This window comes from Ostrinia furnacalis, unplaced genomic scaffold (assembly GCF_004193835.3).
Source record: "Ostrinia furnacalis isolate ACB-3 unplaced genomic scaffold, ASM419383v2 OfSCF6168, whole genome shotgun sequence".
In the NCBI taxonomy this organism is placed as follows: Eukaryota; Metazoa; Arthropoda; class Insecta; order Lepidoptera; family Crambidae; genus Ostrinia; species Ostrinia furnacalis.
The window spans coordinates 51333-186005 of NW_021136407.1; the positions used below are offsets into that span (position 1 = coordinate 51333).

Below are 134673 nucleotides of genomic sequence, written 5' to 3' on the forward strand. Positions count from 1 at the left end.
GATGGTTACTGCTATGATAACTAATAAGGCAAAAAAATATTACAATCCTACGACGTCTATTTCGTAGTAAAAAAAAATATATACATATTTTTTGTATGGAAGAAATTACGTTTCTGTCAATTTTTCGAAATTCTTAAACGATGTCAAGATGCCGATCACACATGTTATAAAACAAGTGATTCTGAGTATTTCATGCGAAGATACTTGTCACTTATCTCTGCGTACTTTTGAGTTATCGAGGGTTGAAAAATCGATTTTTTTATATTAAATATTTCCACGAAAAATTGCCAGAATTACAATATGGTGTATAAGGGACACTTTTGATGACACATAACAACGACTCGCACTCGCGCGCGCTCGTATGCATCAACTTTTACTAAAATAAAAAAAAAATTAAGGGAAATACTTAATACAAAGTTGTATGTATAGGTCCGCTGGCCGTCAAAAAGTAGCTTATACGAGAGGTTGCCCAATTTACAATATGTCCATCATTGATAACTCACACAAATATCGTCTCTCTCTGAAGGATAACAAGTTTTTTTTGTTTCCAGAAGCTCTTGATAGGATGGAAGCCCATAAATACTCTCTGAAGCGAGAATGAATCTCAAATTGCGATATTGCCATTTTGACAAATTACATGATGTAACTAGCGCTAACGTTTATCTTCAGGTAGACACAGTTTTAAGTTAAAAGATTGTCTACTATTTCACACTGTTCTTCGTTTTGGAACAGTTCTTTGATTATAGGTAGTCGCTAATTTCGTTTTGTTAGACTCTTTCAGTTTAGCACATAAAGCGTAAACTAATTCCTCCTCAGAATGATCTAAAAGTGTTAGAGAGCGCCTCTTCTTCTGCAGAAGAAGAATTTTGCATAAATCTTCAAAAGGTTTTTTATTTATACTAAAAGTCGATGGTTGCACATCTACTTCCGCAGTCTCATCAACTGGAGCGTCTTCCTCAGTATTAACGTTGTCTATGCGTTGTGTTAACTCGGTAAAAAACATTGTTTAAATCTATATTTTTACAATTCGGCCAGACAATTTCAGAGTCTAGCCAATGCGAATTCTGGTGCAAAAATGTCTTTTGGGCTCTGCTGGAAGCAGACCATATCTTCTTTGATATATTTCTTGTAAAATTACGACTTAATGATTTGATAATTACTCAAATCTTCGGAAGACAATTCAATGCCAATACGTTCGTCATTTTAGTCTGAAATGGTCTGGCCGAAATGTAAAAATATAGATTTAAAAAATGTTTTTTTACCGAGTTAACACAACGCATAGACAACGTTAACACCGAGGAAGACGCTCCAGTTGATGAGACTGCGGAAGTAGATGTGCAACCATCGACTTCTGGTATAAATAAAAAACCTTTTGAAGATTTATGCAAAATTCTTCTTCTGCAGAAGAAGAGGCGCTCTCTAACACTTTTAGATCATTCTGAGGAGGAATTAGTTTACGCTTTATGTGCTAAACTGAAAGAGTCTAACAAAACGAAATTAGCGACTACCTATAATCAAAGAACTGTTCCAAAACGAAGAACAGTGTGAAATAGTAGACAATCTTTTAACTTAAAACTGTGTCTACCTGAAGATAAACGTTAGCGCTAGTTACATCATGTAATTTGTCAAAATGGCAATATCGCAATTTGAGATTCATTCTCGCTTCAGAGAGTATTTATGGGCTTCCATCCTATCAAGAGCTTCTGGAAACAAAAAAAACTTGTTATCCTTCAGAGAGAGACGATATTTGTGTGAGTTATCAATGATGGACATATTGTAAATTGGGCAACCTCTCGTATAAGCTACTTTTTGACGGCCAGCGGACCTATACATACAACGTTGTATTAAGTATTTCCCTTAATTTTTTATTTTATTTTATTAAAAGCTGATGCATACGAGCGCGCGCGAGTGCGAGTCGTTGTTATGTGTCATCAAAGGTGTCCCTTATACACCATATTGTAATTCTGGCAATTTTTCGTGGAAATATTTAATATAAAAAAATCGATTTTTCAACCCTCGATAACTCAAAAGTACGCAGAGATAAGTGACAAGTATCTTCGCATGAAATACTCAGAATCACTTGTTTTATAACATGTGTGATCGGCATCTTGACATCGTTAAAGAATTTCGAAAAATTGACAGAAACGTAATTTCTTCCATACAAAAAATATGTATATATTTTTTTTTACTACGAAATAGACGTCGTAGGATTGTAATATTTTTTTGCCTTATTAGTTATCATAGCAGTAACCATCAAAAAAATTTTCGTGCCTCTAGCTTCAATGTCCATGTTTTATTAAATCGGTACCACTGTGTGGCCGCTTGCACAACGCTCGCTCGCCTTTGCAGTAAGAAACGATCATCGGTAAGGTCCAACACGACCCCAAACTAAAGATCAAATATCTGTCGAATCGCTCAACAACTTATAAGAGAAATGCGTCTATTCTAATTGCATTTCTCGAAGAAAAATGGCGTACATTTTTTTGTCAGAGGTCCCATAGAGAGCGCAAGATCGCCTGCGGTCGAATTGACGTTGAGCGATTGACGCGCCAGTCGGCGGTCGTCCGCGCGTGAATTATAGAGTAGAAACTGGCATGTTCTGGACATGTCCTCACCACACGACCTATAAAGCCTTCATCAAATATTTTTCGGCAGACAGAACTAAGCTTTTTGTTAGTGTAATAGTTTTCCATTGCCATTGCGAGAAACATGTAGGTAGAGTCGTAAATAGCCCATAAGCTATAAAAATATTACAAGACTTAAAAAGTCATTAATGTAACTCGGATGAGAGAAGGTGGTCCAACCGAAGTAAATTTAATAAGTGATATCATAACGCACAATCTAAACGTCTGTTACATAATGTGCGAACACTTCTTTGCAAACAATTTCAATTAGGGGCTTATTTGTCTGTCGGAGGGAATGAGGTGCGTTTGAAATAGAATCCGCGCGACCCATCTCAACACAATGAAGGTAAGATTCAAAAGGACGACCTCTCTAACAAGGTGTCAGCTACCTGACACTATTGTGTGATATCCTGCTTTGAAGGACGAATATTCACGTTCCAATAAACGAAATGTACCATAAGCCCGCCGCTTCAAAGGGTGCGCACACCTGGGATGTATTTATTGGACGGACAGTAGAATGCGGGCATTGTAATTTGTTGGATTGCCATCCATTATCTTGGAGTAATACAACATGAATCAGCGAATTGATGTAGGACCGCTTGTCTCCTTTTCAATACATCCAGCAACTTTGTAGATAATTAAAACCACACAATATACTGCTGTACTTGAACGAGCGAAGTTTTATATTCAAAGAATTAATGACGTCCTTTCTTCACGAATTCTAGTATAAAACATTGGCCTTTAATTAAAGTTATCCAATGGAAATGCTTCAACAAAAGGGTACGTTAACTTCTCGCTGTGCCATTGTGCAAGGTCATATTGTAGAACAACGTATCTCATTATTACATTACGTCTTTTATTTCCCTCTTCAAAAGAGAACTGTAACGTTTACTTGGAAACAAAATCGCATATTATTTTGTTTTAGAAATGTAATAATACATTTAACGTCGAAAGAAGCAAATAAAGTTAGCATAAATTGAGAAATTTTATCAAGGAAAACATTTCAAAAGCGCGCATTTTTACTGTGAAATATTGTTTCACACAATTGTCTAGCTAGAGAAATCTGTCCCTCGTCTCCCAAATGGGTCTCGGAGTCGTTTTTCTTTATCAAATAATCATGATCAATTTAGTAAAAAAATAAGTAGATCTAAAAGTAAATTAAAACTGGAAATCATAATTTACTGCCTATTTCACTTTTATGCGCTACATGAGCTGCTTAGTGCTTGCTTACCTATACAAACTTTTTAAACTTGGATTCGAACTGATTATAGCTTGCCCTCCATGCATGCCGACCAGATTCGGCGTATAAGGCGCTTATTGACTTGCACCAGGCAATAAGGCAATATCTCATTATCGTCTAATACGACACCCCCGTCCCGCGATAGATCATCCTGAGGTTCCTTTTTCTTTCAGGCCAAAATGGGATGGAATATGATACATGCTCTACAAGGTATAGATTACCATATTCCAATTTTGTAAACAAAGTGCAAGCTAATACGGCAACTGGTCACCAAAACGGTGAAAGTGAACGGGTGAATTGTGCGCGGGCGCCGATTTCGCGGTGCCTCGGACCTCGGGGACAGCCGCCGTCGCATTTCGACATTGCAACAATGGGTCAATTAGATAAACACATTACGGTCGCGTGACTCATGTTTGACCAATGTTGACGGAAATCGAGCTGACTTTCGTTTTTGCAACGGCAATTTTGGGATATTAGTTGTAGTTACGATACTCTTATGCCGATGCAACGATCAAGGAGAGTATAATAAATGATGACACCATATCTTCATGGGGTTACCACAGAATAATAATGGAGGTACAAACAATTTCAAGTATTTAGATAATTACAGCATCATCAACAAACTTGGGCAGCGAGCAAGCGTAAGTATGACCATGTTTAAAATTCTAACTGAATGAAACTCAAACAAGACTAATTACACCGTCCATAACAATCTAATACAAATCATATTTAAAATGTAGCAAGTTTATTACGTATTTCATATTATTATTTAAAGATTTATTTTGCTGCTTACAATGTTAACAAAATTATTAAATTTTTAGTAAAGCACTAAATACATATCGTGTCGCCATCCACTCGCGTGTTCAACTTCGGCTGGAATTTTCAGAACAGCTGCAAAGTAAGGCATAAACGTTGTACTTGCTACTTTAATTACTTCTGCTTTTGATGTTTCTATTAAATTATTCAAATGTTTTTTCGAATACTTGTAAAAGCTTTCAGTTGAAAGGCATTTTCGTGTTACGTGAAGTATTGCAACAAACTACTTCAAAATACATTTGTTAAATCATCTAACGTTAACTTAATGAGGTATTTAAGATTACAACTATTTTCTAATTAAAATTAAATACTTTCATTGTTTCTTTTCCTACAAGAGATCCCATTCGAATGAATACAAACTTGATTTTAATTAATAGCATCGTGTTCCGAAGCCAGATAATACGAAATAAATCGACAACATTGTGTCAAAGCGTTCAAAATAGGAAAGGACAAGTCGCAACAAATAAAAGCATTCTTCGCAAACTATTGTTCGTTTGACAATCGCAAAGGAATCCATAGGACTGAGGGCGTCGCCTAGCGCTGCTCTTGGGTAGGGCTGCGAAAATCATTTCATAGGGATCCTCAATCTTAATGAATTAGTAGAGGCTTCGTTTTATCCCTGGATATTAAATAATTAAATTAAACACCATACCAAACTTTAAAATTATAACTGTATCTTATTTACTAACCCAGGGTTGAACCATGTTACTTTAACTCTAACAAACGTCAAGTCTGTCAAACTTCATACCAAAAACACCGGTCAAAGTTATAGTTATGGTTAAAGTTAAGAGGATGCAACTCAGTTTAAGGCTGAGTTGCACCATCTGACTTTTGACGTTTGTTAAACTTAAAGTAAGATGGTGCAACTCAGCCTAAGATTCTTTGTTACTAAAACTTATACTTATGGATTCTTCCTGAAATAAAAAGAATTTGAATGTGATGTATCAACTCATGGGGTTTATTAACGTCTCTTTATGGTAACATGAAAGTGAAAATAATATTCGTAATTACGATATTACAATTCTATTTGATGCTTAATCGGCGTCCTTAATAACGCCCTCTTCTTTAGAGCAATCAACTCCAACAATTCCACCGCGACTGTATCAACGTTGTTGTTTAGTCACAGTAGTTAGTCTAAATACTATCGTTTGATAAATTGTTTATTGCCGGCCAAACAATGTCCAGCTGCGTGTCTACTGGGTACTATCAAAATTCGATTAGCCTCGTTAAAGCTGTTTATTCGACATCAAGATAATATGTCCGTATAAAGAAAACATCCCAAATTGAATATTAACAAGGTTAAGGATTTTTTTAAAAAGATAACAGCATTGTTGTGTTTCGGCAGTTAGAGATAAGATAGCCAGTTCCTCTGTGGTTGAGGATTCCGGGTGAAGCTCGCTTCCACCTTCGGCCTGATCATCACTTACCATCAGGTGAGATACAGGCCAAGAGCTTCCTCGTTGTGGATAAAAAAAAACACGTTATAATTATTTAAGGGTGATCTCAGGTGATGCGTAATTAATTTGAAACGTGATCAATTAACACACTGACACGGAATTAGGTAATTTGGCCCAGATATTTTTTGGGGTCGTCCAATTTTTAGACAATCATGATACGTGGAAACTATATGTAGAGTAAGGTCATACAGATAAATTAGGGTTAAAAAAAATCAAAGTTCAAACTCATTAAAAGTGCCTGGATGGACCACTAGTAGCGCCATCTGCTGGGTTTTATTGACTATACCACCTCAATTACAAGGATTATAACCTAGCTGCCCCCTCGGCTTGGTAGGAATGCATAACAGCAAAGCTTTTTTATGTTCCGGGCCATAAAAAGCAACATGAAATAAATACAAATATAATAAATATTTTATTTCCAGTAGCAACCCTACAGCCAGCCATTCGGCTCGCGACTTTTTCCAGAATCGACTTTCTATTTTATTGTGTTGGCGCTAACGCGACATTGATGGCGGCACTTATTGCACTTCGCGCGACTTTTTACTCCTGGGCCCGAATCGCCGCGACGACGAAATTGAACCTCACTCCGGTGAGGTCTGCCCGTGGACTTATTGGACGCTTTGCCGGGATTGTGACAGGACAGTTGAAAGGCCAACGGCATTCCAAGATAGAGATTCTTATTTCATTTTTGCTGCTCTACAAATTGAGAGAACAAAGGGTGCCGGTCTTAATGGCATGTGCAAGACGAGAAAGGTTTTGGGGTGTTATTTTATTTCAAGCAACATTATATGAAACTTTTAGCCCAAGATCACACGCGTTAATCGCAAATTTTATGGACTGAGAAATGTTCTTATAACGTAGACATCAGCTATTCATTCATATAAGTACAAGACAAGTTGTACATTTGCACTTGACAGCGCTAATCTTTTCAATGCTTTATTAGCCACTTACTCATTCCATAATGATCATAACACATTTTATTACAAACACGTATTTCAGCCTTGCAATTAAGGAAAGTAATAACTAATAACTTACCGAGTGCACCGCACTTTGCCTACAGCAATTCGCTTTTTCTACACCGGCTAAAGTTTATGATGCAATAAATCCGTGACACTCCAATGTAGTAAACATGCAAATGTTGATAATTACCTGGAACAAAAACGAATTATGTTTAAAGAAAGTAGTTCACAAATAATAAACAAATACGTAGAATAAGAATAGTAGAATGCTTACGGAGCCCGGAGGCTTTTACACTAAGGTGAATACACATCTTTTGGAGCAGCATATACATATAATACATCAACAACACTTTTTTCAAAATTGAAATCCAAAAGCATCCTAAGAATACTACAAATTAAACAAACTCGACTTTTAAGCTACAAAGTATAAAATAATCTCTCATTTCAATGATCGACAACATCCCTAAACCCTCTTACGGCTGTCAAACAACCATTGTACTGTCACCGTCGATAATTCCAAAACAAATATTTTCGACGCGCCATTAAGGAAACGATTGTGAATTTGCGATTCAGCTCGAATCTGATCTAAACAAACGAATCCCACCAAAACATTCTGTAAAAAACTAGCCAAGTCTCGATGGAGCTGCTTGTTTATCTCTAAAAAGTAATGAAATCTAGATAAAGCGTGCCAAGTCTATGGTTCCTTACTGCGATTTCTTTATTATTATAGTTAATGTTGTGTGACTTGGCCGTCGAAGGGTGACAAAACCAGGTGCTCCATGACACCATTGCACCAATCTGTCACCAGAACCGCTACCCATTGACGATGGAAAATTGCCACTTGGAAAACATTGATTCAATAACCAGTTAATTGTAGGCTTAATAAAGCTGCGTATTTAAATTATACTTATGTATGATTATCTTAATAAAGATTGTTCAACGGCCAAGTCACACAACATTAACTATAATAATAAAGAAATCGCAGTAAGGAACCATAGACTTGGCACGACTTTATCTAGATTTCATTACTTTTTAGAGATAAACAAGCAGCTCCATCGAGACTTGGCTAGTTTTTTACAGAATGTTTTGGTGGGATTTCACTTCTTTTTGTAGAAAGTGACATAATTGTTTAACGTCGCCGTCTTTTAATATTATTGATTTTTTTTTAACGATATTAAACTCAAATAAACTCAGCAACCTTTAAAATTGACAACGAATCAGAATTGTTTTAACCGTAGCGAACCTTACGATATTATAATAAACGAAATCAACGAAATGCAAATTACACAACATTCAACTTAATCGACGGGGGGCTCTAGAAAGGAAAAAAATCTGGACACCGCCTGCTAGTGCTAGCGCCATCTAGCGGTGAGCGATACAGGCGAACACCACGGTGCCGTAGTAGTATTGATTATGAATGTGGTGTTACTCCAGATCTTCGATTTTCCTAGTTTTTATAGTTTTCCCTTTATGTGGCCATTAAACCCTAACTCTGTACCAAATTTCAGCTCTCTGAGTTTATGGGAAGTACTAGTTCTATTTTGATGATCATCAGTGAGTGAGTGAGTGTCGTAAATGCGAAACTTTGCTTTCGCTTAACTTCGGAACTAAATGACCTACAGACTTGAAATTTTGGATTTTAAGTACGTGATTATAGCTTACTAGATGACGAAAATTTCTGCGTTCTGGTCTAATCCAGAGGTTCTCAAATAGGGGCTTGAAAATGCGGCGAAATGGTTCCAGTAAAGGATGGTACGGCAGTGTTTGCTTCGCGCTCGACTTGGCGGGGGCACTGCCGTGCCCCCAGATCGAATCGCCCGAGTATTGGAATGGCGAGTGTAAATAGCGTCCGAGCTCGGGAGAATATGACGACACGAGTTGACGAGTTTAATCGAAAACAAACGGAGCATAAATATCGTCGTAAAAGCCGGGACGCGGATTTACAACGTCTGCGGGAATTTAACTAGTACATTTTGCATAAAACACAATAATGTATTTACATGCCGGCTAACATTAATAATAGATATTGCTTGCATAATCGTACACAATTTTGAAACACACAAGATATTTAACAAATGTCTATTGAGATATCAAATATTATTATTTATTGCTCTACTAATATCATTGCTTAGCTTACTATCGCATTTTTTGTTTGTTTTTAAAAACTATTAATTTACTTTATCTCATTGTTTTATTCTTTCAAATTTTATTTTCATCAAACATTTTTACTAACAATTTCATTAATCCAGATAAATGAACCAAACAAAACATATTATTACGTTACAGATTGCAATTGAATTAGTTTCCATAATACGCTATCTATAAAATGATTAATGTGGACGTCAATAACTATCTTTGAGCGAACCGAGCTCTAAGCGCCTTAGTATCTTTAAAGTTCCAGTTTCCAGTGAAAGGAGTTTGCAAAAGCGCAGCCGGGATGGAGGGGCCCGCTTCATAGGGCCGTGGGGACATCGTGCAGCAAAAACGTCACTAAAAGACACTTTAGATTCGATTAAAGCTGTTACAACGACGTGAATTATGGCCGGCGCTATCAGACAGTTAACAGGGAACTATGGCGGCCATATTTTTGTTCGTTTTGCCAGTTATGTTTATGTTAACAGTGAATTGAATACGTATATATTATGATACACTTTACTTAACATAAGTTACTGGTTGCACTATCTTACTTTAACTATAACAAAACGTCAAAAGTCTGTTAAACTCCATACAAAAACACCGGTTAATGTTATTAGTTACCATTAAAGTAAAGGTGATGAAACTCAGCCTTAGTGATTTTGTATAATCGTGCATGGCTTATAGCCAGTAGTGGATGAAGTAGGTTACTTTTTATTTATTTATAGTTACCGCAAAAAAGTTTCTGACGTCACTCTACTAGAGTTGTCTTTCGACACAGACGAGTTAAATCACAGTTCCACGAAGATAATACCATTATAAGATTATCAGTTAGCTCGTTACAACTATTCGACGTCATCGCCGGAGTAATATAGTTTATGAAAGAGGATTAGAGGCGCCTCCTAAATGGAATTTCATTGAGTCTAATAGAGGGAACATTACAGTGACGACTTGCAATTAATTATGGAATTAGAGAACTCAATCAACTCTTGAATTAATAACAAAACTTGATTGAAGCATTAAACTTATTTGCATAATCATATTCAATGATCAATTAGAATAAACAACGTAAGTCACGAATTGTTACAAGTCAATCATTATTGAACGTACTCTTTCCTATAATTTAACACGTTATTTTTGTATTTATTTAAGTCTTTCTGACATTTAATTTACATCTATTTTAATTTTATTAAATGTGGAAATGTGTATTTTATTATAAACTAGCTGACCCGGAGAACTTTGTTCCGCCTTAATGGCAATAAATAAGCAGACTTTTTTTTTCGAATGGGATAAAAAGTATCCTATGTCCTTCTCCTGGCTCTAGGGAGGTACCCTGACAATTTTCAGCTAAACCGGTACAGCCGTTCTTGAGTTATAAGCGAAGTAACTAACACGACTTTCTTTTATATTGTATATCCGATATATATCCAGCCGGTTTTGATGATATATAGATAGATACTCGTAGTGACATTTGTATTAATTTTGTCATTAAAAGACATATTCTAGGAATACATTTATTTTAGTAGGCACTTATCATTTATGCTTGTTCAATAATGTTCATGGTGTGACATTTAAAATATATAACCACACAAACCAAAAACTCATTATGAATTGTGAATTTTATTTCTTAGCTGGGTAGTGACAAATACAATAAAAGTCACTTTAATCTTAACTCTAGAAATCAATTTTAACGGATACTTATTGAATATAATATCGATCGATGCAATTTTATTAATACCTATACAATTTTTACAATCAAATAAATGTATTACGTTAGTTACGTTGTGGTTACGTAGTATAATAAACATTAAGTAGTTTTTTAATCAAAATAATAAAAACCTATATTAAAAAATATATTGCATTATGTAATGCGACAATTTGGAACGGCTTTTGAACCATGCAGTGGCGGATTTAGAGATGTACATATATGTAAGGTAAGAAGATATGAATAAATCTAACTAGGCCAGCCAAATTAGATTTTTGTTAATATTTTCATTTCTCTCCAATTTTCAAAATTCATATTTTGTATGAGGAAAAATTTGTCTTTTATTTTGTAAATCAAATTAAAAAATATGAACTAAATCTGCCGCTCCTTAGAAATCTTGCCGCTCTAGGTTTCAGCCTACTCAGCCTGCTGGTAAATTCAGCACTAGACTATGCATTTTGATTGAATGTCCAAGAAAAACGGTAATAAACCTTGTGCGGACGGATATGTTCCTTAATAGACTCCTGCAGCTGGATTTAAACCTTGTTTTTGTTTGCACTACCCGGCTGCATTTAGCAACGCACACTGGGCTAGATTACGACAGTAAACTGCAAAACGAGCCGGTCGAAATCGAAACGGTAGCTGTATCAGGGCTTAGCACAAGACCATTCTCAAGATATCCTACTTGTATTAAACGTGAAAGTTGGTATTTGTTACGTAAAAGTAAATCTCAGACGAAATAGGTTTATCTTGGTACTTAGAAGTAGGTTTAGGTAAGACTAATTATGTAAACAAACTTTAGGACCTATTTTTAGCAACATCGAATTGGATTAATTTTATACACGAACTTGGTTATTTACCTTTACAATAGAGCATGTGATTATTTATGAAGGAACCTTCTACATATGAGTTTAACGCATTTTACCGGTTATTTAAAAGTATGATTTAGTGTCTATTTTATTTTATGTTACTAATTTGCGGTCACAAGTTGAATGCTACTTTTGTATCAAATAGGTATTAAAGTTAGTTTCGATGTGAAATTTTCCCCCTAATGCATCATGAAGATTAGATTTTCCTATTTTGGTAATGTTTTATGTGGTCAATTTTCCCCATAGTGTGGTCAGTTTTCCTCATAATGTGGTCGGTTTACCCCATTTTATGTTTCGAATGAATAAATTAAAATTCACCTGTAACTTAAATGATATGGAACCAGTCGTAGTGATTTCCCTGAACAAACATAAATCCGATTCCTGTTCGGCTCGAGAGGAAGGCATGTTTTTTGGTGCAGTATTTATTGAGGCACATGAATGGGCAGTGCACATGCTGCGTAACTGCGGCAGAAGTCATCTCGCCTACATGCGTGTATTCCAAGAATTACGGTGACCGGTCCTCGTATAAAGCTGGTGGGACACCGGCTTATTTTGTAAACACCGGCACGCCCGCACCCCGATACAATATCCGGGCGAGCGTCCAGCCTGCCGTGCCAATCGGTACAAGAGATTCGAAAATTATGAGATTTATGCTGACGCTCTCGATTTGATAGCCATTTCCTGTGTGTGACAATGTTTGAGAGTCGATGCTGGCTCGCAAAAACAGGTCGGTTCTCGCAGTAGATCCATTTGAATCGGATGAATTATACATACGTTTGCTTCAATTCAAAGATACTAGGTACCGTCTGTTATCTGAATCAGTAATTTAGTGATACGAATAAGAGTTTCACTTAAGAATTTGGTCGTAACGATTATTTCATATCTAATCTTTATGATGCATTAGCTCTAGCTAAGACGGTTCGAATGCATCTACAGTATAAATAGCTCAAAGGCATTTAAACACGAAACGTGTTGATCCTTTCCAGTAGATCTTATCTAAAATATCTCATAATATTTGCTAACAGCCAAACATTATGACGTTTTAATATTTAGCGTTGCTAGGCAGCAGTGAACCATTAATCCGCGGTTCTGGTGTCATGTCCGCCGCGCGCCTCGGACGCGTCAGCTGATTGATGGCGAAATCCGTCCGATACCGTCCGAGCCGGATCGAACGCTGTTTATAGAAGATTTACGTCCTCGTCCTATGATGCACTAATATTTCAAGTTTTTTCGAACCAGCTGACAGCCAGCAGTTGGGAGCAAGAGCCGAAGTTTGGCTGGATTATCCTAAGTGCCTTGAGAAGCAGTGTTTAGCAAACTAACATAAACAAGCACCAAACAACAACTTTCTCTTCCTCCTTAGTCGGTCCCTCGGCTGTTGGAGATCGTGACCCGTCTGTCAATTAAGTCATTTAGATAATTAACCATTAACAAATGAAATATAACATAGGAGTAAAAGTATATAACATTCAAATTCAAATAAAAACCTACTGGGGAAATACAACAATGTAAATAAATATCAGGAATTAGACTAACAAGCATTTTTATTCGATGCCAAACTCGTTCCCTACTCCGAAGATTAAGACTTAATCACATGCATTCGCTTATCAATTCTAATTACATACATAGGAATAGTCAAGTAGATTAAAATTGCAAGACCGAACCTAACCGGATTTGAAATCTTAATACCTAAATGCGTAAATGCATCCGGTTGCATAATCCAGTTTTATTGAACAGTAAAACTTGAATGAGATTAACCACACAGTTGTAAGTTTTCTCCAATAAGTCATGAACATAAACATTCCCAGGTAATTAGCGAGATGATAATAGTTATATGATTACAGTTAGGTAAATGGTGAATATTCATAAATTCAATGCGATGGAAATGTCAACAAGTTTAAACTCAAACGAGAAAGGTGAAGAGGTGAGGGGATCATCGTGTGTGGAAACGGTTGTCATGAAACACAAAATTACCATATTCATATTAGGTTTGTGCTCGAATTGGAATACAAAAGAGGATAACAATACTGATATTCGATTACAACATATGTAAGCGCTTTATTACAGGAATTTCCATTGACGGCATGTGGCGATTATTCTAATTATTGTTTGTGATGAATTTTAACAAAAGTAAGCTACAAAAATTTAAATTGACTGTAGAAGAATTACAATTTAAGCGATAAGTTTTACGTCTAAGCTTTCGAAAACTCGAATTTCGAAAATAATAGTTGATGTCGCATCGAGCACGCACGCGATTTGTGTTTTAGCAAACGAAGCTTTGTATTAAGGATTATGACAAAGTTCAGAACTGGGATTACAATTACCATTTCAATAAAGTTAGTGCACGCGACGGCGAGCCACCCGAGCGAATCATTTTAAGTGATTTTCCCATCGATTAAACAGCACACAACTTGTACAAGACGAATGTAGGTCGCATGCCTTAACTAGATTACTCGGGTTCATTACCAGTATAAGTATCGATTTCCTTTTAGATTCGAGAGTTAATGGCTTATCTGAAAACGAGAAGGCAATTTATATCACTACAATTCCCACTGAAACAAGTACACATGAAGCTGTGCGCTTCCTAATACCATTAGACACGAACACAGCGGGAAAGGCTAAGAACAAAAGAGAACTAATAGAACAACGTATCTTCCTCTGAATTGTTATTTTGTTGTTCGAGTCAAAATGTTTTATCGGCAATAGCTTGTTACTGTAATGCACATTGTGTGTTCTTTTTCAGGAAACGGTTCAGTATGATGAGGTAAAAGAAGCAAGAAATCTGCAATTTCGTTAGTAGCATTTACCTTTACTTCTGCGCCGGCCGATCAAATATTGAGCTACATTTCAGGCTTAATTGCTGCGAGGGAAGACGTACGGTACGGGGCGGGCGGGAAGGATCGTAAAGCGTAGTTGGAAACTCAATACATTTGTTTCGTTGCGGGATATCTCCGGATATAGTTTAATGACCGGCCCGACTGACGGCACTCAATCAGCTACTCGTAATTGGGGCTTGGCACACGGAACCTTTTACGATCAAATTGTGCACAAACCCATTACTTGGGAATCTCCCCCTACAGCGTCCTTGAGACGGCGGGACGCCTAGTGTCGTCATCAAATAATTACTCCTGTTAAAGTTACCTCGAAAGAAAGCATGATTCTTTTGTGACTTTCTAAAAATATTGAAAAGGAGAATAATAGAAAAATAACAATTATAAGTAGGTCAGCTTCGTTTCAGGGAGCGAAGGAAGAATATGGGTCAACTGAAATACAATGATAGAGTGAGGCTTTCTTAATGTAAGATATCTTAAAGTAGCAATATTAACGTTGATTTTCCATGCACACAAATACCAAATTCAATAAAATCTAACTTTTAAATAAGATCAATGGAGAAACCTGTCTGATTAAATTGTGATGTCTGAAATCTTGAATAAATATTTAGATACAAGCGTTTTTAATTAATGGCAAAATTAAAAACACAGAACAAGCTTGCACATTCATACACTAATGATCGAGTTAATTCTGACACGCTAATTATACAAGTCAGAAAGTCGGCTGCAATCAGTTTATTAAATTGTATCGAGAGGATTGGTTGGTTGGTAGTCGTTTTAATTATTAAGACTAACAAGTAAATAATTTGATATACGAATACGAAATGCATAACAGAAATAGTTGCTATATTAGCCCTTTAGTTTAGTACAGCTTAATGCGTTTGCCTTTGAGTGTGCCTTTTGGCATTGACAAGTGAAACTTGGAGTACACAATGGAAACCTTTGACATAAACTGTAACTTTAAATAGGTTTATAGCACAGCGTAGCCTCAATAAGCAAGAACATGCTAAGACAAAGGTCGAAGGAGTGGGTGGTGTCTTGAGAATAGATAGAATAGAATAGACATCTTTATACCTTCAGATTCCAACTATCTGAGTAAAGTTACTCGTATTTTTGTAGTGATTCTTTTTTTCAAAGAAGCTTAAGTTACTTGGTGGTAAGTAATCACCACCGCCCATTGACATCAGAAAAGTTACCAAAGTACATGTTTAGTTTATAAGTTACAAGCTTTCCGCCCGCGGCTTCGCACGCGTGAAATTTCGTTTGTCACAGATCGTCATAAATTATAGCCTTTATGTTATTCTGGATTATGAACAATAATACTGTAAAGTTTCATCAAAATCCGTTCAGTGGTTTTTGAGCCTATTCATTACAAACATACAAAAATAGGTACAAATCTTTCCTCTTTATAATATTAGTATAGATTGATACGAAGCTGAAATCTATTTTAAGACAAAACTTCAAAGGCGTGGGCACGTTCCCTCGCAAAACCCACCGCTGTGTAATTGCCATCATGGCAAAGTGCATTGTCATAACACAATTAGGATCTATCACCGCTCCCAACCAATTTACGACCTATCCCTACATTGACAGAGTGCATTACACCTCGTCGCAAATTACGCGAATAGCTAGTGCGTCATACACTGATGCTAATCCTAATTGAGTCGAAGAACTTGAGTATCAGTAGGTGATAAACAGATATTAGGCTATTGAACGTGTTACGAGAATAACGTTAGAAAATGACGTCATCTGGTGTTATAGAGATAACATAATGAGGTCAGCAGATACCATAAAATATGTTTGCGTGAATAGCTTTTGGCACAGACTAATTAAGTATTTCTTCATAGAATCAGCCGAAACGAGGTTCTTCGAAAACTTGTTGCTTACTCAAAATTTGACACAAAATGTAAGTTACGGTTTGAATTTGGTAAAATATATATTTGATATTTTATAGGTCCTTATTTTTTAATTTCTAAGATTTATCGCCAAAAATAGGCCAAATTATTATCATGGAAGATATAATTCAGAGCTATGTTGGAGCTTCTTTTCTCAGAAGAACCCTATTCAATCATATAGACTTGGGAAAACAGACATAACCAGAAGTTGCATTCCTTGACATTACTATGAAGCAATATGAAAAGGGTCTATTTCAACCTCAGATCATAGAAAGAGAATAGATATGAAGTCGCGCGTAACTACAACGAGAACCAGTGTCCCCACATTTCCCCCACCACAGCTCCCACACACACATTCAACTGTGTAAAAACAAAGCGACTGAGAGTCTACGACAACATGTGCAACCGGCTTAAAAGTGCTGTGATTGGCCAGAAGGCGTGCCTTATGGCCAATCAATGGCCGCGTGACGTGACGCACACTTTGAAAAAAGCAATTAGAGAGAAGAAAGATAAAATGGAGTCGATAAGATATCGATACTTTAAATCCTGGGGGCAAGGCTCGAAATTGGTTTAAAAAATGCTTGTATGAAAACCTCATTCAAAATTAGAAAATAGAAAATAATAATTTACTTCTATTTATCGATAATAGGAAACCGTATTAGAACACGAGCCCTGCACTATGTTACGACCGGCACATGCGGCCGTACTGTGTATTTTCACGCGTCAGTGGATATCGGAAGAAATAAAATACATTGCGCAGTAGTTACGCATGACATAAAGTGGTTGCTAACTAAATCGTCAATGTACAACGTGTTTGAATTTTTATCACCACTAATTTCGATATCGCAGTAAATGTCACGGCACTGAATTCGTTCGTAAAAATGTTTAGTTTTTTTTATTTATAAGCAAAATACCAATGGATTTGCAATACTTACATGTGGTAAATGACTTCATTGTTCCTGTAGTTCTTCGTTTCACTTATGTTATTGCACGTTACGACGCATTATCCAACAATATCGGAGAACATTTCCTCAGTACGACTGAATCGCGACTGACCTGGCGTCGTGGCCGATGTTCGTTTCTGGGCATATCGCGGAGACACGCGCCACGCCCCCGTTTCACATCTATTCCCTTCTATGATCTGAGATTTCAACCAAGTCCTTTGAATTGCAGTAATTGGTAAATTGAAAACAATCTCGGGCGCTTGTCGCAGACGCAACGACGCGGAGCGCCACTGCCGGCGACACTGCAAGTTTCGCCAAGTTGCCGCGCCAACACGACGAGGCAACTTGAGAACTGCTAATTGTAGGTAAGGGGAATTACATAATGCTGCAGGCACTCCATTGTTTGAACGTTCCTAGCGCAGACTTGGTAGCTACAGCTAGCCTGTTTGGCGATTATTAAGAGGCGAATAAATAAAACAGATTGCGATGACACGTCTCTATCTGGTAAAGCAATCATTGACTGGTATAAAACTTTAGTACATTATTCGTATTAATAATCGCGAGATACAAACACACATGAAACACCGAATGAAGTAAATACATTCAAGCTCTAATGTTTCCAACTAAACCACGTCTATTTACTGACAGAAAAACCACAATATTCAAGTAACTTGTAATCAAATAGTATTATACCTCAAACCCAGTCATTAGGGTTAGCATTAAAAGGATATTATCAGTACGATGGTGTAAGAGATACAGCAAGTGTTCAGTGCCTAACCGCTATGCTCACGCACACGGAAAGTCTATTCAAGGCTCTCATTCAATGCTGGCATTTACATTCACTTGCACAATCGGACGCTTCGGCACGCTTAAATGTCGATTGTCGATAACGTGGAACAAGTGATGTTACTCATTTATCAACAAACTTTACAAGTTTAGCGAAATTCCCATGAATTTATTTATCTTGGAAACCAACAATTTAGCAATAACAACATTATCACTGACCTGTCAGTCTTTACTAATCTGAGCAAGCAAACCCACGATTAACAAAATGTTTAGGTAACGAAACAGTTGAAAATTGAGTTGTTTTTGACATACATTATGCATGCACTTAATTGACCAAGCAATGTATAGGTAAAAGCAGTTAAGTTAAATGTTACATGCATCAAAATGTTGACAGGCCGTTTGACAAGATATTAATAAATTGTCTGGAGCTTACTTATACGCAAAGGTATAAGAAACCCTTTCCGTAAAGTTTAATAGCATCCTTAAGAATTTAATATGCTAGCATGTTCCTGAAATCCTATTTCAAGATTAAACTATTCCTTATCCTTAAGAATCGTTCGCAACAAAGAATTCCGAGCAACCTTTACAACGTTTCTATTCCCGCATCAAGCAGCGTCCGCTGTCTGAATTCGTGATTTCCCACATTGTGTGGTGGGATCACCGTGAGATTAGTCTGTGGAAAGCTAGTAAAAAAATAGGGGGGTCCGTGTCAGAGGACAATGGGTGCTCCGCATTCCTCGCGTCTGCAGCGTGACGTTGACAAACGACGGCCCTTCGAGACACTTGGACAGGTGATCCGACGGGACTGTCCATTCATCGCCTTTTGCCATTTGCCTCGGAAAGTTTCTCCTCACTTTGCAAGGATGTCGACTAATACGTTGACAAATAAGCAAATCAATATACTGCCTTTTGGGCGTCTTGACAAAATATCATGATGTATGTACCTTGAGATAGATCACTGAGCAAGCATGTGACTAATGTTGCCGTAAGTTGTAATTAATTAAACTAAGTCGCCATAGTACTGTATCTTTTGCGCTATTGTGAGATGAGTTGACGAGAAATAGATTTTAACTTTATCATCATTACATCAATCTATTACTTATACAATGCTCTCTGCAATTTTCTGTATATCTGCCAGTTGATATAAATCTCTTTTGTTTGTTTTATTTACTGGCAGAACTGAATAGGTAACCCTAACGTTATGAGTTCTTAAGACTGACTTAGGACACTTTTGGGGTCAACGGTAATGAGAAGTTCATCCTTTTTAATCCGTAAGTCATTACTATCTATTAGCTATCCATTTCTAGATTATTATTTACTCAGAGTCTAGCCTACCGATTAGAAGTAAATCCCTCCAAATTAGAATATGACTCGAAGTATTTTTGGGCTATGATTTGTGCTGAAATTTAATTTTAAATTCTGAGTTAAATTTAATATGAAATTTGATATTTTACACGCGGAATAATTTCATTCTGTCTTACACAGAATACGACAATTACATGAGCACATACCTACTTACATTACATACATAACTATTCGTTCGTTCGTTCGCTTCAGCCGAAAGACGTCCACTGCTGGACAAAGGCCTCCCCCAAGGATTTCCACAAAGACCGGTCCTGCGCCGCTTGCATCCAGGTACTTCCCGCGACCTTCACCAGATCGTCGGTCCACCTAGTGGGAGGCCTGCCCACGCTACGTCTTCCAGCTCGTGGTCGCCACTCAAGAACTTTCCTGCCCCAGCGGCCATCAGCTCTTCGAGCTATGTGCCCCGCCCACTGCCACTTGATTTTAGCGATTCTGCGGGCTATGTCAGTCACTCTGGTTCTCCTACGGATCTCCTCATTTCTGATTCGATCACGCAGGGAAACTCCGAGCATAGCACGCTCCATCGCTCTTTGGGTGACCTTGAGCCTTCTTATGAGGCCCATAGTAAGCGACCACGTCTCAGAGCCATACACCATCACTGGCAACACACATAACTATTGGTATAAGTAATTAGTGATAATGTATTGTGACAAAAAACCTAAGTTTATCGACTGTCAACATAAGGTAATCGTGTGAATTTGGCTTGAAGGATATTTTATGCAATATTTTAACGCTATCTTGCGCCAATCACCACCGGTCAAGCAACTGTGCTCTCGCATTTTTGATACCAGATTAAATAAAACAGCCATGACCTTAACCGACTAGTGTTATAACATTAGCGGAAGCTATTTTTATACATATATCCAATCCAAAGGCCATCACAAAGGCTACTGAGTCCACCATGGTCCAGTGTACTCGCGAACCGTCAGAAATGGAAGCACATCGCCAGGAGAGCTATCCTCGGAGATGACATAGAACACCCCACCGGATACCTTGTCAGCGCAAGCACGACCACTCTGACAAGAATGCCCGACTAAGAAGAAGATTTTTATATAACATTTGTATGAAGTAATTTATTACCTGTCCTAGGTACTAACTTTCGATGCAGCAGATACTTGTCTTACAGATTGGAATTTCGTCAGGGTTTACGTAATTGGACAATTCGGACGCGGAGAAAGTATATTCGTCTCGCTTGACGAGTAGAGATTTCCTATAAACACCTTTTGACATTGAGTGAATGTTGCATTTCACGTTCGTAATGTATGGTAATATAAACGCTTTTATGAGCAGATTATGTAAGGCTAATACATAATTACTTTTAATAGGGTATAATCAATTACTGCAAAAAATATTATGTACCTACGCGAAGTCGCCTAATTATAAGTATAATTAGAAAGATTGCTTTTTCCATTACCTACGAAGTTCTCCGAGAAAATTGCTCATCTTATTAAGTCGAATTTAAGTTTGGATTCGTTTTGTGAATCAAACTGTTCTACGTGTAACTTTTAACTAAAATTGAAAACTGGCTGAACTACGCTCTACATGCAACCAAAACACATTTATATTCTTCGGGCACGCCGTCTCCAGAACGTTCCTTATCACTAGCTACTTGCGAACAAGTAAACTTGAGTGCGAGTGAAGTATTTGGTGGGTTGAAACTTCCCCGCATTACTCGATAATTGATAAAGTTTAACATATAATGTGGGGAGTGGGGCAAATATTGGTAAAACTGCTCTACTCGAGTGAACTTCGTCGGTTTAATGGTTCGCTTCACGATTTGCTGATTAAACACTGGAATTACGAGTCGCTCACTGTGGCCAAGTCTACCGAACTGTTCGCCATCCGGCTGTTTTAACCTTGATAATCTCGCTCAATGGCGTGGAGAATGTACAAAGACTATTATAACTCTTTGTCTCTTATGATATTACTATGTCTAGCAAAAAATTAACACATTATCATTTTGCTTGACAAAGCGACAAAAAATACAATGCAAAATGACAACTCTTTTGACTGGGTTTTACCTTAAAAGTATCCTCAAGACAATTATATTGCTCTACGTGATGTTACCTTATCTTGGTCTTTTCAGGGTTTTTGTGGAGCTAAATAAAGCGAGGAAAATTCCATCACCACAATCTAAATAGAACGGATGTCATTACAAGTAAATATGGACGTGCTAATAAGGCTATCTTCGGAAAGGAAATGCCCAAAAACTATTTCCAGGAAGATAATTGGCAGAAAAACAAGTGACAAAAGATAATGGACGCCAGGCAACACGTTCACAGTACCTACTGTTTAGCTGAAATACCTTTTAAAGTAAACACGGTCGGTGTTGCGTGATCGCATGATTGCTACTGCAACGCTACATCATGTCATGCCGCGTATGCAAATTAACATGCAGATATTTGTTAAAATAGCAATACAGCACAATCTTTGCGGAGTGCCTTGAATAAAGTATTCAAACAGCAGTCAATTTACTTCCATTTCATTAATCAAAACTGAGGGGTCAAGCTCTTCATCTGTAAAATATTAATTGGCCTTTTGGTAATCATGCTATGTTATTCATTTTAGGTGCGTAGGTATTAAGAAACGCATTTCAAGTGTCTGGCTAAAGTTTCACGAATCTATGCTTTAATTTGAATCCAGTTTCGAGGGTTGTTCCAGAATAGGGCTCGATTCCCAGACCTTATGAGGCGCTAAAGGCACTTGGATGGAAAGCCTCGATACATATCGTAGCAAGAGCTAGTAACAAAGGTGAATACGTAAGTGATTTAATTAAACGCAACGTTATTCACATCACCATCGAGGAAACCTTTGCGTTAAGCGGGTATTGTACAACAGTCGGTAGCTGTTATCGCATGACGGCAATTGCATCATCACACATTCGTGTGGAAACATTTGGCAGCACATTTATGTTTAACCACACCGAGAAAAACCCACCAAAAGGACAGTCAGTCATTGCATCACATGATTTAACCTATGTAGGTATAAACAAAAGTTTTAAGTATTGTATGAATTAAGTCTAACTTTTAACCAAAAACATGTTTTTTTAGAAAATTTTATGACATTCGCTATAGTTTTTCTTTAAATTTTACTTTCAGTGGCTTAGGAAAGAAATTAAGAAAAGGATCATCTTTTTTATAAAACAAAATAATACAAAATTCATGTTGGTAATTACAGATTTAACGTCATCATCTTATTCCTGCTCAGAGTTCAGATTCTTTCAACAGTTGTTCCCTGAAACAATTGACAGTCACGCTCACCAACCAGCAGTTGAGGCATTCGAAAAAATACGTCACAGTCACACAGTTTTGCAAAAATGCGTCACAGCCCCTCAGCAGTGCGAAAGGGCCCGGTGGCCGGCGACCTTGGCGTCAGCCTGATCGAGTCGCGCTCTAGTTGCCGCGCACGCGATCTCGCGACGTCACGTGTCGCTATGCACATGCACGTACAATCCACTGCAGTGCACAATGATTGCTTGTTAATCTTGTAATGCACCACAATTCTTTCCTAAATACTGGTTATGCTTCATATGAGTTTTATGAGTTTTTTATGAGCCTCATAGTTGCTTTCGCCCCGGGTGACCTTAACCATTTTTGGCAATGTCCTTTTGAGTCTTATGCTTCTATTTAGCACTCTAATTTCGATGATAAGGTGGAATTTGATCAAGTGGCCTTGACTTAGTTATGTAAACATAGGCATGCAAATGATCCATGTGACGAAATTCCGAGTCAATGAATCTGGACCAGCCGATCTTCGTATTAGGAAATTAAGATCACATGATAGTTATCTAATTTGGTGTTGTTGCTGACTGTACAAACGTAGCAACAGTTTCGCGTGACCATTGCGTACACCTGAACAATGTAACGCTCCGGTTTTAAGTACCGTTGGTGCAGCAACTGGCCGACTTGTTAGGTATCCGGAACCATAACATTTTTTCGCTGAGTCTAAAAACATAATATTCATAAAACATGTGACACGTAAATCTTTGCAACAAAATACTCAAGTACTTGTCGACGACTGCATAGAATGTTGTAACTTGTGTAGTAAACAAATAAATACCAATTACTATACAAATAATTTTCAAGTCTTACTACAAATGCAATGCGTGTCAAGAGCGCGAACGAACCTTGAATCTTCGATTTCAACACCTAAGCATTGTTTGAAATCTCATTTAGCTGCAGTCGCTGCTAATAATGAATCGATTTGCAAATTAGCGAATTCAAAACAAAAGCCTCTCGTGACTGCAGTCATTCAGATTAAAGAGAGTCTCCAAAACTGGCGACAGTCGGAATGGTGAAGAGAAACTACGCTGCGTGCAATCTCGAAAAAGAAACAAAAGAATTGAAACAGTCCAATTTTGTAAGTTAGTTTAAACAGTTAGCGAAAACCAAATCTTCCTTTTAAAGATGCGCTACTCAACCGCAGTAGATACTGGGAACTGCTCTTTACAGTATTCCGTAGAGCACATGGTTAATGTTTTATGTAGAATCTACTTACTTCTTACAATACCTACAAACCCTACTAATAGAATTTTAAAAATAGAGTCTCAGCACTACACATGAATAAATCATAAGCATAAAAATACGTTACATAATTCAATTAAGGTTTTATTGAACGAAAACAGGTTACCGGCGTCAAGCACGTAATGGGTACAAGTTCTCAATCTACACATGTTATAGTCACGCTTCAAAGGGCGTGTACGAGTGTTTTATACCAACGAGTGCATAAGACATATTTATCGTAAATCCATGACTAAAAAATAACATAAAACAGAATCTGTTGAGTGAAAGGAAACGAAAGTAAAAGTGAGCGTTTGCAGAAATCTAAAGTGAGACTTTAATTAGTCAGTCGTTTTGTTCTTTCATTATTGAATGATCAAACGAACTTACCAAGTGAAGTTCGATCTAAATTATCCTGTTTTCGCCGAAGAGATTTATTTTACCATGTAGTACCCCTGTACGACAACCCAATCCGCACACAATATTCAGCGTAGTAGTATTAAAAAACAAAAGAGCGGGCAACCCCACCCCTACCACGCTGTGGGCTCGGTGTCCGAGCGGTCTCATTATATTTAGAGAAGAGATGACATTGACGTTTACCTCCAGGGAAGAAGATATAGAAATCTTCGGGTTGGGAGGGACCTTAAATCTCTTCGGCGAAAACAGGATAATTTAGATCGAACTTCACTTGGTAAGTTCGTTTGATCATTCAAAAAAAAAAAAATGTTCCTTGATGGTGGACTTAGATAGCGTTTATATATGTTAGGGTCCTAACGAATATTAGTTAGAAATAAAATAGTGGACTGTATTAAAATAGGTGCTGTATTCTCGCCAGCCTAATTTACAATCAATTATCTAGGATACGCGGTAATCATGCGTCGACGGTGGTGTCCAAAAGGCGAGTGTCTGACCCGAGCGCAGCCGATGATGCCGCTGTCGGCCCGAGGTGACGTTAGTCATCGTACGCCGCCCGCACGTCTCCTCCCGCGCGTTGTTGGGTTCCCAACATATAAGATGCTTAACAAAGTTTATGTGGTTTAAGCACTTCAAAAGGGATGATATTTTAACCGCAATTAAACTTTTAACAAAAGATTCATTTATGGTTTAAAGAAACTTATTAATATATGTTTATTACATAAACACGATAGCCATTGAAAAGCAAATAGAATTATGGTCTTATTTTAACGGATGTTTGTTTTGTATCTGAACAAACAGGCAACATTTTTGTTTGTCTCTTTGCGGCCTTGCTTTAGCCCTGATATTTTTACAAAGTTTATTTTTTTATTCATGACGTCTCACCAGCTTGTATCTATAAATAATAGATAAAATCTAAGAGCTTCCTTAAACTGTATCGGTATCGGTACATAAGATGATGTCATTTTTTCTTGTATTGGAAAAACATTATTATGTAGGTTTGTACCTACTAATCAATGTATGATTAATGCTAATAATACTATTGATAGTCTTACAAAGTAAGGCTTCATCATCATTATTATTATTTATTTACTAAAAAAAAAAAAAAAATGGCTACTGGTTAACATCGCGCGTTAACTTGGAGCTAAAAATGGGTCAAAGTTACGCGTCGTGTCACAACGCTTATAATAAAAATGTACGAGCACTTGCACAAAATAGTTGTTACAACCAACCTTTTGTTGGGTCTAATTCTCGTCACTACACTGCACAACTTAAAATAATTACGTTTTTTGTCGGTAAAAACGTCCTGGTGACGTCACTTAAGCATTTTTCTTATACTGCGTGCGGTCGTTGCGCGTGCGCACAAAGGAATGAGACCGCTCGGACACCGAGCCCACAGCGTGGTAGGGGTGGGGTTGCCCGCTCTTTTGTTTTTTAATACTACTACGCTGAATATTGTGTGCGGATTGGGTTGTCGTACAGGGGTACTACATGGTAAAATAAATCTCGGAGGCGAAAGCAGGATAATTAGGATTAACACTGCTATTAAGTAATAAATCGTCACTGCGACTATTAGAAGTAAATTGTATCGTCTATCTATTGCCAATATTAATTTACTAACATGGGCGGTCAACAATGCACGGGCGATTGGCAAAATTCCAACGATCGCTGACTTCGACCGCGCCACCCCTAACAGCTTAAACCCGAATATATCTGACACCCGATAACACACTTTGTAGAAATTGTTACACTTTTAAGTTAAAATGTAACGGCTCCAAAGATTAACGTGTTAAAACTTGAATTTTACGACGAATTTATATCGTTTTACACGTAGCTTGAAACGTTTGCCAGCACGGAATTCCTTAAAGCTGAACAGTGAGAGTGTAACACATATGCCACGATTATTAGAGTCCCAGCGCCAGGACGTGACCGCCTGATCATATTAAACGTCAACGATGCTCGCACCGAAGTCTGCCCAAGCGTGGCTTAAGTCACTTGGCCACGACCGAGTAAAGCGACTATTTGTTGCATAACCACCGTCAGAACCGTGACCTTTCCGAAATACACAACTTGTTAGCGCTTGTTATCCGCACACCTCTTGCTTTGTCTAGAAAGCGAAGCGATACCGTTCAAATTGAAGCTTTATCAGACATCGTTTCCAGATTGAAAGCAATAATCTTGAACGTTCTCTTTTAGTTCAATTCCAAGAACAAAAACTTTCGAGATCTTCAGTAGAGGGCGTTATATAAAGTACCAATATCAATTTAACGTGTGGGAGACGTCATTAGACGACATTGGAAAGAGGCCAAGTTGAGCACAGCACAGCCAAGTCACGGCCGAGGGTGGCAAGAAAACAAGCCTCTTCTGCTTATTCCGACTTGTGAGTAAATAAAATGTTCCTGCTTACGGCTGTTTTCATCTCGATTGTAGTATCTATTATTGGATATTGGGTCGAATACGTTCAGATAGGAAAAAGATGTTGCATTCGTACCTGGATTGCCAAAAGTTTCGAATAAACATGTTTTCATTTCGAAAATATAAGCTATATTAAACTTCAATGTGGATTCGTTTTTCGAGACTTTTATCAACAAATATTACATTCGTCTTAATTCCATACCACAAAACCCGATGACTTAATTAGAATGCCTACACAAAATATGCAACAAAAGATAATTATTTTTCTAATCCAGTCGTTTACGACTTGATTGAACGTCCACAACAATACATAAAGCACATAGCTTTAGTAATTCCCGAGCGGAATAAAACTACAACGGTAACTACACGTGATCAAACAGACAGCAAGACACTAATCGAGAACATTTCAAGCTAACACAAGTACCTAATAAAGCGGTTAAAGACTCACACTACACAGGCAGCAATATAAACTTGATTGTCATTGCTTTGACCACGAAGGACTCGTTAACATTAACACAACATTGGATAGGAAAAGTCAAGACCGCGTTGAAAAAAGGTCATGCTAAAAAGTGGCCAATTTTTATAACCCAAATAGACACTTCTATGAAGAAATGTGAAAGCCTTTAGTGACGTTATATTTTACACTAGAGCCCATTTAGGCTCGGGACCCAACCATTATAATGGTGTTAAGGAAAATTACTTCCGAGTCGCCTCACGCGAATTGACTGACCACGCAAGCTTAACAATATTATAGCTTCGTAGGTTTAGGTACTATTTACCATAAGTGTAATAAGGGAGTTGCACATTAATGACGGTGTGACCTCGATAAATGTGGGTCACTAGCATCACAACAGAAGGAGTTGCCAACGACTAAATAGTCCGCATTTTCTTGATGCGGACGTTTTACGATACAACACTAAGGAAATTCCTGAAAGTTCGCTCTGCTCTAAGGGTTAATTCAACACGAATTACAGTAATAACATTCATTACTGTGGGAATTACATCATGTCAACATACAATAATCACAGTAAATAGTAGGTTAATACACAATTCCAAGTGTAGCGTGACGTGTGAACTATCTGTAAATGTTTTGGTCTAGTTTCAATGAATATACTCGTAGTTGGACGTCAATCAAATAACTGTAACAAATTTTGTAATTTTCGCAATTGCCTATACGAACAGCACGCAGAATGAAAGCCATATATTGTTTGAATCATTCGGCTTTCTAATGATTCCGCATTTTGTATTGCATTAAAATGATCGACTGATATGAAATTCGAAATTACGGTTAAAACTCCTCTTACTCCTGTGGTTAAAACTGGCAAATAGTATGATAGCTGAGTAAACACTGTGCTTGCATAAAAGCTGAAGTTTGCAACCGTAATTAAAACGTTCCCTGTGCAGCGAACTCTTTCATTACCCACCATTTCGCGATTAAAGCTGCGAGGTTTAGTGGTGTAACGTCACGGCGGATGTATGTGAATAGTCTATTCGGAGGCGCAATATCTAGACCCTGAGGCACGGTCCCAATTGTTTAATCGGCGAAGTTCCTCGATACAGGGCCGTCGGCGCGGAAAGTTGAGCAGTGAGCACAGCTGATAGGGCAGGCTCGTTTCGCTTAATGTGCCAGCGTGCCTCCGAAGTGCACTCCGCTCCCACTATAATTACACCATGCGGCGTTTAACGTGCATGCTCAGCGAAATGTTGCATCGACGTTTTCGTGTGTCACTTGTTTCTCGTTAACGCCTCTGCAGTTCGCTTTCTTTTCAATTTAGCTCAATATGCGTCATGCTCGTTTTATTTTGTGTTAAATTTAGGTTTCAGAGAAATCACTAGACTATTTACGACCGAATCTAACATCTGTCTTGTTTTAGAAGACACGTAAATAGCATTACAGTGTTATAACTTTTCATCCGCTTTTTGGACATATTCCAGCCGATATCTGATAGGTTAACGCTTGTTTTCAAACAAAACACATTAATCTTTGTAACCAAGGAAAGCTTTGAATTACTAGTTCAGTCTTAAACTTTTTGGCAGTCGACAAATCGGGATTCTTATTTTAGTCTCTACGCAACGTAATTTTCTCTGTTCTTATACAATTTGAGTGAAAAAATACTGTCTTCCTTTTTATTTGTCTTAGATATCTGAGAGGGATCGAATTCTTTCCGTTTGAGGAAAAATAATCATTCCACATCTCGTTTGGTTGACGTAACTGAAAATAAAAAGGTAGTGACATAAAAAATTGCACGTGTCACAAGTTACGTGCTTTATGGCGATAGTGCCTATTAAGTCGGGAGCGTAATAACATGGTAACACAAGACGTTACGATAGCCACGTGACGCAAGCTAAGCCTGCATCCTGCGAGTCGTCACATTAACAAAGGGCCGTTCACGCTGCAGCGTGCAACCGACACATAGCCAGCGAACTGCGATAGGGTATCCAACTCTTGAATTTTTAATTAAATTGCCATCGACCATGACGTTCAAGTGTATGGACACTTGAACTGTGAATCGGTGATCTGTGAATGTTCACTTTGATATGACAAATTCATCATCATTTATGACAAATTACAAGAAATCAAATCAAACCGCATTTGATTGCAATATATTTTTGTCTGAAAGTCTGAAACTATCTGCAAGCTTGTCAACGGCCATCCGCCAACGGTTCGAGAAAAATATAGGCTCTATAATCTCAACAACTACAAGCGGTATATGATTACAACTAATCTTCCTGAAACTGGGCGACGCACCGGCTACACGGTAGCATCACGACTGTCGACGAATGCTTCTGTCAGCGACTGTCCGCCAACGGTTGATGAAGATGAAGACACGCGCTCTATTATACCATGCCACGTGACTCAACAGCTTCAAGCCGTATTTAATTGCGTTATATCTTTCTTTAATTGTCCGTAGAGCCATAATCTCGTGGGCAACATACCAGCTATACGGCAAGCAACGTGTCTGTCGATGGCACGCTTCTGCCACTGGCTATCCGCTAACGATATGCGAATAAGACGGAGGCTCTATTATTGCCATTTAAAAGCGTCAAGCAGTATTGATTGCAATATATATTTCTGATCCGTCGAGCCACAAATGTATAGGCATCATACTAGCTACATAGCAGCACGCCTTTTGCCGGCACGTTTCTGTCATTAGCCATCCACCAACGGTTAAAAACAATACGCAAGCATTATTATTGCCTTGCTTCAAATCGTTTATCCGAAATTCTGAAACTGATCTTTCCGATAACTGATCTAACTGATCTTGCAGGCTGCAACCAACCGGGCGATGTGGAAATCATTTGGGGAGGCCTATGTTTTGCAGTGGACGTCCTGTGGCTGAAATGTTGATGATGATCTAAACTGACTGGAACTGTCCATCGAGCTACAACCGCGTGGGGACCACATCGGCTACACGGCAGCACGCCTGTCGCACGCTTCTGTCACCAACACGGTTCGAAAACAAAAGACGCAGACTCTAATACCACTCAACAGCTTCAAGCCGTATTTGAGTGCAATTTATCTTTCTGAAACTGTCCATTGAGCTACAGCAGTGTGGACACCACACCGGCTACACGGCAGCACGCCTGTCGCCGGCACGCTTCCGTCGGCAGCCGTCCGCCACACGACTCGCGCCGAAGATGGTGATACGGGAACTCGGTTATCGCGTACTCCACTACCGCCCGACTTACGAGATCGACGACAGTTTGGCACTGTTTATTTATTAGCCGTTAATTAAGTATACAACGCTTCACTCAGGTTTTTCACGCTGCCTCTTTTCAGCTTTTCGGCAGTCTACTTTTAATAACGTAGTAATGTGTGTATCGCACGACGACGTTCGACGATTCTTAAGCTTACCATACCAGTACCAACGAGGCGAAACGAAACCTGTATAAATCTTTAGTATAACGAGATTCATTTACCACACATTTACACGTAACGGACAATCTCACAACAACTAGAATTTATGTAATACGCTTTTTATAGAAACTACGCAGACTAAGCTATAAATATATAAAAACTTTGTCTGGATTTTGTATTTAGAAGACCTAGTAAAATACAATTTGACCTTTTCACATGCAAGCGCTTATCACAATATCAAAAATTTCACACACACACTACAACTTGTATCAAACCCCTGCTTCGTGTAATAACCTTCTTTCTTTGCTACAGCGATATGAGAATCCTATAACGTTTAATATTAAACTACTATCGAGTTGCAATGCGCCCCAAGCCAGAACATTCCTCGCACTACCTACACACTACACACTACTGTACAGTGTACACGTCAGAGATATAGTTTCCTACGGGATGTCACAGCCACGTTTCCGCTCGTGTCTCGCGTATTGACATCATGTCAATATAAACAACCCTTGCCTCTGTAATGAGCTTCAAGTAGGAATGAATGTCAATCCAGTCAATATTAGAATTGCAAACCTTTCAGTACATTGGCAGTCAACAGAGCGCTTGTTTGATAAGACGTGTTTGATTGAAGTAGTCGTGTGACTAATGAACTTCTTTAATAAAATAATTAGGTAACTAACTTTATTTAATGTATTGTTCAGACACGTCAATATTTCCATGAAATACGTTTGTTTAGTGACAATGACTAAGACATAACATGTAAAAATGTAAATAGATTTATTTATGAATTATTTTTAAGACCTAACAGAAATATTATAACAAAACAATGTGTCATGCTTGTCGACAACTTCGTCTTCGTAGTATGAATAGCTCAAGAATTACGAGTCATTGACACAAGTTGGAAAGAATGAAGTTGACAGCAAAACCTAGTGAAGAACTGATTCATTGCTGCTAACAGTACCGCGAATAAGGTTACGAGGCACACTGCCATTCAATACATTTAAGATAAGATTGTATCACAATGTTCCGGTAGGCTGTGTTATGAGACACCGATTGTTTTAGGTCGTGTCGTGCCTCTCACGGCTCACTTCTCATCTAATAGATGTAAACAAGTGCTTGTGGCTAACCCACCGACCCCGTATTAACGTGCATTCATTGGCTCCATCCCATTTGACGGGCCAACGATGCGGAACGCCATTCCAAACTTCTTTGTTCAAAAGAAAATAACATACCTGAAACAAAAGAGAAAACACGTTATTAACGGGAACACCAAGAATATTTAAGTTCACAATGCAAATGCAGAAACAACAACTCAGTAATTTAATTTTTAATATCTGACGTAAAACCGAGTTTGCACGTGGCCATTCGTTCCGCAGCACACCAGATATAATACACATAATATTAAAATAACTGCAATAAAAGTCATCAACATAAGTCACGTTCAATGACTGGAATCGCGAACGAGTTGCCAATCTGATAGGGCGTTGTAATAATGGGCTTATCACAACTCGATGCCAGCTCACACTGCATAAAGTTAGGATATCAAAATTGTACTGAATTCCAGTGGGAAGTCAATCATAAAGATAAAGCAACATCGCAATAACGGCGCTACAAAATAGCCCGTAGGCGACCGCACGGTTCGTTCCCCTAACCAGGGTTGTCAGGGGTACACAAGAATTTAACCTGATAGCGTAATCAGGTCAGGGCAAGGTCGGAATGTGGGGATGAGTGGATATTTAATACATTTTCTCTAAGTTTGTATTTTTATGTGGTTTAAGACTGAGATATTTTTACAAAAAGTACAAAACATACTAAAATAAAAAGCTGCATACATCCTTCTCTAGTATTAATAGGTTTTTTTCTTGACTACGGATCGTCTGATTCGCATACCTTTTTTTTAAATCTTATCAAAGTCCTGGAATTTTTTAGCTCTCATCTGTACATCACCAGGCAAAATTAGCATTTTATCTAATCTAGCAAAAATGTAACAGCCCTGCAGCTACGGCTAACTATACTGTGCGTCATTCATAATGTAGGCGATTCGGCCATTTTATCACCTCGTAAAGCGACGGGGGAGTACGCCAACCGTTAATTGCCGTATTTTCGAGCTAAACGGGGGAATTAACACTTAAGGACTCGCTAATGGGTCTAACGGACCCAGTTCTTCAATATTTGTGTAATAACTTTTAAAGTTTGACGTTTGCGATGTTGTCGCTCTCAGTACCTTTCCACGACATTGTAGCACAGCCAATAGCGGTCATAATCGTCAAATAGCCCACTGCATGTGATTGCTACAGACGAAAAATGTGTTTTTGAGTCCACTAGACCCGGTAAACAAAGTGACTTTTTTAATGTTCTATACAAATTTCTCATTAATTGTTAATTGGTATAAGTAGGCAAATCATAGTAGTTTACGAAAATAAACAAGGTATTTTTTAAAATAATTAGTTACAAAAATTTTCAAAAATAGCCTTCATTTAGCCAAAAAACCTTCAATTTTTTAAAATAGTTGTTATTTTAGAAAAAGGCAATAAATATGACTATTTGGTTTATTATTTTGTCTTTGTTTATATCATATTATCCTTCTAATAAAGTAGTTTTCACTTTTATTAAGAGTTTTTGAAAAATACATAGGATTTTGTCTACTGGGTCCAGCGCACCCGGTAGCGAGTATGAATGTTACAAATTAAGGCGCGAGTCCTCAAGTGTTAATTTAATATTCATTCGCTCACATATTTTTAGCCATCAAAATCCGAGCTGTGTGTTACGCACGCGTCCGGAACACGTTAAACCGAATCCACTCTGACACGGAAACGGCTAAAAATATTACTCCAAGCGATTTGCTTCCATAAGGTCACGCCACGCACATTTGGGACGATACTGGGCTAAACTAATCACCAACCAAATCCAGTACCGTTAGCAGTAAGTATACATATATCACTTTAGAGGAATAATCAAATGCCATGTATTTTCGTACCTTCAACTTACTTACTCGTAATCACCGCGCACTACAACAAATATGACAGCTGTGGCTTTCTTTAAGAATACTGACGTAACTCTACAAACTTATCAATGTCACTCACATCCATGCTTGCATTTATTACTGACAATATTGATGATTTTTTTTCTAGATTGACAAGACAATGTGCAAGTTTTTGCAATATCCAGCGAAGTGCAGTGAATGCTATCAAAGAAATATTTTTTGGTAAGTTACTATGACGTGTGTCTGAATAAATTAATGTTAACCATGTACCTACATTTTTCTTTTCTTAGAAATCTGTCCCAATAATTTTCGTCTTCGTTTTAAAATGTCATATTTCCAAGAAGATAAATACAATAAATAGACACAAAAGGCCATGAAAAATCTGGACAAGCAAAGGGCACACCGAGCACGATCGGCACGAGGATCAAAAAGGGATATATCTAGCCCGACAACGCGGCCGCAGAGACCGCAAACGTTGCGGTCGGCTGCAACGCGACCGCCTCGTTATTTCGGATGTACAATGATGTGGTAAAAACAAACCGGGAACTAACTAAATGCAATCTGTCTGCGTCATTCATATTCTAATAATAGTTTCTGGCACAATCAGCGCTGAAACCGAATAGTTTAAACGTGGTTACAAACATTTGACCCTTAATTACTTTATCAATCATAATGGTTATTATGTCACGTCATGTTTTAAAAGTACAGAACTAAGCTTCTAAGCGAACATCAGTTGACTAATCGAATAATTTACAGAAGCAATTTAACCCATCACTAAATGAGTTCACCAATCAGTATGTAATTTACATAATTACATTGATTTTGTATGTCTATTGTTACAACAAGCAAGTTCCCATTAACAAATTAGCAACAAATTAAGCAGTACAATGCTATATGGAAACTTATTTAGACGATGTTTATTATGTTTATGTAACTAAATACGAGTTACTTGTAATTCCGCGTCATCTCAAGATTAATGATACTGTCGCTTTGAGTGGCACATATCCACCTAAATGTGTTACATATTATTATGGTTAACAGCTATTAACACTGTGTAATGTCAGTAAAATGTTGGAGAAACTTCTAGGTTGGCACTGTTGGCAGTCTAACTTTATCATAGTTATATGCCTGAAAGGGCAATTTCAAGTCGTCTAATGTATTTTGAATGTAAAATTACCTAAACAGGGTTGAATTTTCCTCATTAAATTATGTTTTAATGCTTTAGTTGTGTTTTCTCAAATGAAGCTGAAGTGCCCAAGTTGGTAGATACAAGAACGCTCCCTAATCAACTTACCTAGATACAACAGGTAACAATAGCACAGCATTTAGGATTTGATTGATATTACAATGAAGATCAACCAGACTCCTGATCAAATACCACTTTAACCTTCAGTCGAAATCAAATAGGAATTATGTCAATAGTTACACACGTCACATGATTCATGTCTGCGTTTACCCAATCCAATATTCAGGACGGAAACTACAACGTACCATTATCAGGGATATAGGTATCTATGCGAACACAATATCACTGATCCTTTAGCTCAGGGTCCTATTCTGGAACACTACTTACTTAAGCCATGTCGTAATGAGCAGGAGAAACGTTCGCTCGACGAGTTCCTTTGTCTCTGGAACTGCTTAACAAGGTAAGGGACAAGCGAAATGTCACCGTCGAATATAAATGTCGACGAGGTCTTAGACGAAGTAGGCGGTAATACCACCTCATTCAACTATAATCCAGTAGTGTTACAATGGAAGATGAAATGTTGAGAAGGCTGTTTACACGTCCGAGGAGTTTTGTCCAGGTAAAGCCCTATCATAAAGGTTTTTTTTTTATGTGACAGGAGGCAAACGAGGATGAGGTTATTAAAATCTATTCAATTTATAAAAAAGAAAGCCATAAATAGGGCTTACAGAGTTACCATTTCCAATTTGAAAGTCCTCATGAATTCATATTAATTCTTTTGATATCGATACCGAGAGTGAAAATTGCTCAAGCGGTTTTATTAATAGGGCTGTAAGCGCGTCGCCTGAATAGTAATGAGATTGGAGAGTCCAATCAGATATTTTTTTCTTGGTATTCAGTTTCAAGGAACTAAGGTTTAGTGGCTGTGTAGGCAGACAAAGAGCATCAAAACATCGTCCGTCTCGTACAATATGCCGCAATATAAGTGAGAGACACTAAGCTCTGTCGAAACTGCCGCATCCTATCCACTTTATAGGTCATTTCATTCATTCCATTCACTTATTTCCGCCGAAGGGATCTTCCGTTACGAGCGAGTGGGTTTCGCAAATAAACCTAATTCCATCTGAACAATAAGATGTTTCTTTTCAATTTAACAAATTAAACGGCTCGCTTAGGAACAAGTCGAATAATTCGCAGGCGATGGCTCCTCGAGTCGGAAAGGTGGGACAATAACGCCCAACGATCTTGTAACCGTTTTATTTGGGAACTTTCATAATTTTGGGAGTTGTGAAACATTCGTTTTACAGATATTTTGGTGTCGTCCTCCCGGCGTTTTCATTTTAATTTATCTCTCCTCTCGTAACAACAGGCTTTCGGAATTACATCCTAAAGGTTGGGTGTCCATAAAACATTTATCTATCGTAAAAGTGACTGACGCTATTTCCGTTATGTTGGAAGTTCGATGAGATTAACTGATCGAAAATAAAGTTTCGTACGTGGCATGTGTTCAGGACACTAGTTTGCCTAGCCAAATTATTAACGCAATTCCGTATTAACATGTGGGGCGATTTAGTGATAATTTATTCAATACTCCCTGCGGAGTATTTAACGGGTCTGAACAAACGTAGGTACGTAATGTACATACAATTACATAACTGCGTCCGATTCTCAGGTCCATTACTAGCATTGTGCGTTATTTAAATAAGCCCTGATTAAGATTACAATACATTTTTAGAGCTTTTAATGTTTTGATGAAGCTAACTATCAAGTTTATTCCTCAATGTAGAGTCGACAGCACATCAGACATTTAGCTGCAAATTAGCACCTATAAACACCTGATTTCTATCGTTCTTAAGACAGACCGAAATGATCGATTACTTCACAAACATGCGTACAAAACATCCGACAGTCGTATATTCACTAATCACTAGTAAATTTCGGTTTAAAAGTATCTGTAACTCCAGAACATTAGGTCAGCCCGGGTCATGAAACGATCCACGGGATCGGCCGAACCGGACTCCGTCGAAAAACAACTATGTACTGCCGTCAGCACAACTGATAAAAGCACTCATAAAAGTACCCATTCTCATTTATGGGGGCAGGACGTGACCACAATTTATAACGGCAGTCATTGCTTAATCGTCGTCGCAATTACTTTGCATACGATCGATTTTAAGTGTTATCTTTGGTCTGAACTATGTAGAAAAATCGCTGGTTACAGAATAACAGTTGCATTTCGTTGGGTGTTGTTTACATTAGTTTAATATCTGAGATTATATCAGCTCTACATAGTAAAACAAAGTCGCTCCCGCTGTCTAAACGCTTAGATATTTTAAACTATGCAACTTAATATAATGCAGTTTTCAGGATAGGTAAGAGTGATCCAAGAGGAAGTTTTTATGGTAACACATTAACATTGTACCCATGCGAAGCCGGGGCGAGTCGCTAGTTATTTAAAATCTTACAAAAATAAAAATATCTTCAATGCGGATTGAATTTCGTCCTCATCAACATCGCTTTTGCCCCCATACTTATGTACAACATTTCTCGTTACTTTTACATCTCCATCCTTCTGTACTTCGTCAACCGTGAAGAGTCGCGAAAAGCGTTAATGATCGATTACACGGCAAAGTTAAACATCATCCAATTACATGGCATAATTTAACAGCATTTGTACTACATAATTACGGTGGCCGCGGGCCCCGTGCGATGCTAACTCAATCAATACAACTGATACGTTTTGGTAATGATCGAAATTAATTTCGAAACACGTGTACTTCTAATGTTTTGGCAAATAAACCTGACTAAATAATGATGTACACGTAAATTATATTGGTAGAGCGTGTTTATATTTTGTATTATTGTAATTGTAACACGTTGTAGTAAATATAATTCAAAACAATACGTGCGGATTGTTGGATAATACAAAATAAACCTAGAACAGAACGATGATTGTATTTACTGCAATAAATGAATAATAACAACTATTATTTTGTTCACGAGTACGAATAATCTATTGCACCATGTCAGCATTTACCTCAAGTACTCTATCTAACATCCTTATACCATTTTCCTTATTTTCCAGGGTCACGATCTTTTGTCTTTTCCTTGATGATAATGAGGTGCTATTTAATTATATTGTCGACCTAGATTGTAATTTGGATTTGATTACAATTACTGAATTATAGCGTTTAACCTCTTTAGTAATTGTCTTAGCAATTATGGCGTAAAAAATAAATACGAATAATTTAAGACAAATGAGCGCTTTTTTTCTTTTACGGAATTAAATCTTTGTGGAGAGATACTGGTTTGAAAGGCTTTTTTCTAGAACAAGACGTGAGCAAACATAGTTTTCTAAATTGACCCGACGGCAAATTGAACTGCGATCGAGACGATTCATTGCGTCTATTCCACTGGGCAATCACTAATGTGGAACTCAATTACTGATTGATTACTGAAAATAACAGTTTGGGCAGCTCATCCTGAGTCAGGCCGCGTCATCAGCACGTGACTTCAAAGCTGTAGAAATAAACATTAAACTTTTCCGACAATCTCTCCGTTACATCACGGCACTGTAACATCAAGTTTTTTATTCACCTCTGTCAGCTAACGACATAATACATTCCAACTAACGATGTAGTAAAACAGGAAAGTGTCGTTGTAATTTGTATGCGGGGGATCAGGCAGAGGCGTCATAAAGCGTAGACTCTCACTGCATTGTAAACGTTGCCTCCAGGTAGAAATTGTTTTATTGGTGTAAGTTGGGAACAGGGGTAAGAACATCTTTGTAAATTAAGTTAATTAATTAACGTTTGTGAAATTGTTCTGGAATATTGAAGTTGGTGATGAAAAACTACACAATGATCAGTAAGAGTCATTATCATATCGAAGTTGAAAATTCTTTAAATTCTGCTTATTTATTACGTAAGCATAGAGTAATAAAATTATCAAACAACTGGCTTTACAATAACTATTTTGTCGACGGTGGTAGTCAAGAACTGTCTGCAGAAAAGATAAGTTAGTTAGGTATTATTTTTCCATGACTTAAACTTCCCAAGTGTTACGCTCTAACAGACAGCTTGGCAATTATGACCTATGTCCAGCTTCCGACGTTCCAAACTACAAGTTATTGCCGTGAAAAATATAACTTTTAAATCGTCGACACAACCAACTTTAGAATTAAAGTAAGCGTTGCCAAGCAGCCGACAGGAACACAATGGGGAAATGTTCAAAGAAAGGTCAGTGAAGCGATTATTGACAATCGGACAGCGGTATTATAGCGCCAGACAGGTAACAGTCGCCTAGTCGAACATGTTAGCTAGAGATGCCATTTTAAAGTAAGGCACGTAAAGGTCGGAGCACACGGTTACGTAAGAAGTTGTGAACGAGACAACGCGTCCACGCGCGAGTTTCCTGACCACGGAAAAACAGCGTCGTGACAGCCACAAACGTGACCGCCCTGCGAAACGAAGACGCTGTCGACGCAAATTTCACTGACCGAGTCGCTTTAATGAAGTTTTGACTCTGCACTTTACGCGGCGAACACGAAAGACCGACGAAAAACTAAATCGAACAAAAGAACTTTCAGTAACAAAGACATTTCAGCAAAAGAACGCCGTAAAGAGGTCGACGTATTAATCCCACTTTAAAATATACGGTGCATATTTTAAGTTTCCTCTGTGGTGGAAATGCTGCAATTTACGGATTGAGGCAACCATGAAATGCAGAGGTAAAGAGTCATATTAGTTCCGGGCGCCGAGTGCAAGTCCTGCGCCCGACCCGCGTTATTGCCGTGCGATTTACAGCCGTTAGAGCGGCAAACAAAGAGGCCGGTTATTTACACTGGCGCGGGCGCCGAGGAAGTCCGGGGGAAGTCTCTCCCTATCGGGATACGTGGAATTTTACAGGTAAACACCGATGAGTCGTTCCGCTCCGCCGCTGAGCGAGCGCGCTGCTGGATTGTTTATTTGCCATGTCTCTGTTAAAGTTTACTTCTTTAGTCCGGTCGGCGATGTTTGTCTATTTTGGGCAACATGCATTTGCAGATCATTGCCAAAATGTTTTTAGTTGCGTAATTCTAAAACAAACATCTGTGATTCCTTTGCCTCAACTAAAGTCCAGTTTGAGGCAAACTTTCAAAACTTACAGTATTAGTTTGTGGCATTAAGAAGTGTTTTTATAAAGCGGCTCATAAATATGTAGGAGAGGCGGCCTCGCGCTCGTCCCGCTCTCGGCGCGCCGTCGCAGTCGCAGTGACTACTGTTTTTCTCATACAATTTACAACCGTTAAACTGGCAAACAAAACGCCGGGAGCTTATTTACACGGCGCCGCCAAAAGGAAGTCCGAACGAACGGATGGCCGCTGCTAAGGGAAACAAACATAAATCACTGAATTTACGACAAACATCTAAAACGTTACTTATTGTTATGTAAAAGAAAAACAGGTTTGCATAACTGCCGCGCCTCCCCAGCGTAATAAGCAATTTGGGAAATGAACTTTGTTTGCCGAACAAATAATTTCCCGAACCTTAAATTCTTGAAACAACAGCGCGATCTTAGAATCACAAACAATAACCGCTGTTGTCTTTTGCTCATGTTAGGCAAATAAATTTCTCACCGAGCCACAAAAACAGCCCGCAAGCTGGAATCTAAGAAGATTCCTATATAATGTTGACCGAGGAACTTAGGGAGTTGTGTAATCCGACAATTTGCCGTTCCTAACTCGCAAACACAACAAAACAAGGCGAGCATATTCTCGGGGCTGAAAGGAAGTTCACTCGAAAAGGCAACTAGCTGCGGGGAAACCTTATATTGTTGAATTTATGATATGTTCTACGCTCCGCTCCAGTTTCTGAGGTCATTCGGGGTGGTATCTCAGCTATATTTCTCTGAAATAATAACAGTGGATGGCCGCGGGGATACAGCAGCGCCGGCGACTCGGTTCGATTCCATATCCCACGCGCTCGGCAAATAAGTTCGGGAGATGTAAACCGATCTCGATTATAGGCCAATAACTCCGACTCGTCCGCTATTTGGCTCGGAGCAGCGGGGCTCGGGACTGAATGTCCTCAGATAAGTGTTTATGGGCCAATTAGTGGCAAACGAAACGAGGCCTATCGAGCCCGCGTAAACCTGATAATGGCTAAGATACGATCACGTGCCAGCGACAGCATTCAATACTCGCCGGCGATCAGAATGAACGGCATCTGTCATAATCATAAACAACGTATTACATGACATAATTTATCGCCGTGGCCTGGTTAGTATTTATTGGACGCGGAGATAATGGCCCGATATTCGTAGTATCATATTACGGTAACATTTCTGCGTCAATGTAATAATTATCTTAATGCCCGTGACGGTGGTCCAATTTGTCTCGCGGTTTTAGCACTGGGGAAATACTGGTACTGGGTATACGGAGCTCGAATTGCAAATGACCTAAGTTACTAACAGTCCAAGAAATAAACAAATTCATCCACTAAATTCTCCAATTTTTGGTCAAGCCAAGTAGTCTATTTACGTGTAGTAAATAGACTACTTGGCTTGACTAAAAATTGGAGAATTACTTAGTCCCACGAAAGATTGGGAACAATATCTTAACAAGACAAAAAACAAAAAGTACAAGTAGGTAAGCAATCGAATTTCTCTCACAAAAACTTAACAAAATCTAAAATCCAGCTGGTAATAGTTTTCTTAATAAAAGAATAACAATGCACAAGAGCACGTTTGTGGCGTTTTCAAAGTCTCAACGTTTCGCCTTTTTCACTCATTACAAAACAAAGAATCTGGTATCCTGCCATTGGAATGGACACTTCAATGATTTGCTAGTGTTGAAATGCAACTTAATACAATTAAATTGCAATCAAACGTAATCGAATATTTAAAAATTTGATTGTGCAAATCTCTCAAGTTACCGTAGCGTCTGTGCTTACCGGTAGTTACTAAGTTACTTACTGTAACTTATTTACTGCAACTTGCTTAGGTTACACACAAATCCATTCACTGCGTTCCAATGCAGTTGCCCGACGAACAGTTATGTAAAGGACTCGCCGCAATCATAATACTCATTAGCAAATAAATTTCAATTACTCTACTAGGAGATACCTTGAAATAGGTTTTTGAACATTATTAGAAGTTGTTTATTACGATGACGAAATTGATGTTATATAAATGAAATATCCTGTAAGCAAGCATATAGCACTTAAAGCAGTTTACGATTTTCAAATAAACACAAGCGTAAAATATTGACGATTACAACTAGAATTGTTTCGTGTGTACTACAACGTGTACTGAAGTGGTTATTACAATCGATTGATTGATAAATGCGTGCATTAAAAAGATATATCTACATTCATCATCCACGTGTAAAGGTAGAATTTCTATACATATTAGGAAATAATCATTGCACTAAGCCGCTGTCGTGTATCATTTATCATCATCATCTTCATTTCAGCTATAGGACGTCCACTGTTGAACATAGGCCTCCCCCAATGATTTCCATGATCGAATGGTAGCGGCCTGCATCCAGCGCCTGCCTAAAGGTATCATTTGCCCGCTTGCAATTTCCAATCAGATCAATTTTGGTCATAAATTAAATAAGTTCAAAGTCTAAGCTTGCCTAGTTGTAGTAAAAACTATGTCATCAAGTAACAAGCCCGCGGTATTGATCACAAAAGACCGCAACATTCAATGTAAAAAACCTTTCCTAGTAACTCCACTTAATTGATTTTACTTATAAATGCGATTGGTTTTATTTGCTTTAATGTGTTCTGAAGAACAGCTATTGAAATACCGTGAAGAAATGTTTAATAAATTAAGTTAGTGCTAAAAGTAATTCCTTTAGTTTCACTTTTCTAGGTACAACATTTAAGTCAAAGGAACAAGATAATTTCATAGAAAAAAAACTATGCTGTAACGGCAACAATATAAAATGACGTAAGTATTCCAAAAATATAATAATATAACGAATATTATTCATGTTATTTCCTAGAATTATGAAGTTGTTATTAATTCTAAAGTACCTAAGAATAATTGTTCGAGAAGGAATCGTCGCAGCGTCCTCCATTCCTACCGTCGAGTTTCAAGCCCGTATTAAATACAACAATCCTTTGTAAAAGAACTTGTTACTTATTTACAAATAACTACGAGAAGTTTCTTGCTGAGTGAAGTGCTTTCGTATTGTTCGCGAAGAAAAGTTTTTACAGATTATTAATAAGGTAATCGCTATTTGTAGAGCTGAAATTGAGAGCTTTCAAAAGCTTCACACAAAGCTATTATTCTATTGTGGGTTACATACAACAAGTGAGGTCTAAAGCCTGGTGTCAATACTACCTGGTGACAATAGCTAGTTTAATTTTGTGCGTCCTATATTTAACCCAAGTTCTATGGTTCGAAAGACCCGAATGTACCAGGTGATATAGTAGGTAATCGTTAAAAGTACAAAAGCAAGCGATTGCCTTTGTATTTTTAACGATAATAACGATTACATTAGCGATAATGTTACAAAAAAACTGCATCAAAATTCAAGACCGACGAGACATGTATGTGTAAGGTTTATTATTATTGTGATCTCACAGGAAGGTCGCGTTTTGTGTGCACGAGCTCCGTGACACGAGTCTAAATTGTGCCATTACCATTTATGTATGTAGTTTCCGTGAGATAATTTTTGGATGGAGTATATTATTACCGCCAAATACCAAGGCCCAAAATAGCAGCCATATTTTAAGAGCAAACATGGTTTGTGGAGCAAATTGATCGAATAAGCAAGCAATTATTTTTAAAGGGCCATAAACTGGTCTGGGTCCAATTTAGAAGCCATTCGACCCTCATGGCTTAATTTGCTCCGTACAAATTAGATAAACCTCACCAGACCGCTGCCCACTGAGGTGAACTACAAAGATGGCGGACTCACAAATAACTTTTATAGGGCAATTTGCAACGAAGTTGTGTCATCAGAAAACCCCGTAAATCGCTAGACGAAACGTAAACGAGCGGCGATTACATGCTCGGACGTCCTGCCGAGACAATAAAACCGAAATATGATAGGTGCCTATTTATCACCATTAGCTTGTAATTCTTACTTCAAAGGAGAATTTATTATTAGCTGAAGAGCGCAGGAGATTTCGCCTCCGAGATATTACTCAATGTCAAATTGTCAACGCCACGAGTACGAGCGCCCAGCACACCTACAGCATGAAATATTGTGCGCATTGTTAAAAATAAAACAATTCACATAAACATCATGGCGGCACCTACTAATGGTGGGAATAAAGGAAGGAAACTCCAATTTCGCAATAGACAGCCACTGAACGAGACAGCCTTTGTTGGCCACAACAATAACCACTATCAGACAATATTTTTTGTGCGTCTTCAATATTTGAGATTGACGGAATTGACATAGCCAAAGATAAAATCAAAACCTACCTGGATTGTAACAGTCCACCGTTGATATTGGTATTGGCCCTCACATTCACACTTTTTAAACATTACCGTGATTACGGATAATAAAACTAAAGTTGACAATCTATTTAACAATTTCCTCCTTTCACTTAACATTTACTTTGGGGGCGTCCATAAATTACGTGAGACAATTTTGGCTATTTTTCAACCCCCCCGCCCCCCTTGGTGAGATTTGGTGAGATTTTGCCTGACCCCCTCCCCCACCCCCAAATCTCACGTGATATTAAAAAAAATCCGAAATTTAATAGTTTTGGAGTAATATAACTGAGAAACATTTTTTTTGTGTGCCTTAACGTTGTCGCTAACGAGTGCATCAAAAAGATCTATAAAGTTGAAGATTTTAGTTCTTGAAAGTATCTGCNCATTTTTTTTGTGTGCCTTAACGTTGTCGCTAACGAGTGCATCAAAAAGATCTATAAAGTTGAAGATTTTAGTTCTTGAAAGTATCTGCTAGGGACGCTGTACAATCATCATACATTTAATGTATGTCATTTTTTACGCAGTCGCTAGCGGATGACGATTGATGTAAAGTCGCACTAAGCCCACTGATTACGATACGAATAGATCCAGAAAAACACGTGTAGTGACAGTGGTTAGTACTAGGGTCACATTGTTTTTTTACAGAAGTACCTAGTCTAATTGTTCCTTTCTACAACATCACTAATAATCTAGCAAAATCGATTTTGATAAAACAAAGAACTTGTTTTAATAATTTTCGTCATTTATTCTGCATTTTAGTATTCACACATGCAGACGGAAGCATTTTTAGTTTTATTTCTTTAGACTGTATAGAATAAAGTGACATTATCATCATACAAATATCATTTTTCAGTCCTGACAAGGAACCCTTATAGTTTCGATATGTCTGGCTGTCTGTCTGTCCGAGGTTTTGCTTGGAAACTATTGGCACTAGGGAGCTGTAATTTTGTAGAGGTATGTATATTAATCACGCCGACAAAACGGTAGAATAAAATTTTGAAAAAAAAATTTTTTTAGGGTAGCTCCCCCACATGTAAAGTGGGGATGATTTTTTTTTTCGTCTTCTACCCCATCGTGTGGGGTATCGTTGGATAGGTCTTTTAAAATGGCTTAGGGGTTTCTAAGACCATTTTTCGATTTAGGGATCCGTTTGCAAAATGTTAAAGTTTAAAGTGCCAATTTTTGCAAAAAAAAAAAAAAAAAAAAAGTCCGTTGTCCGAGTTGTCCGAGTAGGGCGTCCCCCCCCCCTCTAAAAACTAAACTGTTGGCTTGATAAATTCAAGATTCAAGATTATAGTGCTTTTTATGAACTTTCAAGGAAAACTATAGCGGTTAAGATAGATCAGTTACTTCAAGAGTAATAGTCGTTTTACTCGTGTATATTTATAACATTTCATACCTAATAAAAAATCCTTAGAAGAAAATATTAAAAGTGACTTTAGATGAAGTAATTGCTTACTTCTGAAATATATTGTGATAACGACGGACAACTACGGAACCCTACACTGCGCGTGGCACGACACCGACACGCACTTGGCCAATTTTTTTACTAAGATTCAACCCAGTTTTCTGGCAAACTATTTCTCTATTTCTTGTGGAAAAAAATACGTGATATTTCCCGAGACCCCCCCTCTCCCCCACGTGAGAATTAGTGAGGTTTTTGTTGACCCCCTCCCCCCCCTAAAAGACTCACGTAATTTATGGACGCCCCCTTTACACATAAATCAAGATAAATTATTATTTAATGCCTATTGGTTACACGAATAGGTGACCGTGAAATTAATTCACCAATTCAAAAAGCTTGTGTTTCTACCGCTCGTCTCGAAATTCAAGTGCCTAGTTCGCGTGACAAAGTTGTTAAAAACAAATATAATTAAGAATAGTATCTACGTAATTGTCAAGTTTTAACAAACAAAAAATTCCCACGAAGCACGAACAGCGATTAATTGCAGAGTAGTGAGGACAGTTGGGCTGGTATTTTTGTTGGTAATCCTGAGCAATTAGCCACAAAATGGCGCCTGTGTAATCTCACACCGCGTAATGAATGTTAGCCGCATATACCTACACATAAAACCCATCGTATCAAGCAAAAAGTACATTTTAAACTCTTTTAAGTCGCATAATGGCGCTATTCGTTTCACAAAACAAGTTCGTGGTTGTTGCATTTAATGGTCATGATTAACTAATTAGTAACCGTCTAATCTAATTCTTCTGAGACACTTATTCAATTATAGAGCTTTTAAAGTAGGTTTACTCTAAGGGTGGGTTGCACGGGTTGCACCATCTTACTTTAACTGTGAAAACGTCAAAAATCTGTCAAACTTCATACAAAATACACCGGTTATCGTAATAATTACCGTTAAAGTTAGGTGGTGCAACTCAGCCTAAGGTGGCTAAAAACGTGACATGGTGCTTAGAGGTCCTAGGCGGATGCTTATGTCCGCTACCATCATTTAATATCTTGTGTAATGGCCCAAGATCGTTCGTATTGGGGTAAAAAGGCAATACCGTAACTACACCAGGTCAGGTCGCGACCCTGACACGGTAAATTTTGTAACTTTTACCGCCAAATCTGGGTGGAAGAAAGATTTCGCATGAATGGATTATCGACTATACATTTTAACCTTGCCACAACATAGATATTATAATTCAGTAGGGATACGATGAACCTTAAGATATAAAACCAGACATAAGACGCCTAAAATGGTCGGTACATGATAACCTACTTCGACAAAATTAGGATCTTACATAGTAAAAAAGACTTCCTAGACAGCGGCAAATTATCACGGAAGATTTATTGCCCCTATGGGAGGTTGTCATGCTCAACATTAAGAAAACCGACGCGAGTCGCATAAAAAAAATGCAAGGAGGTCGAACAACCTTTTAGGATATTAAATCCAAAAATATAATATCAAACCTTGAATACAAACAAATGACCTAAGTATTATAAGTCTGACAACACAAGGTCAAACCGTTCACTGCCTTCTTTAATAGTTAATAGCGTTTTTCGTATCCGCCTTAAACCATTCAATGTAAGCACGAAACATAATGGTGTAAGTAAAAACAATCCATTAAGATTGCAACGACGATTATGTTCACCTCTAGGAACATAAGAGACGTTGACTAATCGGGACTTACCACAAATTTTTAAATTGTGCAGTATATTAATGTAATATTTTAAGTCCAATGTTGGTAAATACATGTTTGATAACACACACACGTAAGTATGAGGATAACGAAAAAATATTTCCAATTGGACAATAGTTAGATAGGAGAGCTACAAAAATAACCATGTGTGGCTAAATGACAATGACTCTGTTGGTCACGTTAGGTGAAACCAAGTGAGGTCATAGCAGAATCTGTGCCTCTGACTAAATAATATGCTACGTCTTTTTTTCCTAATTATTTCGCTACATGTAGAGATCCAGAAAATGAATCTGTCGCGAATACTTTGTCCACAGAATTGGTCTTCATAATAAATTAATGCCTTGCCAAGTCACATCGCAACCAGTTTAATTTTACCGTACATGTTTTTTAGCCATTATTTTAGCGCCTCCAAGCATGGGGACCGTCGCGATGACGCCGGCTCTTGTTTATGGCTGAAGTTGAGCTATACAAATGCAGTGGCCCGGAAAGTTCGCCTTCGCGCTTCTTTACGTAATACGGGCCACATAGCATTCGCGGCCGTTCATAACGCCCCCGAATAACGTAAAATTGACCTCGAGTTACCTACTGTCTCGAAGTTGAATTCCGCAGACGCTGTGAGTTTTATTCGCCGTGAATATTGGCGGACTAACTTTACAATGTTATCTGAATTGTAAAAGTTAGCTTTCACTTTTTAGATCGTAGGATACGACCGTGTACAACACGATCTACCTATAACACTGCGGTTCGACCAATTATATTACATCGGCAGAATGAAGATACTCAAAATAGACTACTTGCGAGGTCAACAATTTTGCTGATTGACTGAATCATATTGTAACGAAGAGGCCAATAAGAATAATATTTAGGGAACAAACAGATTGATTACAACGTATCTATTGAATACTGAATCGGGGCAGGAGCGTTGGGAATATAGGTACCTACCTAATATTATGTACATTTGCATGACCATAATGCTGTGTTGTGACTATTCTTCTTTCGCAACAAGGAGGAAGCCTTTATTGCAGAAAGGAACCCCACATTATCCATCTCTCAACACACGAAGTCGAATTCTGTGTGGGCTGCCTCATCACCCGCGTACAACAATAGTGCAATAAGAAACGTGATGTCATGCGAACGACGTGATCTGGGGTTAGACGTGATGTGAACTATCATTCCATTTTAACGACGGCAGTATACCCATTACAATGGAAAACCACGTGCCAATTAGCAGCAATCGAATCTGCATCGGCGTTCTGAGAAATGCTATCGGGAACAAATAAAAAGGTCATGATTATAAGTCTAAAGGTTAAGCCACACTCAGAGTTGAACTAACTATTTTTTCCTGTTTAAGAGTAGGTTTTGCTTTTACCCATTTTCGAAAAGTAAATTAGTGTGATTATTCTTGTCCTAATTTGAACATTTGAAAATGTATCCAACTGTTGCGATTCGTATGCGAATCGTAATTTTAATGTTTCAAGAATACTACGCCTTCTTATCTACATTAACGTCGCTAGTCGCTACCATCTGGATATTTCGCACTATCGAACAATGAAAGAAACGTTACCAAGTGCATGCCAAAATCTCAACTTTGGCCTTACCTTTAGGCACCAGCCGGGCAGCCGTGCTACACCTGATAGATTTCGCAACCCTTACGCCAAAGGTCTTAAGGTCGCGTATGCGATCGGAAAACAAAGGTGGCATTCATTGAATGGGTTACGGGCGTTTTGTTTTGCGCACACGTCGGCTGTTTTGATTAACATGAGAACGGTGAATAGGGCGGGCATTAGCGAGATCGGCGACACATTGTTCGATGATGAGAACTTCACATTGACATGTGCAAGGTAGCCATGTGTAACGCGACTCGGCATGATCATGCAGCTGATGCAAGTCATACATGACTAAGGTAAAAATCCACCAGCAGAAGATAAAATTATTGACGAAATGTTTAACCAATTTAATTAGGAATTTGTACAGAAATTCTCTGTTATCAGTTCAGCGTGAACTTGTTGTGAGCCTACAATACGCTTGGGGTCATTCACTATGAATGAATATTGATAACGGTTACTTTATTGAAATAAAATATTAAATGCTGCCATACTTTAAGAAGATTTAATTTAAAATATCAGATACGCTGTTTACCAAATTCTGCGGTAGTATTTTGAAATACTGCTATCTCTATCAATTTATTTATGCAACAATCCAAAAAAGATAATGGATGCTATTTTAAATATTTTAAGTAATTGTTTTAGAGGAACCTAATGGGCAATTAGGTACTTGACTCTTGTGAGTACACTTGATTCAATAAATATAACAATGACTCAGAACCAATTTATTATTATTAGCTTATTGATGATAAAACTTTTTGACAGTTTATCCCCATCTGTCATGGTAATGTTCAGTCGCTTAATATTTTAATGTTCAGTGTATGAGATAAATCACTTTTAAATTTCTAATAATGTGAATGTAGAGATACTAAAATTATCATGTAAGTTTTGGGGAATACAGATTAAGATTTTAAGGAAATTTCAGGCGATCAGGCGAGCTAAGTCTAACATGATTCCAATTGGAAAAGATCTCCCCAAAACATTTTAAAAGTTGTTCATAAAACTTCTTACAAACTTGTGTAACCTATCTAAATGATAAATAATACGAACAAATAGATAATAGACTAATATTACAGCTGCAATGATGTAAGTCCTCCATTTTAACCACAAATGTAGTCACAGCGCACTTCCTAATGAATACCCAATGAAAACCAGGTAATATATTCGCACACCAGTAAAATTTACTATTATGTGTTGTGTAGTAAGACCAGTGTTCAGTTACTCTGGCGTTACTTCCTTGATATCAAGAGCAAACAACTTTCGCCGGCGCGAGCGCTGCGCCCGCGTCCGCCGACCACTTTCGGCCTCCGCTCTTGTAACCAAGTCCGGGCACGCACCGCATCCTCATCAGAATGCCACCAGCCCTCTCAAAACATTACGCAAGCCCTTCAAACACCTCCCAGAATAACACCACATTATAACCAACCTACCTACCCAATATTTACAATTCAACCGCAACGCAAAACATCCCGTAGTTAACGCGACAATGTGCATGCTTACAAGAGGAAATAATCATACTCACCGATATGTTTATCGCTCCAAATCCCAAACAATATAAAAACTCAATTCACAAGTTACGAACACAACACAAGACTATTCACCTCTTGACATCTGACATGTTTTATTGAAACGTACCGAAAAAACACTATTATATTTCACCATAAAATACGTCGAAGTAAAAGCGTTAGCATAAAAACAATAAGATATAACAAAAGTCGAGAAAAACGATCGCAAAATAACGATACAAAACGTAAACAGCTGGCTGCTTTGACAATATCCTCAAACAAACTGACACTTACTGTTGCCAACTGCCAAAACCACTTTCGCCTTCAACTGTGCTACCAACATTACAAATTTGAAATTGAAAGGAATGGCACAAAGTCGTTCGGATACACTACTAGCGTCAGCGTAACATTTCGATTGAATAAAAACATGATTGATTAGGTAAACTTTTGTGGCAAAGTTATTTTAATTTTTTTAGGAACATATTAAATTAACTAAAAAAAATAATTAAGTAAGTAGAGGTGTACTTGGCTTCTTCTAGTATAAAAAGTGCGTAAAATTATTACGCAGTATTAGAGACAGGGTAGATCCGCCGATTTGATTCCGCGAGATTTATTTTACGTTTTTTGAAAAACTTTACAGGAATGCGTGCAAACTAGCTTAAACTGAAAGGTTAAGCAATGAGCTTTTTAGATCAGTGTGAGGCCCTTAGATTCAATCGTTATTTTAGAAGTAACAAGCGTCCAAATATTTTTTCACAAAATGGTAATGACGTTTTCCCAATGGTAATGATTTTATTAAAATGGTAATGATCTTATGTTAATGGTGATGACGAAATATAATTTTATATTAATACATTAAATTAAAATAACTTGAAAACTAAAATTTAGATATAATTGTTCAGCTAAACACCAATTTTATCTATGTTATTTTCCTAGCTAAGCACGTACCTATTAAAGAATGGGTTGGAAATAAAAGTAAATGTATTCAATAATTTAATGAATTTATTGAATTTGGAACAATACGGACATTAGTTAAAATTTTTTTACGTTCCTAATATTATTCAGAATCAGAAAAAATATATATTTACACCAATGAGGATTTTGATTGAAAAATATGCCAAGCTACTCTTACTTAGACTTACACAATAGTCAACATACAAGAAATGAATAAAAAAACGTCTTTTCGTAAACTAATAAAAAACCTTCTCATTTAAAAACAAAGCTTAAAGAACAATGGGACAAAACGTCCCCAGAACTGTAGCACTTTAATACCTACCTTATATGATAGACCATGCTAATACCCGACCGATCTCTCCAGCTACAATCACGGCAAAGGTCCTTGACAGTGTGCTTGACTCTCTACTAGATAAATATTTAAAATCACATGATGCTCAATTCGGGTTTAAGCCTGGACTGTCGACCGAGAGCGCCATCCTTAGTCTTAAGCACACTGTCAGGTACTACACGGATCAGGGGACTCTCATTTACGCATGCTTCCTCGACCTCTCCAAGGCGTTCGATCTTGTGTCTTATGACATCCTTTGGGATAAGATGAGGAGGCAGGGCATCCCGTCAGAAGTATCACAAATATTCCATTATTGGTATGCTAACCAGATTAACAGCGTAAGATGGGCTAACGTTTTTTCTGAGGAGTATGGGTTGCAGTGCGGGGTGAGACAGGGTGGGCTGACGTCTCCCAGGCTTTTCAACCTATACGTAAATGACCTCATTGTTGCCCTTAGCAGTATGCGTATCGGATGCTGGGTAGATGGTGTTTGTATCAACAACATAAGCTACGCTGATGATATGGTACTGCTGGCGCCAACAATGGGGGCTCTCAGGAAGATGGTGGGTGTGTGTGAAATGTATGCTAAATGCCATGGCTAATTGTATATTGTGAAGAAGAGCGAATACCATGGTATTTAAGGCCGCCAGTAAATGTCCAAACGTGGTACCCGACCTCTTGCTTAATGGCTAAATTTAAATATCTCGGACACTACGTTGCTGATGACCTTAAAGATCATGTTGATATCGAGAGGGAACGAAGGGCGCTGGCAGTAAGGTGTTATGTTGGCTCGCAGGTTTGCCCGATGTAATGACCATGTCAAGATCACTCTGTTTAAAGCATACTGTCAGAGTCTATACACGGGAAACCTGTGGACCAGGTACTCGCNATATAAGTTGTCGGAGGGTTCGAGTGGTCGTAGGGTTAAGCAGTCGTAGGGTCCAGCCACCAGCGGCGTAAGGGAGGACCATTTTGGGGTATATGTATACCCAACTTACTTACATTAAGGACTTATGACGGGGGGTGCTGTGCTGTGCTATGCCCCGGGTGCCAACCCATGCTACGCCGCCACTGTCCAGCAGTCGTGAAACCATTTGAAGTAAGTCAAAAGTGTTGAGTGTTGAAAAAAATCAAGTTGTCGCAGGGTTTGAGTTGTCGCAGGGTTTGAGTTGTCGCAGGGGTCGAGTTGTCACTAGAGATGGGTAGTGGGTAAAAACCCATTTCACCCGATTGGGTTTAAACTGGGTGATTTGGGTAAAAACCCGGTTTTTACCCATTATCACCCATTCTGGTGGGTGAAAACAAAAATAGCGTTTTTTTAAAGTGAGAAGTGGTATTTGTTGCTAAGGGGGCGTTCTAGTGTTACGTAATGCTATCTGGGGGGAGAGGAGGTCTTGAAAAACGTTACAATGCGTTACAGTGGCGGAAGGGCGGTCGATTTCAAGTTTTGAAGCAGAAGTACTTTGTAGTTGGTGTTGTTATTTGTAACTTTATACTGTAATGTCATCAAAGAGAGAGTTTGGCATCTTTGGCATTGCCGAATATAGGTCTCCCCCAATGATTTTCAATATGACCGGCTGGTAGCGGTCTGCATCCAGTGCTTTCTTGCTACCTTTATGAAGTCCACGTTGTGCTTTCTGGTACGTGCCCTCCACTCCAGAACCTTGCTGCCCCATCGTCTGTCAGTTCTGCGTACTATGTGCCTTGTCTCTTGTACAGAAAAACTGAGCATAGCCCTCTTCAAAGCACGCTGTGCAACTTTGAGCTTATTTATTAGGCCTATAGTAAGAGGCCGCGTTCCCGAGCCATACATCATCAGTGGTAACACATACAGATCGTAGATTTTCGTCTTTAGGTACTGAAATATTTTGGATGAAAGGATGTTGTGTAGTTTCCCGAACGCTACCCAGCCGAGTTGGATTCGACCTCTTTCTCTACCTAGTTGAAACGTTTGTCCGAAGTAGACATACTTGTCGACAATCTCGAGATTCGAGCTCCTAACCAAAACTGGGTAGGGCGCAACATAGACATTCGACAAAACTGACAAAAGCTTCGTTTTTCCATGTTGTTCACCCGAAGGCCTACCTTTTGGGAGATTAAGGTCTTCGAGCATTGTGCCGAGGTCTTCCAGTGATTTTGCACTGACCACACAATATCGTCGGCAAACCGAAGGTGAATGATGTACTCATCGTTGATGTTTATGCCGAATCCTTTCTATTCAAGGAGTTTGAAAGCGTCCTCCAATGCAGCAGTGAATAGTTTCGGAGATCCGGAGATATAACATCTCCCTCATGCCTCGCTGCAGAGGAATCGCCCTCGTACTCCACTCCTGTACTCGAACCAACATGGTGGCGTGTTTAAGCACTTCAGCACCTCGATATGTATGTACCGATACTTTTCAGAAACCGGCTTGTTCGGGAGGCTGGAAATCATCGAACCTACGCGCGAGATCATTCGTGATAACTTTAGAAAACAGCTTGTAGACATGACTTAGAAGTGAGATTAGTCAGTAATTCTTCAGCAACGTTTTATCCTCTTTCTTGAAGAAGAGTACCACCACGCTTCTGTTCCATGCCTCTGGCGTTGTTCTCTGGAGTAAGAAAAAGTTAAATAGTCTCTGAAGGACTTGACTTTAATATCGATGTTCCACCCGCGTTCAGAAGCTCCGAGGTTATTCCATCATCACCCGGTACCTTGTTGTTCTTTAGGTGTTTGAGAGCCATCCTGTCCATAAATCCATAAAGCTGTCCATAAAACTTTTCAATCTCATCCAGAACCTCGGCTTTTGTTGACGTTACACTACCTTCCGCAGTCTTCAGCTTCGTAAGCTAGCTTCGCCCAATAGAGTAGGCTCTTGCGAACACTTTCGAGCCTTGGTTCCGCTCTATCGCCTCTTTAATACTATTTGTATTAAAGTTGCGAACATCATGTTGTAAGGACTTCCATATCTGTCTATTGAGCTGCCGATATGCCTTAGCGTCGACGGAGATCTGCAGAGACATTGAACGTCGTTCTGCTATGACGTTGAGGGTAAGGAATCCCTATGGATCCCTAGGGAGAGATCCCTATTACAGTTTTATTGCTTTTGGATTATTTTAATTTTGATATTCATTTCCATGTTGGTTCTTTCAATTGTATTTCAATGTTATAGGAATCTGATGTTGATGGTTACCATAACAATTTGTTAAAAAATTATAAGTATTAAATAAGTAGGTATATTCTAGTATTGTTTAACAATTTTACAGATTTTGACTAAAATTGCATTGACAAAACAAATAAAATAAAATGAATAAATCAACATTTAGGTCAATAAAAGTGTGGCAAAATTAAACAAGTGTACTTATTTAATGGAAATATTAGTTTTTGTAATACCTTGGTTGAGGCAAAACTAAATAAGTGACATACAAAAACTAAATAACTAGGAAACCATTCATAGTCATCATTACCATATACAAAGTGTCATCACCATAAGCCTAAATGATATGGTAATGATGTTAATGGTAATGACGAAAACGATTTTAAAATTATATAAAAATAATTGTCACCACTATTGGGACACCTCAATATCGCCATTTTTTTATTGTAATCACATGCTACAAAGTGCTAATTATTAGAAAAATATCGATATATTAAACTTACTAAATCGCACAAAATGGGAATGACGCGAGCCGATGACAAACTGCGAGTGTCTCTCGTTTTCGGAGTTTAAAAAGTCTCGGAGCTGCGTAAATTTTACGTGCATTCTGTTCTGTTACGAGCAACGAATTGAAGAGTGGGACGCGCGGACACAAGCGGGGATAAGTCGCGTCGCAGCCGCATTAAAGAACCTTTGATGCTGCCGCGATGGCTATGACGATTTCTCGTGACAATATTTCAATTCATGATTCCATTTTATTGGCTAATACGATTTCAATATAATTTTGTTATTTTGTCACGGTAAATATGTACATTTTAAATTTATAATCAAAATCTGGTCTGTGTATAGGTAAAGTAAAAAAAATTAAAAGACAACGGCAAAGGTCAGTACTTTTACTGTGATGGTAATGACGTTTAGTGCGTGTTTTCTTGATTATCGAAATAACTTGAAGTATTTAATCAATATGGATCATGGCGCCTTATGTGGAAACTTGTATGAATCGTTATTCAGAAGTTTAATTTACCAGAACTACAACAGTTTTTTTTTTATCGATCGGAACATATGTTTTTTACTGTTTCGCGGATTTACCCGACAAAAAATGAGTTTTTTCTCATTCGCCCTCTTGTTTGTTTCACTTTGTGTGTGTATTTTAAAGTAACTTTCTGTTCTGCAGTAATAACCACTATTACGATTAGGTTGGGTTTCAAGCAAGTCTCAACCATGCTTTGTTATCGCATTACACTGGTAGAGAATGCTTTGTTGCATTAAATTCGTTTCATGTACCAATCAGATGACATTTTTGAATGGATGGTGGTGATAGACGATGTATAATAGTTAGAGGAATGAAAATAAACCAGCTCACGTCCACCAATGAATGCTATTTTGTAACAAAAAAGTACATTCGTAGCCTAATGTGCTGTCTTCGGAAATAATAATCATCTGATTCTTCTCGACAGGCCACAGGATAAAACGAAAAGTAGGTAATCAAATCATATTTAATTCAAGTACCTATTAAGTCCTTGTACAATATCATCCACAACGACCACAACCACAACCAATACCACCATATCCAACACACTCATAAAATAATTTATTTTTGGGTCTTTCATAATGACTTTTTTTTTAGTCATGGCAACACCTATGAAGAACTGTCAATTTTCGTCACCATCAGCAATCTGTCATATCGGTCGATTTGTTATCTCCTTGTGAGCTAAAAATACGTTAATACAATTAAATAAATCCTTTGTCCTGTGTTAGGTGGTCTAATAATATTAAAAAGTGGCGTAAACTACACATAAATCATGTCGAAATTCGAAGATAACCCGTTTAGTGATCCAACCATAGACAACCCCTTTGCTGTAAGTACCTTTGCGACGAAGAAAGGGGATTGTTTTCATTCATTTGTCGCATTATTTCGTATGTTTTATTCCAGGACCCTGCGGTACAGCAAGTGGCAAGAAGTACTAACAATGCTACGCAGGGTCTCGACGATTACAATCCCTTCGACGGGCAGCAGAATGCAAATCAGAATACGGTAAATGTTGCCCATTAGTCATGTAGTTCGGTGGGTGTCGATAAAACTTGCAACGATTGAGATAATAATATGCTGTGTAGCTGATATCAAAGTCGCCCAACAAGTTTGCTGCCTAATAGGCTCATAATTTAATGTGTGGTCATTCCATTGCATGCTACATTCTTGGGATTTTTTCCTACTGGCCTTAATTGTAGAGATCTCTTATCAGCAGCATAGTTTCCCGTTATTTTCTGTTCTAATTAATTTGATAAATACCTATATTGAGGCTAAAAATCTGTGGATGTGTTGTGTAATGAGCGATGTGGATTGCAGCCAGCGCAGCAGCCGACACAGCCTGCGATCATGCAGGCGGTGTCTCCTCCCAGCAACACACAGTATGCCCGGCCCGCGCAGCCTCAGCCGCAGTCGCAGGCTCCACCCAACTTCACCACTGCAGACTTTCAGGTATGTAATTTAGCTTGTAATAAGTCAGCTGATTAAATAAAACAGAACAACCATTATCATATACACCAATCAAATAAGTACCTCGAATACTATAGATCCAAGTACTTAAAAATATAATATACCTAATATGGATAACTTTTATGTATTCAATGGTTTTTACAACCTGGGTATAATTAGAATGATTTATTAAGAAATTCTTCATAGAAATAGGTATTGAAATAAAAAGTTGTGTTATCTGTGTTTACATATTAATAGTAGAAGTAGATGCTCTCTAAATGAGCATTTAATGTCACTGCATTGCACCGTAAATTGAAATGTTTACAAAACAATGTTAATTACAAAGTTTTTGTGCACTCTCAGATTTATCTTTATTCATAAAACAAACATGAGTAATTTTGGTGTGTGTAATTTTTTTCATTAAAATTAGAATGCTTATCACGGGTGACATTTAAACACCAGAATTAATTCGTAATCAAAATAGGAATAAAAGATAAGACACTCCAAAATATTGTTATCTGCAGTGTATATTTTGTTTTATAAATTGATGAGTAACAATATCATCACATTACAGCTTAACAAATTACTGTTTTTAAATCTATTTCACCTTCACATTTACATCAATCTTTCTTTAAAAATGACTTAGGTCACTAAAATCCCTAATGATAACTACTTTACCGACTATACTATGTATACATATTAACTATTAAGCAAAGTATATTATCATTAGCACTTGTGAAAATACCATGCTGTAGTACTCAATGCTCATCTAGAAAATGTCCTCAAACCACTGTGTGATATAATTTGTGAAATACTTTACATTGCATGCTATTAACACGCACTTTGCTTTTTTACGCACAAAAGGAGCTGAAGGTAAATGAACCCAACATTTAATTATTTTCATTATAAAATATTACTTAAATAAATGTATTTATTATCATTCTATCAATTAGATTGAAACTTACATAATGAATATAATTTTAACTGGTTGGTGTAATACTGTCATTTAGCACTTCATAACACTAACATGTTCATCAATTAGATGTAATTAATTATAGAAAGTCAACACATGTTTTAACAAATAATAGCTGTTGTTCAGCACATTAGTTTCATTTAGTGCACTGTTTCCAACTAGTCCACTCGTAGTTTCGAAGTAACGTAGCTAAGTAATTGAAATGAATGACTTCCCTGTTTAACTTTTGAGTGGGCTGACACTCTCTGAAAAGAGACAAACTTACGTTCTAGTCTTGTGTCTGTTATCTGTTGAGTTACTGAGATTCTAGTATACATTAATCATAGTTATACTTAACCACAGTGTTTGTTCAAATTGCAAGTGTAAATCAATGAAACGAATGCCCGTTTTCACCATCAATCCCTAATTTGTAAGTGACACCTACCTATGGTAACACATAACAAGAATTTTTTTACATAGGGATCACTTAAAGATTCGTTGAACAGTGTTTTAGAATGACGTTTAGTACGGAAACGTCATTTTAAAAAAGTGTTCAACAACTGTGTAACTTTTTATTAGTAAGGGCGTAGGTATTGATGGTGAAAACGGGCATAAACATACTATCGCTCAATCATCAAACATTCCAAGTGTAAAATTAGGCTCTCACAGTGTAAATAATGACGTTATCCGAAATCGAACTGCAGAGAAGACAAGAGGAATTGGAACGTAAAGCTGAGGAGCTAGCGAGGCGTGAGGCTGAACTAAGAGCGGGATCCGCGGGCCGGCGCAACAACTGGCCTCCCCTGCCCGCCTTCTGTCCTGTCCAACCGTGCTTCTACCAGGACATCAATGTGGATATTCCCCTGGAGTTCCAGAGAATTGTTCGCCACCTGTACCATTTATGGATGTGTAAGTACTAGAACAAAGTAATAGTACTTTCTAAATTGGTCTCTTTAGATGATTGGAGAAGACATCTGTTTGTTGATATTTAGTAACTTTAGAATATTATTACGTACTTTGATCATTATTTGTTTATGGTAGTACAATACAGAATCAACCTGCAACTTTTCTGCTTAATTACAACAGTCAAGAAATTACCCCTGTGTTACTTGTTTACATGACTTGATCATAATATCGTAAATGTGGATCTTACTTATAAGTAATGATTCATATCATTGTTTCGGGCAATGTTGATAAATAAGTAGAAATTGATATAGGTGACGTAAAGACAAACATTCTTATCATGTATATCTATATCAGTGTATGTATATATCAGTCATAATAATTTAATATAATGGTCAATGCATTGGAGTCCTCATCTACGAGATGCATAAAGCTAGAAACTAGGTCTTTTTGCAGTAACTTTTTGCAACATTCTAGTAACTCATTAATGGGTGTACTGAATGCACCTTTCAGTACACCATTTGGAAAAAAAACAGTAGTGAAAAGCTTTGGAGCCAGGCCAATGTGTGTGCAGTTTAATCAGATTTTAGTCGCTCTTAGAATACCTAGTAAGTCCTAGATCCTATTTCAAGCAGGGAAGAGCTACCTTTAGGGCTATATTTCACCGGGACACCATAGCGGCGCAACCAGTCGCCGCACTCGCCGCTACCAATAAAATGTATGCAGCTTTGCGCAACCAAACGGACACCAGGTGAGTAACTCTCTATAGAGCTGTATACATTTTGTTGGTAGCCGGCGACTGGTTGCGCCGCCATGGTGTCCCGGTGAAATATAGCCCTTACGTGCACCCTTTGGTTGGTGCCCATCACATTGTATCATTAATAACACCTTTATTTTCCAGTCCACGCGCTCATCCTAGCAGTGAACATAATCGGCGGTATCTCTATCATGTCGGTGGACCTCGGCGCATCCACCTTCGGTCTCAGCATCCTATTCTTCATCCTCCTGACGCCGTTCAGTTTCGTCTGCTGGTACCGGCCGATCTACAAGGCGTTCAGAAGCGATTCGTCGTTCAACTTTATGGTGTACTTCTTCATATTCCTGTTCCAAATCATCATCACGGTTATACAGAGCATCGGATTTGAGGATGGAGGATTTTGGTGAGTTATCAATGACACATGTAGATATTGTCATTTTATTATGTTATGATGCAATGTCATTTATCTATTGTAAAGTTTTATCTTTCTTATCTGCTATAATCTTACAAAATCCAAATCCGAATTTAATTATTTGCACAAAATTCGATAAAAAATTTAATATTCTTAGCTTACACACTTTTCTTTTCTGACTGCTGAAAATCTAAATAATTCTGTATTTTTTATAACCAATTTTTATCAACTCGATCAGGCGTCAACGACAATTCATCAAGATTTAACGACAATGAAATTAGTGGTAACACAGCATAATGATGTGTAACACTTAATTTTTTATTTCAGTGGACTGATCACGACCATCAAAGCGTACAAAAAGAACGTGGCGGTTGGTGTTATCACCTCACTAATCACCATCGGGTTTATAACTTGCGCTGTCGCGGATGTTATGTACATGACTAAGGTACTTATTACTTTAGGAACCTATTACAATTTGTCGCTTAATATTAAAGTGTTACGTTCTATCTAGTTATTGAAATTTTAAAGCATTTTTATCAATCTGCGTAGGCGTCATAGCCATCAAAATTGGTATGGCGTAAAATTACATTTTAGCAAATTACTTAGAAAGATTGTGGAAGGATTGGACTCATTTCAAGAGTCATTTCTTGAACTAACTTATAGAAAGAAACCTTAATTTGTAATAAGGCCCTACGATTAGGATCGTTCTGACAAGGGGGCGTCCATTAATTACGTGAGACAATTTTGGCAAATTGTCAAACCCCCCGCTCCCCTTGGTGAGATTTTCCCAGACCCCCTCCCCCTCCCTCTATCTCACGTGAGATTTCTTAAAATACATGTTTGCAATGTAAATGTGTAAATCTATGCTTCGATTAGGATTTAATATAAAAAAAACTGTTTCTTCTAATTTCTTTATTGTTTAGACGGTTTAGAATAAAAATTAAAAAAAATATATCATCATCAAATTATGTTCTTTTAATTATTTAAAATAACCCAGTTTTCTCGCAATTTGACCCTTTTTCTTGCTGAAAAAAATTACGTGATATTTTTCGAGACCCCCCCTCTCCCCTACGTGAGATTTAGTGAGGTTTTTCTTGACCCCCTCACCCGCCTAAACGTCTCACGTAATTAATGGATGCCCCCAACTCCTAAAAATGTCTCATTTGACTCTCCTATCCTTTTTTTTTCGAATCAAAATAACCAAATTATGATCTCTTTAGGTGCACCGCATCTACCGGTCGACGGGCGCGTCTTTAGCCAAGGCGCAGGCGGAGTTCTCGACGGAGATCCTTCGCAACCAGCACGTGCAGACCGCTGCATCCAGCGCCGCCGCCGCCGCCGTCAACGCGCAGCTGGCCAACGCCAACCGCTACTAGCCGCCGGTAACTATAGAAAAGAAGAAAGAAAGAAAAACATTTATTTGGTTCAAACTTAAAAAATATAACACACAGAATCAGCAAAAAACAAGTATAAGTTAGAACCAAAATTGGCCACCGCTCAGCATGTGTCATGCTCTGGAGTGGTAAATAAAACCAGAACACGACGCTGTTATTCTGCGGTGTTCATTTTTGGAGAGAGCTGGAAACAAACATGAGATGAGACAATACACAAAAAACAAACAAAAGAGAAAAAACAAAATAAAAAAAATTACAATATTAAAAGAAAAAAAAAGTAAATATAATAATAATAATAAATCTTTGGACAATTTCACACAGCGCCAGCTAGCCCCAAAGTAAGCAACTCAATGCTTGTGTTATGGGTGCTAGCTTAACGGATATACTACTTATTATATACTTTTTTTTTTAATTAAACACATACATATTATACATATTTACACCCAGACCCGTTACAGAAATTAAAATTCATCATTTCAATTTCTGCCCGGCCGGGAATCGAACCCGGGACCTCTCGGCATAGTAGTCCGTTCTGAACTACTACACCAAACGGCCGACGAATCTAGCCGCTACCCTCGACACTGCACGGTGTACAGGGTGGAAACGATAAGTGATCTCACTCGATTATTTCTAAACTATACAAGATATCCAAAAACTGGTTACTGATCCTGAAAGTGCTTCACGAGCTCTATCCAACGGTATCAATAATAAGTTACAAAATAAACTGGAGCTAACCGAAAATTCAATGTTTCCAGCTTCCATACATTTAGTACTGCTACAGTCATGGCACTCATGTCTTGATAATATTATAGCAAATAAAGCCTAAAACCAATGTTTTTTAAGTGTTTATTATTTAATAAAAACATTTAACACTTCTAATATTGTGTGGCCGGCATACATTTAGTATGGAGGCTGAAAACATTGATTTTTCGGATAGATCCAGTTAATTCTGTAAACTATTACAGATACCGTTTGAATGAACTCTTGAAGCACTTTCAGGATCAGTAATCAGTTTTTCGATATCTTGTATAGTTTAGAAATAATCGAATGAGATCACTTATCGTTTCCACCCTGTATATGACTACTGTCTATATATCCTACTCCAGCGCCGCCGCCGTCAACGCGCTGCTGGCCAACGCCAACCGCTACTAGCCGCCGGTAACTACCCGCTACCCTCGACACTGCACGGTCTATATGGCTACTGTCGATATATCCTGCTACAGCGCCGCCGTCAAAGCCAACCGCTACTATAGTCTGGTCTGCGAGCACGTAGAATTTTGTCCACTAACCCCAAGCTACCCATCCCTATCGCTCGCGCGTAATTATGTTGCTGTCGCGCTCGCACACTCACTGCAGGCGCCCGTCGCACAGTCGCGACAGCAATATAATTACGCGCGAGCGATAAGGATGGGTAGCTTGGGGTCATTGGACAAAATTCTACGTGCTCCCGGACCAGACTATAGCCGCCGGTAACTACCCGCTACCCTCGACACTGCACGGTCTATATGACTACTGTCGATATATCCTGCGCAACCAGCAGAGCGAAACAGTGGAATGGAGCGATAAAGTGAGCGGAGTTGCGTTTTTCCATACGCGGAGCTAGGTCACGAACGCGTGACGCAGCGTTGCCAGACGTCCCGATTTTGGCGGGACGTCCAGATTTTTAAATCAAATTTAAATGTCCCGCGCGGGACAGGCTCGGTCCCGCTTTTCGGAGAGAACTCGACCGTACGTGGCGTACGTACTAAATCTGATTTAAAATATTATTTTTATTGTTAAAATACATTTTCTATAGCTACTTTTGCTATCTATTGTCACGTAAACGTAATTTTAAGTCAAATAAAAAGATAAATATTTGAAAACCTTTGATTATTATACGTTTTTTTACTATGTCCCGCTTCTGACGGAAGAATCCCGCTATTTTCACTCAAAAAGTACCAAAGTCCCGACTTGGCGAAAAAAAAAAACTGGCAACGCTGGCGTGACGAGTCTTTTGTTTTTCCTATAGTTCCTTCCTCGCCGCCGTCAACGCGCAGCCCGCCAACGCCAACCGCTACTAGCCGCCGGTGATTACCTGCTAAGAGTCGTAGCACACTTATCAAATAGCCCGGAAAAATAAACACTGCCTTGCTCTCGGAGTAACTCCGATAGTAAACCGATAGCACTTCAACAAAAAATAAACTTGGCAAGGGATCGTAAATTATAAATAACTTGAAAATATCGAACTGCCCAAGGCGGGAATCGAACCCACGACCCTTCGCTTGCCAGGCTTGGACTAAAAGACGGCCACACCTGGACATAGCCTCCACCAATGAATTTCATACAACCGGTGACCTTCACCAGATTGTCAGATCACCGATGGGAGATATTCTCACATTGTATTTTCAAGGAAAACTTTTCTGCCCCAACGTCCATCAGTACAAAAACTTGGAGCATATTCCTTGGGATTTTGAGCATTTTTATGAAATCATACCTTTAAACAGACGACTTTACGTTTTAGATTTTATTAGTACAGAATTTTTGACTGACATTTAATTTTGTTCCAGGTGTAATAGGATGTGAAAAGTGACTCTGATTGTGAAGTCGACGACGTCACAGAAGTACAGCAGAACTAATGATAGTATTTTCAATAGTTATAATATAATTCAGCATATTTTCCTGAATTTTTTATTGTATAAATAATAAATAATATTGTTGTATGAATACATTTTGCAATTTATATCGCTACACATGTATTCTACCTCAAATGTTTGATCAAAGTTGATAGATTAACGTATAATCAACATACTTTTTGGCGGTAAAATATTTCGTTTCTTAAATTATAAGATAAATTAATGAGATTCTGCGCTAGCTGAGGTTCGATTAGATTCTTTCATAGAAAATTTAATACAGTATGCTGCATGTTCATTATTTATTATGAAAAAATATTATCAAAAAATGCATTATGCTGTGTTCAAGCTTGATATCAATAATTATAAAGTTGTTTAGTTTTACGGCCAAAATGTGATATGGCTGTGTAATTAATTTCATAATATTGTTAAACTTAATATCGTTTGCGCATTTTTTAAATAATGTTATTGAATATTAAGAAATGCTGGTTTGAGACCGTTTAGTTAGCTGAAAGATATTTATTTTAAATCGATATGAGCTTACAGATGCTTTAAACATCATAAGAAATACAAGAATTTACCTTATTTATCCCGCATTCATAATTAATCAATTCGAAAATTGCAAGCTATTTTATAATATTATAGTCACATGCAATCACATCGTGAAATAATCGTGTTTAAAGTAGTTGGTGTTTTCATTACGTTGTTTTGTATTATTCTAATCATAAAATTATTCCCTCTTTTTCGAAAAGTAGAGTGAACATTCCAAAACTTTAATCAATCTGTCGACTTGCATATTTAGAAGATATCGATTTCAATTTCTTAAAGTTCAATAATAATTCATATTGAATTTTTTGGTAAATGTAGGTGTATTTAAATGTTAATTCAGTAAATGTACGTACTTGGACCATTTACTTAATCAATGATCTTTCAAGTAACGAATTTTCTTGCCTTTTATACTTGAAAGATTCCTTCACTGCACAATGGTGTAATATAAATAAAGTGTAAGTGACAACCTAACTCTTACTAGTCACCGACTACATAGCTTTGAAAATTGACTTTACTAAAACCGCTTACAATATTTATAATTTTACATGACTGTCTTTAAGTAGGATACACTCAGTAAGTAGTATTTATGTATCTGGGCCTAGTGTATGTACTGTAAATTATTTACCAGACCGTCCTTACCCAGATAATGGTAAGAGAAGGCGTGTAGGTTTATCTAAATGTTTACTGTTTTGTAACGATTAAGTCATGTTAAACTTATAATTAATATTAATAAATATAGTTTCAGAGTCTACTGTTTCATTTGCTAATTAGGAGTAAGGAGTTGTAAATAATAGAGTTGAAACTTGTGTTCAGACATTTATTATAATTTTATATACAGAATCACACTTGCTTAATATTAACAATTTTGTTATTTAAAATAATACATAAGTACTGTTACAAAATGTTGGTAACTATTATCCACAATATTTTGGAGTCATAGTTCATAATTTTACAATATACAAATCAAACATCGAACACAATATTAAATTCATTAAAACTTATATCTAACAAAAAAATAAAGAATGGCAAAGCCAAACTAAACTAGATTACAATTTGCGGCGTTGAGTCTGACTATGGAGATACCTCCGGTGCCAAAGATGTGTCACAACATGCGACTTTCGTTCCCATCGTCGCCGACAACGGTGAGCCATTGGAGCGATAATCGTCGATCGGCCCGAAGAAAGCCGTGGCGGGTTTCGGTCAGCCGCTCGGGTGCCGGCTCGTCGACCGCCCGGCGATGCACTAGGTCTGGGGTGTATTTGCGTGAGCGTGGGCGCCCAACCGAGCGGGATCCTGGCTAGGGTAGTGCAACGGAAGAGGTGCAGGTGGTGGCGGCGCTGGTGGCGGAACACCACCCGCCCAACCACCCCAAGCGGCCGGCCCGCCGTAGTGGTGCAGATTGAAGAAGTCGTTCGGACGATTCGGCGGAGGTGGCATCTGTTGACAAAGAAAACGAACATTAATAATATGTCACTAGTCTAAATAAAACAATTTGAATCAATCTCACACTAGAGGCATAAAAAAGTCGATGTAACATACCTGTGGCGGGAATGGATGTAGGAACGCCGGCGGTGGTGGCAGAGTCCCTGGTAGTCCAGGAACAGGCTCCAAAACTGGTGCTGGCTCGTTCTTATCGTTGATGCCTTGCCGTCCTAAAAAGATAAAAATGGGTTAGTACAGTTCATCTATGACAAAATATAGGTAAATAAAATAATATTCAAAATAAATCAAATAATATACTGAAAGATAAATTACCTTGTGATTTGCCCCATTTGATGGTAAGGCGTTTTCCTCCAATAACAAGTCGGTTGAAAGTCTTCTCAGCAGCATGCTCTGCAGCGCTTCTTGTTGTGTACTGGACGAACGCACATTGCGCCCTCGGCACCAAGGTCAGTGATCTGCAAACACATTGAACTTTAGAATCCCATATAACAAAGAGTGAGAAATTTATTTAATTTTATAATTTTCTGGGTTGATACGAACCTAATTTCTCCATATTGGTAGAAATGTCCTCGGAGCTCCTCTTCAGTGATGTTATCAGGTAAGTTGCCAATGTAGAGGGTAGTGACGGTTCTGTCTTCTGGCGGAGGCAACGCTGGCATGGCAGCTGCTCTACGCATTAGCTTCTCTGCTACAGGATCATTCACACCGTAGTATCTGTGAAAAAGCACAATTTATTAGAGAAATGAAAACGAAATGGGTAACTAATACAAAAAGTAATTGTAGATAGAAGGGTTAAGTACCTGTCTTTGATATTTTGGTCGGCAAGAGGATCATCAGGATCTGTTGGCTTCTCGTGTCTGTATGGGCACTCTTCGCCTCTCCTGCATTCTCCTTTCACCCAGAATGAACACACATGGGGTCTGTTTCTCTTGTAGTATGGGGCAGTCCTCGCTAAGCGCAACAACAAGTCCGATGCTCCCTTAGACTTGAGAGCAGAGTTGCTGGGTTGTGTAGAATCAAACTTAGACATCTGACTATCTAAGTTCTGGATGTAATACTCCTTATTCACTTCATTCCGTGGAAGATCATCTTGGATTTTGAGTGCTGCATCTCGCACTTGGATTGGAAGCCCATACTCAAGGTCTAGAAGACAAGTTTGACAGACATTCTTCAGTTTTGAGCATGTTTGGCAGATTTCAGTCTTCTTGAAACGCATCCTCGCTCCAGGGCACCAGCGGAATACAGTGAAGGGACGTGCACATATCTTACACTCCTTGCCATATTTTTCTTTTGTCTGGAACAAAATAACAACAGTTGTAACATCACGATAGAATGAAAACCAAGGAATAATTAATTAATAGGAATTATACTTTAAATTACTATTAGTAGGGAGAAAAAAGGAACAAAAATAACCTCTCTTCACTAAAATGGACACAACATTTAAATTTACATCAAATAACTCTAGGGGGCCGTTATGTAAATGAAAATGTATTACATAGTCAAAAAGCATGCTGCAATTTAAAAGGCATATGGAAAAACTTACCATTCGAATATAGGGGTTATCTCCAAGACAGGTCTGGCACAAAATGGGAAAATCCTGCAATAGAAAAAAACCTGTGTTAATAATTTGTTCAATTTTCAAATGAAATACAGTAAAAAATTCGCACGAAAGGTCAAATAACTTACGGAATCTTCCCAATTCTGACGATTGTAAGTGTTAGTTGATTTCGATACTGCCATTGTGATTCACGAAACACAAGTTCGATTCAACGTTATCACAGTAATTAGAATAAAGTTCGTAATAAACACACACAATTATTGCTTGGTTATGGCAAAGATCAACACAAAACTGTGGCTTCACTTTTCAGACACAAACAGAATGATGACACCTCGTAGATGCGACCACAGACAGCGCGACCGTTCACGACTGTTCACGACTGACGCAACGCACACACTGACGCAAAACGGGTAACGTCAGGGCCTTTTATACCCAGTGATGTCCGATGCGAGTATTTGATCGAGTGAATGAATCATTTGCTAATCGATGTGACTAAGCGATTAGAAGTCTTAAGTTGATTATGGTTGTTTTTACTTAATAACATAGTAATTACATTACTAATTATTTGTGATTTTGCACTTATCTACACAAATATTATAAAGTGGAAAGTAGATAATATTTAGACTATTTTTTTTTATTGGCGGTATGAAAGTCGCCGGTTAGGTTAGGCTAGTAATTGAAATATTTAGAAACATTCGCAATACTTATGGTTTGGAAAATAATTATTATTTAATATCAACTCAAACATCTTTGAATTTAAAAATTATAAGAATTTTATAAGAAAAAAAACCTGTAACTTGTATTTAGCCCACCTTTGATTCAAAATTCTTAGGTTAGCTATTTCACTACTTTTAACTGATGATTGTATGATATAATTATTGTGGTTAAGTAATGATAATTAAAATAGTATTATAGATTTAAAAAAAAAATACTTATAATAATAATCAAAATACAAATTGGAGTTTTGATTATCCTACTTCAAATAAAGCTACATTTTGCTACCGCAGAACTCCATCAATTTACTACAAATTACGAGTTGGTCCGATAAAAAATTTATTCATTTAGTTTTCAAAGCAATATAAAAGAAAAAAGTATGTACCTACAAATACAAAGCCTTACTTATTATATTTAATGTGGGTAATAATAGTAAAATTATTTATTAGCAAGAACATGATTACAAATTGGTGTTTTTAATTAATTTCAGTATAGGTATTCTGTCGCATGCGACGTGTAAAAGTTCTTGTTCTTATTTATTTAAAGGCACAACGACAGAATAATAATATATTATAGTAACTTGATAAATATAATTTATTATACTAATGAAGTTTTCTAGACTCAGAAGCTGTTGTTCTACTTAATGCTAAATCAGTCAGTGGGTAAACTAAGAATAAAAATGTAATACATATTAAAATAACAATGTGCCTCCAGTTGCTTGAGTTCAATATTATATTGTTCCTGATCAGTAGGTATTAAGAAATTCGATAAAGTATTATAGAAAAGAATAGTTTAAAATGTATTATGTTGTATAATATAGGTTTACATTGGTATATAATATAATTATTCTGCTTTATAAAATATGATTAGTACCTATCTTATGATATCTTATGATATAAATCAATTATTACTTTTTATTGCGTTTATTTTATTCTATGACTATTAACATTATTGTATTCGTCATTAATGCAATACATTCGCATAAAGTTATACTATACCACAGAATAGGTAATACCACAGAATAGGTAATAGTACAAAACTATACTAGGTATTTATTGTACCATTCGGATAAAAATATTAAGGAATGTTCATTATTTTTTGCCGTAAATAAAAGTCACAAAAATATTTATGGATCATTAAGTAAATTAATTTAATGTTTTCACGGATTGCTCACTCAACAACGTATCCATTAGGCAACTAAAATACGTGATTACATAAGTACTTACGTGAGTCAGTAGTAGAACTCAGTAAGCAGACATTAATTACGTATGTAATTAACTAATTATTCTTTCATAAAAATAAAATAGGCACGTGTCAATTATTCACAAAAATAGATTATACCTTTTGTTTTACAACCTCGGTACTCAAGTTCCTCTAAAATTGGCAAAATAATCATATTTTTAATCCTTCCACAAAAGTAGGTATTTCACATTGTATTTTGTTATCTTTCTTACACAAACCCGTCGTAACCACAATACTTTGTTGTTATCTGTGCTTTGATGAAAGTGCTAAATTTGTTTTTAATCATTCTTACACAAAAGAAAAGTCATTAGTGTTGGTATTTTGTTATCTCTGTTTCAAAAAGCCGTAACAAAACTATGACGAATGTTTTAGAAATGTAAACGTTATCTGGTGTTTTGGTTATTCTTACACAAGAGAGAAAAGTCATTAGTGTAGGTTTTGTTATCTTTGTTTCAAAAAGCTATAACAAAGCTGTGGTGAATGTTTTGGAAAAATAAATGTTAACTGGTGTTTTGGTTATTCTTACCCAAAACAAAGTCATTCATTTTTCTTGTATTTGTATTTTTTCTTTCAAGAAGCCGAAAGTCGAAACCAAACTTGTGTGAATGTTTTCATAAAAATACAGGATGTTAGGTAAATGGGTATATGAGCCGACACTAGCCCATGTTAACATGGTCATATAAATGGTATGGTAAAGTCAGAAATTGGATATCATTATTAATTTTTTTTAAATTTTTATACAAAATAAATTTTATAAAATCCGATTTATATGAAAATTTAAATAATTAAAATGAAGATATCAATTTTCTGACTTCACCATACCATTTATATGACCATGTTAACATGGGCTAGTGTCGGCACATATACCCATTTCCCTGACACCCTATATACAAAAAAAATATAAAAATCATACAAAAAATATTTTCTACACAAAATAAACATAATTAGGTTAAAAAGTGTTTTGTAATCTTTCTTCCAAGAAGCCGAAATAAGTTTTTAGTAATAATGAAGAACTTTAGAGATTCTACGAATGAGTGTTGGATTATTGGCATTAGTGTTAGTGTTCTAATAGACGATGATTCGTAAATAAGTTTATAATTAATTGTAAACATTATCTTTGCAGGCTGATATGCCAAATTTAACACCTTCATAAGTTTTGAAATTAAAGTGGGTATTCCGAATTTTACCGAGTAATAGATTTTAAACGATGCTTTTTAAATCTAAAATTCGGTAAAAAATACCAAGTTATGATAATTTTTTAGTGGCGCACATTCTGGGAAATTATTAATAATCTACATATTTTTAATACTTCTACAAAAGCATTTATTATTGTATTTTGTTATCTTTCTTACACAAACTTGAAACAATACTTTGGTGTTATCGCTTTGGTGAACGTTTTCCTGAAAAAAAAGTGCTAATTTGTTTTGAGTCATTCTTACACAAAAGAAAAGTCATTAGTGTTGGTATTTTGTTATCTTTGTTTCAAAAAGTCGTAACAAAGCTATGAGGAATGTTGTGAAAATAGAACGTTATCTGGTGTTTTTGTTATTCATACACAAAAAAGTCCATTAGTGAAGGTATCTTCTTATCTTTGTTTCAAAGCCTTGTTACAAAGCGTTGGTGAATGTTTAAGAAAAATAAACAAGGATTAGCGTTCTTAGTCGAACTTACATAAAATAAACTTATTTTTTTTAACGACTTTATTACGACTAAGAACGCTCGTTCGTTCGTTCGAACGAACGAACGAACGAGCGTTCTTAGTCGAACTTACATAAAATAAACTTATTACTAGTGTGTTTTGTAATCTTTCTTCCAAGAAGCCGTAATAAGTTTGAAAGGTGCTTGAAATTTTGTTATCTTCTTGTCTATATTCACTACAAACTATGTCTCTCGGTACAATAAATTATTATTCTGTACAATATAAAATATTTATTTATTATTATACCATAATAATATAGTTGGTTTGGTACATACATAAGGCGAACTTATTGTCATTGAGAATTTTCTGCCAGTTAACCTTTGGACTAAATAGGTAAAATTCGTTCGGCAATTAGTTTAAAAGAAAGAAATGAGAGGAAAAAAATATATCATGAAATATAAAATGCTTTATGTAGGTACTAATAATATGATACGATAAAATAAATGTTGTCAACTGAAAATTATTAATTACCGACAGACGAGGTAAAAGTGATAAATTAAAGACATTCATCAGTGATTATTTCATAATGTAACCTTAGTAATAACAAGTATCATAAAAGAGAACACACCGGCTCGTGTACAGTGCTCGTATACAGCCACACATTTTGAACGTTTTGATATCATAAATATTAATTTTATTTGGCATAATGAGTTTGGATTGTTTCTTGAGTAAAATTACTTTGCCATAATGCCCAATTTACCAAACCATGCGGTAATTATTCATAATTTTCACATTTATCGTAACTTATACGTATAAATCAAAATATAATATCTTAATGTATCAAAAATAATTCAATATAAATAGAAATTGAACTTGATTAATCGGTATGGTAACAACACTACTATCCATAGACAAAATGTATTTGTAACTTTCATATTTTCAGTCTTGGACTCTCGTTTTTAGCCAATTAGATTCTTCAAGAGGAAATGTAGCATAAAAATATGGATTGTATTGAATTGCTAACTGAAACAATTTGGATATTATTGGTTTATTTTAGTGGAAATCGAGCTTCAGAGTAAAGTTCAAAGCTAAATAAAACCAAAAAAAATTGAACTGCCACTCTTTGTTGCTCTGTGGTTGCCAGTGTTGCCAGAAGGTTACTTTTGTAACCTTTTAGGTTACTTTTGAACTGCATTGGTTACTTTTAGGTTACACTAATGAAAAGGTTACTTTTAGGTGATTTTTCAGAAATTGTATAATTAACTTTTACAGGTTATTCAGTAAAAAATATTAATAGTGACAATTTAAAAATTATGTCATTAACTGCATTTAAACATGAATTTGATTTATTATTTCTTAAAAAAAAAAAAGTTTTAATAAAACGCAAATCCATGAAACGTTTTTATACGACCGGTCACTTTTCGGTCTTCATGGAATGGTCAAAATTTTGAATTTAGGTAAGCGATCGGTGATCAATTTCATTCATTTTCCATCCATGAACAACCTTACACAATNTGAAGGTTACTTTTTATTCAAAAAGGTTACTTTTTTTTATATTTCTGGTAATTTCTGACAAGACCCGACTGGCAACACTGGTGGTTGCAGCACGTCAATCAATGTCAAATTTGTTTGCTTGCTACTGTCAAAAATAGCGAGTTTTCGTGTTTGTGTTTTTTGATTTGATTGTATTTTGTGATCTTTAACTTTAGTTTTATTGGACGATACAATACCTAATATTAAGGCACCTATAATTTACAATCACTTAAAGAAACATGTCTATCACTACACTGGTAATCAAAAATTTTGTTGTAGTTATTAAACGACCCACCGGCATTCTGTTTTCAATATTGTTTGGTTTTTTCAGTACTATTTACAACTAAAAAAAGAAAATGCTCATGAAGATTCTGTTTGGTGCTGTGGATGGAGTAAAATTGGTAACGAGAAGCCCAAAGACGATGAAAATGTTGAGCAATCTCAGTAAGTATTTTATAACCTTACCATCCATCATCCAGCGCAGTGCTGCAGTGAAACATTATGTATTATTTAATTTTAGGGACTCTAATCATTCGCAAGAAGCCGCAGAAACCTATGTAATCACTGGAGGTCTTGATGACCTGATTAAGATATGGCAGTTGGAAAATGGTAAACTTGAATTGAAACATAAACTGGAAGGCCATTCCCTTGGAGTTATCTCAGTTGCCGTAAGCCCCGACGGAAAAAGTAAGCCCCATTACACATTGATTTATAGTACAGTTTTTGTAGGTATAATCTACTCATTACTTGTTTGTTATGTCATGTCTCTTTAATTTTAAAATAATAGAACCAACATTGGCAAAACCAGTGTGCTTCAATTCAAATACGCACCATTGAAGCTATTAGGCAGAATAATTAAGAGAACCAACTTTTTTTTTCAGCTCTAGCCAGTAGTTCCCAAGATTCATCACTAATACTTTGGGATATTGCATCTGGTGATAAAATAAAGACAATGGAAACTGGGTCAACAGATGTGTGGACTTTAGACTTTTCCCCGGATGGCAAGCATGTTATTTCAGGCAGCAATGCTGGCAAAATATTGATTTTTAGTGTGGAGACTGGGAAGCAAGAACAGACCTTGGATACTAGAGGAAAATTCACACTGAGTGTAGCCTATGTAAGTTTTTTTTTATAGTTTTACTAGAAATATTTCTATATTTTGTACAATATCTTGTAAGCAATAATATTTTACCCATGGTACTGACCCTACTGCATTATTTTCAATGACTGAAGTCTGCAGAGAAACAACTTTTAAAAATTTTGAGTGGTTTAACCCAGGGTTCGAGGATATATATCAAGGGATATATATCAAGATATATATCGGATATATATCCGATATATATCAAGCCGGTTTTGATGATATATATCAACTTTTAAAATTTGTCACTGTATTTGTACTTTTTGATATAAGATTTTTATTTTTTTAGTTGATTTTGCCGTATTTCAAAGATATTTTATGTTTTTGCTTTATTTGTCTGATTTTAAGTTTTAAAAACATTAAAAACATGTTTATGTAACACATATGCAATTGTATTCATGAATAATACAATAAAATAATACTTTGGCTTTCATACAAAATTGATATATATCAAAGTTGATATATATCGGATATATATCATAAATATCCGATATTTTGATATTTATAATAAATATCGGATATTTTCGAACCCTGGTTTAACCATCATGAACTAACAGTGTAGTGAAACAGGCCCTTTAATAACTTGCAATTATGAATATTTTCAGAGCCCCGATGGCAAGTATATTGCCAGTGGAGCGTTGGATGGCATCATCAACATATTCGACGTTGCACAGGGCAAGATCAAGCACACACTAGAAGGGCATGCTATGCCGATCCGCAGCTTATGTTTCTCTCCCGACTCACAACTCCTTTTGACTGCATCTGATGATGGGCATATGAAACTGTATGATGTGTAAGTGTAATTCTTCTTTCTACATAATGGTAACTTGTGTACAGAATTATACTGTGGGAATAGGTGCTATTACAGATTTATGCTGAGGTAATAGGTGCTATTACAGACATGATGTGGGAATAGGTGCTATTACAGACTTATGCTGTGGGAATAGGTGCTATTACAGACTTATGCTGTTGGAATAGGTGCTTACAGTCTTATGCTGTGGGAATAGGTGCTATTAGTTTATGCTGTGGGAATAGGTGCTATTAGTTTATGCTGTGGGAATAGGTGCTAGTACAGACTTATGCTGTGGGGAATAGGTTCTATTACAGACATGCTGTGGGGAATAGGTTCTATTACAGACGTATGCTGTGGGGAATAGGAGCTATTTTGCTTCAAAAATTTATAGACTGTTTCTATACTTCCTATGTGTGAATAAAATTCTTCAAAACGATTCTACTATCATTTCCAGGGTCCATGCAAACTTAGCAGGCACACTGTCAGGGCATGCATCCTGGGTGCTTTCTGTAGCATTTGCTCCTGACGGCAAGCGGTTTGTGTCAGGCAGTGCTGACCGGACCGTGCGTGTTTGGGATCTTGACAGCATGCAGTGCCAAAATGTGTTCAAAGAGCATACTGACCAGGTAAAACTGGAATATTATTGTTTTAAATTTTTTAAAGCTATATCACCATGAAATCGTAGGGGGCCGTTCAAGTATTACGTAAGCAGATTTCTTACCATTTTTTACCCCCCCCTCCCCCCCTGTCATCAAAAGTAAGCAATGCACTTACCCCCTCCCCCTATGCTTACATAAACATTTTGTTATAACTAAATGTTTTTTATATTGTCATTTTTAAAATAGGAAAATTCATGAAAATATTAGGTTTAACTGATACACATAGAGTAGGGAATAGCGCACGGTAATTTTCCTAATCAGTTCTCAAAGCGAGTGCCTACGCATATGTATTATTTGCGGGAATCCCCGAAAAAACGTAAATAACTAACGATGACGTAATCATCATCTAGACCCCCCTACCCCCCATGTCATCCAAAATAAGCAAAACAGAGATGCCCCCACCCCCCCTTGGTGCTTACGTAATACTTGAACGGCCCCTAGCCTGACTGTATGTATTTTTTTATGTTTCAGGTGTGGGGAGTTAAATTCAATGCAGAAAGCAACAAAATTGTATCAGTTTCAGAAGATAAAAGTGTAAATATTTATGACTGCCCATTATAGCGAGTTATAATAATGTGTATTGTAATATAATGTACTTTTTAAGGACTTATTGTTTTTCATTTCTTATTATAAATATGTAAATGCAAAAAAATATGTACACATTTACACTTCTGCAATTTCTTACAAAACTTGCGCACAAAAAGCAAATCTAGTATGAAAATCATCAAACTTCTAATGCTCGTAACTCAGCTCAGACTGAGTTTAGAGGTATACATGTCATAGTAAGTTTGGTTTATTACACTATTTTGTAGTCAAAAAACAAAGTTTGGTCGATGGCCGCGCGAAAAAAAAAAGACGCCACTTTCCATACAAAATCTGGCATTGCCATTTCTGAACGTTATCAAGTACTGTCACTGTTAGAGATGGGTTATACTAGGTAAATTTGATACTAGGTGCACCTATTCCAAGTATTTATTAATACTTGATCCAAATACCTATTCCACCTAGTACGTAGTAATTTACCATACTTGACGCGACTAGTGCGGACTAATCCACGTATTATGACTTTAAAATACAATTTTCTTTGAAAAGATACAACCGTAGTATTAATAATGCAATTTGAAATTGAATAATAACCTCTATTTGATGGTAGGGTCGGAAATCGTGTAATTTAAAAAATACTAGGTGGATGACTACGGATTATGCAATAATAACCTCTATTACTTTGATTGTAGGGTCGGAAATCGTGTAATTTAAAAAATACTAGGTGGATCAAGTATTTTAAAAATTGGAATAGGTGCCACTTAGTACTGTAAAATACCAAGTGTGTGTGTGGATCTGTTCTAGTAAATACGTCTCATCTCTAGTCACTGTCAATGTGACATTTGTGCTTTGTGGTGACATTGAGCCTGTTCCATTTTTTGTGTGATTTTCCTTTTTTGATAAAACTGTTAGAGCTGTTGTGATTTAACGAGTTTTTCATACATATTTTCTACAATATTTATAGTTAAATGTATTTTCAAAACTCATTTCAAAACAAAACAGCTGTTTACTGCTTTGGACTGTTTGTTTTTCTAAAAGGATTTTGTTTAGAATTAATTAATTTATTAACAAAGAAGTACATTTTTAACATGCCTGCAGCAGCAATCGTGAGTACAAAGACTGTCTAAATAAATATGTTGTTATTTTATTCGGTAACCTATAATCTTAGATTAATTAATCTAAGCCTATAATGTAATCTTTACAGTATTCTATATTGTTAAAAAAAGAAAATGCTCATGATGATCCGATTTATTGCTGTGAATGGACTAGAACTTGCACTACATCGGATCCCAAGTAAGTATATTGCATGTTTGGTAAGAGCCAGTTCCCTAAAACATTAATATTATTTTTATTTTAATATTTTAACCTACAGAGGTCCTTCGAAGGAGTTTGTCCTGACTGGTGGGTTGGACAACTTAGTAAAAGTATGGATGGTAGAGAACAACAGATTAGAGCTGGTTCAAGCTTTGACTGGCCATGAAATGGCTGTAATGTCAGTTGCAGTCAGCCCAGATGGACATAGTAAGTTTATTTAGTCCAAATTCTGTCAAAATACGACAGTGTTATAGGTAGGCTTTGTATAACAATGTTTTATCTCTTTTTAGGCATTGCAAGCTCATCTCTAGATTCAATGCTTATTATTTGGGATTTGTTATCGGGCCAGAAAGTGCACGAGGTAGAAACAGGCGCTACAGATGTATGGAAACTTGTATTCTCACCGGACGGGAGCCAGGTGGCCACTGGAAGCCATACTGGGAAAGTTATTATTTATGGAATAAAAGATGGCACTGTAGATAGGATTTTAGACACCAGAGGAAAGTTTGTGTTGAGTGTGGCCTGGGTAAGCTTTTAATATAAGATTTGTTGCTCTTTCATTGATGCTTTAACCTTTGGCGTGCTATTGAGCCGCGCAAAACTGCGCCCGCCAACTGCTACGGTTTTCAAATGATGTTTCAAAATGACAAAGTAGTCTTGTCTTAGATCTGAGACATAGCAGTTGACGGAGGTTGCACAGATCTGAGACAAAGCATAGGAGAGGTTAAACAACTTTTATACTTTGTTATAATATTACAATTTTAACTATTTCACCATTAATCCATTTTCTTATCAGAGGAAAAAATCTAATTAGATATTGTGAAGTACAAATTGAGTAGGTTGGTAATGATATTAAGTCTTTGCTTGTGAATATTACAGATGTATTTGGGGACAGTTTTTTTATTTAATTTTATCTTATCTTTATTAAAGAAACATACAGCCTTGTTTGATACATGCAGCTTAAAATTAAGTGGCTTACATGCTTATGCTTATTCTTTATACAATAGTACGCCGATTATCCGAATTAATTGGGACCGGAGTCGATTCGGATAATCGAAAATTGGGATAATCGGTCATAGACTGGCAATAGAGTAAAACGAACTGTCACACATAAAATAAACTTTATTATGTTTATCAAACAGATATATTTCTACTGAGCGTTATTGTAGAACTGCTACAATAACGCTCAGTTAAAATATATCTGAGTTCCAACAAAACAAATCAAAAATTACTTGGTTTTAATTTTTAATATTATGCTTAGGACCGATTCGAATAATTGGCGATTCGGTTAATCGGCGTTCGGATAATCGGCGTTCTACTGTATTTGATTTACATAAAAAGTATTTTTTTTAAGTATTTATATTCCACGATTTATCTAAATTTTTTCACACAGAGTCCCAACGGCAAGTACATGTCTTGTGGCAGCGTGGACGGGACGGTGTGTGTGTTTGACGTCAGCCAGGGGAAACTGGTGCATACGGTGGAGGCTCACCGCCAGGCCGTCAGAAGCGTCGTCTTCGCGCCCAACTCGCTTGTGCTGGCCAGTGCTTCTGACGACGGGACTGTGAAATTACACACTGTGTAAGAAGCTTTGCTGTTGAAGCATTACTTAGTAGGTTTATGTTACGCAGAGGGCTACTATTAATTTGAATTTTTAATTGAAATTTTGTTTAATTAATTGACAGAATAAATTATTAGACAAGTATCTGTAGTCACCTACGTATTAGGCGACTTTTAAAATAAATCTTATACCCTAGTATTTGGTTAGAACAACTACACTCGCGAGCAAAAGTATGGAATCACTTACATGAAGTTGTTTCCACGCGGTCTTGTGTACTAACGAATTTGTTAGTAACAAAAAAAGTAGCACCATTTTAAAGATTAAACTTTTAACTTTAAATTGATACCAAATTCATTTTAATCACACCGGTATTTAAAAAGATATCCCGGCTGATGTGAAGAAGTAAGAAAAAAGGCATGTACCAACTGTTTGATACGTCGCGAGTTGCGGCCTATTTACCCCCTATAAAAGCACGTGTTTACGGATTTTTGCGTTCACACGTTGATCCATACACATCTCGGCTTCTTTTGACACTTTACCTGGGATTCTACACCTACAGAAGCAGCACAAATCATTGCACTGTTGCAAGAAGGGCTCAGCCAGCGGGCTGTCGCACGTCAGCTCCACATAAGCCAGTCCTGGGTTTCGAAAGTTTTAAGACGCTTTTGGGAGACTGGTGGCTTTATCCCGAGACCAAGTTCTGAACATTGCCGGTGCACATCGCAGAGGGAAAACCGTTTTTTCATGTCAACTTCTCTACGAAATCGTCATTTGACTGGTATCGACGTCCAGCAAGAGCTCAGAAATGTTCGTAGGATAGCTGTTAGCGAGTGGACAGTTCGTCTAAGATATGAGCAATAAAATTTGACTCCAAAAAGGCCTGCCACAGGCTGGAAACTGACGGCAGGTCGCCGACAAGCACGCTTTCAATTAGCTCGCACTCGGAAGGCGAGTAATGGAGGCGAGTTTTGTTTTCCGATGAATGCAGACTGTTTTTGCAGTGCAGCAGTCGAAGAGGTCGGGTCTATAGACGGCCTGGGGAGCGATTTGTGCAGTGCTGGTTGGCTAAAACATTGGCTTATGGGGGTGGCTTGCTCGACTTCCCATCGTGATGTGTAGGGGCAAATTGAAAGCGTGCTTATCGGTGACCTGCCGTCAGTTTCAAGCCTGTGGCAGGCCTTTTTGGAGTCAAATTCTATTGTTTATATCTTAGACGAACTGTCCACTTGCTAACAGCTATCCTACGAACATTTCTGAGCTCTTGCTGGACGTCGATACCAGTCAAATGACGATTTCGTAGAGAAGTTGACATGAAAAAACGGTTTTCCCTCTGCGATGTGCACCGGCAATGTTCAGAACTTGGTCTCGTGATAAAGCCACCAGTCTCCCGAAAGCGTCTTAAAACTTTCGAAACCCAGGACTGGCTTATGTGGAGCTGACGTGCGACAGCCCGCTGGCTGAGCCCTTCTTGCAATAGTGCAACGATTTGTGCTGCTTCTGAAGGTGTAGAATCCCAGGTAAAGTGTCAAAAGAAGCGGAGATGTGTATGGATCAACGTGTGAAAGCAAAAATCCGAAAATACGTGCTTTTATGGGGGGTAAATAGGCCGCAACTCGCGACGTATCAAACAGTTGATACATGTCTTTTTCCTTACTTCTTCACATTAGCCGGGATATCTTTTTAAATACTGGTGTGATTTAAATGAATTTGGTATCAATTTAAAGCTAAAAGTTTAATCTTTAAAATGGTGCTACTTTTTTTGTTACTAACAAATTGGTTAGTACACAAGATCGCGTGGAAACAACTTCATGTAAGTGATTCCATACTTTTGCTCGCAAGTGTATTATTGTTAGTGGTTAGTAATATCATTATTTAGGCCTAGGACCGCGCCTAGGATGCGCGCCGCGATACGCTATTATCGCGCCGTTTTATCGATTTTTCGCGATATGCCCATACATTTTGACTTCTAAAATCATCGATAAGATTTTATCACGGCACGCATCCTATCATAATCATCGTCCTTTCCACTACTAAACATAGCCCTCCCCCAATCCCCCCTCCGATCCGGTATTGGATGGATTGACGACGTCAGAAAGATATAGCTGAATGAAAAAAAAGGCGGAAGATCGTGTTTTTAGAAATTCCTTTGAAATGATTGCTACCTAAATGGTATAAGAAATTAAAGAACCCAAGTTGATGGTAATCGTATTTCTCTACTAGCGCGAGTGCCGGCCACATAGCCACTTTAGAGACCAAGTCGATAGCAGTCTGCGTGGCGTTCTCTCCCGACGGCAGCCGGGTGGCCGCGGCCGCCGGCGACGGGACCGTGCGGGTGGCGCAGGCGGATGACCTGAAGGTGCTGCATACCTTCCACGAACACACTGACACGGTAAGTCTTGGAAATTAGGAAGACTTGATGGCATTTGTAATTTTATGCCAACCCAACGCGAGCGCTGCGCGCTGGTTACACAGCTACCGTAAAGATGAAGACGATAGCGGTTTGCGTGGCGTTCTCTTCAGACAGGAAGATGAGCCACAAATGTTCCACGAACATACTGACACGGTAAGTCTTGGAAATTAGAAAGACTTGATGGTATTTGTAATTGTATGTCACCTTAGAGATCAAGATGATAGCGATCTGCGTGCGTTCTCTCCAGGCAGGCAGATGACCTGAACGTGCTGCATACCTTTCACGAACACACTGATACGGTAAGTCTCCAAAATTAGGAAGATTTGATGGTATTCGTTTTTGTGTACCAACGCCAGCGGCTGGCCACATAGCCACCTTGGAGATCAAGTCCATCGCACCAGTCCTGGATCTGTCAATAGGCCGTATAGGCCGCGGCCTAGGAGCGGCAGATTTCAGATGATGCTTACCTACTCGATTTCAGAAGATAAAAGTTAAATAAAGATCCAACCCCACCCTAGCCTACGGGTGGCAAAACTGTAAATCCGCCACTGCATCGCACATACGCGACGGTAAGTCTTCGGATATCACGAAGATTTGATGTCGACTGCACCTGTACAAACCGTTAAAATGTAATGCGTTAACTATGTGCAATAAATTATTTTTAACCTTTTATTACAATTTCGTCATTAATTGTTTCGGTCGAGGTCTGCAGTTGTCGTTTTCTTCGACATTTGGCTTTAATAACAATAATTCGTGAAGGTGGTTTACCATTACAGTTAACATAATATTAGTACTAGGTATTACTATTACGTCGAATTTTTTAAATAAACATACTTCTTTAGCCTATTTTATAGCGCCTGAAAATAATTTCTTTTTTGGCAAGCAAAGTAGGACAATATAAAATCCGATTTCATGGACTACGTTATTACACCCTGTATAACTAACTTTATTATAATCGTCTTAATTATTCAAAATATCTTTTCAGGTATGGAACATCCGATTTAACGGTAAAGGTGATAAGTTATTGTCTATTGCTAAGGATAAATGTATCAATATTTATGAATGCCCAGTGCCACAGAAACAAGCCAAAAAGTAAATAATGCATTAAAACAAAAAAATAGTTTCATTACCATAAACTTATACCACAATAAGCTTTAGGTTGTGCTTTAGGTCTTATTAATTATGTCGTCTTTGACCAATAATTTAGGTTGAAAAATAGCGCCTATTTATTACGATTCCTCGTGTTTTGCTCTATTAGTCGCCGCCTGTATCTACTTATTTTGTAATTCAGTACTTTCCTTGTCTTAACTGTTGATACATACCTAATTGCTTTGAGTAACTAATGACCGCATTAGATTTACATATTGACACGAGTAATGATGAATGATCGATAAGACTCAAGTGGAGGTAATGTGTGACCAATTTTACTTTCGGAATTGGGATAGGCTAAATCGGCCTTCGCTAATATAACCAGTTGACAAGCGACATTGTGTCCACACACGAAGTTCGATATCGGAGGTATCGTTTTCGTAATCACGGCCGGCGGCGCCATTCAATGAGGTGAAATCACTATGCGGCGCTATGAATAATTCAGGTGCGGTGAACCACCCACAACCCACCAACCACCCTGTATCGGGGACGCGGACATTTTCGCATGTATGCTGGACCAATAAGCTTGTTAAGTCATATCCGATGTGGTGCTTGGGCGTTCGTTTATGTACTACGCTTCGCACCTAAGGCGCACCTAGGGAGTTAGGGCTAGGAGACGAATAGCAATGGCTGTGTTGATTTTGTTCGACAGAACTGTAAAACAGAACTTCGTGTGGTGCGAACGCTAGTGTGGTTGATGATACAAACCTGTCTATATTTTGAGGATTGAAGGATGGTTCTTAAGCAATATTGAAATACAGGTTAATAGATAAAAATCTGTGTTAGTAGAAAGACATTAACCTATATTTTGTGTTCTTTCTATCTCATAGTTTGTTCTCCAGCTCAGTCTATCGGCGCGAAATACCTACTATAAAGCTTAAAGTTTCATCATTCACAAATCATTTTGTGATTCCTCTTTACTTACTCGCATTACTTATACCGAGTTATTATGGCTATTTCAATCAACCTGTCTTAAAATGTAATTAAATATTGAAGTAACCAATAATCTCTAAATGATAATGTAGCTTTATTTGAAAGCGGGCTAGGGCGGGCAGTTTTTATTCCCCTGGCGGGGGCGGGCGGCATCGCGGCAGGTAAAAATGAAGAGATTGCTTTTTATCTGTGCAGCGGCAAATTGAATGTAAAGTCGATTTCCCGGCGGGCGCGTAATGCCACGCAAATTAAGCCGGCCGATTCACTTCTACCAATGTAAATATTTTTGATAAATACCTCGCTTTATGTAACCGAAGCGATCAATTTCGTAGGCTGAATGGCCCCACTGCGATGTCGTCTTTAGTGGTTTTGAATAATGTTTTTCAGTGGCTTCAGTATTAAATTAATGTTGTGTATCAAACAACAAATTGCCTGGACATCTACTTCATTCACTTGTAGTTTCTTATTTTGACATTAATAAGTTTTTTTGTTTTGATTTGTATTAGACTAGGTACCTAGTTAGACTTCTCCAAAAAACTACGGGCTAGAATAGTCTTGTGTTTGTATGCGTTAGTGGCTAATGCTGGATTTCTATATTCAATCCTAATCCAAATTATACGGATTTGGATTGTGAACTGTCAAATTTTAATATGTTTTTGGCCAAAATAACTGCGGTTTTTGATGTTTTTACATTTTTATATTGTTTATAAGACTATTTAAACAATATTAAAGTGTAAATGCATCGAAAATTTTGGAAATATAATCTTAAACTGAATTCAATTTGACAGTTGTAATCCGGATTTGGACAAGGATTGAATATGGGAACCGGGCGTAAAACTTCACAACTTTTACCTACCAGAGTTCGTGGTTTGTTTATCAAATCTAAACCGTTATCCAAAACAGAGTTTGAAGATTACTATTAGGTTCTTTTTAAACCTTAATACCTCCTATTAATTTCTATCTGAACTACCGTGACCTTTCTCATTCCAAAAAAACCATCACGATAACAAAGCTTTAAATTACAGTTGATCCATCCGAACTCCGCGAAGGGTTGCAAGATCGTTAATAATAGCCCTCAATCCGCTTACTGCCAAATTAATCAACGAACGTGAGCCCAACACTAGGGGAGAAAAGTAGTCGGACACCTTTCGACCCCATATAATAATTAAAAATAAATCTTGCAGAATAAGTAGGTGTAAAAAGTAGTTTCATTTAACACTAATAGGTATACAAAAGTCATCATCAAATGGATTCTTAAACTCTAGCAAGTTAGGTAGGCCTGCTAATACATTTGCCAGACTGGTTAGATCCTTACTCCTAACCTTATTCTATTTGCTATAAAACTGAGTCTAGATCTGGACACAACGTCCTATGTAAAGTAGTTAGCAATTTACATACTTTTCATTTGAACAATGGTTTAATGGAAGTCAAAACAGAAAAGTTAATTTGAAAATAATTTATTATCATCTAGCCAGTTCAATAAATAACAACATCAACAATTATAACTTAGTGGTGGTAGGACACGGCGGGAGATGAGAATGTAACGTGGCCAAGGGGGGCGCTGTAAGCGACCTTGGCGACGGGGGCGGCGTAGGAGACAGGGGCGGAGTAGGCGACCTTGGCAACGGGGGCGGCGTAGGCCACGGGAGCGGAGTAGGCGACCTTGGCTACAGGGGCGGCGTAGGCAACCTTGGCGACGGGGGCGGCGTAGGCGACAGGGGCGGAGTAGGCGACCTTGGCGACGGGGGCGGCGTAGGCTACCTTGGCGACGGGGGCGGCGTAGGCGACAGGGGCGGAGTAGGCGACCTTGGCGACGGGGGCGGCGTAGGCGACCTTGGCGACGGGGGCGGCGTAGGCGAGCTTGACGGGGTGCGCGGGCGCGGGCGCGGGGTGGCCCTCGTAGCGCACGACGGCGTTGAAGCCGTGCTCCTTGTCGGCGGAGTAGTCGACGACGCGCGTCAGGCCGTCCGGCTGCAGCAGCGAGTAGGAGCCGTGCACGGCGTCGCCGGCGCGCGCCTCCTGCTGCTGCTTGATGTCTCCGCTGTGCTCGTCGTGCACCGAGTACTGGAACTCGTAGTGCGCGGGCGCCTCCACCTCCGCGTACGCCACCTTCGCCACCGGCACCAGCGGCACGGCCGACGCCGCCACGGCCAGGGACAGGACCACGAACAACTGTAAGAAATTCATTGTTAAACTTTTTGACAACTTTTTTTCTAAGTGAAAATAGTGAATAGAAGTTCCAAAAGAGCACTGCGTATTGGAATTCAAATGCTTTAAAAATAGACTTCATGGTGTTCAGGTATTTTGTTTGTCAACCATAAAAATATCACATTAAGTGCTTACTTTAGCTGCCATGTTGTTGTTGAATGAGTCTGAGTTTGACTGTGACAATTTGTGAGGTGCGACACTTTTTATACGCGTGCGTGTGCTCTCAGGGTTGCGCCGTAGCAGTGCCTGCGGCAGCTTAACGCGGTTCCTACTCCTAGGTTACTACTCTAATTAACACTACAATGCCGGCGAGTTATGGCGGTCAATCCCAATCAGATCAGTGTGAAGTCCCTTGAAATAAACATCTAAGTATTTGCGAATTCTCACGCGTGAAAATAGTTTGCATAATTTTCCCGTTTTTGCAACATTTTTCATCGATGCTCCGCTGATGTTGGTCATAGCGTAGCGTGGTGTTATATGGCATAATTTAGCCTTCTTCGATAAATGGACTATCAACACAAAGAATTCTTCAAATCTCACCAGTAGTTCCTGAGATACGCTTACAACCAAGCAAAAACCTTTTCAACTTTACAATATTAACTACTAGCTTTTGCCCGCGGCTTCGCCCGCGTGGAATTTTGTCTGTCACAGAAAAACTTTATCGCACGCGTCCTTGTTTCAAAAACCGGGATAACAACTATCCTATGTCCTTTCCTGGGAATTAAAATATCTCCCTGGCAAATTTAATCAAAATCGGTTCAGTGGTTTTTAGGCGTGAAAGTGAGACAGACAGGAGTTACTTTCGCATTTATAATATTGGTATAGATTTTAGATATAAATTAATACTAATTTGAAAAAAAGTATCCATAACACTACAATAAATGTCGCATTTATAATTTTTACCTGTTTGTTCCAAACGACATGCAGCGTACTCGTAATTTAAATGAATAATTGGGAACACCTTGATTTGTTTTTAACACGCTTTTATTAGGTCGTCGTAACTATGTAATGGAATCTAAGAATCTAAATTACACGCACTTCTAATTCTTGTATCATCATGAAAAGTGGCAATTAAACAGGGTGGAAACGATAGGTGACCTCACTCGATTATTTCTAAACTATATAAGATATAAAAAAACTAGTCTGATCCTGAAAGTGCTTCATGAGCTATAGAGCTCATAGAGATATTGGTAGCGTATGATAGCATACGCTATCAATAATAGGTTACAGAATAAACTGGATCTATCCGAAAATTCAATGTTTCCAGCCTCCATACATTTGGTAAAGCCACAAATTATTGAAAACTACTTACACAAGATATCGTATAACTGGTTACTGATCCTCAAAGTGCTTCACGAGCTCTATCCAACGGTATCAACAAAAGGTTACAGAATAAACTGGATCTATCCAAAAATTCAGTGTTTCCATTTTACATACATTTAGTACTACCACTAGTCATGGCACTCATCTATTGATAATATTATAGCAAGTAAAGCCTAAAACTAATGTTTTCCATAAATAAATAATTTTCAATAAGAATGCAAATGATGAGTTTATTTTAAGTTTTTTTTTAAATACACTTTTAACATTGTGTGGTTGGCAATGTTGGCATACATTTAGTATGGAAGCTGGAAACATTGAATTTTCGAATAGTTCCAGTTTATTCTGTAACCTATTATTGGTACCATTTGAAAGAGCTCGTGAAACACTTTAGGATCAGTTACCAGTTTTTCGATATCTTGTATAGTTTAAAAATAATCAAGTGAGATCACTTAACGTTTCCACCCTGTATGTAGATTAGATGACAATACAATATTATAGTACCATCGAGCTGGTCTGATGATGGAATCGGGAGGTGGCCATAGGAACTCCTAAATGAAACGGCGGAAAATCATTGAGTTTGGGTTCATGGGATTTGTTTCTAAGAGCACTTTAGTGCTAAACGATGTCCAGGGTCCTGATGATGGAGTCGGGTGGTGTCTATAGGAACTCCTAAACGAAACGGCGGAATCGCATCGAGTTTGGGTTCGTCTTTTAGTGCAGTAATTAAAAGCGTGTTTTTAGTTTTTTAACTATCATTATAGTGATGACCATCCAAGTTCTGAAACGTAGCTTCTCACTATAGGTCTTATACATAAGTTTAAAGTTGCACAGCGTGCTACGGAGAACTGAGAAGGCTATGCTCAGTGTTTCTTTACGAGATCGAATCAGGAATCATGAGATCCTGAAGACATAGCCCGGCGGATTAACATTAAGCTGAATTGGCAATGTGCAAGACACATTATACTCACACAATATGTATTCATAGTACGCAGAACTGACGGCCGATGGGGCAGCAAGGTTCTGGAGAAGAAGCCATGTATTGGAAAGCACAGTTTGGGACATCCACCCACAATGCAGGCCGCTACCAACAGGTCAATATGGAAATCATTGTTCTACACTACTGTACCTATGTTCAACAGTGGACTTATATTTATTAAAAAATCGACGGTGTTCGTTCATGCTTCGCTGCTGATCATAACTGAATATATTTCGTCAGATGTATCTAATGTTATTAGTACTATCTGAAGCCTCTGTAGTGTGGTAACAAAATTCACCCTACTTACTTAATTCATCGTTGATTTCAATGTAGGCTTCGCTAGCTAGCTAGGTAGATGCTACCGTATTTTTGTAATAACTAAGCATCTATTACTGATACGAAAATAGTAGAACCTAGAAGAGTTGGGAGTCAGTAAAAAATTGTGTCAACTTTTGTAATAATTTATTAGTACCTAAGTATTCGTTTCAATAAATAACAGCATCAACAAAATAACTTAGTGGTGGTAGGAGACGGCGGGGGAGGCGAAGGTAACGTGGCCAAGGGGGGCGCTGTAAGCGACCTTGGCGACGGGGGCGGCGTAGGAGACAGGGGCGGAGTAGGCGACCTTGGCGACGGGGGCGGCGTAGGAGACAGGGGCGGAGTAGGCGACCTTGGCAACGGGGGCGGCGTAGGCTACGGGAGCGGAGTAGGCGACCTTGGCTACAGGGGCGGCGTAGGCAACCTTGGCGACGGGGGCGGCGTAGGCGACAGGGGCGGAGTAGGCGACCTTGGCGACGGGGGCGGCGTAGGCGAGCTTAGCGACGGGGGCGGCGTAGGCGAGCTTGACGGGGTGCGCGGGCGCGGGCGCGGGGTGGCCCTCGTAGCGCACGACGGCGTTGAAGCCGTGCTCCTTATCGGCGGAGTAGTCGACGACGCGCGTCAGGCCGTCGGGCTGCAGCAGCGAGTAGGAGCCGTGCACGGCGTCGCCGGCGCGCGCCTCCTGCTGCTGCTTGATGTCTCCGCTGTGCTCGTCGTGCACCGAGTACTGGAACTCGTAGTGCGCGGGCGCCTCCACCTCCGCGTACGCCACCTTCGCCACCGGCACCAGCGGCACGGCCGAAAAAATGGCTACTGGGTAACATCTCGCATTACCTCGGAGCAAAAGAATGGCTACTGGGTAACATCTCGCATTACCTCGGAGCAAAAAAATGGCTACTGGTTAACATCGCGCGTTAACTTGGAGCTAAAAATGGGTCAAAGTTACGCGTCGTGTCACAACGCTTATAATAAAAATGTACGAGCACTTGCACAAAATAGTTGTTACAACCAACCTTTTGTTGGGTCTAATTCTCGTCACTACACTGCACAACTTAAAATAATTACGTTTTTTGTCGGTAAAAACGTCCTGGTGACGTCACTTAAGCATTTTTCTTATACTGCGTGCGGTCGTTGCGCGTGCGCACAAAGGAATGAGACCGCTCGGACACCGAGCCCACAGCGTGGTAGGGGTGGGGTTGCCCGCTCTTTTGTTTTTTAATACTACTACGCTGAATATTGTGTGCGGATTGGGTTGTCGTACAGGGGTACTACTACATGGTAAAATAAATCTCGGAGGCGAAAGCAGGATAATTCTTATTTTTTATAGTAATTTTAAGGGTAAGTGTGTATGTTGTGTTAGCCTGCCATTGAATGTTAAAACATCTCACGTTTAAACTCGATTAGGATCAATTAAGTCAGATAGGTGCATGTTATTACATTTTCTATTGAAATTACAAGTTATTGTTATCCGTGAAAAATTGCCGCTTTTTCTGTGGTTTGGTAAAACCAAAATTTGATGGGAGTGTCCATTTTTCAGTGGAAGATCTTTTTCAGTTACTCTTTCATTGATTTATTTCGGTTACAGTTAAGCTTTCAAAGTCAATTAAGTATTTAGTAGCGATATTATTAGTTGTAAAGCATCGGAAATTACCTATCCAAACAGGTGAAAGTTATAATAAAAGGACCAGTTTGTGTTAGGTGTTACAAAGATACTAATTTATTTTGAATACAATTTACATAAAATCGGATCATATTCAAATATCTCGTCTCGCCTACTTAAAATTTTGTTTGTTTTATGTATAACATTTGGGATGATTAGTTTTTAATAATAAAGAAGAACGGTCATCTGTGACCCAGGCCCGACAGAAACGAGACATACCTCAGTTTTTTTGTCATGTCTTAATTAGTTAAATTATATATTTTTTATATTCGAAATCTATGTATAACACCAAAATATTATTACCCTTTGTTTTTGTTCAGGCGTTATACGAAAACTAATACAAAATGCCTATTTATCACCCAAATTGGTAAATATTATGTACCTAAATGTCTATTACAGCTGCTATGGAATGTATCTAGGTGACCTGGAGATAAAGCCGGATTATACAGGGTGGTTATACATATGGAACGATAACTGATCTCACTCGATTATTTCTAAATTATACAAGATATCGAAAAACTACTGATTCTGAAAGTGCTTCACGAGCTCTTTTAAATGGTACCAATAATAGGTTACAGATTATGGAAGCTGGTAACATTGAATTTTGGATTTTGTAACTTCTCGTTTCCACCCTGTATAATCCGGCTGTATCCCCAGGTCACCTAGATACATTCCATAGCAGCTGTAATAGACATTTAGGTGCATACACTTACCAATTTTGGTGATAAATAGGCATTTTGTATTAGTTTTTGTATAACGCCTGAACAAAAACAAAGGGTAATATTTTGGTGTTATACATAGATTTCGAATATAAAAAATATATAATTTAACTAATTAAGACATGACAAAAAAACTGAGGTATGTCTCGTTTCTGTCGGGTCTGGGTTTTTTTTGTATGGGGCGTGACCGTTCTTCTTTGTAGGTACCTACTTAAACATATTTTATATTAAAATATGCGATACATTTATAAACGCGTTCAAAGAATTTTTATTAAGTACCTACTAGCTGTCCCCGCGACTTCGCGAAAATCATATTTCCCGTTTTTACAACATTTTCCTTTACTGCTCCGTCCCTATTGACTGTAGGGTGATGTTATAGGTATAGCCTAAAGCTTTCCTCGATAAATGGGATGTCCAACACAAACATATAACTATTTTCAAATCGGATCAGTAGTTCCTGAGATTAGCGCGTTCAAGCAAACAAAGTCTTCGTCTTTATAAACACTACAGTATAAAACAAAGTCGCTTTCCGCTGTCTGACCCCTGTATGCTTAGGTCTTTAAAACTATGCAACGGATTATGATGCGGTTTTTTTAAAATGGATAGAGTGATTCAAGAGGAAGTTTACCTATATGTATATGTATACCTCAGATGTATACCTAGGTACTTAGCACCCGTGCGAAAGCCGAGGCGGGTCGCTAGTATTACTATCCCTACTAATATTATAAATGCGAAAGTTTGTATGGATGTCTAGATGTTAACATGTTTGTTGACTATGACTATGACTCTTTCACGCAAAACCTACTGAACGGATTTTGATGAAACTTTACAGTTCTTTTTCTTTATTATTGTTTACAATTCAGAATAACTTAAAGGCTATAATTTATGACGATCTATGACAAATTACATTTCACGAGGCTGAAGCCGCGGGCAAAAGCTAGTAGATTAATATACATACATAGATATCCCATAAGTAAGGATGTGTTTTGAGACAGACGTTAGACTCATTTCCCAGTTGAAATAAAACGACTTGGTTCCTGATTCCTTAAACTAAATCCACCAGGAATCGAACCCGTTAAGTTTTTTTATGCTCTTAAACTTAGATGACACAGCGCACCATAATATTCGTTGTCATAAATCAAATCAAATCAAATCAAAAAATATTTATTCAGTTTAGACCACAAGTGGCACTTATGAACGTCAATCGAAAAAAATAAAAAAAGAAAAAGGTAGCCCTTATGGGGCACTTTACATGTCTCCTTATCTTTTGGGCCCTACCAGCGCTTCGAGACAAACATATGGCAAGTGCTGAGAAGAAACGCCGGAACAAACTCAGTCACCACTTATTGCCAGGAATTATCTAACGGTAAGAATAGTCAAATTTAAGTACATCAAATATGTGCAGACTGAACTGACCACGCATCCTTGTCATCAATATAGTCTCGAACCTTGTAGTACCCTTTGGACATAAGGGTATTTTTTATATGTATCTTAAATTTGTTTATTGGCAATTCGACAAGGTTGTGTGGTATTTTGTTAAATATGGTAATACATTTCCCCAAGAATGAATTACCTATCTTATGCAACCTAAATGATGGAACAGCAAGTTTATTCTTATGTCTCGTGTTAAATGAGTGGACGTCACTTTTCTTAGTAAATAAATGTATATGTTTACGGACATACATAATGTTATCAAATATGTATTGCGAAGCCACAGTCAATATATTGATTTCTTTAAAAACTTCTCTAAGCGAGTCACGTGGTTTAAGACCGTATATTGCCCGAACAGCTCTTTTCTGTAAAATGAAAATTGATTCTATGTCTGCTGCTGAGCCCCACAGTAAAAGACCATAAGACATAATACTATGAAAATAACTAAAATATACAAGCCTTGCTGTTTCAACATCAGTCAAGTTTCTGATCTTTCTCACCGCAAAGGCAGCTGAACTAAGTCTTCCCGCCAAGGCAGCAATATGGGGGCCCCATTGTAATTTACAGTCTAGGGTAATACCTAGAAAGACAGTAGAGTTTATCAGTTCAATGCGTTCATTATTTACTGTAATATTAGTATTAACTTGTTTGACATTAGGCGTAGTGAATTTTAAACATTTGTTTTTTTTTGCGTTTAATAGCAAATTATTAGTTGTAAACCAGTCTCATACTTTGGAAAGAGCATTATTCACGTCGTCAAATATTTCCTGACGCCTGTCAGTTTAAAAAATTAAAGAAGTGTCATCAGCAAATAATACTATCTCACAAAGGTCCTTTGAATAAATAGACATAATATGACAACGAATTGTCCCAATATTGATTTTTTTTCCGATGATAGATCTTTTCTAATCGTAATGTACTAAATAAAATATGATTGGTTACGTAAAGAAAACAACTGAATCAAATTAATTAATAGAAAAATGTTCTATACTTCCTACCTACCTAGATATTTTCTACTCAAATAAACTGTAGAAAGTCATGGTAAAAAGCTTTCATACACAACAGGAAAGACAGGCCTCGCGATCTAGCAGGAGTTTCTGTAATTGATGATCACAAAATACATGAATTACTAATTAATGTCGGGCCCAAAAACTATGTTATCAACACCAACCACTATTCTCAAAACAATCAGATTCACAATAATTAAAGGTGGGTTCCCTAAGTGTGTTCGAAACACGTTTCACATTTATATACCGATACTTTTCGTAGAGTTCATAGTTTTTTTGTTTGGTGGTGGATTCATGATCAGCGAGAGAGATGATAGAAGTAATATTATTTGTACCTATACCTACAATAATTGTAGGACAAGGTCTGAATGTAGGAAGCTTCTTGGCAAGTGAATATCGTCGTGATAAGGAGCTTTCAATCCATGTCTATTTGTTTGAGTAGCATTATTTTTAGAACTCCTTATCCAAAGCGTGTTTACCACGTATAAAGTGGGAGCGATATGGGTCGGATACACGACGCGTCAGTTAAGCTCTTACTTGACGATAATTAGATAAGTAGGTAGGTACCTACTTAGTACCGAAATATTCATATCATAAAATAAGATCATTAAAAATTATCGCTGAGATGGGAAACATGATTTGCACAAAATTGAATAAAATTGTAGATAGAGCAACCCGTGACTTAACTTTCTCTTGATTTTAATAGGTACCTATGTCGAAGTTTGCAGGACATACCTAAATGTTAAAACAAAAAAGTCAGTTTGAAAATAATTTATTATCATCTATCCATTTCAATAAATAACAACATCAACAAAATAACTTAGTGGTGGTAAGAGACGGCGGGGGATGAGAATGTGACGTGGCCAAGGGGGGCGCTGTAAGCGACCTTGGCGACGGGGGCGGCGTAGGAGACAGGGGCGGAGTAGGCGACCTTGGCAACGGGGGCGGCGTAGGCCACGGGAGCGGAGTAGGCGACCTTGGCTACAGGGGCGGCGTAGGCAACCTTGGCGACAGGGGCGGAGTAGGCGACCTTGGCAACGGGGGCGGCGTAGGCCACGGGAGCGGAGTAGGCGACCTTGGCTACAGGGGCGGCGTAGGCAACCTTGGCGACGGGGGCGGCGTAGGCGACAGGGGCGGAGTAGGCGACCTTGGCGACGGGGGCGGCGTAGGCGAGCTTGACGGGGTGCGCGGGCGCGGGCGCGGGGTGGCCCTCGTAGCGCACGACGGCGTTGAAGCCGTGCTCCTTGTCGGCGGAGTAATCGACGANGCTTAGCGACGGGGGCGGCGTAGGCGAGCTTGACGGGGTGCGCGGGCGCGGGCGCGGGGTGGCCCTCGTAGCGCACGACGGCGTTGAAGCCGTGCTCCTTATCGGCGGAGTAGTCGACGACGCGCGTCAGGCCGTCGGGCTGCAGCAGCGAGTAGGAGCCGTGCACGGCGTCGCCGGCGCGCGCCTCCTGCTGCTGCTTGATGTCTCCGCTGTGCTCGTCGTGCACCGAGTACTGGAACTCGTAGTGCGCGGGCGCCTCCACCTCCGCGTACGCCACCTTCGCCACCGGCACCAGCGGCACGGCCGTCGCCGCTACGGCCAGAGAGAGGACTACGAAGAACTGTAAGGAATTTATGATTATTACAATTTAATATCCATTATAATTAATTTTGTTGGTCATAATTAGGTATTAACCTAGTTTTTATTAGTTACGTTTTTATTTATTTCAGTAAGTAAGTACACACAGTTATTGTACGAAAGAAACAATGTCAAAAGCTTACTTTGGCTGCCATTATGACTGTTTTTGTGCGAATCTGAGCTCGACTGTGACAATATGCGGAGCACAACACTTTTTATACAAGTGCTTGCACTTCAGGGTTGCGAACTTTCGGCGGAGATAGCGCCCGCGGCTGCTGACGAACTCTAATTAAACCTACAATGCCGGCAAGATATGACGGCCAATTACAATGGGATCAATTACATAATCGCTTGCTTTTTAATTGAATGATCAAACGAACTTACCAAGTGAAGTTCGATCTAAATTATCCTGTTTTCGCCGAAGAGATTTATTTTACCATGTAGTAGTACCCCTGTACGACAACCCAATCCGCACACAATATTCAGCGTAGTAGTATTAAAAAACAAAAGAGCGGGCAACCCCACCCCTACCACGCTGTGGGCTCGGTGTCCGAGCGGTCTCATTATATTTAGAGAAGAGATGACATTGACGTTTACCTCCAGGGAAGAAGNGTCGACGACGCGCGTCAGGCCGTCGGGCTGCAGCAGCGAGTAGGAGCCGTGCACGGCGTCGCCGGCGCGCGCCTCCTGCTGCTGCTTGATGTCTCCGCTGTGCTCGTCGTGCACCGAGTACTGGAACTCGTAGTGCGCGGGCGCCTCCACCTCCGCGTACGCCACCTTCGCCACCGGCACCAGCGGCACGGCCGACGCCGCCACGGCCAGGGACAGGACCACGAACAACTGAAAAAACATATTTATCAGCATTTATCTTTCAAGTATTTAGATCGCTGCTTGTATTAAACTTTTCATTATATTTTCAACCATATAATGAAATCGATCTACTATAGATATACCTACTATAGAGAATAAAATCATATCAAAATTAAGACGAGAGTTTCTATTAAATGTTATGTTCTATTACATTATCATTATTTTCTTATAATCTTAATTTAAATTGAATAAGAAATGGGAACTAAACTTACTTTAGCTGCCATTGTTGCTAATAAGATTGTCAAAGCTCGACTATGACTTCCTGCGGATAGCGGCACTTTTTATTCAAGAAAATGCGCCTACGGCTTCGGCTGGTGACAGAGTTGACGTCGCCCGCGGCGGTGATCTACATGTATGTTATCACGCCGAAATATCTTTTGCAGGTGAAGGTCGCCACGGTTAGGGTCAGTCGGTTGTAAGTAGATGTAGATTACCGATATGGATCGAAACAGACACCTTGCTACACAATGTTTTTGCTACTTGTAAACAATAAATCACTAAAATATACTAGAATAATAAATAGCTCATCCGTAATAATGGACGTGTTGGTAGCAACCGTAGTAGCTGGAGGGAACTGATCTATCTCAGATACACTGACTGGCGAATTAATTTTACAAGAAAAAAAATCTAAGCTTTTTATAAGACGTTGACCCGACGATACCTAGTATGTAAGAGGTCTATCAGTCCTTTTTATAAAATCTATCATCTGGTTTGTTGGAATCAACCACAGTGAACGTTAAAATACTTTACTAGGTAATTTTCGTGAATTTACTTATTCATGAAAATTCGACCATTTGCTTCACAGTAAGTATAATATCACTATCATAACACTAGTGTATCCAATAAGAAAATGCAATAAACGGAAAAGAAAATTGGGATGAATCATAGAATGGTATTACGAAACCCTTATAACTGTTGATATTTCAGGTTGTTACACTTATTATTTACATATAATTAAACGCATACAAACATTAACGAAATACCTTAATGTGACCTTAACCTCACTTTGAGTGCAAGTGGTCGAGTGCGGTCAGCAGCCCCAGGCGTTGTCACTCTACGCCCTACGTGCACATGCTTGTATAAAAAGTATCGACACTCGCACATTGTCACAGTCAAGCTCTGACTAGCAAATTAACAACAACAATGGCAGCCAAAGTGAGTAGTCTTTACTAGGCCATACCATACAAAATTCTAAATCCAAATAACGATCGACTTGGTGGTACAATACCTACCTATTGTTTTTGTTTATTATTAGTGGTAAAATGAGTGACAATTGGGATTATGTATATTTTAACCGACTTCTAATTCTTATTTTTGAATTTTGAAATTCTAAAAAACGTAAATTCCTTACAGTTCTTCGTAGTCCTCTCCCTGGCCGTGGCGGCGTCGGCCGTGCCGCTGGTGCCGGTAGCGAAGGTGGCGTACGCGGAGGTGGAGGCGCCCGCGCACTACGAGTTCCAGTACTCGGTGCACGACGAGCACAGCGGAGACATCAAGCAGCAGCAGGAGGCGCGCGCCGGCGACGCCGTGCACGGCTCCTACTCGCTGCTGCAGCCCGACGGCCTGACGCGCGTCGTCGATTACTCCGCCGACAAGGAGCACGGCTTCAACGCCGTCGTGCGCTACGAGGGCCACCCCGCGCCCGCGCCCGCGCACCCCGTCAAGCTCGCCTACGCCGCCCCCGTCGCCAAGGTCGCCTACTCCGCCCCTGTCGCCTACGCCGCCCCCGTCGCCAAGGTTGCCTACGCCGCCCCTGTAGCCAAGGTTGCCTACGCCGCCCCCGTCGCCAAGGTTGCCTACGCCGCCCCTGTAGCCAAGGTTGCCTACGCCGCCCCTGTTGCCAAGGTCGCCTACAGCGCACCCGTAACTCACGTCTCCTACTCATCCCCTGTTATCTCCTACCATCACTAAGCTGTTGTTGTTGTAGTCTAATAATGACTGTTATTATTTATTGAAACGAATTGTTATAGATAGACCTAAACAATAAAATAAAAAGATTTGAAGAACATAATTAGCTTTTACTTATTCTAAGCCCAGTTGTAAGTCCAGCATTCGTTCTACACTGCTTCGAGTCTTTAACCATGGTTGCGGTAGTTAAATCTGACGCAATTTCTCAAAAGTATGTAGACAGCGTGGCCGTTGACACAACTGGTCTTAATAATTTAAGGAACTCGATCGAATGTAAAGAGCATCGAAACTGTGTCAGTGCTACACATCAAGTCTCAGAAGTTTATATTAAGGACCATATTCTTTTAAACAAGAACAGGGCGGTTTACTACTTCGTACAACAATGTAAGAATATCCAGCAAGCTCAGGCACATGGAAACTCCAGACATAGCGACGACAACACCTGTAGACGTAGTGATGAAATCTGAATGTGACCTTTGACCTCTAATGGTTGTAGGTATTTGTAATGTATGCAATGCAAGTTGTACCATAATAGCCGCTGATCTGATACGGCTCATACTATAAAATTACCCTAGTTTATCACAGGCAAACAACTTTTTCGCAGGTAAAATTTTTAAACAAAAGGTTTCAATTGAACTTGTTCTATAAGTTGTATGTAAAAATATTGTATTAAAGTTAATATAGAGTTTTAGAATAGTCTAGTACCTACTATTAAGTACAAGTAAGGCATTGTGTTACAATCGTATCATCATTATAAATTAAATCATTTTTCTAGCTGACTGTACCAAGATTCATGTTGTTTTGGTATTAGCACAGAATAATAATAAGTATGGTATTAGTTCGGAATAGATCGTACATTTATTAAAATTAATTTAAAGAGTGGTATCCGGTCGGAATATCTATATCTATACTTATAATAAATCTGTAGAGAAGTCAATTCTGTACATGAAATATATTTTCAAAATAACTATCAGGGGGTGATTAGTGATCGATACTGATGCCAAAAATGCAATCAGTAAAATTTTTGTCTGTCTGTCTGTCTGTCCGTCTGTCTGTCTGTCTGTCTGTCTGTCCGTCTGTATGTTCCTTATAGAAACAAAAACTATTCGACGGATTTTAACGAAACTTGGTACAATTATCCTTCATACTCCTGGGCAGGTTATAGTATACTTAAGAATTCTCACGGGAATCGGAATTAGTAAGAAAATCCTTTTGTATGAAAAACCTAAACCGCTTAAGTTAGACGCTTGAAATTTGACATGCAGGTACCTTAGTAAACTTAAAGCTTAGTTAGAACAGGATATTCCAAAATTCCCACAGGAACGGGAGTTAGCGGGAAAAAAACATTTGTATGAAAAAATCTAAACCGCGTAAGATAGATGAAGGTGGTAAAACGGGATCCACGCGTACGAAGTCGCGGGCGGCCGCTAGTAAAATAATAAAGATTTAAAACAAATATCATTGGTATTAGATGATGGTATTGCATCGGAACAGATCGATCTCATCAAAAACAATACTTGTCAAAAAAACCAAGTCTCGCAACTCAGTTGTTCTACGGTAAAAAGTTGTGAGATCCATGTAATACCAAGTCCAGGCCAGGAAATCTTTAACGTTTTACATAAATTATTGACTTGGCCATCGCACTAAATAATTTAATTTACACGTGTTTTCATGCGATGGCCAAGTCAATATATTTATGTAAAACGTTAAAGATTTCCTGGCCTGGACTTGGTATTACATGGATCTCACAACTTTTTACCGTAGAACAACTGAGTTGCGAGACTTGGTTTTTTTGACAAGTATTGTTTTTGATGGGATCTCATTTCTTTTTGTATTTTGTAGACAGCAGTTATGTATCTAGAAAACTGGACCGAAATTGAAAAATTTTACTCGACTTGGCGGTTGCACTACCGTGCCCCCAAATATTTTAGTTTTTCCTTGATTCATACACCAAACACTACTTATATTCCAAATTTGAAGCTTCTAGGTCTGCTAGAAGTGCCTTAGAGTTTTGATGATCGGTGAGTCAGTGAGTCAGTGAGTCAGTGAGTGACAAAATTAAGTAACTTTGACCCGTTATAATTCTTAAACTACTGGTTCAAATTGAATGAAATTTTAAATATACCGTGTCTTTACAATGCCTGCATAGCTAATGAAAATTCAGCCTTCTAGTTTTATCCACAACGAAGTTACAGGCAGTCGAAAATGGCCTGAATTGCTTCGAGAAAAGGATGGTACGGCCGTGCCGCTTTTTTGCTCGACTTGGTGGGGGCACTGCCGTGCCCCCAGATAGGTGGCCTAGTGGTAGCGTTGTTTACTCGAACATGCATGCCGTGGAGACCATTGTATACCTACTCGTATTAGAATGATTATGATGACTTAATCCCGTAAACTCTGTGATCGTTCAATTGTATGGAGAGTCTACTCCGTTAAGTTTTAACCGAAAAATGTTCAACAATAAAGATTAATTTGACCATTTATGGCGCGCCCTTGCCCAAGTTTAACGGAAAATGCGAGTAACACAACAGGTTTCGCGGATAGCGCCATATTCACGGGCAAAACAATGATGTAATTTTTGGCACAAGGTTCCGACAGAAATATTTATCGGAAGCAGAGGAATTAACCTGCTTGCTCTAATAAGTGCCACCAGTGCACTGCAGTGAATAGAATAGAATAGAATAGAAAACTTTTTATTTGCAACATTTAAAAATGTCTTACCTGCTTGTATACCTTTCGTATACAAGCAGGTAAGACATAGATTAAAAACAGAGAAAAGTGTCTGTTTGTGTAGAGCAGTGGTCAAAATTGAATAAAATATTTTTGATTTTGAATGAAGTGGAAGTATTTTTTTATAATATTCATTTATTCAACCGTAAAATACCCAAAACAAGTTAACAAAAATTTACAACGATTTTACACTATCTTCGGTATGTCTCGTCTGGGAATAGAACTTGGAAACTCCAGTTGAAAGAGTTACTTGACAATTCTTTAACCACGGGGCCACAGGTTCAAAAGTGCGTGATATCTTTTTTACACTTGAAAAGTAAAGTGGAATAAGTACCGCTACTAGGTATACCAATGTGTGTATTTTACCATTCCTTTAAGTCACACGGTTTTCCTTAGAGATTAATGTATTTAATTCGAAGAAGTTTTGTATATTATTTTAATTAATACCTGTGCGTAGGTGGCTCTACCAAACACCAATCCCTATGAGCGTGACTGTACGTGGAACCACACACACTAATCAATACTTTGGAGTTGTAACGAATTGATTACAGAAACTTGAGAATTCGCACAAGAATTCGAGTTAGAAAACCAATAAACGTTGAATAACTTATTAATGGTAATGTAACGAACATTAGGCACTGTTTACGTTGCATTATTTAAATACTATAATATTCTTAAAAAACTAAACAAACTATACCTTCATGACATTAATACATAAAACATATTATAAAAGGAGTATTCAAAAGCGATATATTGTATTATGTTGTAACAAATACAACCACACTACCTACACCTCAAACGATCCATTACCAAACTTACGCGACTCCGTTTATTACTTACGGTCATATCATCATAATAAATTAAAAATAGCATATTGGAAACACGTCTAAAATAAACAGGTATGTTACCAGTTATGGGAGAGCTCTCGCTTTCTACGTTATCTTGGACAGTTGTACGAGCAGATCTTTGTTTGGGAGGTCTTTTTGGAGTGGCTGTGTGCGTGTAGAGAAATTAAAAGTAGTCTGGTCACTAATTTGACCCAGGCCTTGACCGACATGACTGGGTGGAGTTCATGATACACGTATCACGAGTCAGATTAGTGAACTGCATAAATCGCCTATTGTTAAATTATGTCTGACATGTTCGCAGATGTCAAGATAAGTATGTAGGTATTTTGTACTCCATTTATGTTCCAAGGCCCGCCACCTGTTTTTTTATTTCGGCGTACCAAAATAGTCGTTCAATATTAAAGTTAATTGGATGAATGTTTCCTAGAATACGTCGAAGGGAAGGTTTCAAGAAAGATCATTAACAACTTTTTTTTTCATTTGGTTCAATGTTATCAATCGAGGAAATATAAATTATTGAAACCCTGTTATTAAACTAATTACACTGTTAACATGTTAGTTTACTTTCATTGAACGATTTTTTTAAAATGTTTCAATAATCTAGGTACCTACAACAATCAGCTTTTATTATAAACGTCATGCCACATTTAGATATTTTCTAATCAAAAATATATCCTGTACAAATGTTGCAATGAAAAAGCAATTAGGTACCCGTGTAGGCTGCAAGCACACATTATTTCAAGTCGTTCATAATCACCACCAACCATTAAGGTGGCATGTGACAAATATCTAATATTTTACAATTAATTTGGACATTGCCAACAAAGATATAAAATATGGCTTTTGCATCAAACGTACCCAGATTATGTAAATCAATAGTTTAGCAATTTAAAACTAGATCAATACCTTATGAGTAATATCGTGTACGTTTAGGCCCGTATTGCAAATCGTTGCCGAGTTGTGAGACGAGTTTTGGTGTTATTAGAGACTAATATTTGAGAATTTATTGCTTGGTAGCGTGCTGTGATACGGGGCTTAATTGGTAAAGATGTAGTTGAACCAGTTTGTACAAGAGGACATACAAGAGATTTCACGAAAATATACATGTGTAATGTGAGAATCTGAGCTCCAAATAAAGGAAATTGGGACATATAATACTAATGCGTTAGTGAAGGTTAACGACTTAAGCCCATAAAATTGAGTGCGTAAGTAGACTGTCGTCAACACCAATTAGAGATCATTTGCTACGAAATTGCGTTTAAGTCTTTAGTATTAGGACATTATTTTGCTACGAGCTACGAAAATAATAAAATGCTACAATAGCCAATTCTAATTTCTACACTCGCGAGCAAAAGTATGGAATCACTTACATGAAGTTGTTTCCACGCGATCTTGTGTACTAACGAATTTGTTAGGAACAAAAAAAGTGGCACCATTTTAAAGATTAAACTTTTATCTTTAAATTGATACCAAATTCATTTAAATCACACCAGTATTTAAAAAGATATCCCGGCTGATGTGAAGAAGTAACGAAAAAGACATGTATGAACTGTTTGATACGTCGCCAGTTGCGGCCTATTTACCCCCTATAAAAGCACGCGTTTTCGGATTTTTGATTTCACACGTTGATTCATACACATCTGCGCTTCTTTTGACACTTTACCTGGGATTCTACACCTTCAGAAGCAGCACAAATCGTTGCACTATTGCAAGAAGGGCTCAGCCAGCGGGCTGTCGCACGTCAGCCCCACATAAGCCAGTCCTGGGTTTCGAAAGTTTTAAGACGCTTTCGGGAGACTGGTGGCTTTATTCCGAGACCAAGTTCTGAACAGCGCCGGCGCACATCGCAGAGGGAAGACCGTTTTTTCATGTCAACCTCTCTATGAAATCGTCATTTGACTGGAATCGACGTCCAGTAAGAGCTCAGAAATGTTCGTAGGATAGCTGTTAGCGAGTAGACAGTTTGTCTAAGACATAAGCAATAGAATTTAACTCCAAAAAGGCCTGCCACAGGCTCGAAACTGACGGCAGGTCACCGATAAGCACGCTTTCAATTTGCTCGTACACATCTCGATGTTAAGTCGAGCAAGCCACCCCCATAAGCCACTGTTTCAGCGAACCAGCACTGCACAAATCGCTCCTCAGGCCGCCTATAAACCCGACCTCTTCGACTGCTGCCCTGCAAACACAGTTTGCATTCATCGGAGAACAGAACTCGCCTCCATTACTCGCCTTCCCATCGAGATGTGTACGAGCAAATTGAAAGGGTGCTTATCGGTGACCTGCCGTCAGTTTCGAGCCTGTGGCAGGCCTTTTTGGAGTCAAATTCTATTGCTTATATCTTAGACGAACTGTCCACTCGCTAACAGCTATCTTACGAACATTTCTGAGCTCTTGATGGACATCGATTCCAGTCAAATGACGATTTCATAGAGAGGTTGACATGTAAAAACGGTCTTCCCTCTGCGATGTGCACCGGCGCTGTTCAGAACCTGGTCTCGGGATAAAGCCACTAGTCTCCCGAAAGCGTCTTGAAACTTTCGAAACCCAGGACTGGCTTATGTGGCGCTGACGTGCGACAGCCCGCTGGCTGAGCCTTTCTTGCAATAGTGCAACGATTTGTGCTGCTTCTGAAGGTGTAGAATCCCAGGTAAAGTGTCAAAAGAAGCGGAGATGTTTATGAATCAACGTGTGAAAGCAAAAATCTAAAAACGCATGCTTTGATAGGGGGTAAATAGGCCGCAACTCGCGACGTATCAAACAGTTCATACATGTCTTTTTCGTTACTTCTTCACATCAGCCGGGATATCTTTTTAAATACTGGTGTGATTTAAATGAATTTGGTATCAATTTAAAGATAAAAGTTTAATCTTTAAAATGGTGCCACTTTTTTTGTTCCTAACAAATTCGTTAGTACACAAGTTCGCGTGGAAACAACTTCATGTAAGTGATTCCATAGTTTTGCTCGCGAGTGTAGTTGACTTGTTAAATTTCTTAGATGATGTGTCGCCGATACAAGTGCAAAACGATTTGCTACTAAGAACACACTCCTACTTTTATTAAGTGAACATAGAAGTGATATTCTTTACAAATAATTGCTTTATCGAATAAGCGAGTTTCAGATTATCACTTTTTACATTTATATTATGAGATAGAGTTCAAATGTGGATCTTCATAAATATATTAAGTACCTCTATGTTAATCACACTCATCAGTTGTTTTACATTGGACTTAGCTATTTTACAATATTAGACATTAAGCCAATACAATATGCACTTTTTTGTTTGCAACACTTTTAACAACAATATCGCTGTTTTAACAAAAACCGTCTGACCAGCTATCGGAAACGTAAAAAAGTGCGCTTCCGTAACCAAGAGGAAGAGCGCTGTGTTTGCCGGCGATTATGCGCACGATACGTTTTGTGTGATATAAGAATCGGTAATCACTGTAATTTGCGTGTTGTTTGTATTAGCACTGAAATATTTGGGGGTGTTACAAAGATATTGGTTATTTGCATTTCAGACATTTTCATAATTGAAATAAAATGACGTAATTCTAGTGCTAAGTAATATTTTAGAATATTTCTTTTGTACTTACAAAGTTGCCAGTCTTGTGTAAACCAGTTACCTATTACCACTCATATCTAAGTACTTATGTGTTGATTAGAAATAAAAAATATTAAGGCTAATAATTTACTTTATTTATATCATTGAAGATAATATGGATATGAATCTGTCGCCCACACTTTGATGCCATTCTCGCCCGGGCTAAACTAAAAATAGCTTGAGTGCTGTCGACTGTACATAAGAGTACAATAAAAAATATTATTTAGATTGTTCTAGGGTGAGGCTGGAGTGTTTGACCCGACTGAGGTCCAGTCAATTCCAGTCAGTCACTGTTTGCCGACTCATTGAACTTTCAACGATTACTACACGCTTCGGGACAAAAGCTACGATTTTTGTTTAGTCGCTCAAAATAAACGAAATTCCTGTTTTTTTAACACTTAAGTTTTTGTTGTTAGGTTTACGATAATATTTTTACCGAAGAAAATACTTTTAAACACTTTTCTGAGAATAAATAGGTAAACCCCCAACGACATTAAGTTGTGCCTATTTTATTTTGTCACAAAGCTAACAGCCATTTAGCTGAAAGCATACGATTATCTTTAAAAAAGATTTGCATGATTTAGTTCAATGTTACTACGCAAAATGTATTGTTCTACTCGTATGTGTGTAATATCTGTGAGTTGCTCTTCATTGGCATAGCAAATAGTTGGGTATCCATATACTTAGATACTTTAGTAGTTCTTAAAGGTTGGGTGTGGCTATAGTGGTTTCAGGCAGTCGTGTGTAACAAAGCGTTCTCGCAAACTTAAAGTTGCTCGTTGTGATTAATGTTATTGTTTATGCTATGTTTAAATACTTTGCTATAAGACATTTGCGAGGCAAATTGCAATCTATATGGTACCTCTAGGTTTATAGGACTAACTCTATATCTTCCCCACCACTCAAAGTCAAAGTCAAAAGTCAAAATTTCTTTATTTGTTTAGACTAATAAATAGTTCTTACAAATCGTCATTTTGCTCTTAAGGAGCCTCTATGTACCCATACTGTGACTGCTATGTACCCAAGATATTACAGCTTAACTAAAAACAGAGTACGTTAGTGTCTTACAAAAGGACACCTACAAAAGGAATGATTCGGAAGAAAATTAGAAGAGATTCGAGTAAGGATCGACCCCCGTCAAGTGCAAAGTAGAAGACAAATAATAAAGACCTCCTCGGGCTACTACTGTATGCATTGGTTATGTGCATCTACGTACTAACTACCTCCCAGTTGGTACATAGTTATTTGTCGCAAAGTTAAACAGCTTTTCCTGTAGCGACATCCATGATTTAAGAGTACCCGCAGACCATCGACTTTTAATTGGCCGATACTCGTAGTTGAACCCGATTCTAATTTGTATAAAGAATAGGCCGATGTAATGTACGCACTTTGCCACTTTCATACATGTCCATACTGATTAAAACAGACTGACCCAACTATCGGCCAACTAAAAGTCGGTGGTCTGCGCCAAGCTAAGAGTTGATGTTGATCTAGGTCTATGTAATCTAATTATAATTTGTGATACATTTTTGTGGTCCAGCTTGTCTGAAGTAACACTGGGTGTGGCACAAGTGTCTCAATTGAGGCACTCGTGTGTAAACACATTACGCGCCGGCCCGTAATAATGACCCCGATCGGGGCATTATTCATCGACTCTGATGAACTGATTAATTTTTTCCATTGTGCAATTAGGGAGAGATTAAGAGCCATTATTACTTAAACAGTAATGAATATGTTAGTTACTGCTTAAGTATGAACTTATTCTGTTGAAGACTATGTAGAGCAACACGAGGCTAGAGTGTGATGTTTCCCTAGTTTGATTTCTATTATAGATAGAAATATAGATACAAACTTACCAATGATCTTCAAAGATATAGAAAATTAGTTATATTGGTTTGTTATAAAGCCTATTGGTTCTATCAAAGTTTTTGTAAAGGGTTTATATTGAAAGAAAAATGATTGTTATTGTTAATTGTTCTTATTGCACTCACTCATTTCAAACGATTTGGTTATTGTACGTAGATTGTCGTTAGCGAATCATTATACAGCTTTATAATGCAAATTAGCACCGATTACCTACATCTAATTTATACAACATGCCTCAGCATTTAGTTTGATGAGCCATTTTCCCTAAATTGACAAATTTACTTTATCCTAGGTTTATTGCGTTCCCGGAAGATAAAAAAGTAACTGGATAACGTTTTACGAGTATGTGTGAAGAAGGGGTAATCTAAAACTTTATTACCAAAAACTTCGATGTACTATTATGATATCGTAATTAAACCAATATCGATTACATTGATGGATCCCCCGCGTCCGTTAGTGAGTAACGCGTGGATCAATGAGTTACATAACCGATCCAGTTTGCGGCGCGTACGCAGCGTCCCCAAGCGTGGCCGTATAAAAGCAAGCTGCGTGCCGGCAGGGGCACACTTGCTCCAAATAACCAAAACAAACAACATGGTTGCCAAAGTAAGTTGAGATTAATAATTAATTTAATTAGATTAAAGAATGTGTTAATGATGTAAATTCGGTTAACTCATCTAAACGTTTTCGGGATATGTCAAATTGGGATGAAAGCTCAGAAGCTCTACATTTTAATGACTTAAACGATTATTAGTTATATGAACAAAATTGGTTTTTATTAATTTGTGATCAATTGCTATGAAAGTGAAATAATGTTCTTTTCTCAATTTTACAGATCGCGGTCTTCTTCTGCTTCGTAGCTGCGGCAGCGGCTGTGGCCGTCCCCGCTGTGCCACTCGCCAAACTAGCGTATGCCGAGCCCGAGCAACCTGCTCAGTACGAATACTCCTACACCGTGGAGGACCAGCACAGCGGCGACATCAAGCAGCAGAAGGAGAACCGTAACGGAGACGCTGTCCACGGCTACTACTCGCTGATTCAGCCCGATGGCACCCAGCGCATCGTGGAGTACACCGCCGACAAGGAGCACGGCTTCAACGCCGTCGTGCGCTACGAGGGCCACCCCACCGTCGCGCCCGCTCATGTCGCCAAGGTCGCCTATGCTGCTCCCGTAGCTAAGGTGGCTTACGCCGCTCCCGTGTCTAAGGTCGCCTACGCACAGGCCCCGGTCTCCTACGCTGCGCCCGCCCACGTCTCCTACGCCGCCGCGCCCGCCCAAGTCTCTTACGCCGCTCCCGCCCAAGTTTCTTACTCCGCTCCTGCTCATCAAGTCACCTACGCCGCTCCCGCTCATCAAGTCGCCTACGCCGCGCCCGCTCAGGTCGCCTACGCTGCGCCCGCCAAAGTAGCCTACGCTGCACCTGTCGGACACGTGAGCTACTCATCCCCCGCCTACTCTTACCATCACTAGATTCTAAGTGCCATATCGTTTATTTATTTTGTTAAATACAACCACTTAATCAATTTCTGCCTCTTATTTTCCCCCGACTGAGAAAGAATTGCACAAGGAGGCGTCAAAACGGTATCCGATATCAAAACGCTCTAAACGAAGTTAGAAGGAAGCGTGCGGGTAGTGTCGGGGAAATCAATTGAATTATGTAGCATTATGAGGCGAGTGGCTCCGGTTACGCGGCACGTCCGCCCCCCGGGCCGCTCTGACGCATTGCTCTTGACACCTATTTATTCGGCTAGTTTAGTTTGCGCATCGAGACCGATATAATTATGCCCGGGAGATGGCCGAGGGCGCCCCTCGCTCGTCCACCGCAGCACCAGTCGCGGGGAGCAGGGGATGTCTCCAGCCCCGCAGTGCTCTCTCGCAAAAACATCGGTACTCGGTACCCGCGACGGCTGCATTAATGATTGCAGGCAAATATAAATTGACAGAACCGATGGTGAAAGTGGTTGTTACGATGAAGCGAGGGTTTGTAAAACGTGTGATGTGAATATTTCATTTCGTTACACGCCGCGGCGTGACTGACGTGAAGGGTTGCGAGAAAAACTCTCGTTATCAAAGGGCTGTAGTAATATAAAATGACAATGTTGTTCAGAACAATAAGAAACATTGAGCAACTTTATTTCTTTTGTAAACAAAATAAGAAATGTTAGTGAGAGCACTCACTAATAGCGTAATTAGATAGTCAGTGTGCATGAAGCGAATAATCCAATTTCCATTTTCCCCAACAATGTAATAAGTATCCATAACAAAACACTTTCCTTTGCATTAATACCTCAGTAATAACTTTTATTCGCTGAAATATAAACCGATGTAATGATAAATTCAACATAATCGGATGGAATCGTATTATTGGAAATAATAGGCAAATATTTATACGGATTACAGCATAACAAAAGTGTTTTGTATCGTATCCAAAAACAGATGTAATATGTTTTAATGCGGGAAATGAAATGAGCGCTAAAGCCCAGTAATTCCCAGTCGGCTGTTTGCCGCAAATACACCGGCAAATCCGGCGTTTGCGATAAAACATTCACTTTGCGAATATTAAATGTCTAGGGCGAATAAATAATCAGATCGTGAAAATGTTTTGGTGAAGTTTTACAATCGTCCACAAAGGGTTGCGCCGTGTTAAGCCCGCTATTATCGGATGACGAACTATTATCCCTCGTCCCCGGATCGCCTCTATTACGCCGAATGTTGTTGCTCACAGTTTTATTCCAACGTTGTTATTATGTCCAATCCTTTCATATTATGTTGCTTTATATTTAACAAACAAAATGATAAACTCTTAAGAAGTAATAAGTATAACTGAGATTAGTCTCGGTTCTTTTCTACTTTTCTCTTTCAAACATTTCTTAAAATTCAGAAGAGATTTTTATGAACTTAACTTGATTAAATCTATTTAACAATATGATTATACACGAAAAGATCAATAAAAACATTTTAGAAAAGATTTTCCTAAAAAAAGATGATAGAAGAATAGAGAAATGTAATGCATTCATTATGTAGAGTTTAGTGTAACATGATCCGAGGTATATGGCCCGTGCTCATTGTCATCATTGTTGTCATTTTACTGCGAAATGTAGGTATTTGCTTGACCAATGCTCAATGCAATTTGACCGTTAAAGTTGATCGCATTACTGAAATTCAACACTTCTTTTTCTAAAAAATCGAGCCTTCATAAAATGCACAATTGACCATTGATACTTTGACCGGCGATAGGCGTGTCCGCGTGTCCCATCAAGGATCGTGCGCATATGTTGCATTGCACGTGCTTTCTCTAGCTTAAAAATATTCGTTGCACCTATGATAGCCGCCCAATCACTGGTCAATCTCCGTCACCGACACCGAGACCGCACAATGGTGCGTTTTTCGCGCGCAGCGTCCGGACCGTCCGGACACAATGCCGTCCGCAATTGTCCGGGATTGCCCGCACGTGCCTGCGCGTGCGATCGCCCGCGTGACGAATTGCCGACGGCGCTGTTGTGACTGCCGCTTTGTGAAGCACTGATTAATATCGGTACGTCGTTATCTGGAAGCACTTGAAGATTAATAGGCACGATTCGCATTACGGTAATCTGTTTCAATTACTTAAATGGCTGGTTACTTCTTAACGAAGTACTTTTATTAGGATAGTTTTTGTTTAATTATCGAAATTAATTTTATTGTTAAATTTTGAAATCATTAGGATCAATCTAAGTATTTAGAAATACATAGGTTAAACTCATTCATATACTTATCCACATTCCACACTCTTTAACATGATATCACAAAAAACTAACTATCCTAAAATAGAGAGTATTCGTTGTAACTGACTACTAAGAAAACTAATTCAACTGAAGTCAATGAAAGAGTCAGCTTTAAAAATATTTTTGGTTGTCACTCCGTTTTCCCACCGCACAAGTAACACGCGTTATATTTATTTCGTGGCTGTGCGATGCACCTGCAAATGGATATTATTTTCCCAATATTTACGCGAGCTACAGCGCTGTAACATCCACCTCCTCCGCCCGAGGCGAGGGTCGCTGCAGCCTCCATGGACCAGGGTTGGCAGGCTACTAAAGGCTAGTTGGCAACTAGTAAAAACTTCATATGGTCCCATGTAGTCGGCCTTGACTTCTCTTGTAGAGCTTATTGACACTATTGATAAAGATTTGTAGGAAATTAAATTTTTGGGCGTTAAGAGTTCAGTTTTTAGCGGCAAGCGAAAGGTCGTGGGTTCAATTCCCGCCTTAGGCAGTTCGATTTTTTCAAGTTATTTATAATTTTCGAAATTGTAGGAAACATTTTCAGTTACAGGTTTTAGTTAACATACTTTAGTACCTTTTAATATTTGAATCACGCTTAACAAGTTTTACATCGGAGCTTACTCGTAGCTGCGGATTTTGGATATTATGTCCTACCAACATCATAGGCAATAGTGGAAGTGTTGATTAGAAGAGTGCTTCATAGCATACCGAGATGTATGTATGTTAGGGTTAGGTATGTATATTACCTTGATTGAACTGCTTAGAATGCTGTATTTCAAGTTGGTTCTTGTATCATATGGTATGCTTCATTACTGTATAATGATAAACGCATTAACGCATTGTCACCTTAAAAATGCAATGATTACATGATGAATCAGAGTTTATAAGCGTTTTTGTGTTCTTGTTGTTATTGCTGTTTAAACACCGTTCAAAATTTAACAACTATGAACCGTGAAAATCCATCTGACAGCCCTGAGGGTTGGCAGGCAAGAGGGTGGGAGCAGGGGGGCAAGAAGACTATGTCGGAAACAATTAGGCGCGGCGCAGGCGCGCGGGCTTCCTGCTCTCGGCTAATTGCCGTATCTCTGCGCTCGATGCTACCGTTATAATTGACAGCCATGTTGTTGCTAACAATGCCATTACATTGCTACATGAGATGCTGAACAGATATGAGATGTTTACTGATGTCTAGAGATTTTGATCGGTCTACAATAAGAATTAAGAAAATTATCAATGAAAGTGAAAAACTCATAGCACCGGTTAAATAGAACCTCGTATTTTAAGGTTCCAAATAAAAAATAAAGTAAAATAAATGTTTCAAAACTGTTCTAATAAATGCCGAAACAGTTCGTAATGCGTAACATGAATCTCCTAGCTTGCCTCACTAAGCAAACTCACCGCGACATATTCTTTGCTCTGTTTATCCGTAAGGCGCAACCCTTCATTACAAGGACAAAACGTGCTAATATTCGCTAACCCAATACTTACCGAACTAATGACCGAAACCCCTTGCGCTATTCCCATGACATCTGCTGGGACGAGACCGAAATCTATTTATTCATATCGTATTGCTAATTTCGGTATTAGGCCGCGCGTTCCGGAGTTTATTGAATTACCTATTCCGTTTGCGGGGACGCCGTCCCAAGGGAGCGCCTGCTAAGACCCGCTTACTGGCAAGCTCTTTGGTGTTTTATGTTTTTTACCAAGGCATTTTTGATGACAACCGATCACTTGTAATTTGAATATGTTGGATTTTTTTGAGGAACATTCCTAAGGTTTTAATATTGTGATGAAAAATGTAGTGTATTGTTTTGGTTACATTCTTAATTCCCTATAGTAGAGTCAGAAAGTTTAGCTTCACGTACCTCTGTAACTTGGAATTATTTTTAGTAATAAACTTACTGGTGCCCAACATGACCTCAGAATTGACATCACCCTCTAACATTATTTTCCCATCAAACGGCCATTACTTCCAAGCCAATCGCCGCAAGACTTTGTCGCTGCTCCGTCACGCGTTAACATAATAATGTGCTCATTAATTTGGCGTTTAGCTCTTAATTGCCGCGAACAATGGAGCATCGAGAGCATTCGAGAGTATTCGAGGAGAGCCACTCAATCGTGCGGTGCTCACTGTTTGCAGAGCGCTCGCTCTCATTGGCTAACCACCCGCCGGGACCTCCCCTAACTTTTGTTGAGGTTAGAAGGATAGGACAGGCTTTGTTTGCTCTTGAAGAACCTTCCCTGAAGTGATTGCCTTTTTGATGCTTTGTAAAAAAAGATGAAACTTGATGCTCTATACGAATTTATTGTTTCACCCGGCCACACTATCTTTACCCATCCACAGCTGTTGAGCTGTGGATGGGTAAAGATAAAATGATGATGATGATGATTATTTTCCACAGACAACGCCTAATCCACAATGCGTCATTTTCAATTCCAGTCCATAATAACATGAAGGTATGAATTGAGGCAATTAAATAGAGTACCTACACCATTGTTAAAGCTCTACCTTTACTTATTTAATAAAAGAGTTCTACCAATACCTATTTACTTACAATCGTTATAAAATATCTGCTAACTATGATTATTTTTGAACGTCTCAAATAAATATTTAGGTAAGTGGATACTTATTTTTTGTTCTAAGTGTCTAAATTTAAACATAAGCCACGAGTTCAGTGAGATTATGAGACTGTTTACTAAGAAATATCTATTTATATTTATTTAAGATCGATCGTCTTATCCACCCAAGCCCACGCGGCGGCAGAGTTGACAACCCCACGCATTAATGTTATTATTTGGCAACATTTACTAAATAATTTGCTCGTTAAACGGCCGCCGATACGCGCCCCTATTCCCTAACTACTGTATTGTGCGATTTGCCCACGCCTCCCCAGGGACCGGCGACGGATTCAACCAATGCGACTGTGCGTTAATTACTCCAGTTCTTTTGTGAGGATATTTGTAGCAACATGCTCTTTTGTGGTATGAAATTAATAACGTCCTGCCTGTTATTGTGTGTAGGTGGATTAGAAAACTATCGTTTCAATGAAGTCTTAAGTCTTACAGTATAGTTTGGGGTTGATGAGGTTTTCGCTAAGCTCCGCGGCGGGAGATTGCTTCTCCGGCGTAGATTGGAGATATTATGGCTTTGTTGATGGGAAATGTAATTATAGGAGATTAAACTGTGATTCACTTAATAGACAGATAATGTTGAAAGAAATAGATTATTACGAAATAGTTTAATTAGTTCTCTTAAAACATTCAAAGAACAAAATATGTTAGCATTAAAAAAAATTAGAAATAGGTTAAAACAAATATAAAAATATAAACAAATATATCAAAAATAAAGGTAAAAAATTAATACAAAGGAAAAATATGCTTAGCGTCAATGTTGACTTTGGATGATTCGTTCCAGTAGCTGTCAGATAGGCACCACTTCATGCCGTTACGGCCGTTCCACCAAACCCTGATATTCTTCTTTGCTGGAGCAAACAGTGCTTTGGTACTGTGTAGAGCTTTGCAGAGATCGCAGAGGGGGTGGTAAACCTTCGGGTCATCGGTTATCTTGTAAAGGTTGGTCCACCTGAAGAAGGTTTCCTGAAGGGCAGGAGTTTTCACCACCTCTTGTATTATGTAAGCCAGGTTGTAAGGGTGTATTTCTCTGGCGTTGATGTAGGAACCCGGTGGAAGGAATCTGAAACAGAAAGGTCTAAGTGATCAATCGAAGTTTATCTGATATCATCTCGTCCTAGTTTATACCGAGCTTCTTTTAATAAGAGGCAATAAGCTTTAATTAAGGAATACGTTAAACAATATATCGTTATAATACCTGCTGTAATTTGCACCGCCATACACAATGGGGATGGCGTAATTATTGTAGCCATGTAAAACTTTCTCGGAAACATAATCCACGGCGAATGAGTTTTCAAAAGCCATATAAAAGTAATATTCGTTTTTAATTAACTCGTCGCAGTTGTCGTTGGGGCACTTATTGTTCGAGCACATGCCATACACGTCGATTCGCAGCGAGTAGTGGTAGAGATGCTCCTGCAGTCGCGACAAGTACTGGTCCCGGAAACTATCTGTTGTGCAGTGACTAACGAGCCAAGCTGCCGTTTTCTTCTTGCGACGCAAAATAGTCTTTATTTCAGGTCTCACAGGTTCCAAACTGGTTTTCCACTTCACATTTCGACGTGGAGCTACCACAGTTCCGCTAGTATCCGTTACCACAAAATACAGCCACAACACATCAGAATCGAGCCGCGGAGTAAACGTCCAGTTGAAGAAATTATCATTGGTCACCTCACACAGAGGCTGCGTGTACGAAGACTCGATTGTTGTGAAAATGTATATCTGAGACCGTGATCGCTTCACCGGCTTATCGTCTTTCTTTGTAAGCTCGTAGTCAAAAATAAGGGCATCGAAATTGCTATAGTCATTTCCTAAAAGTTTCCTGTTATCTGTGAATACGCAGTTAGATACTGGACAGTGTAACGTTGGAAATATGTCTACCCCGTCGTTTGATTTAATCAAGTAATATCTTTTCCACATGAGCACGTATTTCACTTCAGTAGTAGTTCGAGTTTTATAATATTGTTTGGTAGAAGCGTGAATACTTTGGCCTTTGTTTCTCGTAAAAAACACAGAAGACACGTTGTCTACGAATCGAAAAATGTCTGTCATAATCCAAACGTGTAAAACTAAACATACGGTGACGAAGCAACATGTGTAAGAAACCATGCGCCTCGATGAACACATTGGGAAGCTCATAAAAGGTATCATTTTTGTAATTTTAATTAAAAACCGGCATTTATGTTTGTGACTGTGTTATTTTGATTGCTGACATATATTAAATGTCATAGATTAAACTTACAACAAAAAAAAATACATAGAGATAAACAAAATCAAAATAGGCAGAGTTTTCGTACCATATACACAAAAGATTGTTTTTTAACCGGATGTTGGTGACAAAGTAAGATTCATACCCTGTCTGTATTAACCACTGCACTGTGGGAATACACCCTTAATTGTCCCTCATAGGTGGCAGCAGAATAAAGAAGCACTTTTAGACAACCTGACAATGGCTTTTAACTCGCCACTAATCTGAGATTAAGATCGTATCTGGTCCAGACTCCGTAAACACTTCACGTGCAAACACAATCGTCTTGTAAGAACAGTTAGATTTGAGTGTTGAAAAAACATTGTCCATCGTGACTGACATGGTCAAGTTTATTGTATCCGAGGTACAGTTAGTAAGTATTATTGTTGGCAAAATAAGTTTATTGTTGTGGTGTAAAATGTTGGGGAGCAAAAACTCGGGGTACAATGGTGTTGTAATTGTATTAAAGTGGACTTGGAGGATCCCGTGGTGACGAGTACGTCCGCTGCGCCGGCGCAGCCAGCGGCGCAGGCTTCCGTACAATTGAGCTTTGCCAGAATGAGCGCAGCTGTCGATATTGAGGGAGTTTGCTGGTGTTGCTAAATGATTTGGTCAGTATTTTTTGTAACTTTGATTTGGTTTTGCTTTATAAACAGAACATAAACAGAACATATGTTACATCTTGATTTCTTGCTCTAAGTTTTTATAGCACAAGATCACTATGTCAATATAAATGTTCCAAATACCGATCTACATAATTTTAAGTATCATTATTCTTTTAATTGATTAACACCTAAAACTACAGCTGGTCGAATACCTAACGTAGTTTCAGTTTGTCGTGAGTCATAAACAATGTATCTTTCTCCTGAAATATACCTGTACCATTGCAGTGTCTAATAAAGTCTGTATAAAAATGGATATGAAATATTATTTAATTGTATGATCGAAGTTCCAGATATTTGAATAGGAAAACTTATTAAAACCCTTTTAAACAATAAAGAGCGACAAGAATATTGTGACAAAAAGAATACTGTTTACATACCTATTATACCTACCTTACCATTGTTCATACAATATACATAAAATAAAGGCGCGGTGTTAAAATCACAGCTGCAAAAACTAACCGCGCCAACGCAATAAATACATTACGCGCCGCTAAAATATTTGCGCGCGAAATAAAATCGCACCGTATTTATTTACCCGCTCATTCGGAATGTTTTCTGCGATTTGCTATTTACAAATGTACTATACATTTGTGGAAGTAATGATTAGAATACGAATACTTATCTAACGAGACGAAGTATTTTAGTAGGAATTTATTATAACCGAGGCCCTACAAGTAGTCATTCATATTAAAATTCAATATCTTCAGTATTACGTTTATAAATTAGACAGAAATGATTATTTTCATTGTTAGAAATGATTATTTCATTTTTTTTGTATATTTATAAATAACAGGGGACAGCCATCTCAAAACAAATAAACTTTTTTTGAAAGTTAATAATATAATAAAATATTTGGCTTTCGTAATTTTTAAACATAATGAGTAGTCACAAGGTACAAACATTTTAAATAAAAAGATATCTCAAAATCTTCACCGGCCACTGTCCTAAGATCAAACTTTTTGCACCAATAATGTTGAATAGGATTCCGCCAAACACCAGAATCCATAGCCACTTTAGCGGTTTTTATGTGGGCTATAACCTCCAAAACTCGGTCCCTTGTCCACGGATTTTTGACTGTTCCACATTATGAAGAATAGAAATTCTACAATTGCAAGTTAAAATTTGTTCTTAAACTCACTGTCGACACATATTTATAACGTTTTCTTCATTAGATTCAGAAATAACTCCGTAATTTAGCAACACATTTTCTGCATCCGATGCCATTGTAGTTATTGTTATGTCAGGCAGCGCCACGGTATTGAAAATGGGAACTAAAAATTGTCAAAGCGGCGGGTAATGACACGCTGTTTTACATTGCGGCTAGCCGTATTGAAGAACGTTTGGCGCCGAATACATTCCGGCGGATTTTCATTCAGCCGTTTTCAATCCGCCTAAACGTTGAACCGCCGTATTACAAAACAGAGCTGTAATGTAAAATGCCTAGTGGTAATGTAAAACGGCGGATTATACAATACGGCTGCGACATATGCAACAATCAATAGCCGCGCGACTAGTGAAAAATCATTCATTTCATCTGCCTGCTATCTAATGAAATCATACGAATCGTGACAAGGAAATCTAAACCTTACACCTTTGAGTTTAAAGTTCATATTTAAAATGCCCAGTTTTGTCCGTCATCACATCTCTCGTCCTTTTCTAACACGCACATGATCAAATCATTCCTTCTTACTCGCGCGGTCGCTTCGCAGAGCTGCTCTCACGGACTTCGCTCGAATGAATGAATGAAATTCATGTGATTCGTGATTTCGTTGACTGTGAAATTATAGCAGTCTATGTGAAGTAAAATAGCAGGTGTGATTAATGAAATTCATTTTATATGATTTTTCACCTGCTATTCATGAAATGTTCCATGCCTAGTAAGCTCCGCTCGCGCATCAAAGGTCCGCAGTCCGTGAGAATGTGTAGTGGCGTTTCATCTGCCTCTTGGCACATCCTGCACGTTCTTGATTCGGACAGTCCCACAGTGGACAAGTGCTTGTTTAAGCTGCAGTGTCCAGTGAAGGCTCGAACTAAGATGCGCATTTTGATCCTACTCAGTCCTATGATCTGCTTAGAGCATTTTCGGTCATAGGCTTTTATAAGAGCTTTGGAATGAGTTAATCCTGGCGTGTCTGACCATGCCTTAAAGGATTTGTTTAAATATATGCTCTCCAGGGTCATTCGAGCGAGACTTTTGGGAATGCCAAAAAAGGGTTCTGGACCATATTGTGTTCCCTCCGCTCCCGCTCTGGCCAGTTCGTCGGCATTTTCATTGTCCACGATTCCCGCGTGACCTGGAACCCATCTCAGCGTTACTCTGTTACGTTTCCGCTTACCCTCCTTAAGCTCAAAGTAGAAGATTGATTCATACTACGCTAATTGAGGACGAAAGACGCAGGAGGACAAAGTTACTGACATAGCCCACAGAATCAAGTGGCAGTGGGCGGGGCACATATCTCGTAGAGCTGATGGCCGCTGGGGCAGTAATGTTTTTGAGTGGCGACCACGAGCCGGAAGACGTAGCGTGAGCAGGCCTCCCACTAGGTGGACCGACGATTTGGGGAAGGTCGCAGGAAGTGCCTGAATGCGAGCGGCGCAGGACGTCGTTCGGCTGAAACAAAAGAACTAACGCTAAGAGAGATGGCTAAGCTAAAGAAATAGCCAAAATGGACCCTCGTAAAGTACTTGCGTTTGATCTGATCACCATGAAGTCCATGGTCTTGACAATGACCACACTGAGTGAGAAGAACCTCGCAAGTCTCTTAACTTTGGAAATGATCCATAAGGCTGGCAAGTCGCCTAACGAATTCTCTTATCGCTCAATTAATCTGACCTTTGTATTGTTAAAATTATGGAAAAGGATCATTCTTGCTCGTTTATTCCCTTGCCTAAGTATGACCCATGTAATATAGTATACCCGACCATAAATTTTGGCAGAAACCATACCAACCATAATCAGTACAATGTTTGGAAAAGAAAGAATCTCGTTTTTTTTTTCAAACATTTTTTCTGCTTTCGCTGCGGCTTCAGCTGGGTTTATCATAAAGGACTACTCTATTAAATTAAAAAATACTTTCTAGCACACTTCTACTACCTGCTGATGGATTCTTATCTCAGTGACAGACAGTTTTACATCAAACTCGGTGACAAAATCTTCTCTTTTTAGCTGCAGAGCTGGAGTACCCCAGGACTCTGTACTTGGTCTGATCCAGACACCAGACACCAGAAAGCTGCGGCATTCCTCAAATGTAACTGTGATCTTAAAGTGACTAGACTGTTGCAAAGTCAGCATGTAATTAAGCCCCGAAGTCTCACCATATTATCAGTTAAGATGTGAAATTTATCCTCCGGCCAATCTAGACCTCGACACATTGTTGCAATCAACCTGCATTAAAATCCTGGACAGTAGGATGACATGGAAAGACCATAAATATAAATAAAACAGAACTGAATATAATATTCCACCGACAGTCAGCTAATCCAACATTAACTATGTGCTTCCAAAACCTCAAAAATACATGTTAAGGGTACTTTTATCGGCACATTGGTACGCTCGTCTTTAGGAAATACACGAGAACCTGATCTCAGCCAGACCTGCTATCCAAATATCAAAGTATCTATGATCAAGAGAGCTAATTTACTAGGGTAAACCACTGCTCTAGTGGCCCAAACCCCAACCAACTGCAAATCACCTGATTAGTCTTGACGACAGATACTAAAAAAGCAGATTAAAAAAAAACCTAATGAACAAAGGTCAAACAAGGTCACGCCGCCGACGCCGCCGCCGCCGAGGTCAAAAAGTCGGCGCGCCGCCGCCGGCCAATTTTATATCGGCGCCCACCTCTACTTCAAAGTAGACGACAACAATATTTTAATAACTCTATTTGGTTAAGGGCTGATTTTTAAATCGTCAGATAACTTTTACCCGAAGAATAAGTTTGGCACATTGACAGTTTCAGCATGGAAAATATGCCAAAATGACAAGTTTATTCTTCGGTTGAAAGTTATCTGACGATTGAAAAATCAGCCCTTAGCCCCTTAGACACAGTTTAATTTTGGTCATCAACTCTATTTCTGTCATATCAAAAGTAATGATAAAATGCAATACCTAAATCCTGAAGCACCGAATTTCAGTTGGTGCTCTACAATAAACTCTTATTCAAATATTGCACGGAAGTGATTAAAAAAACTCTTGAAAGTTCCCAAGGGTTAAGCTGTTTAAATATTTATGGACTATTTACGTATTGACAAAACAAAATTACTACAATGGCTTTGTACCATTGTCCCCTATACAGTGGCTGGGTGTTTTGGCTGAGGACAGAACCATTGACCACTGGAGAGCTTCCTCTTGTGGGGATGGGGACAAAATGACAAATGAGGATTTAATGCTATTAGTTGTCAATGAGTGCCACATACAAGGGATGGATATTTTTCGCAAAAAAATTTAACATTTGAATCGTGAAAACCCAGATTTTTATGTTCGTCTCTTATAGATTTTAGAGACTTAACTATTTATGATTTTAACAAAAAAAGTAATGAACAATTATTTTACTCACATCTCTCAATTGATAAATAAAATGCAAAAGCTTTAAAGCTCCTATCTAGACAAGTCACGTGACTTTTCATTTTCTTAAGCTTTTCTCTAAGTACCGTCAAAGCGTTATTGAAATCAAAAGACTACATTCGTGATATGTAGCTTCACTTCGTTTTAAAATTTCATCTAGTTTCTCACGGACAAGTTTCAATAAGAACCTATTTGTATCTTATGAAAAACCAGTGAACATAAATTACCTAATAGAAGTGTAACGCCCGTATTCACAAACGATACTTGCTTAGTGAAGCAGCAAATCGAACACACAGCGTTGAATAGAGCTCTGTGATTGGTTCGTGTGTCACCCTGTGCGTCCACGCGCACTGTGAGACCTCATAGTAATGTTTGTGAATACGGGCGTAAGTGTTCACGACAGCGGACGGAAGGCCGGCACCACATGCTCCCTAATCCACTTAACGCTGGTTAGTTAATCCCAACTTCGCTTTGTGCGCCCGAGAGCCGGTACTCTAGTGTGTAATTCAATCACAACTGTTGCCCGATGGTTTTTACGTGTTTAATGCGGTGTTATAATGCCAAGATTATTCTTACTTTAACAAATGTCACGCGTTAACTGTGATTTAATTAGTGCAAGCATGTGTAAGTACATTGAAGACTGAAACATTATGTTTAGGTGCTTAAAACTCAACTTTTATTTAGGCACTGCATAAAAAGTGAAATACCAAACGAGAAATAACGAAGTAGGTATAGGATATAAGTAGGTATACCTACATATTATTTAGTTGGGTTCCTCGAAACGCATGAAATATGAAATCATAATCTACTCTCAGAAATATTGGGATAGCTCTCATTGCACTCAAATTACCTCTTCCTACAAAAATTATGACATCTTTATCTTTCTTGTATCTTAAACTTCAATATCTCCAATCTACTGGCGCAGATAAAGGACACCCAAAAAATATTTATTGTGTTTACACAAATACGTAGGTGGTAATCCGAGCAAAGTAACGCTTAGTTATTCAAAATATTAAGCATCGGGAAAAGGGGACTGGTTTTTTGTGCAAACCAGTCCTTAGGCGTGTGTGAAAAAACTTAATAATATTATTGGGTTCTAATTTCGTTTGTGATTGTTAATCGTAACCGTATAAAAGTGTCACCGGGCCTCAATGGAGACGCCAATTTGTATAGTGTTACAATACTTGAATGGAAGCGTTTGAGGCATTGTGTTGCACAATGAATTTTGCGCAAAAAATCATAATATCTCGTCCTATTAAAATAAATCTGATTACTCAAGTGTTGGAGATCGAAGGATTCTCAGAATATTAGCTCAAGTGGCTTCGAGAGGTCTAATTCATTCATAGGAAGTTGTTTTTGCTACTACATTACCTACTTACTCACAATGAATTGTTATTACAGGTAAATTATTAAGCATACGAATAGGTACTTATAACTTACAGCACATCGCATGATTAGCCATATATGTAATAACAACTTTTCAAGCATACATAGCTTTCTTTATCAAAATTACGACTTTAGTTTATAAATACTCGAACGTATGTAGACCACCCGTTCCAATTGTTACCCTGAAAACGTTCTGTTTTCAACTTGTTTCGATAATTTCTTACATTCGAGTGTATGTGTATTTGCGGCAGACGGGAGGCCCCCCTTCATAATTAGCCTCCCCAGCGCTCTCCGGCTTCCCACCTCTTTGAAAACAGAGCCAGCCCGAAAACAACAACCCTCTGTATGTGTATACAGTATACTTCTACTGCCTTTGTAATGCGCCTTTGTATTTTAATGTGAAATTTACCTATGTAAGAAATCGAATGGTATTTACATACAACCTAAATCTACATGACATGACATGATCCATCCGACCGATTTCGGCCAAATCTAACGACCTAAATCTAAGTAATATATGAACAATAGAGCAATCGTGTAATAAACATTATGATTACGTCACCGTCATATCATAATGATGACGATGACTACTAATGTTCCAACAATAAGAACAATAGGGTAACCATTTAGCTTTTCTGAGCTTTCAAAGGCTGTATTAATACCAAGGTATGAAGTCATGTTGTTCTTAATTTCTTGAAACCCTTTAAGTTACCCAATTGCTTGAATGTGCTTAAAGCGAAAGAACGCTTTGCAGGTAGAGCAGCTCCTCCGTTTCGAAACTATCCTTAAGATACAACATAGTTATTTCTATATATATGGGAAGAACCACTGGAAGAACAATCTATTTCACACTTTATAAATGTTGTAAAAATGTTCGTTCTTTGACGAAATGGATATAACGACTCGGTAATAGCTTCTTTTAGAAGATCGTATCAAACACACATAAACAACTAGTTATGTGCTGGATAAATGAGTTAGATTATGATCTTCGTTAATGACAAAATTTTCCCAGACATCAACATTCATATCAAAAGCCAAAAATATTGGACTGGCAAGAAAACTGCCCTGTGCAGGGGCTCGGTCGAGACGCGTCCGCCGCACGAGGGGCCGGGATTATCTTCAAATAAGCGTATTACTACCCGCCGTGCTTTGTGATCCAAATAGCTACGGCTTCTGCGCACCACACACTACATACACTCCACACAACCAACTCGTACTCTGCGCGTTTACAAATCGCACACAAAAAGCTCTCTCTACACTGTGGCGCGCGCACGTCTCGCCGCTATACATTCGTTTAGTTGTTAGGAAACCCCCAGAGAGCCGTCTGAGTCTATAGATACGGCCTTATTTGAAGGTTTAAAGAATAGCTAAGGTTTCCTGTCGTTTTGCGTCTTTTATTATATCGTAATTTGAGATTAGGATTTGCGAGGGTGGTCGGAGCGAGTTGATTTGGTGAAGCTTATTCTAGCTTTCTTTTACGGTTATTTTTAAATCTTAATTCGAAAATATATGAATCGTAATCGTAAAATCGTGACTTATTATACCGACTCGTGGGTTGATATTATTTGAAAATCAATACTGAACTCATTAATATCAAAATGATACATAGAATTATCAATTTATAATACGGTTACCTTTACTAGAAAAGGTTCCATCTTTGGGTAGTCCTGACCTGACCGACAGAAAACTCAGCGTGACATAAATATCGGTTCGTATGAACATTGATGTCGTAATACACTAACACAGATATCCCATCAAAAACAATACTTGTCAAAAAAACCAAGTCTCGCAACTCAGTTGTTCTACGGTAAAAAGTTGTGAGATCCATGTAATACCAAGTCCAGGCCAGGAAATCTTTAACGTTTTACATAAATATATTGACTTGGCCATCGCACTAAATAATTTAATTTACACGTGTTTTCATGCGATGGCCAAGTCAATATTTTATGTAAAACGTTAAAGATTTCCTGGCCTGGACTTGGTATTACATGGATCTCACAACTTTTTACCGTAGAACAACTGAGTTGCGAGACTTGGTTTTTTTGACAAGTATTGTTTTTGATGGGATCTCATTTCTTTTTGTATTTTGTAGACAGCAGTTATGTATCTAGAAAACTGGACCGAAAATGAAAAATTTTACTCGACTTGGCGGTTGCACTACCGTGCCCCCAAATATTTTAGTTTTTCCTTGATTCATACACCAAACACTACTTATATTCCAAATTTGAAGCTTCTAGGTCTGCTAGAAGTGCCTTAGAGTTTTGATGATCGGTGAGTCAGTCAGTGAGTCAGTCAGTGAGTCAGTGAGTGACAAAATTAAGTAACTTTGACCCGTTATAATTCTTAAACTACTGGTTCAAATTGAATGAAATTTTAAATATACCGTGTCTTTACAATTCCTGCATAGCTAATGAAAATTCAGCCTTCTAGTTTTATCCACAACGAAGTTACAGGCGGTCGAAAATGGCCTGAATTGCTTCGAGAAAAGGATGGTACGGCCGTGCCGCTTTTTTGCTCGACTTGGTGGGGGCACTGCCGTGCCCCCAGATAGTGAGTAAAATCACAGAACAAATTACTAGGAAAAACCAAGCAATACATCTACGTGGTTTAGATTTTCATTTAATTAAATCTCTATAAGCTAATACGGTTCAACTTTTTTATATTAGGCTTCTCAAAATTTCTACGAAAAAAAACTTTAACTTTTCCTTTAGCAATAATACAACTTACACCGAGACAGACAATTTTAAAAGTCCCCCTTTATGTTTTTGCGTCGCCGTCGTTATACGTAACTTTTGCGGAGTGAGCGGGGAATCGAATTAGGGACTTTGTGTGTAAAACTGCGCAAAATATTTAGGCGTGACAAAGGGGGTATTAGGGATGAGGGCCGCGATAATTTCATGCAAATCGTCCCCGCCGCCGGCGGCTTGGGCCCTAAATACTGACGCTGATGGAAATCCACAGTCATTGTGAATTCCCATGGAAAATTAACGGCGTACGTCGGTAGGAACTAGTGAATTTTTAATAGCTATTCTTTAGCGACACATCTTCTGGTGTCTGACAGTAGGTGATTGATCGAATCTCACAAGTTGAATTTGACCCAGTACCTGGAGTTCCTTTGACCTACATTATGCATGTTACATAGGTAAGTATGTAGTCATATGGCAGCGCAACACAACATGAGCAATGTAAAGTCTTCATTGTTTGTATTTTATATTGTCGTGGTTATGAAGGTAATTTTCAGGCTATAGGTACGAGTACAGGTTGTATCTAAGCCATAAACTGTACTTTAACTTTCAACTAAGATATTCTGTAGGCTAGGTGATTTTTCCAAAATACAAACTAACTGTTGTTTTGCCTCTATGTACGAGTATAAATGGTATAACTAAGTTTTCTTTGTACCAGACTGTCTTGCAGTAACTACGGTGCGGTGCTTACACTTAGTTTATTATTTTATTGTTACGGTTGTGGCTCTTGTAGTTAATACGAGGACGTCAGGGTTCCTTTATTGTTCTAAGTAGAATTAAGAAGTTACGATAAGTGGCGCCATTTTCGCAAGACTTAAGAAGTGATAGATACGAGTCTCTATTTAAGGCCCCGTGGTTGGTTTCATGATGAATACAATTTGTTTATGTCAAGAAACAACTCCGCTTCTATTTGCGGTACAAACTTTGAGGCTTCGATCGATAGAATCCACGACGAATAATAAGCCTTCAGCGAAAAGCAATTCAAAATTTTGGGCAACTATAAAATCTTAATGTATTGCTATGAAAATCTATTTCTTAGGTAAATTTTTGTGGATACACATTACTAGTATAGTACGTCTACACTAAACTTCATTTCAGTGAAGTCTACTTATAACTTATAACTACTAAAAACTGTTTCATTTTTTTATTAACTAGGGCCATTAGCACAGAATAATAATAAGTACCCATTAGTGAGAGTCAAACTTTTATAGTAGTTATAACTAGCAAAAACAATCAAATAAAACATAAATATGCTAATACCATCCAACAATAATATTCACATAGTTTTCAATTCAATATGTGAAAACTTTTCACAATTTAATTTGGGTGTTTTATTCATAGCATTTTAGAGCGGTGGTCACGCCCACACGAGTAGCGGGTAAGTAAACAATACAAACATAAAATAAACTTGCGGGGTACAGTCCGCGACAAAAGTTCTCGAGTATTGACTGCAATGAGTGGGCGGGCCGCCCCGCCCTCCTTACGGCACAATTAGAACAACAATGGAAGACGCCAGGTAGAAATAAAACAATCTCCATAAATTATAAACTTTTCCCAGCGGTAAATCTTGCCGAAATTCGGTGTTGATATTTTTTTGGATGACTTTACCTAACGGCACTTTGGTTTTTGTTTAAGATTCAGTGGCTGATAAATTATTTGCTATGTGTATTTATTTTTAGATTTGACGATACATAAAGTGATTGCCAAAATGGTTATGGTTTATTTTGCAATCGTTAACATTATTCATGATTTAATTGGACCTTCGACTAATTAATTGCTAACTGTTGGAATAATGTTGGAACAATGATTCAGTGATGTCACGAGGCCCATTAATAATTAATTTGAAACGATGAGTATCTAGTGTAAATAGACAATATTTTGTGTTCTAAGCCAAGTAATGAATTCGTTAACTATGCTCATTTTAATCTTTAAAAAATGCACATTAACAGCAAATTAATTAGGATAAAACCACCAATAGAAATAGAATTACTCATCACTTTTTGTTAATTGACCAAAGAAAGTACCCATTAAAAAAATCATGTAACGAATAATAAAAATAGCCATTTACGGTACAACTTCATGTTTTATTCTCTTAATAAATAAATAATCCTACGTTAAAAGCAAAGTTAATAACATTATTATTAAATTACCAAGAAACGTTTTGCCAATCTGCCAATCTACTTACACAAGTATTTTCCTTGTATAATTTTAATTTTGTAGGATTTAGAATTGCTTAATTCCAGAGAAGATAAATAAAACTTTTTATTTTTGGAAAATTCGTGATTATTACATTCATATCAACAGATAGATATTCATTATACATACATACACATAGTACCTAAAAACAAAAAAAAGTGCAAACCGTAGCCAATTTGTGTATTGAGAGACAAAAAGAAAACAAATTACAGCGTCGTAGACGCCTACGGATTCGTAGCGTCATTGTCTCCGCTACGAACTGGTAAATATTTCCTGTAATTTCGTTATTCCGCGAAACACTGCTTTCTGTAAAACACAAAGCCCGCCGCGGGGACAGTAAACAAAATGGCGCATTTAAATGGGCGGCGACTACTCTCGCTGCCCTTGTCGCTCTCGCACCCGAGCCCTCTTTATTTTCATGCCTGAGAACAATGCATCATCCTCCGACCAAACATCAGCCTAAACACCAAAACGTAGAGTCGGTTTTTCTCGTTGTCGTCTCCAAAGCAAACAGCATCACAGCCACATGTGGAACTGTTGCACATTATTCCGTCCCTATCGCGCGGAGAGCGGGAGGGGTATTTTTATACGTGCGTCTCGCTCTCGCTCGCCTCCTGAGAAGTAATGTGTTGTTGCGTGTTGTGATATCGCTAAAATAACAGGGAAGCACTCGCTACGAAGTTGTCATTTGTAACGGTTTCGCAAAGTACGGTCGGCGAAAAAGGCTTTTTAAATTTTTTAGGAGAGAAATATTTTTTAAATAAAACGTTGATTAAATTAAAAACATTACATTTTAGGACATTGTCAGGACAATTAATCCTGAAGCAGTATTTGATGTTAAAAAAAGTTGAGATTTTGTGTAAAAGCGTTCAATTGTATGTCACATCTTTATTTAGTATCATATAATAGGTAGGTAAATTACCATTCTGAACGTCAATTTTTCACTGTTTCCCTTCAACTCTACATTTTTCCTTGTCATTGAAAAAGAACATAAAATGGTGACGGAACAATCGGTGAAATCGTTCTATTACTATACTAAATAGGTAGGTAATTAATACCAAAAATTACTTAGGTATAACCCGTACCTAGGTACTTACGTTAATTTGCTCCTTAAATAGTAGATATGTCTACTGTTCACTTATGTTGACGAATCAAGTTAATTAATTCCGTAAAATAAGTTTTTAAAGATTATTATTTTGATATTAATTTTATTTTCTTGTTATTAAAACTTCCTTTTGTCGTGGCTATTAAAATACAACGCAAATAAATCATGACTTAACTCAAGGGCTCATCAACACGAAGTGCCTTTTCATGCGATCAGTACCCGTAGCCTCAAGGCAGGGCGCGTGGAGTTGCAAAGCCAGCGGAGTGGGGCGTCGCTAAACAAAAACACGTATACAAGGAGCGCGCGCGCGCCGATTGGCTGGCGCCGGGCCCTCCCAGCCGCGGGCCGGCCGCCGGCGCGCGACCTCCGCACAGTGCCGCACGCTCCCGCCGCGACAACATGTGCAGCGGCGCCGACGGAGCCCCCTGGCCGCTCGGCAAGGACGCGCCGGCCGTCACCGCCGCCGCGCTCGACCACTACCGCCTGCAGCTCTACAACTATGCCGTGGCCGAGCGCCTGCGCCTCTACCCGCCCGGCGTGGCGCCCTGCTACGGGCCCTACGCGCCGCGCCTGGCGCTCTCCATGTCGCTGCTGCAGCAGCGCGTGCTGCAGCCCGAGGAGCCCAAGCCGCAGCACAGCTACATCGGCCTCATCGCCATGGCCATCCTCAGCTCGCCAGAGCGCAAGCTCGTGCTCTCCGACATCTACCAGCACATCCTCGACAACTACCCGTACTTTCGCACGCGCGGGCCCGGCTGGCGGAACTCCATCCGGCACAACCTGTCGCTGAACGACTGCTTCGTGAAGGCCGGCCGGTCGGCCAACGGCAAAGGCCACTACTGGGCGATCCACCCGGCCAACATCGAAGACTTCCGAAAGGGAGACTTCAGGAGACGCAAAGCGCAGAGAAAAGTGAGGAAGCACATGGGTCTGGCGGTGGACGACGACGGCGAGGACTCACCATCGCCGCCGCCGCAGTCGCCCCCGCCGACGGCTCTGCCGCTGCCGTTCTGGGGCGGCGGGCGCCTGCCGGGCGGCGCTCAGGCGCGGAAGAGGCAGTTCGACGTGGCATCGCTGCTGGCGCCGGACGACGCGCCCGAGAAGCAGCGGCAGCGGCGCGACAGCAGCGGCGAGGAGGAGCCGGAGGAGGACATCGACGTGGTGGCGAGCGACGCGGAGGAGCGGCCGGGCGAGGAGGAGGCGCGCGCGCCGCTGGCGCCGGCGGCGCAGTACCCGCTGCTGGGCGGCTGGTGGCCGGCGCTGGACCCGGCGCTGCTGCACCAGCTGCGCCGCCACTCCGCCGCCGCCGCCTCGCCGCCCAGCCCCGACCGCCAGCGCCCGCCCGACACCTAGGCTGACACCTGGCTCGGCCGAGATGTATATAGCGCCCGTGAACGACCTTTCGATGCTCGATAAAATATCGCTGGACGATTTTAACTGAACATTACGTACCTAGTGAAATACTCAAACGCTCTCTGTCTCCGCTTCTTCTCTCTACCTGATTTCATTCTTCGTTTCCCGCCGGTTGCACGCGCGTTGAACTCTTCCTTGTGCGTCGTGGTGCCGTGCGATGCCTGTGTTATTTCTGAACTGTTTTTCTCAAAGTCTATAAGTGTAAATTATTGTAAATGTTATGTATATGTGGTATGGCTACATAAAACTATAACTAGAAGTGGTGGTTCATAGGAAATTATCATGGATACTGTCTATATAAAAGTTACAAGTCTGAAAACGACCAATCGCCTGTAAATTCTTAGATCTATGTGTAAATATAGTAAAAGTATCTAATCTTCGTTGTTATCAGTAATATGTAAACATACTGTTGTTAATTTACTAGAAAGTATTAATGGATTATCGTATAAACTATGACAAGTCTATAAAATTCTGAATAAATAGAAATTATAATAACTATTACAATCTTTTATTTCATAATATAAATGTTACAATTCGATAAGCGATGCGAATTTATCGTGATTTTAAATCACGAATCACAATAACAGGTCAATTATATATTTTTCTTTTATCTCATGGAATATAGCATCTTGTTAAAGTTTACATTATACCTAATGTGCTGCAAGCTGCAATAGGCATTTACCGTGGCCCTATCGAAACTTAGTAGTATAATTTGTTTTAACAACAAATCCGATTTCCAGTTTTGCCGAATAATAACGTTTTATTTTTAACTTCCTTAAGTTACCTTTTAAATCTTTAATACATTAATAGCTGAATGAATATCTATAGTAGGTAATCCTAAGGTTGTTGAAGTTATAAAGTGAGCTACAATAACAATTGCTTGAGTATAATTTAGTAGCCAAGACAAAGAATCCTTACCTAAATACCTACGTCTAGATCTCTTTTTAATTTCAAAACAGTGAATGATAAAAATATTAATATTTTGTACACTCTTTATTTTTACACAATAAATAAATTATTTAATTAAAATTAACTTACGATGTCTAACTCATCAATTAACTCTACTAAGACTTTAAGCATCATTTACAAATTAGTTCTTTACGCAATAGTTTTTGTTTGCCATGAATAAAAGTTCATCAAATAAAATTTGCGTAATTATAAACACTTAAGTATGATAATTCTGTTTGAATACAATACCAGGGTGATTAATTTATTAGGTAGATACTTCATGTTCATAATCATTAATAGATAGCTCATGGAGGACGCAAGTTAACTTTAACTTTTACAAAATACCTACAAGAATCTTTATTATGAATCATAGGTGAAATGGTGACATGTTACAGTAAGTAGTATCACTATGTTCCGCTCAGAGAACATTATTTACCTACTGTATTACGAAATACACCGATAATCCCCTTATCTGCGTTAAAGTAAACAATACAGATAATCTTTTTCCCACGTCCACATGACCATTGTCTCAGCTACTTAACCTCATTACGATACAAAGGACACAAAACCTATAAGTTTTAGGACTAGCAATGGAATCCAACGGTGAATCTCCACCGTTTCAATAGTTCAAAGTTTCTCACGCGAAAATTCACATTCTTATTTCGAGGAAGGATCGCAACTTCCTAATTATTTATTAAAATGGTAAATTTTAGATTGTGAAGCTTTCAAAATTGTGTGATATTGCTTAGTGTTGTGGGAAGCAAATAAAATTGCCATTCGATAAGAGCTTTTAATGCTGTGCAAGTTATAATGCTGACTAAAGACACAAATATTATCACGATTAGTGATATTTTTTTATTTAAAATGTAAGTACTTTATAACAACAAAGCTAAATAACTTAGCTGTGAGTTATTGTTATCACATACAATAAATATGTAGTTTTTGAAATTTTCCTAAATATATAATTCTTTACTTTAGGTGACTTTACGCACGTTCAAAATCAATTTAGTAGAGGACTAAGTGGTTACAAATAAAACAAGTAGGTATTCGATACAGTTTATAAAATAGCTTTTGTTTTTGCGTCTAACACTTATTAATAACTCTATGTAAAAATAAGGTAAGTAATTGAGGTAAGACTGTGAATACATGACAAACAACTATTCAAACATTTGTCCGAAGGTCAAGAACTCGAAAAATCCATCGATTATAAATTTATAAATATTTGTATTTGTGAATAAACTCTCCTTTATTTTTATACGAAAAATACGTCTGCGATTTCAGTAATAATGTACAGGACGTATTTAAATAGAACTTATTTTTAAGGAAACTATTAAGAAATTAGGATAGGGCTATAAAAATGTTTGTAGTAACAATAAATATTGTTATACCTATGTTCTCAAAATACCTAACTATGTAAATTAAACTGGACTTATTAAAACATATACAGATTATACAGTGGTGACAAACTGTTTCTTTTTAGACTCTACATTATTTCATACGTATACGAAAAAAAGTATAAAAGTTTTTAAACATAAACGTTGAAATATAATCTGATGTTTAGACAACACAACTTAGAGTAGTTGATTTTTCGTCGGCCGATAGTTTAGTCGGGCTGTTGATCAGTATGGGCATGTATGGGAGTGCGCACACTACGCCGATTCGATTTGGCCGATTCTTCATACAATTTGAAATCGGGCACAACTATCGGCCAACTAAGAATCAACGGTGTGCAACGTAGCGTGGGACGTCCACCCACAAGGTGGACCGATGACATCATAAAGGTAGCAGGAAGGCGCTGGACACAGGCCGCTACCAACTGGGCAACATGGAACTAAGCATTGGGGGAGGTCTATGTTTAGCAGTGGACGTCCTATGGCTGAGATGATGATGATGATGACCTGTCATTTATTTTATGAGTACTTACTTTTATATTTGTAGCCGTAAAGTTCAATACCTACAATGCAATGAGACAGCATTATGTTATAGGCGGAAGAAATGATTTGCAGATAAGCCGACCTAAAATACCTCGTTGATAAGGATTTGGTTGCGATCAGTGTAAGTAAGGATCTACCCATGTAAATCGATAAAATCGGCCGCTAAGTCTGCGATCCATTCAAATGCGTGCGATTTTGCTTTCTCACGCTGCTTTGGGATTAGAGTACAATTATCACAATAAAAGGATTGTTGAAATGAGACCAACACTTATGGCGTTTATCGTTTACAACATTATAATTGTTACGTCGCGAGATATTGGAATAAAAGTGCCACGTTTATTTATCCCAACTAATATTATAAATGCGAAAGTAACTCTGTCTGTCTGTCTGTCTGTCTGTTACGCTTTCCCGCTTAAACCTCGCAACCGATTTTGATTAAATTTGGCATAGAGATAGTTTGAGTCCCGGGAAAGAACATAGGATAGTTTTTATCCCGGTTTTTGAAACAGGGACGCGCGCGATAAAGTTTTTCTGTGACAGACAAAATTCCACGCGGGCGAAGCCGCGGGCGGAAAGCTAGTATTACTATAAAATACTTATATTATTACTCTCTAGCTCGCGCGTACTTGGCGCTACAAGATAATTATTACTTATTCCTAATTAAAAACCCCCTGAACAAAACTTAGTGTTAATTAACTTTTTAAAGTAATGGAAACGATTTTATTAATCTCGTGAGATTAGACTTGATTAAGATTAGTCAGTGCCGGTTTCTGAATTAAGACTTTTGCGTGAATGCTCATCTTCTACTTAAATATGAACTTTTCATAATAATGTAGAGATTTTAACTAGGAGAAATAAAACAGCATTTTTTGCGATTTCTTTATTTGGTTAACAAGAAAACCAACACTAACTTGTTAATCAAGTCTCATCAGGAAGATGTAACAATGTATCTCATCAGCAAAGATACATTGTTTTTAGTGTAAATCTATATATATAAAAATGAAACCCGTTTTCCGTTGTCACGACATAACATGAAAACGGCTTGACCGATTTGGCTGATTTTTTTTTGTAGTTTTCTAATACTCTGTACAAGGTTTTTACGGAAAAAAATATAAAGAAAATCTCTACGCTAAGGCGGTACGAAGTTCGCCGGGTCAGCTAGTGATAAATAAATCTGTGTTAATTAAAAAGCGAAAGGGGTACAGAAAAAAAAACTCATGGAAAAATTCAGTGCTCTTCTTACCCAAATTCGTAGGTTCACAAAAAGTTATCGTTCTTATCAGCCAAACAAAGGCATTAGCAGTAATCTGTGCAAACTAAACAGGCTGAGGCGATGCGTCAACTTCCTGAGAGATCCTGGCTGCGGCCCATTGTGCAGCCTCTAAGCTGGATTAGCCGGAGATAACGTCGTGTACCTACCTTATGTCAGTTATGTCAAACAATCATCTTGGTGTTGGAAATCACATTTGACATTTTTGCATTAAAAATCTCTACATTATTTCTAGACCAGCTGACCCGGCGAACTTTGTTCCGCCTTAATGGCAATAAATAAGCAGACTTTTTTTTTAATTTCGAACGGGATAAAAGGTATCCTATGTCCTTCTCCTGGCTCTAAACTACCTCCCTGACAATTTTCAGCTAAATCGGTTCAGCCGTTCTTGATTTATAAGTGGAGTAACTAACACGACTTTCTTTTATATAAGTACTAGCTGACCCGGCGAACTTTGTTCCGCCTTAATGGCAATAAATAAGCAGACTTTTTTTTTAATTTCGAACGGGATAAAAGGTATCCTATGTCCTTCTCCTGGCTCTAAACTACCTCCCTGACAATTTTCAGCTAAATCGGTTCAGCCGTTCTTGAGTTATAAGTGGAGTAACTAACACGACTTTCTTTTATATAATATAGATATAGATTACTTTTTAACATTATTTAATAGGATACTTTAGAGTAGGCGCACACCGTTGATTTTTTTATCGGCCGATAGTTTAGTCGGGCAGTTGATCAGTATGGGCATGTATGGGAGTGCGCACACTACGCCGATTCTATTTGGCCGATTCAGAAATCAGAAATCAGAAATATTTATTTGCTTTTACATGGTTTTACAAGATATTATTATTACAATTGGCATGTCCACATGTTGACTTAATTAGTCATGCAAATATTGAGAAAAAAAAAATGTAAGTACAAAATAACAATAATAAATT

The 134673-nt window shown here is 38.4% G+C and overlaps 9 protein-coding genes across 9 annotated transcripts; 5 read left to right on the forward strand and 4 right to left on the reverse strand.

Annotated features, from left to right (window-relative positions):
- The first annotated feature begins 56743 nt into the window (after positions 1–56743).
- Scamp (secretory carrier membrane protein) lies at positions 56744–65897 on the forward strand. The gene is made up of 8 exons (XM_028317337.1): positions 56744–56957; positions 57032–57133; positions 57446–57577; positions 59231–59435; positions 60331–60589; positions 60926–61043; positions 61819–61980; positions 64539–65897. The coding sequence occupies exons 1-7, from the start codon at positions 56901–56903 to the stop codon at positions 61972–61974; spliced, it is 1029 nt and encodes a 342-aa protein (XP_028173138.1). The 5' UTR covers positions 56744–56900; the 3' UTR covers positions 61975–61980; positions 64539–65897.
- A 130-nt stretch (positions 65898–66027) lies between these two features.
- Positions 66028–68558, reverse strand: LOC114362077 (pre-mRNA-splicing factor RBM22). The gene is made up of 7 exons (XM_028317336.1): positions 68280–68558; positions 68137–68190; positions 67394–67887; positions 67134–67307; positions 66906–67048; positions 66690–66802; positions 66028–66587 (listed from the first exon to the last, which is right to left on the reverse strand). Exons 1-7 carry the CDS (start codon positions 68331–68333, stop codon positions 66393–66395), a joined length of 1227 nt encoding a protein of 408 aa, XP_028173137.1. The 5' UTR covers positions 68334–68558; the 3' UTR covers positions 66028–66392.
- A 4803-nt stretch (positions 68559–73361) lies between these two features.
- On the forward strand, positions 73362–76475 carry LOC114362080 (WD repeat-containing protein 61). Its single transcript, XM_028317338.1, has 7 exons — positions 73362–73536; positions 73611–73723; positions 73800–73966; positions 74161–74396; positions 75023–75210; positions 75665–75836; positions 76341–76475. Exons 1-7 carry the CDS (start codon positions 73519–73521, stop codon positions 76428–76430), a joined length of 984 nt encoding a protein of 327 aa, XP_028173139.1. The 5' UTR covers positions 73362–73518; the 3' UTR covers positions 76431–76475.
- An 838-nt stretch (positions 76476–77313) lies between these two features.
- LOC114362085 (WD repeat-containing protein 61) lies at positions 77314–82807 on the forward strand. The gene is made up of 7 exons (XM_028317344.1): positions 77314–77518; positions 77617–77705; positions 77785–77933; positions 78017–78252; positions 79120–79307; positions 81508–81676; positions 82683–82807. Exons 1-7 carry the CDS (start codon positions 77381–77383, stop codon positions 82791–82793), a joined length of 1080 nt encoding a protein of 359 aa, XP_028173145.1. The 5' UTR covers positions 77314–77380; the 3' UTR covers positions 82794–82807.
- Positions 82808–85285: 2478 nt separating this feature from the next.
- Positions 85286–96175, reverse strand: LOC114362076 (uncharacterized). Its single transcript, XM_028317335.1, has 5 exons — positions 96128–96175; positions 95838–95885; positions 88802–89391; positions 86123–86258; positions 85286–85951 (listed from the first exon to the last, which is right to left on the reverse strand). The coding sequence occupies exons 1-5, from the start codon at positions 96137–96139 to the stop codon at positions 85286–85288; spliced, it is 1452 nt and encodes a 483-aa protein (XP_028173136.1). The 5' UTR covers positions 96140–96175.
- Positions 94178–95289, reverse strand: LOC114362082 (cuticle protein 8-like). The gene is made up of 3 exons (XM_028317341.1): positions 95189–95289; positions 94694–95028; positions 94178–94599 (listed from the first exon to the last, which is right to left on the reverse strand). Exons 1-3 carry the CDS (start codon positions 95198–95200, stop codon positions 94242–94244), a joined length of 705 nt encoding a protein of 234 aa, XP_028173142.1. The 5' UTR covers positions 95201–95289; the 3' UTR covers positions 94178–94241.
- An 816-nt stretch (positions 96176–96991) lies between the features above and the next one.
- On the forward strand, positions 96992–108393 carry LOC114362081 (cuticle protein-like). Its single transcript, XM_028317339.1, has 5 exons — positions 96992–97070; positions 97269–97607; positions 97653–97760; positions 101297–101315; positions 107730–108393. Exons 1-5 carry the CDS (start codon positions 97059–97061, stop codon positions 108338–108340), a joined length of 1089 nt encoding a protein of 362 aa, XP_028173140.1. The 5' UTR covers positions 96992–97058; the 3' UTR covers positions 108341–108393.
- Positions 108394–113991: 5598 nt separating this feature from the next.
- Positions 113992–115462, reverse strand: LOC114362084 (alpha-(1,3)-fucosyltransferase C-like). Its single transcript, XM_028317343.1, has 2 exons — positions 114464–115462; positions 113992–114328 (listed from the first exon to the last, which is right to left on the reverse strand). The coding sequence occupies exons 1-2, from the start codon at positions 115414–115416 to the stop codon at positions 113992–113994; spliced, it is 1290 nt and encodes a 429-aa protein (XP_028173144.1). The 5' UTR covers positions 115417–115462.
- Positions 115463–128527: 13065 nt separating this feature from the next.
- On the forward strand, positions 128528–130044 carry LOC114362083 (forkhead domain 102C). Its single transcript, XM_028317342.1, has one exon. The coding sequence runs from the start codon at positions 128573–128575 to the stop codon at positions 129524–129526; it is 954 nt and encodes a 317-aa protein (XP_028173143.1). The 5' UTR covers positions 128528–128572; the 3' UTR covers positions 129527–130044.
- Positions 130045–134673: the final 4629 nt, after the last annotated feature.

What these genes read in the sequence shown, in the direction of transcription:
- Scamp (XM_028317337.1), top strand. Translation starts at nt 56,901, where the DNA reads ATGTCGAAATTCGAAGATAACCCGTTTAGTGATCCAACCATAGACAAC. An exon ending in AGAATGCAAATCAGAATACG is followed by an intron (nt 57,134 to 57,445) that starts GTAAATGTTGCC and finishes TGTGGATTGCAG; the next exon opens with CCAGCGCAGCAGCCGACACA. An exon ending in TTTGAGGATGGAGGATTTTG is followed by an intron (nt 60,590 to 60,925) that starts GTGAGTTATCAA and finishes TTTTTATTTCAG; the next exon opens with TGGACTGATCACGACCATCA.
- LOC114362077 (XM_028317336.1), bottom strand. Translation starts at nt 68,333, where the DNA reads ATGGCAGTATCGAAATCAACTAACACTTACAATCGTCAGAATTGGGAA. An exon ending in TACCAATATGGAGAAATTAG is followed by an intron (nt 67,049 to 67,133) that starts GTTCGTATCAAC and finishes ATGTGTTTGCAG; the next exon opens with ATCACTGACCTTGGTGCCGA. An exon ending in CAAATGGGGCAAATCACAAG is followed by an intron (nt 66,803 to 66,905) that starts GTAATTTATCTT and finishes TTATCTTTTTAG; the next exon opens with GACGGCAAGGCATCAACGAT.
- LOC114362080 (XM_028317338.1), top strand. An exon ending in GAAAATGTTGAGCAATCTCA is followed by an intron (nt 73,724 to 73,799) that starts GTAAGTATTTTA and finishes ATTTAATTTTAG; the next exon opens with GGACTCTAATCATTCGCAAG. An exon ending in TCACACTGAGTGTAGCCTAT is followed by an intron (nt 74,397 to 75,022) that starts GTAAGTTTTTTT and finishes GAATATTTTCAG; the next exon opens with AGCCCCGATGGCAAGTATAT.
- LOC114362085 (XM_028317344.1), top strand. Translation starts at nt 77,381, where the DNA reads ATGTATTTTCAAAACTCATTTCAAAACAAAACAGCTGTTTACTGCTTT. An exon ending in TTGTGTTGAGTGTGGCCTGG is followed by an intron (nt 78,253 to 79,119) that starts GTAAGCTTTTAA and finishes TTTTTCACACAG; the next exon opens with AGTCCCAACGGCAAGTACAT. An exon ending in TCCACGAACACACTGACACG is followed by an intron (nt 81,677 to 82,682) that starts GTAAGTCTTGGA and finishes ATATCTTTTCAG; the next exon opens with GTATGGAACATCCGATTTAA.
- LOC114362076 (XM_028317335.1), bottom strand. An exon ending in GCCGTCTCCTACCACCACTA is followed by an intron (nt 86,259 to 88,801) that starts AGTTATTTTGTT and finishes GTAACCTAGGAG; the next exon opens with TAGGAACCGCGTTAAGCTGC. An exon ending in ACAACAACATGGCAGCTAAA is followed by an intron (nt 85,952 to 86,122) that starts GTAAGCACTTAA and finishes AATTTCTTACAG; the next exon opens with TTGTTCGTGGTCCTGTCCCT.
- LOC114362081 (XM_028317339.1), top strand. An exon ending in ACGCCGCCCCCGTCGCCAAG is followed by an intron (nt 97,608 to 97,652) that starts GTCGCCTACTCC and finishes CCCGTCGCCAAG; the next exon opens with GTTGCCTACGCCGCCCCTGT.
- LOC114362084 (XM_028317343.1), bottom strand. Translation starts at nt 115,416, where the DNA reads ATGATACCTTTTATGAGCTTCCCAATGTGTTCATCGAGGCGCATGGTT. An exon ending in GGCGGTGCAAATTACAGCAG is followed by an intron (nt 114,329 to 114,463) that starts GTATTATAACGA and finishes TTTCTGTTTCAG; the next exon opens with ATTCCTTCCACCGGGTTCCT.
- LOC114362083 (XM_028317342.1), top strand. Translation starts at nt 128,573, where the DNA reads ATGTGCAGCGGCGCCGACGGAGCCCCCTGGCCGCTCGGCAAGGACGCG.